Raw genomic sequence first — 144,179 nt, forward strand, 5'->3', positions numbered from 1 at the left:
TAAAAAGTCATAGTATAGCATTTCAAAAAATGTCATAGTATAATATGTATAAAAAAGTGATAAAAGAAGTCTTAGTATAGCATGTATAAAAAAGTGATAAAAAAGTCATAGTATAGTATGTTGAAAAAAGTCATAGTATGGCATATAAAAAAAGGGATAAAAGAAGTCATAGTATAGTATGTTGAAAAGAATTATAAAAAAGTCATAGTATAGTATGTTGAAAACATTATAGTATAGTATGTAGAAAAAGGTGATACAAAAGTTGTACTATAGTATGTAGAAAAAAAGTGATAAAAAAGACAGTATAGCATGTTGAAAAAAGTGATAAAAAAGACATAGTATAGTATGTCGTAAAAAGAGATGAAGTCATACTATAACATGTCGAAAAAAGTCATAGTATAGCATGTCGAAAAAAGTAATAAAAAGTCATAGTATAGTCTGTCATCAATAGTCATATTATAGCATGTCAAAAAAAGTCATAGTATAGTATGTAGAAAAAGTAATAAAAAAGTCATAGTATTGTATGTTGAAAAAAGTGATAAAAAAGTCCTAGTATAGTATGTCGAAAAAAGTCATAGTATGACATATCAAAAGAAGTGATAAAAGAAGTCATAGTATAGTATGTCAAAAAAAGTGATAAAAAGTCATAGTTTAGCATTTTGAAAAAGTTATAGTATAGTCTGTCAACAATAGTCATATTATAGCATGGCGACTATATTATGACTTTTTTTTATCATTTTTTCAACATACTATACTATGACTTCTTTTATCCCTTTTTTGATATGTCATACTATGATGTTTTTTGACATACTACAGTATATTATGACTTTTTTATCACTTTTATCTATATTACTTTTTTATCACTTTTTTCGACATACTATACTATGTCTTTATCACTTTTTCCACATGCTATGCTAGGTCTTTTTTATCACTTTTTTCTACATACTATACTATGACTTTTTTAACATACTATACTATGACTTTTTTCGACATATTATACTATTCCTTTTTTTTTATCACTTTTATCTACATGACATGGCATACAAACATGACATGGCATACAAACCCAGCTCCAAATAAATCAAGATTTTGACAATTCTATTGCTAAGTCAAAACAGTAAACATCTTAGGGTAGCTAATGTTGTATTTGTTCTCTCCCTTGTAACAGAAGTCAAAACAGTAACAGATGAAGTAACATGAAGTCAAGTACATTTACATTTAGTGCTTATAATAAACTGATACTTTTTTGGTATAGTAGCAATCCCCCCAATTACATGTGTAAAGTGTTGTAGGGCAGTTTATAAAATAATAAGACATTTGGTTTTCGGTTTTGTTTTGTTTTAGGATGTTGTATTTTAGACGTTGACTTTCATTGCCTTTTTGAAGTCTATCCCTTTATGTTTTTTAGGTCACCTGCAAAGTTTATCATTCCTTCACCTCAGGTATGTTTATATAACCCCAGCCACTGTTTTACAGTTTTTTCCAACTGCTTACACACAAAATCTTTTCATGTCACACAATTTTTGAAACCTCTCACTCAGAGTGCAAAACTACCCAGCAAATCTCCAAAACCATAAGCTATTTCTCAGCCTTTCACTCAGCTTTCAATTGCATAAAACACTTTTTTCAAAACACTACACACAATTCTCTTACAAAGACACAAAAATCTAACAGGAAGTGACTTGCTATCCTTTTCTAAACACAACCAATCAAAATGCTACACTTATTTACCAGGGCACACACACACTCCTCACATTTGCAAACACATTATGTCATAACTGAACACTAACCAATCACTGCTTTAGTACAGGCCTATACAAAGGTCAAAGGTCAGATTACCTGTTTTGAACAATGGATGCCAACAATAGACAGAGAGCAAGGGGAGGAGGAGGAGGGAGAGACAGGGGACAACAACAAGGAGGAGGAGGGAAGAAGAGGAAGAATGAGAGCCATCTCTGATGAGATGAGCGCCACACTTATTCATCATGTGATCAACCACGGACTGACCAATGAGAGAAGTCCATCTTGAGTAGCTTTACAATGGCGTCCATACTGCATGCAACTATCTAATGACTATTTCAGCATTACAAATCAATCAGACTTTGTTTTACACAAAGTGCATACAGTTCCCCCCCTCCCGCCTCGACACACAAGCTCGCACAAACACACACACACACACACACACACACACACACACACACACACACACACACACACACACACACACACACACACACACACCTTTATTGTAAAAATGATACCTTTGTACTTTTTTCTTGTTTCATACAACACTGTACTATTCTTACAAACGTAATGTTTTGCCCAATATTTTTTGTTTTACTGTAACATTACATTGTAGTTTACAGTGCACTTTTCAACCCCTCTCAGCAGATGACTTTCTCTCTAGAACATTGTAAATGTAGATATAAGCCTATGAAAGACAAAAGAACTTTAGATTTAGAACAACAGTGTGTACATGGTATATCCAAAACTTTATTATTATGAAAAAAGTGTTTGCCATTTGATGCAAATGCTTCATTTTGAGATGTGTTTATGGTATTTTGAATGCAGTGTTTCATTTTGAAGGAGATGTGAGGCATTTAGCCTTTTGTGTGTACAGTTTTAGGAATTGTGTGTAGAGTTTTGAAAAAAGGAGACTGAAAATTGAAAATGTGTGTAAGCAGTTGGAAAAAACTGTAAAATCTGCTGAGTTGCTAATGGAATCAATAGTTAGAAAGTTACCAACACTTAATATTAAAGTGGATGCACTCTGAGGTCGAATACATAGAGTTGGAGTTCAATTTTATTATTATTATTATTTTTATGTTAAGGCATTTGTAACTAGTTGTTTTTGACAAATAGATTACTTCTGATTGTAAGTGGTTGATATTTAGCAAATTACTGCCTGTTTGTTTACTTCTTTCTCATTAAATTGATGTTGGAACTCAATCCCTACTAATTAGTAATTAAATACTTAAACAATTTTCAAAATAAAACACCCAAGTTTATGGTGATTTGGGCTGTCTTGACTTCTCAGGTGTGTCCCTATCTAGAGGTGACTGCTTTGTTTATAGTAGTTCTTCTTGAAATTACACCTACCAGTGAGTTTATTGTAAGATATTGATAACTTATGTGAAAACATAAACACAGTCTGTTTAGTAATGATTCATGACTGCAAATACTCAGCCCTTTACCATGATCGCTGATTTCCTATGTGTATAGGTAAAATTGTGTTGTTTTTTTATTGTTCTCTAAACAGCTTTCACAGAGATCATTAAACGCTACACAAGATGTGAGCTGCCGAGTGGCCACATCTGAGACTCAAGATGATTACATACTGGTATGGTTTTCTCTATTATTACACACGAGAAAAATGGAAGTTCATCAATGGAGTTTCATCATATTTTTATTTTGAAAGAAAAGTGTAATTTACTGTGGATTTCATAGATATCTATATGATAGTATGTTTTAGAAATGACAGTGCGGTGCATTATGTGTCTATTACTTAGGTTGTGAATTTTTGTTTTGTGTTAACTATTGTGAAAAGAAAGGAGAAAAAAGTGCATGTACAGCCAATAAAGTATTTTAGTTGTAGTTAACATGGGAATTTGCATCATAGTTGCTGTATTGTTAAATTAACAAAGTGTTCTCTTCCTCGTAGGTTATTGATAGCATCATGGAGGAGCGTCAAAAGGGAAAACTAACCACGGTGACAGACACCATCCAACATGGCATGATGACTTTGCGTAAACACACACGCCACTTTCTGTGTTATCTGTACGCATTTTGAGCGCCATATACAGCGGACGGGTTGGGTTTAGGAAAAGAAGAAAGCTACGGTTGGGTTTAGGAAACGTGACACGCGGGACGCGAAGGAAACGTGACTTGCTACGGTGTCAATTCACACGAAGTCAATGGAGGCCAAACAGCGTTAATAAACACACTAAAAAGGAGTATGCCTCTTGATAACACGCCAAAAATGGCATACAAATTGGCGTGTCATACATACGCCACTTCATGAGATCAGTCTGCAGCATTAGATGTGACAAAAAGAAGTTCCATCTCAAAAACGCTACAGTGTACAAGAAGAATGTACAAGTTGTGTACAATAAGCTCCAGATACTCCCAAACTATAACCCTCTAGACTATGGATTCTAATAATCAATGTGTTGCAGGATTTGATGGCAGGCTTCAACATCCTTTTCGTTATTAGCGGCTTGAGAATGTGAATATACATTTTGTGAATGGTATATCTGAATCGCTTTGCGACAACACCCTTCTTCCTACCGATAAGAATAATTTACTCATAGATGATTTGATGAACAGCAGTAATGTGGATTTTTTTTAATGTATATTATCTATTCTTTTAATGAGCAGAAAGAGAGGCTACCTTCATCCTTCCGACTCCAAACAGTCCCTCTGTGTTATGAAGGTAGACAGAACAGAGCCAAATGCAAGGCTCAAAAGATTTTTCAAATAAGAGATGTTCCGATACCATATTTTTTTTCTCTTCCCGATTCCAATTCCTGAACTTGCGTATCGGCCGATACCGAGTACCGATCCAATATCAGTGTGTCATATATTTTATTATGTTTTAACAGCTGTATACTACTATCCCTGTATGGATGTGATATGATTTCTATCTTTGTTGTCAGTCTGGCTCAGGTTAAACTCTTTGCGAAACATGAACAAATACAAACAATGAATGCCGTAGAACTTTCTGTTATTATGAAGTTTGACAGTCAGTTATAACGGAAACAGAACATAAATAAACTACTTTAACGTAGATTTTCTTTAGGGCTTTATTACGTGGTATCAGATCGGTGCATAAACTCCAGTACATCCCGATACCAGCATTTTAGGCAGGATCGGAACATCTACTACTACTACTACTACAACAACAACAACAACAACAACAACTACTACTACTACTACTACTACTACTACTACTACTACTACTAATAATAATAATAATAGTGTGGGGAGGCGAACGCCAAGGACAGGAGCGAGGGCACGAGGCTGAGACTGGGGAAGAAGGGGAGCTCGGGGAAACCGGGGCCGAGGCACTGCAGTCCGTGGAGCAGAGACAAGCTGACAACAGAGAGGTATGGAGATGATGGCTGCAGGGAACAAACACAAAGAGAGGTAAGAATCTGTCACGATTCACTAGGACAGGAACCCAAAAGCAGACAAGGACAAGGTAAGTAGAACGAAAAAAAAAAAGGGGAGTCTTTATTTGGCTTTGTACGTGGAAGCAGGGGAGTCCAGCTGGTGAGGCAGTGGGTGGAAGTGGGTCGGCTGACGGGTAAATGCAGATCCAATAAGGATGGTGAAGCAGACAGCCAGGCAGAGGTGGAGAGAATTTCCAGGTCAGAGAACTGCAGGCAGAGGAACAGGCAGATTAGCAACGGCAACAACGTCCCAAAAAAGCAGAACAAACTCCTCAACCTTACTAACCGATACTCTGGCAAACATACTGGTGAGGCAAACGATCCGGAAGGGAACGGATGTCACTTCACGCCTTAAATGGTGGAGAGGCGATGATCAGGACCAGGAGTGCAGATTGCAGATGAGACAAAGGTGGGAGTGGTTGCAGATTCTCCCGCCTTGCTTCGTTGCCAGGCAACCAGACAGGGTGTGTTCGGAACTCCCAGAAAACACGAGCTGTTTCAAGGATCCTTCCTTGACATTGAGAAACGGCTACAGACTCACAGGGCTAAAAACAGGAACTGAGGCAGAAAATGAACTCAGGAGGCGGGATTCATGACAGAATCAACAACGGACAGAGACAGGTAAGTACAAGATGTTCTCTAAGAGTTTTGGCCGAGACAACGATCAAGCGAGGACGGCGAGTGGATCCGGGGTTCAAACAGTGGACTTGATTACAATCAAGCCCACTGTTTGAACCCCGGATCCACTGGCAGGTGTGCACGGCAGGAGAGATGATGGTGGAATGACAAGCAGGTGTGGGTAGTCAGCTGGCAGTACCAGGCAGGAGGGGAGGGGGGGGGGGAAACACAGGAGACACAGAGAGAGTTAGGGCCAACAGAGAAACTGACAGTGGAAAACAAAATAGGAACTAGAAAACTAGAAAAACAAAACAGAAACTCACAACCAGCCGACCCCAACCATCACACTCTGGATCCCTCACATTCAGCCCCAAGGAATACTTCCGAAACCCTGTCACACAGCCGAAGTCGGACCTCTAAGTCATCCTCGCGCAGTCTGAGGAGAAGCCCCAATGAGTCCCTGTCACCCAGCCAGAGAAAGAGGCAGCCCACTGCGTCACCTTCACACAGCCTTTGGAGTAGTTCCTCTGACAACTGGAGTCCCTCTAAATCACATGTGTCAAACTCTAGATTTAGATCCGGCCCGTATATTAATTTGGGTTCACAATACATTTTGGCCCACCTAGTTGTGCGCCAAACCAAAAACACAGGAAAGTGTTTTTTAAACTGCAATTACGTGACAGTCAAAGCAGAATAGGCATATGGCAGATTTGCTGACTCTGAGACTCAGAAATCTCTCCCCCCCCAGAAGGAACTCTTTTGATGACTTTTGTAGGGCTTCATCATGTCAACAAAAATGTGACAAAAAGCGTACAAAAATGTCGGAAAAAGCAGCAAATTTACAATTAGGTGACAAATGTCTGAGAAAGCCACAAAAACAACAAAAATGAGGAAAAAAGCTACCAAAATGTAAAAAAAAAAAAGTGACCTGCAGTAACAAAAGCATGCCAAAACTCTACATGTCCGGCCCTTGGTGTGATTCTCTTTTTCCAGTGTGGCCCCTAGTGAAAATGAGTTTGACCCCCCTGCTCTAAATCATAAGGTAGACAGCTGAGTTCCTCAGACTCACAAAGAAACTGCAGACCCTCCAAAATCCTCCCGTTAAAAAAAATCAATAAAAACGAAAGCACAGTAAAAGGTGAGCCTGTCAATTGGAACATTATGTTCTACCACTTTACCTACCAGAATTTAAAAGTATCGATCCATTGTAGCCACATGTAGAAGAGTACAACAAAGATATCTTAGCATTAATTTGTTGGCAACTTTATAAAGCTGTCTACTATTAACTAGTTTAACAGCCTGCTTTCTTTTCTTAGACCAAGGCCTATTTAAACATTTGTTAGTTTAATGATTTTTGTCCCCTATCAGTGACGGCAAGAGGAAGTTAAGTGTAGAGAGCCTGAGGCTGCATCCAAGTAGTAACCCACCAAAGTCCAACAAGAGGCATGCTCACTTGTACAAACAGACCTCAACCCCAAAACTGTCTCTCTGTCAGAGGAAAGTAAGTAGTTACTCTTAATTTTACAAACTCAAAATAACGAAATCAGTGCTACATTCGCTTGTCGGTTAGTCTTTGCTTATAATGGGCCACAAAGTGGGGCAAGTATAGCCTACACAAATTTGTAGTGCGAGCATTGCTTTAAACAGCTACTTTTCCCTTTACTCTGATGTCTTGTAAAACATAAAATCATGTGTGAACTTTTTTTGGGGAACTTTGGCATTTTCTGGAAAGATTTTACTATTGTAGACCGGTGAGGCAGTTCGCTGAGGCGTCGCGTCGCTCGCTGTAGCCGAGCCAACCCCTTTTTATTGCCTTCCCCTCAGCAAACCCCCGGCCCTTCTAGTGCCCTCTTCAGCCGGACGAACGCCAGTTGCCCATCAGCGGGGTGGATGTTTTGACCTATACTAAAAAGGAGTTATTTCTGACGTTTCCCTGATTAATTTAGTTTATAGAGACACACACGCTCTCCGTCTAAGGAGAAGCCCTCGCCCGAAAGCGAGACAAGAGGTTAGATACACACTACACCAGACGTCCCCAAAAACACAGGCTCTTATCCCCCTGTATATGACAAGCACTGCCCGAGGGGATCTTTAAAACCAATGATTTTTCTTTAGTACTCACGGTCTCAGCCGTCCTCCCAGGGTCACCGGAGGTCCCTTCCTTCTCAAGGACGCCCGCCTTGCCCTTCATGGTCGCCTGACTGAGAGAGGGGGTGCTCAGAAGCTCTGACCAGGCCACGCGGATAGGGAAATGCACTCCCACTAGGAGATAACAGGAGGTCTGCATGTCCAAGTCGATCCCCGCCGGGACGCAACTTCCCACGGGCGGTTAAAGAGGAGTCAATAACCCCCGTAAGGGGGGGAACCCTCCCTGCTTGACAGCGTGCAAGACGATCCCAGAGAAAAATAAGGAACTGGCAAAAGTTGGCTCTCCTAGTCCAAAGTCGGACTCAGGTGGTTTTTATTATTTTGTGACAAAAGCAGAAATTAAAAGCAAGTGGTCCTCTACAAAATAAAAATAAAAATAAAAATAAAGATAAAGCCTCCGCTCTAACAGAGCAAAGGTATTTAAAGCTGCTTCTCTTTTCCTTCTATCTCTCCCACACTCATAGGAGTGCAGGTAATCTCCTCTCCGGTGTCATAGAGGGCAAATAAATCTTCCCCAAAACGCAGCAAAAAAAGCGTCTGGGAAAACTAAGAGAGAAGTAGCACTTTTTTGGCCTCTGTTTAAAAGAGGTATTGGAAGCCGCTTCTCAGAGATAGTCTTTTTTCTTTTTTTTCTTTTTCTTTTCCTCCCTTACACTCAGCGAGCGCAAGGGAACACCTCTACAGCTGAGAGGGGCATAATGAATCTTTCCCAAGTCGGCAGTACTCCTATACGTATAGCAATCAAGATTAACGGAAAACTTGCCCGGAGTTCTCCTTTAAGCTTTTGGCCACTCTAAAATCATTTTACACACATTTATAACACATTTCATATACTGCTAGAGCCCAAGTGGTCAGTTATGATCACTTGACAGAAAAGAAACAGGTTTCACCAGTTTTGTGTCAAACTTGCAGATCAATCTTAAAGGCCAGTTGAATTTATTTACGTTTTACTCCTTTACAGCGAGCACATTTGAAAAAACAGGCAGGTGTCAATGAGGTGGACATGATAAAAAAAGAATTGATGGCTGCGTAAGTACATTTTTTGCTACACGTTGTAATATTTATCATAAATGAATTGGGTAACATTAAATAATAAAAAGCCTATACTACAAAATTTTTATTGTTTTCAGCAATGGAGTTTGTCAATCTATCAAAAATGACATTCCTCCGTGAATAATCTGTAATAATTTACAGATTATTCTTTTTTTTTCCTTGCTTTTTTTCTTGCATTATTATAACTAGTTTGTATGCACTGTAAAGCATTTTGAATTACAGCAAAACTATGGGTTTTCATGATCAGCAGAACAAAAATAACATTCATTTTGTGAAAAAGAGATTGATCTTTTTACATTCACCCTACAATCTGACTGCTCTAGAATTGAATAAATAAATATAGATTGGGATATAACTTGATGTTGACACAGCACTTAAACATTGTTTTGAAGAATGCAAATCTGCTTCATTCAGATCCATATACGCAGCTATCATGGTGTTCATTGACAATGAACACTTTGACGATCGAGTTGATATTTTTACCACTAGACCTACATACGTTTGTCATTTTCTAACCAAAATACCACTAAATCTAACTTGTATTGCAAGCAGTGTTGGGCAGTAGAGGTACTAGTTTAACTTTGCGATGTGGTGATCACATTTTAGTAGCGGTGGTATGTTTTTTTGGGGGGGTGACAAGATAATATTCTTATTCTTTATTTATAAAGGACAACACACATTAATCAACATTTCTGTAAATGTGCCAGTGTTAGCCAGCCGGCTAATTTTCAACTGTAGTCCTTTTGGTCAGATGATTTTAGACCAGAGCAGCAGGAAAGAGCAAGACATTAGTACAGATTAAATTATACAGACAGACGTCAACAAGACACCACACAGCTAGAGCATCAGAGAAACTATCTCCTATTTGCCATGCAGAGCCACAATAAGCAGCAAAGCACCAGCATATCTAAACATCAAACAGCATTCACATTTAGTACAAGATATTATGCAAGCATCCAAACACGGCCAAGCAACATCGGCCACAAGCCATCTTCTAACACCATTCAACCATGCAAAACAGTAACAAGCCATAACGAAAAGATAAAATAAGCTACATCACTCGTGAGGGATGCATTAATATAGAACAGGTTAATATGATGGTAAAAATAGTTAAAATACAAATTAGTTATTCATACATATTCAAGCAATGCAAAACGAGCTAAGTTTAATACCTAGCAAGATATCAAAACATTAAACATGTTTATTATGAGTAATAGATTTTCTGTCTAGCACTTTGAGGGCCGGTTTATACAGAGAAAGAATAGGCTTAAGGGTTGTATTGTTTGCTTGCGTCCAGCTTGTCATACAATATAGTAGATGGGGAATAATCATTGAATTTATGTATAATTTTGCTGCTGAAGTTGTTAGGCAGCTTCTTATATACTTACAATTGGCAATATTGTATTTAGTTATTCAAATTACTTTTTTCACTTGTTTTTTGAAAGACAAATTGGAATCAAGGATGATACCAAGATATTTAACATGCGAGAAAACTTGAATATTCTCGCCAGACACATAAACTTTGTGCTCACAATCGGAAGCGGAGTGTGTCTTTGAAAAAAACATACAAACAGTTTTCGATACATGTAAACACAGGTGAGAATTTTCAAGCCATGTAGTTACATTTTCCATTGTTGAATTAAGTTTAAGAGTTGCTTCTTTTTTGGTTTTTGCATGAACGTATATTATAGTGTCATCTGCATACATCTGAGCTTCACACCCTATACAAATTTATGGCAAGTCATTTAACCCATTCATTGAACCCTGGGGCTACACACTGAACCCTATCTGCAAGATAAGACTTTATCCAGTTTTGCACTTTTGATGAAAAATTTAAATTTGCTAATCTAGAAATTAGTATTTGATGATTCACAGTATCAAATGCCTTTTTAAAATCCAGGAATATAGCCCCGACAACACCTCCTTTATCTAGTTTAAGTTTGATATTCTCCAGGAGGAAGCAATTTGCAGTCTCAGTAGAATGATTTACTCTAAAACCAAATTGCATAGGATGCAGTGTGTAAGGACTAGTGTTGAGATGAGTTGTCATTTGTTCAACAACACATTTCTCGGCAATTTTTGAAACAACTGGTAAAATGCTAATAGGTCTGTAGTTGCTCACATCAGATGGGTCTCCTGTTTTATAGACCGGGACAACTATGGCTGATTTCCAATCTTTTGGAAATTTCTGTTCTCTGAAGCATTTATTAACTTTGTTATTGGCTCAATTAAGGTACCTGTATGTCTTTTTATTAACAAGACATCCAGTCCAAAAACATCCCTAGATTTGGAATTTTTAAGAGAGTTCAAAGTTGTTTTTACTACAGATTCAGTTACGTTAGGGAGAAGACTGGTTGAGAGTCATCTATAGATGGTAAATCTTGAGGTGCAGGATAATTACAGTTTACTATTTCCTTAACAGAGTTTACAAAGTAAGAGTTAAGGAGAGTTGCTGTTTCTGCAGCTCCTTTTACCAGGCAGCCATTGTCATTAATTTGTAGCTGTTTTGTTATGTCATTAGGCAGTTTTCCAGTTAATTTTTTTAAATTGTCCCAGATTTGTTTAGGATTTCCCTTAGCTTCCCCTATCAGGCTTACAAAGAAATTAGCTTTAGCCGCTCGGATGTCCTTTGTTATCTTATTTCTAAGTGAAGTAAAGATGTGTCTGTCATTCAATAGTTTTGTCTTAAGCGAGGTTCGCAGAGCAAGGTCCCTCTTTTTCATTAGTTTCCGTATATCACCATTTATCCAGGGCATCACCTTTAACTTTACTTTTCTTTAGAAATTGTTCTGTTATATTTTGAATTGTGGATAAAAACACATAAGTGTCAGCATCCACATTTGAGCCAGACAGTAGTTCATTCCAATTAATGTTTTTAATTGCATTTTCATAGTTACATAATTCACTCTTTGGTATTCTAAATTGGCAGCGCTTTGCATTAGATGACATATAGGCCTGCTTTTTTGTGAGTTTCCTAACTATGAGGATTAGATTATGGTCTGATAGACCTGTGATCATGTTGAATGATTTAAGTACTCTGTCAGGTTTATTGCTGAAAATTAAATCAATTTGTGTTGTGGATAATGACGTTATCCTAGTCGGTCCCTTCACTAGCTGTCTGAAATCAAATTTACTTTTAATTAAATTTTTTCCAGTGCCTTTTTAGCTGATTTATCATCCCAGTTTACATTAAAATCACCCATTATAATAACTTCCTTATCTGAACGGCATTCTCTTAGTATAGCATTTAATTTTTCAAAGAAGACTGATTTTGCAGAGGGTGGTCTATATACACCAATAAGAATAAAACCCATTTGCGGTGACAGTGTTACGTTTAAACAAATACATTCTATGTCATTCTCAGCCGAGTAATGAATCTCTTTACATGATATTTGATCTTTAATATAAAACAACAAACCTCCAACTCTTCCCCCTACTCTATCTTTCCTAAATACATTATAGCCATGGATAGACAGGGCAGAAGATGGGGCAGAGTAAAAAAAAAAGCAAACTAAAACTGCTCTGCTGTTATGGAAGCATTTACCATAAGCCTATAAAAGAAGTGAGCTGAAAAAGACGAGGCAAAGGTTAAATACCTAAACCAAAGAGGTTATTCAAGCTTACTGCAGAAATTACAAACCCCCCACTTATCATCAATTGTGATCTCTCTCTTACTTGGGACCAGATTAGACAAGTGCGACATCTAGTGGTCAAATTCTGTATTTTAAAATTATTTTAATTTTTTTAAATTTCATGAGTTTTTGGCTTAAAATCAAACTGGTTTGAACATTTTTACACCGGCCCAAGCCTACCCCTAAAAAGATTTGTGATTGTTTGTTTTTGTGATAATTCAGTCAGTGCTCATCCATCCATCCATCCATCCATCCATCTTCGTCCGCTTATCCGGTGTCGGGTCGCGGGGGGAGCAGATCCAGCAGGGGACCCCAAACTTCCCTTTCCCGAGCAACATTAACCAGCTCCGACTGGGGGATCCCGAGGCGTTCCCAGGCCAGGTTGGAGATATAATCCCTCCACCTAGTCCTGGGTCTTCCCCGAGGCCTCCTCCCAGCTGGACGTGCCTGGAACACCTCCCTAGGGAGGCGCCCAGGGGGCATCCTTACCAGATGCCCAAACCACCTCAACTGGCTCCTTTCGACGCAAAGGAGCAGCGGCTCTACTCCGAGCTCCTCACGGATGAGTGAGCTTCTCACCCTATCTCTAAGGGAGACGCCAGCCACCCTCCTGAGGAAACCCATTTCAGCCGCTTGTACCCTGCTCATCCATATGTCCATAATTTCACCAAGTAGCCCCAAATTGTAATAATATCAATAATGTAACTTCAACATAACTTATGTCTTTTAATTCGAGAGGACAAAGTGTATAATTTAAAAATGACAATGAATAGCAAATTCTCTTGATAATATAAAGGCTTTTGTTCTTGGTTATCCTCTTGGGTGCCCTGTCATTTTTTGGTTTGTGCTGTGAGTACAATCTAAATGATGTCCTACTTTAACAATTGGTACAGCTTAGCAAAATTCTAGGTACAGCATTTCTGACAATAATCTAATGTGGTGTTTGTTTTTTCCTCTTTATATGCGGTCATCAGGACTTTCAGAACTTCACTCTCAAAACTTATGGTAATATGCACCAGAGAGGATGGGTGGTGGTGGCCGTAAGAAGTGAACACTCATTTATTTCTGTATAAGCTGCGTGGACCCTATTGTTTTTGCCTTTTACCTAAATAATTCATGTTCCCATGCATGATAACTCACCAAACTTCGCACTCAATTCCAGGGGTCCGTTTCAGAAAGCAGGTTCAGTGAAAACTCTGAGTTTGTTAACGCTGGGATGAGGGGAACTCTTGGTTTTCTGTTTCAGAAAGAGAGGGAACTTCACCTCAGAGTCAGTTACTATGGTAACTTAACCTCAGAGTCAGTATATGGTAACTTAACCTCAGAGTCAGTTGCTATGGTAACTGGGTCTGTGAACCTAACCTGGTTGGGAGCAGGTTTTCTTCTCTCAGTCTCCTCCCTCTGACACAACACTGTCATTTCTTCATTCATTCATTCATTCAGTCTGCATCAGGCACATTTTAGCCCAGTTTATTATCTGCATGAATAAAAAAAACAGGGTTGGTTTATTAGGCAGACTATAAAACATGGCATTTCCTTTTGTCGAGGATCCCGTTGATGAAGAAGCTGTATCACTTCTCAGGGAGTTAGACACACGTCGGGAAATGATATTGAGGCCCCCCTGACTATAGATGTATTTTCATTTCCAGATAACTACCTATTTGATATTATGTTATGTAGCCTACATAACCTTCTCCGTCCTCATATCACTAACGTCACCCATCGTGCACATGCTCTTACATCCCAGCAGGTTATTTGTGTCGCATTTTTTTTTGCAAACAGGTTTTCTTTACAACATGATGCGGAGCATATTAGTAAAGCCAGTGTATAGCAAAGCGCCGTCAGAAGAGTGTGACTCGCTCTGAAACGTGTTTTAAACGTTTTTGTAGTGTTGCCTGGACACAAACCAGTGAGAGCCATTAAATAAGGAGTTCCCCAGTATTGCAGGTGAATGATGTAAACCCTTTGAAATAAAAGATTATGAATTATAATCCTGTTAATGATGGTGCTGCAGCCTCAGAATGGGATTAGTAGTACCTAGGACTTTTTTGCCCTCACGATTGCACCTAAATGAAATAGATTACCTTGCCCCCCCAACACCCCCCTCCTCCTCTTCAATAGCTACAGACACAGAAATGGCACATCCTAAGGAAAGCTCATTGTGGGACTGGCTCTAGTGGCTGTAATTCTGCACCAAGGCTGAATTTCGGGAAAGAGACTTCAGATACAGTATTAGGGGACCACTAAGGTCTATATAAAAGAGACTTCAGATACAGTATTAGGGGACCACTAAGGTCTATATAAAAGAGACTTCAGATACAGTATTAGGGGACCACTAAGGTCTATATAAAAGAGACTTCAGATACAGTATTAGGGGACCACTAAGGTCTATATAAAAGAGACTTCAGATACAGTAGGGGGGACCACTAAGGCCTATATAAAAGAGACTTCAGATACAGTATTAGGGGACCACTAAGGTCTATATAAAAGAGACTTCAGATACAGTATTAGGGGACCACTATATATCTATATATAATATCTATTTTAACAGGTAATTACAAATCCAAAGTATTTTTGTTTGTAACTAAAGCCTTCATGTGTGGACAAACACACAGGTGACCATACCAGCGTCTCTCCACTAGATGGGGCTCTTGAACCATTCTTGCTTGGAAGCCTCCTCCAGACAGCATCAGCGTTGATAAGACAGACAGACAGACAGACAGACAGAAAGACAGACATGTTAGGGAGAGAGGGAGACAGACAGACACACAGACAGCGAGCACAGAGAGATTTTCATATTAATAGACCTGCACATTACCAACTCAATACGTCCGTTGAAATTGAGTCTTGAAATTTAACTTTATCATGATCGGTCTTTTTTCTATACAGCATAACTAATAACATTCGTTGTGATTGAAGGATGGTGATCTGTGGCAGGGGTATGAAGGCTCAGTTGAAGAATGACAAGTATCCGATACACTCATCTGGATTATTCTTTTCATGAGACTATTACTCATTTTATTCATATTCCTCAGTCAGTTCTTTCATATGGAGATGTCATGAGTCGGTCTACTGCAGACAGACGGTTATTGGGGAGCTGGGAAGGGACATCTGGAAGAGGGGCTTCATGAATTTATAGTGCAATCATTTAGGAGCACATCTACAACTTCTGTTTCAAAGTAGGGTGCAGGTTTTTCTACTGATCACCTAATCCCCTACCTGGTCCTGCCAAGCCCCCCAAGCAGCTGTGGCTGGGACATTATGTAACAGAGTGCCGGGGGGGGCAGATGACTGAGCATTGTGTTTCACCCGGAGCTCAAAGGGCATGGCTGGCTACATCTGTTACAGGCCAACTCACATTTCAATTTCTTCATGTCTGAGTGTCAAAGGTCAAATGCATACAAACACTATAGACACTCCATTTAGGATGTCCAATAGTATACCAGCGAAGAAGAAGAAAGACCATGGAACGCGTTGTGAAGTGAAAGGAATGTTGCAACTGTTGGAAGCAAGCATGCTACTGTACAGTTAACAGACGAATAGAAACCCCTTCACACTGTACTGCAAGAGCATTGGTGGAAGGATTCAGATCATTTAGTTAAGGTAAAAGTACTAATAACACACTGTAAAAACTGTTTTTAAAGTAAAAGTCCTGCATTGAAAATGTTTAAGTAAAAGTATGTATATCAGGAAAATGTACTTAAAATATATATAAAAAAAATGAAAGTACTCAATGCAGAAAAATCCTCACATCCAAACAGTTGTGTCAATCAACTACATGTTTAATGGTCTAATCATTTCAACGGGATTTGTAGGCTGTTATATTGTTGGGCAGTTTTCTTTGTAAGTTTAGTGGAGATTGTTATGTCAATATAAATATAATTATTATTAATTAAGGCCACTGACAAAATATTACAACCACTAACTACTAGAGCTGCAAAGATTGATCAATTAGTTCATATAAATCGCCAAATATTTTGATAACCAATAATCTGTTTTTATGGAGAAAATAAAAGTGATTCCAGCTTGTTGTTAAATTTGAATCTGTTCTAGTTTCTTCACTCCTCTGGGACAGGAAACTGAATATCTTTGAGTTGTGGACAACACAAGACATTTGAGGACGTCATTTGGACATTAATCGACAGATGAATCAACAATGAAAATAATCGTTAATAACCCTATTCCCCCCTTTTTGGAGGTATTCTAGAAGGCAACAGTCATCAGTCATTGCACAAGCTGTATTAGTCAGTGGTGGAATGTAACTAAGTACATTTACTCAAATACTGTACTTAAGTACAAATGTTGAGGTACTTTCCATGCCACTTTCTACTTCTACTCCGCTACATTTCAGTTGTTACAGCTTTAGTTACTAGCTACTTTACACACTAAGATTTCTGCACACAAAACAGATGTAGATTATAAAAGATTATGTTTAATTATAAATGAAACTACCCAACAATATAATGGCTGAATAAACACAATTTTCCTAACGATGCATTTTCAATGCAGGGCTTTTACTTGTGACAGAGTATTTTTACAGTGTGATATTAGATTTTTACTTTTATTTTTTACAAGTAAAGGATCTGAATACTGCTTCCACCGCTGGTATTAGTGATGTTAGGACTTAAAAACGAATGCTGACTGCTGTATGTTAAAGCTGCACTAATCCATATTTCTGTTATTAAGGGGTCAAATGACTGTGTGGAGTGTAAGAGCTAGCACTTATGGTGACAAAGCCACAGAAAACACCTGACTCTGCAGTTTTCTTCAGATCTAGCATTTTTCAGCTAATAGTTTTGGTTTCACAGCCCTCAACTCTATGGTTTTGATTCACTCTCACAGCTCTCACCGTTGTCGTTTACTAAAAAACTTTAATATACCCCCTGTACTGTATATCCTGCTCAGTAGTAAACAACAGACAAAGCTAAAAATCTAGTACAACATTTAGCAGCTAAAGAGCTAGATATTTTTCTCAGGAGTTTGTGGAGAACAAAAACTAAGCTAACTTACTAGCTTAAAGTAGAGTGAATATTGGACTGACAGATAATATAATACATGTATCTGTGTACATGTTTCAATTACGAAACAAACTATTTTTGCTCAAACACATCTGGAAAGTTTATTGACCACAATCATCCAACTCATTCAACTGAGAAAGAAAAGAAAATACAGGTTTGCTAAGTACTTCAGCTGTCTGGTTGGCCATCTCTAGCCACGGGGTCCAGTCTACATGAACACTAATGGCATTTCACTCTGATGCTCGTCTAATGTTGGTCCCCATGTTCACGCACATTACCCATGCGTGACAAAAAGTACTAAGATCAACAGAAAGAATCTCTAAATGTGCTGCTGTGCCATTAGAGGCAGGAGCACTGGAAGTAGGGGATGCTGAGGGAAGGAAATGCAAGGCAAAAAGGTTCACCAAACAGTTACGTGTCTCTCAGTTCCCTGTCTCACTGGTTACAGGGCGTATAGGCTCGCATAGCCAGACCTTCCTCCACAGCGCTGCGAAGGAAGGTCTGGCTAGTCCACACAGCATTCCTGGAAAGGAGGAAAACGTGCTCTGGTTTATTGACATGTCTTTAAACCAATCACAATCGTCTTGGGCAGAACTAAGCTCCGGACTGAGCCACGGTGCCTCTGCAAAATAGTCTCAGGAAGGAACTTGTTTTGGTGGAACGTTCAAAAGTAGTTTTAGTCGTGCAACAGAAAACTCAGATTGGACAGATAGTCTAGCTAGCTGTCTGGATTTACCCTGCAGAGATCTGAGGAGCAGTTAACCATAGTCCTCACAAATCCACCAGAGGTTAGAACGCCAACACAAAGAAAGAGGAAGGGGACGGACATCCGGCCGAAAATAGGGACATCTGGCGGAATTTCCGGCGGCACCTAAACATACCGGAAATAAAGCGTCGTCGATAGAGAGTACAGGGCGTAAGAATTGATTATAGTCGCTGTCGGGCAGAAACCTTGTATCTCCATATTTCGTCATTTTTTCCCCTCATAAATCAATGCTATGGGTCCCTGTTGTCTGTCTGTAGGTTTTTACAAATATTTTAACAGTGACGAGGTGATTTTGTCTGACTTAATCTGATTTAAAAAGCTCAATAAAATGTTTTCAAATCAGTCTTCTTTCATTTCCTGAAAAACAACGGTTTGGGACATACAATGTTTTCACCTGACAGCAACATGTAGAATTGAATAAGTTACGTTACTTCTTGTTTCTATCACAGATCTGTTAGTGCAACATGCTTCGAATGAGAAGTGTGTGTGTGTGTGTGTGTGTGTGTGTTATAAAGTTCAAGTCAACAATACATCATCTTCTGATTAGGAATAAAGCTGCAGTTGTTGTGTAGAAAGCAAACACACAGGATATGTTTGGAGGAATTTGTCCACAGATTGTGGATGGACAAATAAACAGGATCAGTACAGTAACATTCAAGGAGCCTGTGGAGTATTCTGGATGCTAAAAACAATTCTATAAAATAAAAATACCCATCATTAAAAGAGTGGTACAAAAACTGATGGATATACATTTTTTTTAAAAGCCCAAATCAAATACAGGGTTTTGCAACGAGCGACTTGCATTCATACAATGTATTATTATTATTTTTTTTAAAAAGGAAAAGAAAATCAATGATTGAATTTGGTCGTGGTGTCAAAGTAAAACATGCCATGGTTGAGTCTCAGAGAGCAACGCTGGCCTAAACATTTACAAGATTACAATCAGTAGCTTTATAAAGTGACACATTACCATATAGTGATGGCTTTCAGACTATATAACAATAACAGATATACATACAGAATGGGTAGAAGGGCTTCCTAACATGGGCTTGCACACAAGAAGATAAATTACAAAAAAAGAACTCCTGAAATTCAAGGATTGTAATAAAACCAAGAGTTTATATATCTTGTACCCCATAGCAATGAGGTTTTGGATTGTGTGTGTCTTATTGCTGCAAGGTACAAGAAGCTCTCTATACTCTCACTGTAAGGGAATATATGGTTTTAGATAAACAGGAAAACAAATCTTAGAATCGGGAATATCAATCAAAAGAAACTAAAAAAAATAAAAACAACAGACAAAAGTTTTTTTTCTTTGTTTTTTCAATTCAAGCACACCGATAAAAATCATTTATCTCTCTAAATACATAAGTTAACATTCAAATGTGAATTAACACTTCAAGCTGTAGCGTAGTCAAACTGGATTGTGGGAGGAGGGATGTGTGAAACATCACTGTCAGCATTTGCCCAAAAAAAGGACAGCTGGTGAATACCATAGCAGCATAGGTTGTGAAGTACAATGTCGTTTAAAACCTGAACAAAAAAAACAGCCTCTCAGCTTTGAGTGATGTCCTGTGCTAAGCTATGGCTTACTGCTGAGTGGCTGTATTTAGGGGTGAAATTTCTGGAGGGGGTATCAAGACATTTTATACTGAAATTCGGGGATACAAAATGTGAACAGCAATTATTTGTTAATGTGTCGAAGAAGGGTTTTGGGAAAACGGCAGCAAACAGAATGTGATACAGCCGCGTGTAACAAATGAAGCGTCTCTGGTTTAAGGCAGGAGGCTGCGTCGTATCTGTGGTGGCTTCTGATACCATAGCAACAATCCTTTTGACGTTATGTGTTGTTATGGGAACTATTTTAGAGGACCTGTCACAGTGTATTAGGCGTGGTTATAAGTAAAGTTTGGGAAACTAGTTCACATCTTCTTAAAAAAAGATCGCTGGCCCTGAGGAGAATCCAAATAACTGTTTTTTGTTGATGTTGTTTTTTTCACTTCCTATTTCCTTTCATAGATTCCAAGCTGCTGAGTCTGCTGGACGCAGGATTGTAGATTGTTTTGAACCAATGAATGTCTTTATCCTCTCGTTTTCGGAGAGGACAATGCGGATTTCAGTGCAACACACCACATTGCGGAGCAAGCAGCTAGCTACCACAACAATATAGCTACCACCGACATTTGCAAATAGAACTATCATGAAGGTACATCAGATTATACGAGTACAAGAGGCGTTACAATCCTACTTAATATACTCAGCACCGCCTTGCATCTTTACGCACATCACTCACTGATAATCACCACGACAATTACAGAAACCCATCGCCAACTTCTCTTCTCCAGTGCTCAGGAACACACGGACACAAGCTGTGACCATATACTTTAACAGTCTATGGCTGTGACCTAACTGAGATGATTACCTGTCAGAAAGTGGAAGTCAGACACACGCGTCGGGGTTGACGGCGCATTTCAGAGCTTCAGTCTCCCTCCAAGAGAACTATTATCCAGACATTCAGCACCCAAAGTGACTCATTTGCTTCGCTGCAAAAAGGCAACAGTCCCTACGTCTTGCGACATAGCTCAACACACGAAAGCATTTTGGAATTGTTTCAGTTTTTCCTTCTCACTCCAAAGTCCAAAGAGAGAGCAAACAGAACAATGTTGTCAGTGGAACCTTCTGCCTCTCTGCAGGGAGGCTATGACAAGAGACCCTACCAGCGAAGCAGTAACCGGCTTTTAGAAAAGGTCAAGCAAGTGAACCAAACAACTGTATTAAAAATACCAAATTACAAGTACCATCGTTCATATTCCCTGAACTTAGACGTTTCTTTCCCTAGACTCTGGGATTTTTGCCGTCCGTGTGTTAGCGGTCGTCCCCTTACGTGCTCCGGTAGGTCTTGATAATGTCTTTGATTTGCCGTCTGCAGATGGGACAGCAGGCGTTGGACATCTTCTTGAGTTTGAGGCCGCAGCCGTAGCACAGACACATGTGTCCGCAGGCGTAGATGACCGTGTCCACCGTGTTCTCGTAGCAGATAGAGCACTCGTCGGACCAGGGCCCACGGCCTGTTGGGAACGTGGGTGACTTGGGGAGGCTGACTGGCGAATTTGGGGTTGTTCCTGTGGCAGAGTTGAAACAACATGTTAAATAAGGTAAGAGTAAAGTAGCCAGATACATTTAAACATAATTTCAAGTGTTGTCAATTGAAAAAGAAAAAAGGTTATTTTTATCCAAAATTATCTTTATCATCATCAGCACTGTATGTTATACTTTTATTTTAAAACAGCTCCTAAAAATGCAAATGTTATGAAGTGGTGATAGCAAGGAGAAGAAATTGTGTTAGAAATCAGTTACACGGTATGCTTTCTTTTGTTTTCATCTTATTAAATGGCTATATCTAACCTGGTGGAGAGAAACTAACAATCAAAATCAATCACAATAAAATTCGTGCTTGTTGATGTCCGTTTTCTCCGACTGTAGAAACAATCGACCAATCAGAGCTTTGCAGGCGGGATTAACATCCATCCTACATAGTTAGTTAGCCACCTTGGAATTTCTTTTTCCCATGTATTCATGAGAAGATTGTCATTTTGTCTGTTGTTAGTTATTTTGTTTTGTCTTTGGACTTTTAATGCATTTCTGATAATAAAGTTGAATAATAAGTTAAAAAAAATAATTTAGTTAGCCACCTAGCTATTCCATTACAAAACAGCAACGAGAAATGGTTTAAAAAACGCTGCCAGGTGTGGAAGATATTGACACAGCTGTCAACTTACAGAATTAACAACTTTTAAAGCAAAATATTTCTTTGTTTTCTTTGCAGTTTTTAGGACGCGTTAGCTACGTCACTTGCTACTAGCATTAACCAGTCATTAGCAAGTGACATATTCATCCTGTCAACAGTACATTTCAGTACACATTTTTGTACATTTAAGATACAAAATACATCCCTTAACCCAGGGTTTCCCCATCAAAGATGTTAGGTCCGGTGGCAAGTGTCTTTTTTGACGACATCCCGGCTAGGGCCAGTCACAGACTGATGGCATCTGATGTTAAGCCCAATAATTTCTGTGACAAACAGAATCATGGACGGAATCGCAACATTGAGATTTAGAAAAAGCTATTAGACAGATTCCATAGGTCCCCACATTAAGTCAATGCTAAAAAGTAACTGGAGATTTGATAATATGACTACCTCTAGCTCAACTGAGCTGCCCCACTGTAACTGTAGTTTAAAAAACGTCTTGAAATACATTACAAAACAATTACCATTGGTTTAGGCCTGGTGGGGGTCAACTTAGGCTCAGTGGGCCACCGGGCTTGTAATACGCTGGGGGAAACCCTGCTTCATCCAACAAGAAATTAGCTACAATTAAAAAGTCCCTTGTGGGGTGATTGGTTCTGGGTTTTTGTAGTAGGAGCTCCCTGCGTGGGTGTACCTACCCCCTGCTGAGCGGCAGTAAGCGGCGGAGCACAGGCCTCCGTTCACCACCGGGTCAGAGCTGCCACTGCCCAGGGCACTGGGAGTTTGTGGAGAGGAGGAGGGCGAGCTGGGGTTGGACGTGGCTCGCGGATCCCCGACATGAGTGGAACCTAGTTGGAACAGATAAAGGCAGGGGATTAGATGTTTAATGTAATTAGAACTCCAATTTCTTCAGTAACCAAGTGTTTCCCATACATAGGTTCTATTTGGGCACCTCGCCTCCTTTTAAATGTGTGCACATATCTTCATCACTGAAGATCTCTTCTCTCCTTTCTTTTTTTTGGGAAAATGTATTCCAAAGCTGAGTCCTCCATTTGTTCCACATTCTATCTTGGCACGATGGTCTGGGAAACAAATGGGAATTCCAAGTACAAGTTTCGGGAACACATGTTGAAATGCCAATGATGCCTAGAAAGACCTGCCAGGGTGTTACAGGTTGCCACATGATTGACATGACACACTGCATTCATTAACATAAGACAACTTCAACTGATCAATATTTTTATATTAATAATGGATCAAATAATGTGTATTTGTGAAAGGGGTCGACCAGACTGCAGCTCTAAGGAGATTTTTAGCCTCTTTTTCTCATTGTTTTGGTTGCAAACAAAGGTATGTCTAAATAATTGCTCTGTCTGTTTGAGGCATACAAAGCCAACTTTTTGGTGAGATATTAGCCATAGCAGCTTTACATTTGCAATAATCTGTCAGATGTTGTGTTTTCCGCCTATTCCTTTGCCCAAAAGTGGCAGAAAAATTAAATAAAAAAAGTAGTGCAGCTTTAAAATGTCCATTTTACCCAAAAGAGCACTATCAACAGAGATATGCAATATGTGGTTCTTCATAAGTGATGTTAGGCGATGTCTAACATCACTTATCTTAGGCATGCTCTGTGATTTAAAATAACTTTAATGGTTTACCATCACAGGTAGGGCAGAGGCACAAAAATACTCAACAAATTAAGATGCAAATGAGCTGTCTTGCAGAGCAAGCATGTAATCACCAACAAAGAATTCCCATCAAATGATTTGCTGCTTCTCAGCATGAATGCAGATTACTTTAAAGGGCTATTTCACTGCTGGAAAGATGAATATGTATTTAAATTGGGTCATTTATGTAGTAGAAATGTGAACTAATTTTAGAAGTTGGTGTCTTCTAGACCGAGAAAAGCCAAAAAATGTATATTTTGGATGAAAGACAACAACTCCCAGAATGCACTTGCTTCACTTCCCTAAGCAACGCCTACCGGTTACAGAGGGTAGGGCTGCACGATTATGGCCAAAATGATAATCACGATTATTTTGATCAATATTGAGCTCACGATTAATTATCACGATTATTTGTTGATTTTAACCAAAACAAATTTTATTGTCACACAGGCTAATTATAACAGCTTTTACATTCATATTGGGCTACATTGCTGCTAATACATCCATATTGTGCTACATTCCTCCTTTATTGAAGGATACTGTGAAGGAGTATGCCATTTCAGCTGTTGTCCGACCACTTTCCATACATGCACGTTTGCCGTAAGGCAAAATAGCAACGCGGATTTCGGTGGCTCATTACACTGCTACTTACATGTCTGCGTTGCGCTCTGATGCTCCGAAACCCACGTTAGAGGCAACATAAACACCGCTGCATGTCACATTAGTAAACACTAATAACATGTTACACCGCAGGTAACGTTAGCCTACCGTTAGCCACAGTAATAACTGGAATAAACACGGCTAAAATGCTGAAGGCTAAACGGTGTAGTGTGACAGGATTCCAACAGCGGGACGTCAAACAGTCTGCTGCTAAAGCTATGAGCTAAAAGACACAAACTAGCACTATGGTCACTGCTGTTGTCTAAAAAACAAAACAGACGGGACTAAATGTTGCATTTACTGGTAAACTGGTAAACATCGTGACCGGCTTATGATGACCGACTGCTACCTGTTGTGGAATTTTCCTCACGTTACTCTGTCCTCTGTGACTGTCTACATCTAGAAACTAAGCTGCACGATGCAGGGAACAACTCTGATTGGCTCATGAAGGCACGTGATCAGATAGATTGGCTTTACAAAAACATTGATAAGGAGCGTTCTATTAACGGAATGACGCATTTTAAATATTGGTTGATCACGCAAATTTGATCGTGGGAAGCCGAATTCGTGATCGTGATTAAAATTTGATTAATTGTGCAGCCCTTACAGAGGGAAGTCAAGTCAAGTCAAGTGGGTTTTATTGTCATTTCAACCATGTACACTGTATATAGTGAAACAATGTTTCACCGTGACTCAAGTGGTGTAAAAATATACAAAAACGTAATTTTATAAAAAAACATTATATAAAAACGACATATGATAAATTTTGTGCACACACATTACAGACTATACATAAAGTGCAATTACTACTTAAAGTAGAGCATTTAAAACAGACGAGGGACAGGACAGACAACAAAAGACAGGGCATAAGTAGACTTGTAACAGAGCACTGATTGTTGTAAGTTAGGTTCACCGTGAGGTGAAGGTAGAATATAAGAACTTTCTTGAGATTTGCGTGGTTGAAATCACCAGCAACAATAAATAGTCCATCCAGATGTGCGCTTTGGAGCTCACTGATAGCTCCGTAAAGTTCAGCTAACGCATTGGTAGCATTAGCGCTTGGTGGATGTAAACTGTGAAATGTAGAATGTTCGACATTTAACAGTCACAAACTCCACCAGCGGTGAGCAGTAGTTGGATACAAGCACCGCATTTCTGCACCAGTCTGTTTTAACATATATGCACAGCCCACCTCCATGAGTCTTACCCGGCGACAGAGTAGCATCTCTATCTGCTCGGAAGGCTAGCAGGCCTGGTAGCTGGCTAGAGTCAGAGTCTGGTACACTGTTGTTCAGCCATGTTTCCACAAAAACACAGCAGTCTCTGAACTCGCGTTGGGAGTTTCGTTGAAGTTGGATGTAGTCCAGTTTGTTGTCTAATTAGCAGACATTTGCAAGCAGGATGGATGGGACAGGTGGCCGGCTAGTGTTAGCTTTCCACCTAGCTCGAACTCCTGCCCTCGTTCCGCGTTTCCGCTTTCTTGCACACTGCTTTCAAAGTCCCCTTCCCCGGCTAGCGGCATCAAGCGACACCACAGGGTGCTAGTCTCCGTAGCAGGCGAATCTCGCGTAGTGTGTCAAGTATTTCGTCTGTAATAAAGTTTCCTGCATATTCTCCGATCTGTACCAATGTATCCCGGTGGTACACATGTGCGGTAGTTTGAATGCACATAATTGCAAGGTTGATGCTGAAAAGAGAGAGCCTGTTAGCTTAGCTTCAAGATGGCTGACATTCGACTCACATCAGATAGTGACAGTCCCACCCCCCATGGGTGGGTTGAAAACATGCGGAAATAGCTGGCTGTAGTCTATAGCCTCTGGCAAAAAAAAACTCCGATGACGAAATATGACAATTTTTGCTTCATCAGAGGTTTTTTTCCAGACCCACAATACAGAGATCTCTCGCCTCAGGGGGACATGAGGGAGGGAAGCACGGCCATTCGAAAATACTACCAGGTATCTACTAATACAAAGCTTAATGTTAATCTGTGAAGTATCCCTTTAATTACCTTCCCTGAATCTTGCTGTCAAAAAAACGGCACACTAACAACTGCACCAGAAATGAGCCTATTATAGGACTTTCTTTTTTTTTCCAAAAGGTATCACTCCACCATGGTGAATCTTACTGAGGAACATTTCATGGTGTCTGTTCTCAAGGACAGCTGACAGGAAGAACTAAAAGTGAAACCAAAGTCATCTGGTGTGGCAGAGTCACTGTCAACACTGACTGGTGACCCCCCATCACTAACCAATGTCCCAGCAGGCATTGCTCTGCTGCCATCTGCACCAGCAGTCCGATCAATCCAACTGATGCCCTGAGCCGACACACAGAGGCCCACTTCTGTCTAGGGCCGAGTCAATAATGGGCCGTTGGAATTTAAAGAAAATGTCCCACAACTGCCAGCTCATAAACAGTAGCAGTGCTTTAGTCATCATGTCACTGCTGCTCATGACTCTATATCAGGAGCTGTTTGATGTGGCATTTCAGGGGGGGGGGGTGTTAGTCAAGAATCTCCTTTGGATTCTGGGGTTGCCCTGGTGCTCCTGGCGCCTCAAAGTGTGTATGATTTGCACTCTATGTACAGTGTGTAACATGATGTAACAGGTCATGTGTAGCAGCGTACATTTTTAGCAGTGGAATCACACACTTTATCCATACAGTATGCGTGACATGCTCAACCCATTGTCTATGTATAGATACAAGACAGGCCACACATATAAACACACTAGGCATAAGGAAAGGAAACAGCAATGACGGATTGCTACTTCATCACAAGCAAACCCACAATTTAGTCTCTAATCTGCCTGGCATTCAAAACGCGTTCCAAACTATGGTTATAATCTAAGGTAAACCTAAATCTTAACCACTTTATTTGGTAAAGACCCCCATAGTGATGCTAATAATCCCTTGTTGCACAGGAAAACAGCTATGAAAACATTTGCATGTTAATAGAAATTAGGGTCTTTGCAAACCTAAAATAAATGATCTGAACGTTACTGTAATGTACAGAGCCTTCTGATTAGAAACTGTTACCAACTTAACTCACATCAAATACATTAGAGTTTCAAATTGCATGTGAACTTTATTTTAGTCAATATGTATCTCTTTCTGGGCTATGCACTGACTCAGCCTTGTTTTCACCGCACGCTCCTCACCTTTTGATACATTTTCTAACTTTTATTGTCCACATTTCGTAAAAGAATTTGTGAAAAAAAGACATTTAATTTATATAACATTGATGATAGGGTTATATACAGTAGGTAGGGTAGCCACTATGGTAGCCATCCACAGATACAGTTAAGATTAAGGATTCGCTGTGCCTTCGATATGTATGTTTACCATTAAAAAAAATTGTAATAAATAATATATGAACATCCATCCGGGAAACGTTCATGTGACAATCAGACAAGAACGCATCATGACTGATAGGACCCAATCAGGAGGTGAACACTGACGTCAGCTTAGCTCTTTGCAAATGTCTCCGTTTGTGCCCGTCCATACTACAAAGCAACCCAGGGTTTTCAAACCAAAACTGTAGCAGCAGTGTTTTCAAATGTCTCTGTTTTAGCGGCCTGGAAACGATGAACTACCCAGCCAGCAATGACATGCGGGGCCCAGATGGGTTAAGTATGGGTTCCATGGTTACTGTGTGGGCATGGGCTTTGGCTGGGTGAAATCAGCGGGTCCCATGTAGGTTTTGTAGTATGAGTCCCACATAGGAAGCCCATATGAGCTGATTACATGGGCCCCATAAGGGACAGGCATGGGCCAATTGGGCATGGGTTTGAACTGAGAACACATATATGGGTCCTGCATAGAAGTTTTATGGGCCGAGTGGGCATGGGTTTGATCTGGGAACACATATATGGGTCTTGAATGGCACATTTATGGGCCGAGTGGGCATGGGTTTGAACTGGGAATGCATATATGGATCCTGCATAGAAGATTTATGGGCCGAGTGGGCATGGGTTTAATCAGGGAACACATATATGGGTCCTGCATGGCATTTTTATGGGCCAAGTGGCCATGGGTTTGATCAGGGAACACATATATGGGTCCTGCATGTCATTTTTATGGGCCAAGTGGCCATGGGTTTGAACTGGGAACACATATATGGTTCCTACGTGTCATTTTTATGGGCCAAGTGGCCATGGGTTTGAACTGGGAACGCATATATGGGTTCTGCATAGAATTTTTATGGGCCATGTGGCCATGGGTTTGATCAGGGAACACATATATGGGTCCTGCATGGCATTTTTATGTGCCGAGTGGGCATGGGTTTGATCTGGGAACACATATATGGGTCTTGCATGACATATTTATGTGCCGAGTGGCCATGGGTTTGAACTGGGAACACATATATGGGTCTTGAATGGGATATTTATGGGACGAGTGAGCATGGGTTTGAACTGGGAATGCATATATGGATCCTGCATAGAAGGTTTATGGGCCGAGTGGGCATGGGTTTAATCAGGGAACACATATATGGGTCCTGCATGGCATTTTTATGGGCCAAGTGGCCATGGGTTTGAACTGGGAACACATATATGGGTCCTGCATGTCATTTTTATGGGCCAAGTGGCCATGGGTTTGAACTGGGAACACATCTATGGGTCCTGCATGTCATTTTTATGGGCCAAGTGGCCATGGGTTTGAACTGGGAACGCATATATGGGTCCTGCATAGAATTTTTATGGGCCATGTGGCCATGCGTTTGATCAGGGAACACATATATGGGTCCTGCATGGCATTTTTATGTGCCGAGTGGGCATGGGTTTGAACTGGGAACGCATATATGGGTCCTGCATAGAATTTTTATGGGCCATGTGGGCATGGGTTTGAACTGGGAACGCATATATGGGTCCTGCATAGAATTTTTATGGGCCATGTGGCCATGGGTTTGATCAGGGAACACATATATGGGTCTTGAATGGCACATTTATGGGCCGGGTGGGCATGGGTTTGAACTGGGAATGCATATATGGATCCTGCATAGAAGTTTTATGGGCCGAGTGGGCATGGGTTTAATCAGGGAACACATATATGGGTCCTGCATGGCATTTTTATGGGCCAAGTGGCCATGGGTTTGATCAGGGAACACATATATGGGTCCTGCATGGCATTTTTATGGGCCAAGTGGCCATGGGTTTGAACTGGGAACACATATATGGGTCCTGCATGTCATTTTTATGGGCCAAGTGGCCATGGGTTTGAACTGGGAACACATATATGGGTCCTACGTGTCATTTTTATGGGCCAAGTGGCCATGGGTTTGAACTGGGAACGCATATATGGGTTCTGCATAGAATTTTTATGGGCCATGTGGCCATGGGTTTGATCAGGGAACACATATATGGGTCCTGCATGGCATTTTTATGTGCCGAGTGGGCATGGGTTTGATCTGGGAACACATATATGGGTCTTGCATGACATATTTATGTGCCGAGTGGCCATGGGTTTGAACTGGGAACACATATATGGGTCTTGAATGGGATATTTATGGGACGAGTGAGCATGGGTTTGAACTGGGAATGCATATATGGATCCTGCATAGAAGGTTTATGGGCCGAGTGGGCATGGGTTTAATCAGGGAACACATATATGGGTCCTGCATGGCATTTTTATGGGCCAAGTGGCCATGGGTTTGAACTGGGAACACATATATGGGTCCTGCATGTCATTTTTATGGGCCAAGTGGCCATGGGTTTGAACTGGGAACACATCTATGGGTCCTGCATGTCATTTTTATGGGCCAAGTGGCCATGGGTTTGAACTGGGAACGCATATATGGGTCCTGCATGTCATTTTTATGGGCCAAGTGGCCATGGGTTTGAACTGGGAACACATATATGGGTCCTACGTGTCATTTTTATGGGCCAAGTGGCCATGGGTTTGAACTGGGAACGCATATATGGGTCCAGCATAGAATTTTTATGGGCCATGTGGCCATGGGTTTGATCAGGGAACACATATATGGGTCCTGCATGGCATTTTTATGTGCCGAGTGGGCATGGGTTTGATCTGGGAACACATATATGGGTCTTGCATGACATATTTATGTGCCGAGTGGGCATGGGTTTGATCAGGGAACACATATATGGGTCTTGCATGACATATTTATGTGCCGAGTGGCCATGGGTTTGAAATGGGAACACATATATGGGTCTTGAATGGGATATTTATGGGACGAGTGGGCATGGGTTTGAACTGGGAAAGCATATATGGGTCTTGAATGGCACATTTATGGGCCGAGTGGGCATGGGTTTGAACTTGGAATGCATATATGGATCCTGCATAGAAGTTTTATGGGCCGAGTGGGCATGGGTTTGAACTTGGAACACATATATGGGTCCTGCATGGCATTTTTATGGGCCAAGGGGCCATGGGTTTGAACTGGGAACACATATATGGGTCCTGCATGTCATTTTTATGGGCCAAGTGGCCATGGGTTTGAACTGGGAAAACATATATGGGTCCTGCATGTCATTTTTATGGGCCAAGTGGCCATGGGTTTGAACTGGGAACGCATATATGGGTCCTGCATAGAATTTTTATGGGCCATGTGGCCATGGGTTTGATCAGGGAACACATATATGGGTCCTGCATGGCATTTTTATGTGCCGAGTGGGCATGGGTTTGAACTGGGAACGCATATATGGGTCCTGCATAGAATTTTTATGGGCCATGTGGGCATGGGTTTGAACTGGTAACACATATATTTGTCTTGAATGGGACATTTATGGGACGAGTGAGCATGGGTTTGAACTGGGAATGCATATATGGATCCTGCATAGAAGTTTTATGGACCGAGTGGGCATGGGTTTGATCAGGGAACACATATATGGGTCCTGCATGTCATTTTTATGGGCCAAGTGGCCATGGGTTTGAACTGGGAACACATATATATAGGTCCTGCATGTCATTTTTATGGGCCAAGTGGCCATGGGTTTGAACTGGGAACGCATATATGGGTCCTGCATAGAATTTTTATGGGCCATGTGGCCATGGGTTTGATCAGGGAACACATATATGGGTCCTGCATGGCATTTTTATGTGCCAGTGGGCATGGGTTTGATCTGGGAACACATATATGGGTCTTGCATGACATATTTATGTGCCGAGTGGGCAAGGGTTTGATCTGGGAACACATATATGGGTCTTGCATGACATATTTATGTGCCGAGTGGGCATGGGTTTAATCTGGGAACACATATATGGGTCTTGCATGACATATTTATGTGCCGAGTGGGCATGGGTTTAATCTGGGAACACATATATGGGTCCTGCATGGCAGAGGCGCAAAGTAACTATGTAGTCCTATTGAGTTATGTAATTACTTACTGTACAATTTTTAGTAACTAGTAGTAACTCTACATTTAGGCTAATCAAGCATGTTGAGATTTAGTAATTGTAACTCAATACATTTCAAGTCACGCTAGTCACCAAAGAACAAACATTGCATACATGTAGATCTTTCGCCAAAACAATCCATCAGTCATTTTTGTTAGTCGTGCAGAAAATGAAAAATGTAACTTCCCAAAAATGTAAAAAACATCAAAATATGTCAAAGTTTACGCTGTGTTGAATTATGCTGATTAGTGGACTCTCAGAAAGGTTGCAGGCCTACCGTAACACTTCAAATAATAGCCCAGTCCCAGACGCCTGTCCCTTGGGGCAGAAACACATATTTAGACAAATAACTATGCTCGATATTATCGGCTGATATTGGCTTTAAAATTCAATATTGGTAAATATCGGTATCGGTTTTTGAAATGGTTTAAAATGACTAAAGTATGTCATTTTATACCTTATTGGAAAGTGGGTGTAGGTTGTTGGCCAACCAGCATACACACAGGGTTTGTAGAGTAAATAAATTCTTGAGCAGGGCAGATCTAAGCCCCAATGAGTGGAATGAGTTGAATTTTTGTTCTTGTGTGGATATTTGTTTTCAGTTTACCTCAGTCAAAGAAATGTTCAGTTGGCATCTTCTCTCGAAGGGGTAGTAAGCACCGCACCCCAGTTAGCCTACCGGTTGCTGGCTAGTCCTTCAAAACATTCAAATCCCCAGTATCAAGGGAGTCATGGAACAGTGGGCAGTAAGCCTATAAACGATCATATGTTTCGGTATCTGTATCGGCTAATATCGGTATCGGAAATTAAGCATTGGACAATATTGGTATATCGGATATCGGTACAAAATCAATGTCAAGCATCCCTACAAATAACCCCATACGGTTATCCACATCCCACAGATGCCTGTCCCAATGGTCTATTTGATCAAATAAAACTCCGGGATCCTATTCGAAGTTTTACGGTACTTCATTTTTGAAGATGAGGCCAAATAGCTCACAGACAGCTAGTCCCTTTATGGACATGAATATGATGCATTTATTACCTCTAAGGAAATTGTAATTCAATATTTGTTAGAAAAGGACTTACAGGAGGCCTCATCATCAATCTGTCTCCACTTCTGTGTAGTTAGATGTCCTTGGACCAAGGAGTAGCATGTGTTTCTATCAAGGTGTAGCTCATACACCAACAATGACAGATGTGTTGGCTGTAAAAGGTACAGTAGATCTGTTCGCGAAAAAAATGAGGGAAAAACACTTGTTTTGTATCTAATCAATTATTAATGATTAATAGATTGTTGGCATTTTAACTTTTGGTAAAGAAAAACACACATCCAGCCCTAGTCTGGAGAAGTGACGGTGGTTAAAAGTAACTAATACTCTGAGTAGTTTTTTTTTTTTTTTTTTTTTTTTTACAAATTGTACTTTTACTTGAGTATTTCTCTAACACCAGTACTTTTACTTGTAACAGAGTAATATTTAATATATATAATATAATATTTTAGCAATGTAACAGTACTTGTACTTGAGTACAGATTTTCAGTACTCTTTCCGCCTGTTATGCACACAACACCTAATTAGGCTCATTCATAATGAAGCCAGCGGAGCAGTTAACGTTTGTTAATTCTCTCAATTTACAAATTTTACTGTATTTAATTGTTATTTGGTCAGGCAGTTCTTAGGACATCTATAAGGGGCCTGTATGCAAAGGCCTTGTTTCGCGCTCAAAACGTTAGCAGTCCATTCGGAAAGCACTGCTGCTAGCTGTGACTTCAAGGAGAACTTCTATCAGACATTCAAATTGAGGTAAGTTGAAATATTATTTTGCCAGAAAAATAACACTGCAGATTGTACAGTGGTCTGTATTTTTGGTTTGTGCTGTTTAATCTGATGTAGAATCTAACCAAAAGGAAAAACAGCGGGAGAGGTTGGACAATAATTAATATGTCACGATAGACGGAGCTCTGAAGCAGACCTGTGCGCCGCTTAGTGTTCGCTCTCTCTGGATAAAGACGAGCAGCAGCACAGACACCAGGGGCATCGGACCAGGGGTAAAACCTATACTGATTACCAGGGCCCAAGGGGAGAGAGGGCCCTTGAAAAGGGACCAAGCAGTTAGGCATGAGGAGTCGCAAGGAGATTTCAAAAAAGGGGTTTTTATTTTACCAACAAAAAATTCTGACAACAAATAAAGATAAAGTTTGGGCCCTTAAAAGAGGTCAAACAAACAAACTGAACTTAAGCTCTGAACATAACAAACTCAAAAATACAACTGACCTCCTATACAAGAAACAAAGGGGACTTATATACTGGGTGATCAGACCAGGTTTGACACCCAGGGGGAGACTAACAATAACACTAATATGTAAATTACAAATAACAAAAGAAAACAACTAAACACTTACTCCAAAAGAAATGTAATCTTAATTAACATTAACTGAATAAATGTACTAAAGACAATACAAATCAAAACTCAAATATCTTGAGGACAAATAAAGCTAACTCCCCCCTGACATAACAAGTAGTGGTAGAGTCCAATTTAGAAACCACGGATATAAAGCTGCTGTAGTTCCAGACCACCCCTTTGTCCCTGCAGCATGCATGCCTCACTCCAGAAACCAATCTTAAGGAAAACAGCATGAACTAGGATAAATGTGAGTGTATGAGGTTACCGCCTTTAAGATGGCTGTGTGGCCACGGCTGTGGCCATCACAGTGCTAAACTGCTTGAATATCTCCGTGACTGTTAGCGCTAAAAAACGGACTGAGACAACCCATTGAAAGAGCAGAACATGCACTTGTTGGAGCAAAAAAGAACCTTGCTAAATTGACTTATGCTCCTTTGTTTTTAGGTGGACTGAAGAGTAATGCAATGACTCAAAATGTGAACCGCAAAGAAGTGGAAATGGCGCTGTTGAAGTGGTTTACCGGCGCACGTGACCGTGGAGGGGAGAGGGCTGCAAGAGCCCAAAGAGACCACACAGACGCCATGAGTGTATTTTGTATTAATGTATTTTTTGGAGGGTTTTTTTTTTTTTTTTTCAGAGATTTTTAAAAAAAAACATATTTTTGATTTATTTACCGGTATGTTGTGACATTTAAATTGTTTTTTAAAGATTGTTTGTTGTTCGATGTAACAATTTTGTATTAATGTATTTTTTTGGAGAGATGTTTTTTTTCAGAGATTTTAAAAAAAATATATATTTTTGATTTGTTTACCGGTATGTTGTGGCATTTAAATTGTTTTTTAAAGATTGTTTGTTGTTTGATGTAACAATTTTGTATTAATGTATTTTTTTGGAGAGATGTTTTTTTTCAGAGATTTAAAAAAAATATATTTTTGATTTGTTTACCGGTATGTTGTGACATTTAAATTGTTTTTTAAAGATCATTTTTGTTGTTCAATTTAACAATATATTTCTTGCAGTTCAAAGCGTCAAGTGTCTTTTATTTTCTTGGACTTATATTCATTCTTCGTTTTTCTTAGATTGCTTCCTTAAACCATTTGGCATGGTTGGGCTTAGATAGGCCTTGCATGAATTGCCCAGTTAGGACCCACATAAGATCCTTACAGAGCCCACTTTAAGCCCATAGGGGCATTCACGGTTGAATCCTGGTGCAAGCCCACTTTAAACCCCTTAAGTCAGGTGTGGCCCAAATGGGTCTGACATGAATGACCCACATAAGACCCTTACAGGTCCCACTTAAAACCCATCTGGGCATCCACGGCTGGCCCCAGTGTGGATCCTGGGTGCAAGCCCATTTTAAACGCCCTTTAGGCAGGTGGGGCCCAAATGGGTCTGTCATGAATTACCCCGTTAGGACCCACATAAGACCCTTACAGAGCCCATTTAAAGCCTATCTGGGTAGCCATGGTTGGATCCCGGGTGCAAGCCCACTTTAGACCCATTTGGGCAGGTGGGTCCCAAATGGGTCTGACATGAAGTGCCCAATTAAGACCCATGCAGTACCCTTACAGGTCCCACTTTTAGTATGTCTGGGCTTCCACGGCTTGCCCCAATGTGGATCCCGGTTGCAAGCCCATAATGGGGTCCACATTTGCCGCCCATGAAGCCCTCATCTGGGCCCCACATGTCATTGCTGGCTGGGTAGTGTGCACGCGGCTGAAACGTATTCTTTTTTAATCTAAGATTTAGGAGTGTAGCTGTAGCCTAATGCCAGGAACACCCCACACGCTGAAGCGCCGTGAATAGCTGTGAAGCATAGATTCGTGCCAGACGCGCCGTGTGTGTGTCACTCCGTCTGTCCATCCGTCGCTCTCTCTCTCCGTGTGCCTAATCGCCTGTCTCACTGTGAGAAGTCAAGACAGCCAAAATCACCTTAAACCTGGGTGTTTTATTTTGACGAAATGTGGTCAAATGATCTGACAACCACTTGTTTTTTTTAGCATACTGAGGCCTTAAAAAACGTGCATTGTAAAAGGATCTCAAAGCAGTCAGAGCAAACCCCAGCACTAACATGCACAACGTGTGAACTGTATGTGTAGAAAGGCTCCGAATCAAACTGTCATGCTGTGGGTTGATCAGTAAATCACTGTGCCACCTCTACAATGTGTTACTAGATTCCCCATGTTTCACCTTTCATGGGATTACTCGAGCCTGATCACCCTGAAGCCCTGTAAGCATGAGTGCTTCCCTGTGGAACTGAAATCCCACCTCCCCCTCTCTGTCCAGCTCTCCCTGTTAATCCCCCTGGAAGGCGGGCAGCTGAGGCCGGCTCTGTGGTGCCCAGCCCTGATCCCGCCTGTTCACCACTAGATTAAACTGACCTGTGTGAACAGCTGGGAGCGGCGGGCTGCCTCTCCCTTTGGCCACATCTCTGCCGCTAACTACTTCAGCCATCCGTCCATCTTTAGCCGAGCCTCTTTCTTTAAAGCATGGGAGGCATGCAGGGCATGTGGTGAGGGAGGTGGGTGGGGATGAGGAGAGGGGGTTTGGGGGCTTAGCGTGCAAATGTGTGTATGAGGATCACCCGTGACAGCCTTCAGGCTTGTGTGTGTGTCACAGATTTTGGTCACTTTTTACAATACAACCTGAGGGGAGGGGAAGGGGTTCTATGGACATTTTCCAGGCCTGTTTATAGACCTAAACATGGAATGGAAAGAACAAAAAGAGAAGAATAAAATGAGCCTTGCAAATAGTTTACACTGTAAATTGGTGAAACACAAAGTGTTTTAAAATGGTTGGCTGTTAATCTAATTGCAGATAAATCTCTTGTTCTGAAGTGCTATTGGGACAACTGGGCACTTAGGCTGAGCTTTCTTGTGTGTGTTCAGATCGGATGAGAGGAAAGCAGCTCTGAGGCTAGTAGTTTAAGGTTATGGCTTGCCCTGCGGCATGAATTGTTAATAGTCTCTTTTTGTCTGGTGGAGATTTTATCTTCAGAGACAGAAGAGCTGTTTTGGCAGGAGGACACAGTCGTACATCCCTGAGTTCTTTACCACTTTAATAAGAGTAGTGAGGAGTGTGTGTGCTTCCATACATATGTATAAACTACATTATACATAGGCATGCATGTAGTATGCCTAGAAAGATAGAGGCAGACAGATAAAAAAAAGATAATGAGGAGCAACTAGTTTTTCATTCCGACTTTCATCCTGAATTTGATCCGTTGCTTAGCCTGGAGCAGCAGACAATATACCAATGCCTCCCAAACTACTGCACTAACAAATAAGAACCAGCAATATCATAAAAAAATAAATAAAAATGAGGTGTGAAAGATGCCTGCCAATATGCAAATAAATAGTCATAGCTCATGGTTTAATCATTGCAGCTCACGGGGAAAACTAATTCATTTCTCACAACCCTCACTTTTCTGAAACCAAACCTACACCCTTGCCTGGACAGAGAACATTAACTTATTAGATTAGCACACAGCGCTATATGATCACGCCATAGTAAGCAGCCCTTTACACTCTATTATAGATGATAAGTGAGCCTCTTTGTGTGTATATGCAAGGGCGTAGGTTTTGTTTTAACATTGGGGGAGGGGAGGGAGGGCACATTTTAACCGGGAGCTCTGGGGGTCGACAGAAAAGTTTCAGCGTCAAACTATTCCTTTCCTTCACTCTAAGAAATAAATCCGTAAAATATCAGAAAAAGTTCTGGCAGCTCATTACACAGACTTTGCCCCGTAATAATTTAAAAAAAACGTAAATTATGTGTGTAGTTACAGTTAAAATACAGAACATTTTCTGTTAGGCCTATAGTATTCTCTCATACAAAGCTGCTCAGTTAGTAAACTTCTGACAACGTTAAAAAGAAATTCCGAAAACAGCGACAAAACGTAAAAAAAGTGACAGCGTGGATTAAATCTCCCAGAACCAATCATATTTTTTCTATTTTTATAATTTTTGGTGGGGGGGGGGGACATATCCCCTGCATCCCCCCAGAAATCTACACCTATGTGTATATGTATACATATCGGCTTATGTAAATTCCAGTACAGGTATGTATGTTTGTAGTGGTACATGTGTGTGAAACACAAAAATGACCCAAATGATGATTAAATCAAAGAGATTTGACAGAGAATGACGGAAGAGGAGGAAAGGGGAGCGTGGCAGCTGCAGTGTATGAGGATGTGGGTGGTGAGATGTTTTACTCGAGCATGAGCGCGCTGACATTTTAATGGAATCTATAATACATGCAAAGTGGGCCACTGGATGGGTGTCCTGTTTCCACGCCACGAGAAACAAGGTCCTTTCAATATCTCTCTTGCAAAGTTCAACTGTCAGCCCCTAGGATATTTGGACAAAAGATAAAAAAATACTGTGTGGCATGCAGTCTGTGAGTTGGTGAACCCCCCATGGGTTAAACTATAAGCGACTTATAGAGTGTGGTCTAGACTAGTGTTAATTTTGTCAGACAAGACGAGACGAAATATGTTCGTCAACGACCTTTTTTTCCTTGACTAAGACGAGACGATGACGAGACGGCACCAATGTCCAAAAACGCTGACTAAGACTAAATTAACATACATTATTGTTGACAAAAAAAGACGAGACTAAAATGTTTTGCATAAAATTAAAAACTAAGATAAAATCTCATTTCATTTTCGTCTACAATCGTTATCAATTATTTATTTTTTTATCTCATGAGATAGAATATTCAGCTGTTACGCCTTCAAAATATTCCGAATGAGTTTGTGCTGTTGCTGCCAGCCTGTGGCTGCAACACATAACTACATGGAGCAAGAACACAACACCCATAGACAGTATTGAACACCAGGGATTTCTCTTCCAGAACGCCGAGCGCCGACGACATGCTAGGTAGAAGGAAGAGGCTCGATATTTGGTCGCATTTTATGTACAATGATACTGACAAAAAGTCTGAATGTGTCATTATAATTAATAAATAAAGCACTGCGGATAAAACATTATCGGGGAAAACACCACCAACCTTAAGCGACATCTAAAGGCTACCCACCCACACATTCAGGTAACTTAAAGGAGAACTCCGACAACATATAAGAATATCGTGATGAAATCATATATCGAAATATCGTGATATACGACATTGTCTAAATTGATAATAACAAGCACATACTAACACAATCTTCTCAGAAAATCTGTTGTGAAATATTTTGAGGGAAATATCATTAGAAGAATTGCAGATTTGTTTTAACATCACACTATTTTTGTGCATGCATGTAAACAGTCAGTATATAGCTGGGAATGTTTTAAAAATGTTTCTCTATAATTTCACTTCAAACTGTTTACCACATTATTGATGATTATTTATCTAAAATCTCACTGTAAAAAAATATTTTGTGAGAGCACCAATTGTCAACCCTACAATATTGTCGCAATATCTATATAGATGTATTTGGTCAAAAATATTGTGATATCTGATATTCTCCATATGGCCTAGCCCTAATTGAAGTATATATATATATATATATATATATATATATATATATATATATATATATATATATATATATATATATATATAAAAATGTATTCTGTACTATATATATATATATATATATATATATATAGTACAGAATACATGTCTTCAAGTAGATTTAAAGTAGAAAGACATAAAATTCAATTCAAAATGAAGTAAAGATTACTTCAACTAATGCAGTATGGATTTCATCCACCATCAATACCCTGTCCGAGCACTCTTGGCTGACCGGAGCTTCCCTACAGCATGTGTTTGAGTATGCCAGTTCCTATTAGAAAGGTCCATTACTTCATGCTTTTTTTGAAGTGAGAGGCCTCTGTGATGACTGCTTTATCTTGCCATGCTGAGAGCAGAAGCCCACTGGGAGAGCCAAGCTTTCAAGTTTAACATCCCTCGCTCTGAGTAGAAGGCATGGCTCGAATTCAGCTTAACTGACAGCTAAATTGCTCTCCAGTCAACATAAAGCAATAGATCAAGAGCTGCAGCAGCAAGATAAGAGATGCTTCCTAATTCAAAGCAGCTGGAAAGTAAAGATGATTCACACCTCAGTGGGAATGCCAAGATGTGCTCCGATAAGGAGACGTGCCCCTGACCTGTTTCATTGTTCTGATATGCCTGTGTTGTTGTGCTGCCAAGGCTCTCTTGTTTAAGTAATGATTGTTAGAAATGCACATAGAAAAACAAGGTGGTCTGTTATGCGCAGCTGCCAAGCCAAAATGTGATTTAACAGTAAAGTGATCTCTGTGTGTGATAAGAGGATCTAGCAGAGGAGCTTACTGTACCATCAAAACATTTTGCTTTGGAAAAACATGTCAGATTTGCTTCTTTGGAGGAAGGAAGGAAGGAATTTGGAACACTGACTGGTCACTGATGCCATCTCCACAACAAAGCTACACTGTAAAAAAAAAAAAAAAAAAAAAAAAAAAAACTTTCTGTAAAAAAAAAAAAAAAAAAAAGTTATTTTCCATAATTAAAATACAGTTTGTAGCTTTAATCTTGTGTATTGCTTTGGCTTATCAATGTTTAATAAAGGATATTTACACCTGTTAAAACTAATGTTCTCTATGTATTCACAGTATCAAACTTGAATTTAACAGTTTAATCTATTAAATAAAACATATATTTCTGAAGTTATGATACATTTGCGAATGTATTTTAACAGTCTTTTAACGTGAAAAGAAATGAATTTTCTTTCAAAAAAATGAAAAAGGTAAGGTTATTCACAGTTACAGGTTTTTCATTTTCTTTTACCATAGACATGTTCAATTCAGTCTATTGTATTTTTTTATGTTTTTGTGTTCAGGAAAAAATAAATTAAAATTTTTTTGTAAACTAAAATTACAGTTTGACTGCAGTTTGTTTTTACAGTATACTGTATATTGTAGCTCACTGTCATTTGTATTGACATGGCTGTCATGGTCACTCTGCTATCAGTTGATGTAAAGTGAGTCAGGCTAACATTGAGGGACAACATTAGCCCATAGTGAACATGGTGAATTCCCTTGTGTAACATGAAGAGAGCCAGGTTTCAAATCCTTTCACAGTTTGCTGGATTGAGTTTGTACACTAAAAAAATTGAGAAAGTACCTGAGATTTCTGGAGGGGTCCTGTATTCATATAGCATTTTCTAGTCATAGCAACTACTCAAAGCGCTTTAACTAAGGAACCATTCACCATTCACACACATTCATACACAGTGTTGGGAGTAACGTGTTACAAAAGTAACGCAATTATAGTAATGTATTCCTTTTTGCTGTAATATAACGCAGTAATATAACGCATTAATAAAATGTCGGTAATATTATACCCGTTACAATCTCAGTAACGTGAGTTACAATGCATTTAACCCAAAATTCAGTGTCATTTGTTTTTTTGAGAACCAGAGACGGTAGGCTATAGGGACATCTGTGTCCCGTCAGTGTTCCCGTGGTCAGAGCCAGAACCATAGACGGTAGGCTATAGGGACATCTGTGTCCCGTCAGTGTTCTCATGGTCAGAGCCAGAACCAGAGACGGTAGGCTAGGGACATCTGTGTCCCGTCAGTGTTCTCATGGTCAGAGCCAGAACCAGAGACGGTAGGCTAGGGACATCTGTGTCCCGTCAGTGTTCCCGTGGTCAGAGCCAGAACCATAGATGGTAGGCTATAGGGACATCTGTGTCCCGTCAGTGTTCCCGTGGTCAGAGCCAGAACCAGAGACGGTAGGCTAGGGACATCGGTGTCCTGTCAGTGCCGACAGCAATGTGCCCGAGCAACTGACAGACAACAACATGTCTGGAATTAATGTTTAGTCATTACAATTCAGAAACAGTCATATTGTAATATAACTAATTACTCTCAAATGACAGTAACTAGTAATATATAATGTATTACATTTTGGAAGTAACTTGCCCAACACTGTTCATACACTGTGGATGAGGCTGCTGTACAAGGTGCCACCTGCTCATCAGATAAACATTCACACACATTTACACTCTGATGGTGCAGCATCGGGAGAAATTCTGTCTTCAGTGACTTGCCCAAGGGAAGTATGGCCAGGGATCAAACCATCAACCCTTTGATTGGTAGGCGACCGCTCTTACCACCTGAGCGCCAGCCGCCCCCTGGGGGGGAGGGGGGGTCAGACGGTGGTGTGCTCATGTTGAGAGTTTTATGTTTGGACTATTATTACTCACAATTTGCACCACTGTACATACTGTATAATTATTTATTCTATTACCATAGCCATAGTCATAGCCTGCACATACCTGTAGTAATAGACACATATCTATATATTCATATATCATTTCATACATTGCACTCTGCATATGTTATTTAATCACTTCTGGTTAGACGCTAACTACATTTCGTTGCTACAGTATGTACTTGTAACATGTGCAATGACAATAACGTTTAATCTAATCTAATCTAATCTCATTTTATATGTGTGTGTTTTCTCTTTAAATAAGAAAAACATTATTAATCTCTTTGACAAGAGAAAGGTTTAAGCCTCGTCTTCAGTGTGTCTCTTTCTCTTTCTTGCATGTCTAGATAAAGCTAAGGTTGTTCCTCTTTAACCTCTTTTAAACCTCTACTTCCTCTTCCCGCCGCTGTCACTGAAAGAAAGCAGCATCTATATTTATAGATGCCTCTTCCTCCACAGACAAACACTTGTGACACCTTTGAAAGGCTGGCGCTGTTTGGGCTGTTATGCTTCTTCAGAGCTGCATTAATAGAAGACAGCATCCACTGCTGCACGCGCCAGTTTGCATTACACAGCTGACACAGATAGCCATGTTCGTGTCATCTCTTTGCTATCACTGGGTGAATATACTGTATACAATGATAGCTTGTTGGTAATAATAAGGATTTTAAGAATGTCACATATGCACGGGTGTGAATGTTTTGTGCTGTCGTTTGAATAGGATTTCACCGACTTTCACCGGGCTGCAGCTAACAATTATTTTCATCGTCGTTTATTCTGTTGATTATTTTCTCGACTAATCCATTAGTTGTTTGGTTTCTTAAATGTCAGATCAGTGTTTCCCAAAGCCCAAGAGGACGTCCTCTTGTTTTGTCCACAACTCAAAGATATTCAGTTTACTGTCGCAGAGGAGTGAAGAAACTAGAAAATAAAAGCTGGAATCAGAGAATTGTGAAGAAATTACTCAAACCAATTAATGGATTATCAAAACAGTTGGCAATTAATTTAATAGTCGAAAACTAGTGGTGGTAAGTATTGAGATCCTTTACTTAATTAAAAGTACTAATACCACGCTGTACACTCTGTTACAAGTAAAAGTCCTGCATTGAAAATGTTACTTAAGTAAAAGTATGTGAGTATCATCAGGAAAATGTACTTAAAGTATTAAAAGTTAAAGTAATCAATGCAGAAAAATCCTCCCATTTTAGAAACTGGAAACGCTCCAAACTGTTGTGTGTTTAATGGTCTAATCATTTCAGCTGGACTTTATTAATGTTGGGTAATTTCATTTATAATAAAACATTGTTTTGTGTTCAAAAATCCTAATGTGTAACGTAACTAGTAACTAAAGCTGTAACAGATGAATGTAGTGGAGTAAAAAGTACAATATTTCTCTCTGAAATGTAGCGGAGTAGAAGTAGAAAGTGGCATGGAAAGAAAAGACTCAAGTAAAGTACAAGTACCTCAACATTTGGACTCAAGTACAGTACTGGAATAAATCAACTTAGTTACATTCCAGAACTGTTGACAACTAATCAAATAATCAATTAATCTTTGCAGCGCTAGCCTTTAATAGAGAGATGTGGGATCAAATAGCATTCAGAAAGGCATCCATAAACACAGCATGTTGCAGATCTGTCTTCCACTTTTCATGTTTATGAGCGACAGCTGCCTGCACCTCGTGGGAAGGCAAATATGTTTGGCAGGGCCAACGAAGTGTCTCGGAACACCACTGACAGGCAAAGTGTCCACCCGCTGGGACATCTTCTTGTCCCTGCTGTGTGCAGGTCACAGCCCTCCCTCCCGCTGCAGTCTCTCTCCAACCGCTGCTCGCTCGCTTCCTGTTTTTCATCTTCCTGGCACATGACGGACCATCTACTCTTCTTGCTGATCCTAGGAAATGTGCGTAGGAGCTTCCTGTGTCAAGACACCTGCTGTAAATATTGTGACAAACGACGTAACAAAGTGCTCTCCCAAACTCTTGACCCCCCCCCCCCCCCCTCGGTGCAGGTCGCGACCGCGGCTGTAATTTCCAAACAGGGAGAAGTGGTTCGCCTCCACTGGCATACTGTCAGAGTGACTAACATTTAGCACTAATAGATTTCAAACCCAGGGAGTACGTGAATTAAGCACAGAGCTCAGAGGTCTCAGCAACGGTGCTACCAGCCAAATGAAGATCAATATCGTGATCTGTAAGTTCCCGACCCGGAACACATCGATGGGCTGAAAGGATGCTTATTTCCCCCCATCAAATGGGATTATTCACAAGATAAAGCCTGCGGTCACAGTCTCTTACAGGAGGTAGATAAAACTTTGTTAACACTTAAATAATAATCAAGTTGTCAGTGTAATTAATCTGCCAAACGTTTGTCATCCTGGTTTCTTTTTAAAGCGCCCATATTTTGCTCATTTTCAGGTTCATAATTGTATTTTAAGGTTGTAACAGAATAGGTTTACATGGTTTCATTTTTTTGTTGTACTGCACTGCTCTCTCTCACTGCTGCAGATCCTCTTTTCACCTGGTTTCTGTTTTAGCTACAGAGTGAGACCTCTTTTCATCTTCTTCTTCTGTACTATCTTTGATTGCACTCGCACATGCTCAGTAGCTCAGATGTAGAGCATGTCAGCTAGCTAACTCTAGAGACAGTAAAAGAACGTCCAACTTTTTACAAGGGTTGTTATAAGTTCCAAGGCAGGATTAGCTGGGGGACTTCTAAACGAGGGTGCACATGTAAGTAGTTATTTTGTAGATTATGGTGAACTTGTGTGTGTTCTAGCAGTGCTTTACGCTAACGCTAGCATGCTAACGGTTGCGGTTAGCCAGCTCGTTTCGGCTTGTGACGTAGAAATCCCTGCAGGTTTTGACCAGCTCACCAGGAGACTGAAGGCAGGACACATTCAGAAACCGTATCTCACTCAAAACACCATGGATGGATTTTTTTCAAAGTTTCAAAGACTTTTTCATAATATGGGCACTTTAAGATTATTTTTTGGGCCTTTATTGACAGGACAGCTGAAGAAATGAAAGAGGAGAGAGGGGGGGAATGATCGTCAGCTGCAGCCCTAAAGCCCCTAGTATAATGTAACATCATGTGGTGCTAACTTACCCAGGATCCTCAGCTGAGTCACAGCCCCATGGAGACCAAAGAACATCCAGAGTGGGCGGGAGTTGTCTACACACACCTGCATGCCCACGTTGGTGCCATTATGGCTGAGAAGCACCTCCCCCTGTGGGTTGACCAAGAAGCCCAGGATGTCGCTGCTCTGGAGAGGCGTCGGCACCCGACACACCGCCCAGAACTCCTTCCTGTCCACCAGAGCCTCGGGGTTGTAGGGCAGGTCGCTTGGGTGCAGCATGGCCGGGTCGCAGGACGTCACGCCGTAGGACAGCGAGCCCGAGCGCGCGGGGCTGGACTTGGTGACCTTGATGAAGACAGTCTCTCCGGTGCGCAGGGGCCGGTCAGTGAAGACCAGGGTGCGTTCCTCTCGCGCGTGCTCGGATCGCGCCACCGTCTGCTCGTCCAGCGTCTTGATGTGGGCGCCGCGCAGCTGGTGGAAGTGCAGGTCGCTCTCCAGGGCCGACGGCAGCAGAGAGGACTGCTGCGAGTTGAGGGAGTTCTGGGGAATGGGGCAGGTGGAGGACGGGGAGGCGGAGGCCAGGTGGAGGGTGTGGCGGTGGGACGGAGTGTGGGCGTTGCGCCCCTCCTCCTGCTGCAGGTTGAGGTCACACAGGCTGACGGACAGGCGGGAGTCGTCAGCTTCGCGGCGGAGAGAGGACGAGCGCCCCGTGGTGAAGGAGCGTGGGCGGAGGCAGTCAGGGGCAACAATTTCACTGTCTGGAAAGTGAGGGGAGAGAAGAGGAAGTGGGATGGAGACGGAGAGAGAACAGCAGTTAATAGGGGTCTTACTCTGTTTTGCCTTGATTAGCAATTTGCTGGAGGCGTGTAGAGATGAAGCTTGCAGTCAGCTGAATCCCAACTGGGAGCATACAGTTCTGAGAAGAGCTGAATCCTCAGCCAGTCTGACAACACGATAATGATAAAAAAAATGAGAGAGATTTAACTTCAGTTGCACAAGTTGAATGCATATGTAGGGTAGTTCTAATTACTCCACGCTGCCACAAATGAGAGTGACAGTAAGTGCGTTTAAAGATAGAGATAGAGAAAATTAAAGCAAAGTCGTCGCTTCTATATCTGCACAGAGTTGAGTCATCTACAGTAGCTTTGGACAAGAAAACGCTGCATGGTGTCAATTAACAAAGAACAAATGACTTTCCTGAAACAAAATGTAATAGATGCATGTCTCTGAGTGTATGGGTGTGTGTAGCACAGTATCACTCTACAGCGAACCATTTATATCAGCCAATACATGTCTCTAACACAGTGGTGTAATTACTACATTAATTATAGGGTGAGTTCTCCCCTATATCCTAATGCTAAAATCAACTGTTAATGCACATTTTAAAGCTGATATTTATGAAAATGCTTCCTGGGGCATCTTCGTCACCTTTTTCACAAGTCAATTTATTTGTATAGCACATTTAAACGAACAACAGTTGACCCAAAGTGCTTTACAGGTAGAGCAGGGAAGGCAGAAACAGTCTGCCTTAAAAGATACATAATCAAGTGTGCAAGGTTCCATGAATATAGATAGGCAAAGGTAAAGTCAAATAATGTAACATAGAATAAAACAATGGGAAAAAATTTACAAATACAAAAAGATAAGAAAAAGTTGAGTTCAGTTCATAGTGCTGAATCTTAAAAAAAAGGAATTAAAGGGAGTAAAAATTCGTCTTTAGGTTTGATAACAGGATTGATATGGGGTGGGAGGGAATTCCAGAGTTTGGGGGCTACTACAGAAAAGGCTCGGTCCCCTCTGGTTTTTAGCCGTGTCTTGGGGGATGACGAGGAGTTGTTGGGTTGTGGACCGGAGTGCCCTGGCGGCAGAATAAGTAGACAGGAGATCGGAAATATACGGAGGGGCATGAACATGGAGTGCTTTAAAAACAAAAAGTAAAACTTTAAAATTGATTCTAAATTTCACTGGCAACCAATGAAGCTCAGCTAAAACGGGAGTAAAGTGGTCATACTTTTCGGTGCCAGTAAGGAGTCTAGCAGCACCATTCTGGACTAACTGGAGTCTGTTTAAATGATATTGGGTTAGGCCTGCGTATGAGTATGTTTACAGATGAGTTTTCACCGCTACATTTAATTAAATCGTGTTATATAGTTTATTCATAGCTTTTGTAGTTCATGCTTTAGATTGCTACGGACCATTTTGAAAAGAAAAATGAAAACCATGACAGAGATGGGTTTGCCCTTCCGAGGGCCGATGTATGGTAAATGGCACCGCTTTTTATTTAACGGGAGTTCTTTGAACACAGGCGCATTTCAATCTGCAATCTGAATCACTCGCAAGTCACTCTCACTCCCTGCCCAACACATTGTTGGAGGGCCTGCTCTGTCTATGCCCCCCCCGGTCTAACAGCAAGAGTAGACACAAATACACACACACACACACACACACACACACACACACACACACACAAATGACTCCACCTCTGATAAGCTGCCCTCAGGTTGCTCACAGTCTCATCCTACGCCTGGACACGGCTGCTCAAAATAACACCTCTAAATGTGCGCTCCCTCTCGGTCCCGCCTCCCGCCTTCGGGCCTGGTGGCAGGGGTAAAATTAGCCTGCTGTTTTGAGAGACTCACTCTAAGTTTTCTTTTTTTTTTTTTTTTTTTTTTGGGAGGGGGGGTTTTGTGTGGGATGCATGCATGTGTATGTAGACAGAGGAAACGCTGGTTAGCTCTGGGCCCCTCTATCTGACCAGGACCTGAGAGCCTGACTCCAGATAAAGCTCTAAGTCTCAATTATTTTTTATTTTATTTGATCTAATTTCCATACCTTTTTTATTTTTCTTGTTATATATTTATATTCCCTACTACTGAACATATCTGTAATTGCTGCTGTGACACCTGCATTTATCCTATAGGGGACCAATACAGTCCTATATTATCTTACTTGGCCGCCAACTATAACTCTTATAATTCAGTTATGATTATGCAGTTAATGATATGTTCTGTGGAAGAATCTGAATTTGTTGAGACAGCAAAAATGATTTGTTTTTGTATTACAATAAAAGTGAAAATAGGTGCAACAATACTGTTTGGACTTCTTTGTGACTTTATATATACTGCTCTGCCAAAATCAGTGTGCTACCCAGCAGTCAGCTCCCCCTGCTGTCCATAAGGTGCCTCTGCACCTCTTTTGTTTCAGACCCTCCAACCAGCCTTTGGGCCACGCCTCCTCATTTACATAAGCTTTTGACATATGCCAAATGTTAAATCCAAATGGAAAAGGTCAATCTTAAAATGCCAACGGGCAATTGCCAAATGTAAAATTCAAAAGATAAAATTTCAAATTGAAAATTCTAAAGTGCAAAGGCTAAAATAAAATAATTTCTTTTTTTTTATTTGAAATTTTAATTTAAGTATTTCCATTTAAGCTTTTCCATTTCACATTTTGAGTTTCATATTTGATGTTTCTCTTTTCTTATTTCCATTGTGATTTTCAATCAATAAAAGATATCAAAGATTTCAGTTTAAGCATTTATATTTAAGCTTTGCATTTTAAATTTTACTTTTTACATTCCACTTTACATTTTCAAATTATCATTTTACATTTCAACTTTGCTTTTTCAGTTTCCTTTTTCTTTTTTAAATTCAATTATGGCATGATTTTTCCTAGTAGCGTAGTAAAATAATAATATTTAGGGCCTGAGCGCTGACAGCGGCGAAGGCCCTATTGAAACTGAAGGAATTATAAGGGGTCCAAGCCTGTAGAAGGGGGGGAGGGCTGTGGAAACCTATTGTTTTTGTAAGGATTATTAGGGCCTGAGCTGTGAAACTGCAAGGACCCTATTGTTTTTGTAAGGATTATTATTATTTTTCAGAGTCCTTTGTCGCATTTTTGAGGGGGTTAGAATGCACAAAAACTCTATTTACAAACTAAAATTTACACACGTCACAACTGGTGAAAATGGCAAAGATTACAAAAATTACACATATCCACCACTAGGTGGTGCTATAGAAGAAAAAACAAGTTTGGCCCTATAACTCCCAAACCGCACATCGCACCTTCAAAAACCATACATCTTTGCGTTCCCTGGATCCAGCTGATTCTCCTGATATAGTCCACGCCTAGCCTGACGTGGTCCTACTCAGATTCTAGTCATGATGTGAGTCTGAAACCGCTCCATTGGGCTGTGATTATTGGGCGTGTTCCAACCGAACCAGGAAAAAAAAATGCCTCTGCATTCACTGGATAGACCTCCAACCAATCAGAGCAACGGAACTCAACTCAACTGTCAACAGAACTCATCACTGTGTATTGTCTCCATAGCAACCACTCTGCACAATGCATTCGTTCTAACTTCCGACTTTTAGACTTTTTTGAAGCTGGATATATCATTTGTTGCGTGTAAATATAAATGTGGATAACGTTAGTGATAGTGACATGCTTGCTACAGTTGCATTTCTAGAGATGGATCAGCAAAAACACGTTTTATTTCAATGAGTCACGGCTTTGTTCTAGCGCCACTGGGCGCTCCCTCTCTTCAGTCTCTCTCTATGTCTCTCCACCATATAACGCTACCGTGCTTTCTTCTAACGCCGCTGGGCGCTCCCTCTCTTCACTCACTCTATCTCGCTCCACCATATAACGCTAGCGTGCTTTCGGGCAGTTGTTGAGGCTCATCCGAGGATTTTAAAATGAATGCGCTGTTGATATTGTCTGTAACAGACGTGATGGTGGAATCTACACATCTCAGTTCTCCAGCGGCAGCCACCTGTTGTAAACAAATTCAACCCAAGCGTTCTTTGGTGACGTGGTTGATTCTGTTACTGTTGATCATCTGTCCGACAATCTGATTGGTCCGAACAGATCCTGTTCGGGCAATAATTACTAAGTACTAAGTCCAGACCAAACTTCGCGATCTCAAATTATGTTGGCGGGGCTAAGTTCGGCTGGCATCCAGGCTAGTCCACGCCCATCTTCGCCAAAACATTTAGGTGTGAAAAATTGTGATTTATCGAAAATCTACTTTGCCAAACTCCTCCTAGACCGTGCGACTGTAAATGTTATTCAAAGAATTTTGATAGGATAAAAATTGCACATATTATGCACAAACAAATTTGTGTAGCTAAGTATGAAAACACCAACTTTGCCATATCTCGACCAAAATAAATGCTATCAACGCAAAACTTAAGATTCTTGTTTGCCATGACCCTCTGAAGGTGCCCCGCCCATTTTACGAAAATTGGCCACTAGGGGGCGCTACAAGTACATAAAGTTTATATCTCATGAATGGCTCATCCAATTTTTACAAAATTTGATGGGTACCATCTAGGGCCACTCCTGAGGCCACCCCTACAGTGGGATACTGATTGATCAAAGTGGGCATGGCCTATGGGACCCACATTTGGATTCACCACTTACACTAATGTGAACAACTTTAAATTTACAGGGTAGATGTACAATGGGTCTTGGACCTCACCTACCAAAAATTACACATGTGGACCAGTTGGTGATGACGTCAAATGTGTTTTTGCCTATAACTCCCACATTACACATCACACATTAGAAAGCCTTACATCCACGTGTTCCTTGAATTAAGCTGAATCACATGATATAGGCCCCACCCATTGCTGCTAAGAAGTTTCTTTGCAATATCACGCAATGGGCAAAACCAACTTTTTCGAACTCGTCCTGGGCCATGCAACCGATCTGCACGAAACCTGGTATAGAGCATGTCCAGATGGACCTGACCAAAAGTTATTAAAAGAATTTTGCTACGTTAAAGTATACGCATTTGACGACCAAACAAATTTTCCTAGCTAGCTACCACACACGTATTGTATCATATCTCGGCCAAATTAAATGTTATCAGCAAAGAACTTGAGATCATTGTTCAACATCCCACTACAAAGCTCTGAACCAAATCTGCCAAAGATCGGCCATAAGGGGGCGATATAATCAATGTTTATTTGTTTTGGGCCAATAACTCAATGCATTTAAATGGGAAATTTGCAATTGCAATATCTCTGCTAGAGTAAATGCTACCAACACGAAACGTAAAGATCGGCCATTAGGGGGTGCTATAGTCAACGTAGAGCAGTTTGGGCCCTTTTTCCCCTTCTGAGGTCGAGCATATAGGTCATATACGACGCCAAACGTCACTTCTGATTCATAACTTAATAACTTTATAATTATAACTAGTAGAAACATACAGTCTTTTGGAGCTAAAAGCGAACAGTCGCCCTGTTCTGTTTTGTATCCAGCCTAGAAATCCAGAGTTTTTCAGGGTCTTTGTGCCATTAATCCATACTGTTACATCCAAGATTGATACACTGTATGTAAGAAATGTAAATAGTTTGTCCTTTATATGAGTTATAATGTTCAATATGTTTATTTTTGCACTGGATGACTCCAAATATATATAACTGTTTTAGACAACACAAATGTTTGTGTGGCATTGCTGTGTGTGTGATATCAATATATATCTGAGATTCATGTTCTGTTTTATTTATTTATTTGTCTTTATTGTCCTACAACCTTTTTAACATTTAAGTGACCTCACTGCACCTCACAAATATTCTAATAGCCTAGTTTTTCCTGAAAGAAATGATGTTCATTGATTGACTGTGGACAATCGGGTTGATGTTTTACAAGCTTTTATAGAAAATAAAACCAGACGGACCAGAGGTTGTCAAAAATCCTTTAGGGCTCTGGGATATTTGCAATGACAATGTACCACAGACCTTGCGGCTCACACCTCTTGATATTTCCTGATGTTTGCCTCCCCACCGTTACGCTTTGGGTCCCACTTTGGGTCCCACTTTGGGTCCCACTTTGGGTCCCACTTTGGGTCCCACTTTTGTCGGGGGCACCTGGCGTCAGCGGTGCCTGGTGCTGGGAGGCTTGGACCCCGTCATAACTGCTTGCAGTTTTAATTAGGGCCTGAGCACGAAAGTGCGAAGGAACCTATTGTTTTTCTAAGGATTATTATTCCGCAACATCACTTAGCATGCTGGAAAACTCACACAAATTTGCACACGCAAAAACTACAAAGTTATGTAGTGATTGGACTCCAGCGTTGTCAATAACATTATTTTAAGTTTTATAAAACGTCCCCAAATTCACAAATATATAGGACATACATACATTTCTGTTCTTACGTTGTTTCCTTTTGTTATTTATGAGTCTCTCATTGCCAGGTCTTCGCCATAGCGCTATACAAAAATTCAGTTAGAAGCCTCAAACGTAATGAGAGCTGAACACACTGAGACTTTTAAAAAGGTCTTTCTCTCCTGCACAGGTCCCGGCGACCGCCGGTAGACATCCATACGTTGGCACACAGACAGATTGTGGGCAGTGCGTTTTCATTAACGTTAGTCATTGCACATTTTTAATGCGTATGAGAGGAACAACTGACATTTATACACAACCTCACGCACATCCAGCCTTACACAACGAAAATGATGTACCTGTTTATTTGCATGTAGAGGGGGGAAGTGAGATCTGATCAGTAGTAGTCATTCAGGAGTAGGGCTGGGTATCGCTCAAAAAATTCCGATACCTGTACAGACAATACCGTGACTTCGATTCCAGTTCCTGACCGATACCAATTTTATAAAATCCACTTTTAAATTACAACATTACGACACATCTTTTTTTTTTAATCTTTCACCTCCTATTATGTGAGTTGTCTCTGTAGTAACGTGGAGTTTTTCCTGCGTGTCTCTACGATGTGTAACATTAGACAGCCAATCACAAACATTACTGATGCAGATGAGATTTACTCGTTAAGTATTGAAATTTGGTATTGAATGACGAGGCATTTTTCAATACCCAATACTAAGGAGGCAATTTGGTCTGTGCCTGAAAAATTCACAATCTGGAGCCAGCCCTACTCAGGACGCATTTGGAGACACATTCTACTGCCAGGTGGGAACACATGTAAGTAGAGCTGTCCACTTGTGATCGGATAACTCAGGACAGATGTTAAAACCAGGTCAGGACTCTCCCTTAGAGTATACGTGCCTTAGCCAACAAAGACAGCAGCTGACATCACGTATCCTGCTGCAAATGTGTTAAACTGAAGTGGAGATGACAGTGATCTTCTCAGTGTTTGATCCCCTTTCCAGTGACATGTCTGGTTTTCTGCATCATCACTGAAATGCTGTCTGATGAGCCCCTTGAATGCCGTAAAGCTGCGATTGGTATCTATCGCCGCTCGCTCAAAGTCATGTCAGGCGTCAATTAACGTTAGCTGCTAACCCAGAGCTTTACGACGCTCTGTGATTAATGTTTCACAGAGCCGAGGCCCTGTAATTATGCTAATTGATTTTTCAGAGAGGAAATAAAATGGAGAGGACAGTGCCTTTGGTGCACAGGACAGCTCCCAGAGACTGCTTATCAACCATTAAACACCTCTCTGCTCACAAGTGTGCAGCAGTTAACTGTGTGTCCCAGAGGCCAGCTGAAGATGACTAGCACACCAGCTCAGATTCTGATCTACTATTTCCTCTGCTATCGATCCCCCGATGGCCTCGCAGCCTCCATGAAAACCCACGCCACAACTAAGAGCAGTGTTGGAATGTAACTAAGTACAAATACTTCGTTAGTGTACTTGACTATTTGGGAATTGTTGGAATTGTTGGGCTTTTGTAAAATACAGAGTGTGGTCTAGACTTACTCTATCGGTAAAGTATCTTGAGATAACTGTTGTTATGATTTGATACTATGAGTAAAATTTAATTGAACTAGAATTATCGCTTATCTCTACTTTATTTGTAATTCATATTTCTGGAAACTTTTACTTTTAATCCACTACATTTCCTAAATAAAATGCATACTTTTACTCCCATACATTTCCCCTAAGCATCTTTCTTACTTGGTACTACAAAATAAAATCTGAAGGAATTTGTTACACTGGAAGAAAGCAGGTTTGGCAAATCATTGATCCTAGATTAGAAGTTAATGCACACTCCATTCCAGTTGGTTACGTGATGCCTGTTTGTTGCCAAGCGGCAAAACCATTGGCTAAAACTAAAGAAGAAGAGGAAGCGTAATAACCGATAGCGCTTTTACGACGACAGTGGTGGTGATGAAGATAATGTTACAAACCTGTAGCCATATTTGTAAGAAATGTTTTCGTACTTTGGAGTGAAAGATTCTTCCTCACAAAATAATGACTTTTTCTTTTCTCTTTGTTGATGTCAGACTTTGAATTTGTTTAAGGTGTGGAATTCCTGAATATTATGCTTTAATATAAGAACGCCACAATACAGTTTATAATCAAAGCATGTTATTTTACTTTTACTTCTAATAATTAAGTACATAACTTTTGATACTTAAGTACGGTAAATATCAGACACTTTAAGAATTCTATCAAAGTCATTTTCTGGTAAGATACTTACTCAAGTATTGCTTTTTAAGTACTTTATCCTAGACTGACTAAGAGGACATGCTGTGGAAATGAACAGAGCCTGACGTATGGCTGTTGAATTGTAATTGAACAGCTCAATCTGCCATGTAGTCCATTTCCTGATTGTATGCCATTTCTTCAGACAGAGAGCCATTTGGTGAACGGAGGCCTTTAATGAAGTAATGAAACCCTAATGGGGCTCAGGCTCTCCTATGACTAGGGAAGGCCTCTCTTGTGGCCATGGACAGATGAGCAGGCACGCTAACTGCTCAACCACAAAGCGGTTGTGATGCCTGAGCCAGAGCGATTGCATCCGCCCACTCGCTCTGAGTTATTGGGGGATTTGAATGACATCACCAAATGAAATTGTGTGTGTGTTTCTTTCAAAGCTGGCCATTTCTTTGCTGTCCATCATCTAGCTCCATCCTAAATTGGATTACGATGGGACAGACTTTGTTGCAAGACCTCTGGGACACACGGGAGTACCGGAGCTGCTGAGAGGATGATGACATGTCTCGGGGGATAACAGCAGATCGAAGAGAGAGCAGAGAGGAGAGGTAAAGCCACGGAGGGAGGGATGGCTGCCTGTGACAATGCTGGATTTATGTTGAAAGGAGTCGGGCCCAGGCTTCCAAACAGGCGCAAATCATCTCTCTCTCTCTCTCTCTCTCTCTCTCTCTCTCTCTCTCTCTCTCTCTCCCTGTGAGTGTTACTCCTGCTCTAACTCAACCGCAGAATGTGTGAAACTCACAGTAAATTGATTCCTTTCAAAAAATGTCTTTTATCATCCATTTTCAAAAAAACTTCTCAGAGGGGTTTATGTTCCTTTTTACATCCTCTCCCTTGCTCACTTTTCAAAGAGTAGTCATTTCAAACCCATATTGGATTGCCATTTATTCTTCTTTTTGCTTTTTATCATTCATTCATCAAAGGCTGGTGAGATGGAGGAACCTTGTGTGCTGCTAATGCTTGTTGTTAGCGTGCAGGACAGAAAGAGGAATGAAAGGACTGTAGATCATTTACCATGCATTTGAAAAAGCTTGTGTGAGTGCATGCGTGTGTGTTTGTGTGTGTGCACTCATGTGCGTGCACTTGTGTGTGTATCCGTATCTGTTTGTGACCTCACCAGCTGCTGCCCGCTAATCATGGTGCACCTGCGTTTTTAGCTACATACAATCCCTTTGTCCTATTGGTCCCTTTCAAATCCACCACTCACAGATGAGCTCTGCCATTGGCCAAGGCCAGAATTTTGTACTTTGAAAGCAGCATTAAACAGTGTGTTGTGTGTGTTTGTGTATGTCTGTGTGTGTGTGTGTGTGTGTGTGTGTGTGTGTGTGTGTGTGTGTGTGTTCACTTCTCTCTCATGTAGGAGGACATTGTAATGGAGCCATGGACGATGCAGCTGCTGACACTGTGCGTCTGAAGGGGTTGGCGAAGGGAGAATCACCTGATTCTTGAATTGGAAACCAAATCAAGCACTAGTCGGACTGTGAATTCATGCAGGGGAGCGTGAGAGTTATGGGTCAGCTCTCTCATTGGACTTATTCAAAATTAAAAACCCATTTGGATTGCCATTTTTTCTCCAGGTTTCTCCTTGGGAGTGTTTTCGATTAGAATAATTACGCACCTGTTGTGCTAATCCATCTCAAACACATGGGAGGGAGAAATGGCAGCATGTCTATTTTGGCCCAGCACAGGCATTGGCTCACGCTGTAAATGTTTTTGATTAAGGGAATAGCCGCAAAGCAGATAACCTAATGCTGTGCATGGGGAGGTGGATGGCGGCAGAGGCTGGCGGCAGAGGCTGGCAGCACAGGCTGGCTTAGTGGCTTTGCTAGCTTGAGCACAGCGAACGTGCAAGGGGTTTTGAGCCTGTGTTTGGGGGGTTACTCTGTCAATCTCTATCTCACAAGGCTTATCTTTATCCATAGTCTCTGGAGGGTTTCATCTGATGTCAGAAAAGGTGAAAATAGAGAGCTGGATCTAGGAAGATAAAATGAAAAGGGGAGAAAAATAGGAGAGAAGAAACAAGGAAAGGAGAGGAAACAAAGAGAGTGTTTGGATATAAGAAGGCAGAGGGTAGATATGGATATCCAGAGAGATTTTGCACTGACCAAATAGAACAGAGTCAAGGAGACAGCACAGGGTCTTTGAGGGAGAAAGAGGCAGCGTATAGTTCTGTGACCGACCCCAGGATTAAGAAACGCAAACTGACCGACCAAGCGAGTGAGGGGCTGGTAGAGAGAGCCGGGGGTTAGTAAGAGAGATGGAGTCAGAGGGGTCTTTGTACGACATGTTTGGGATGTTCTTTATTGCCTGGCGTTGGCCCAATCCTGGCCCTGATCGGCCTGGGCAGCTTTGAACCCAGGGCTTTTGGAAAGAGCAGCAGGCTCCCGGGGCGACACATGGCCATAACAAAGAGTCAGGCAAAATGCCCGGCAAGTCACAAAAGCCCTGTCCCTGAAGTCATGTGCAGAATTCAGCATGTGCCGTCCCGTCTCTGCCAATCAGCATGCCAGGACCTTAGCGTTAATAACCTCCATCATTAGGTTCTTATATTAAAGCCCCCCCTGTTTTATCCCTGTGCTCATGCACAGGGGAAGGTTGATATGAGGTTAATTATTTATGAGACTGACACCCTCCACACATGCATGGCCACCCCTTTGCTATCATTTATATTTATAGAAAATGTCACAATGGATCTAGTGACTAGGGCTGGGTTAAAATAATCAATTGTCCAATTAAAATGTATCCTTGTTTGCATGATCCGATATCAGTTAATAAAATGCAGAAGTCAATATTTTAATGAATGCATTTTGCCATATGTATAAGGGCATCTTGTGACACATAGGGCTTTCAAGCGGATGACCCGGAAGAAGTTAAGGGTAACCATAAGCCCATAAACCCACCAAACTCCATGTTAATAAACAGTAATTTTACCATTGTTAAATACACTTCATTCAAAGTCGAAAGAAACCAAATAAAATTATGAAAAGCCGCTTTGGGTCTGCTGAAATGACCGTAACCTCACGGTGCAGAACTACTGTCAATTTGAAGGAGGGAGGGCTTTTTTAAATAATTTACCATAGTATAGTTGTTTTACAAGAATGTTCCTCAACATAGTCACTCTACTCACTGGCTGTAGTCTACAGTTGCACTATATTGTGTTGACTGTTGGCTGTAGTATGTCAATGAGTTAATGTCCTGTTAACTCAAAAGTATTTTTAACAAACTTTATTGTATTTGAATAACTTTCATATTATGTATGCATATTTTGGTATTCAAACTAAAATTGGTATTGTAATTGAAATTTCCCTAATCTAATTGATATTGAATTGAAATGTAATCAAATCAGGACCTTGTGAATTGAAATTGAAACAATTCAGGAAGATCATTGGCGATATCCAGTCCTAGCAGTGACTATGTGTAATACGAAAGCTGTTGCTTGCAGTGACAACAACACAGATGTGTCACTCAATTTGGAGCCTTTTGCATCTTTCAGCCCATTGTTTTGGTTTCAAGGCCCACATTTTTACTGTTTTGGTTTAGTCCCACCGCTCTCACCAACCTTGTGTACAGCATCATCAGGCAGCTGTTCTCAAACAAAGCAGACAAACAGACAGACAGACAGACAGACAGTCGTCAGACGGTAAACACAGTGGAGCATTCGTCAGTTAGAGAGCCAAATATTTCCGTCAGGAGCCAGTGGAGATTAAACCACGGCTAAAAGGAGAGTAAATATTGGACTTACATTTGTTGGATGGCCAAACATTTGACTGCAAATGAATGGTAATGTTGCTCTGTAACTGATGTGTAAATAGGCAACTAGTTGCAAACACATTAGCCATATCTACTTCAAAGGTCAGAATATGTCAATGTTGTGTTCACAGCTTGTTGTGCTGCCTCAGAGGCAGAGACCCCAATTACTATTACTTTAAAATATAATCTCAGATATACACGGCAACTTGGGTTTCACTTTCATGTCTGTGGCAATCATTTCTATGAGTAATATTAGCATCACACACACACCAATGTAATTGCTGAGATTTGGTAACACAGCCATATCAGGCAGGTTTTAAACAAGAGTTTAGATAGATTAGATAGATTATCCAGTTTAGGCCTGCAACTGATTATTTTCATAAAAAAAAAAAATAATTTCTCATTTATTGCTGAATTTATTATGAAATGTCAAATGATGTAGTGAAAGAATACCAATTTCTCAGAAGCTATGGCAATGTCTTCAATTTGCTTATTTTTTCGGACTAACAGTCTAAAATTGGTCACATTTGACAAGCTGGAACCAGAGAATGTTGAATTGAAATTGACGATTAATTGATTAAAAAAGTAGTTTAATTAGCTTTATTTTCTGTCGATTGACTTACCGTAGCAACTCTAACCTTTATTTGGATGTAAAAAAACATAAGTGAGTGTGACCCAAATGTCATAATTATCAGGAAGTTGAACCAGGGAATGGGCCTGTAAACAATAGATGGTTTAGGTATATTTACTGTTCAGCTTTGTTTTCATTTCCAAAGACGTTTGGTGAACCTCAGTTGGTTTAAACCCTGTAGGACCAGCTGCTTTCTCATGTTTCCTGACCAATCACACTTCTTTTTATTGATGTTGCAGTGTTCAAAGAACTCAGTACTTAACTAGGTGAGTCAATGTTAAATATTACAGTATTGGAATGATGGCCGAAACTAAGAAAACATGACCCCAGTAAAATGGGAGCATAATCACAGCACATGACTAACATGAATCGTATATGCGATCAGGCGTGGTCATCCACTTGCTTGAACTATGTCATAAAGCAGGGGTCTTCAACGTTTTTTAAGCCAAGGACCCCTTAATTGAAATAGAGACGGAGCAGGGACCCCCTACTAAAATGAAGTTGCATATTAAACTGGGCCTACAATAACGTGTAGGGTGGCCTAAAGCCTTTATACATACATTTTTAGTGCACAGAATACTAAGCTATTAAAAAATAATTGTTGGCATGATTTTATAAATCATGTTTTAATGTTAAACATACAGTACATGTGGCACAGAGAATCCTAAAGCCCAGCTCAGACCAAAGACTCACGACGAGACAGGTGTAAACTTACAACTACTTCAACGCGTCAGTCTGCAGCGTTCTAAAAGCTGCCAGTTCACAGCAATGAGACAAGACAAGACGGTGTATCATCTCCATAGCAACGACTCTTTATACTTCCGTCCAACTTCCAGGCTTTTTGTAGCTGAATACATCATTTGTTTCGTCTAAATATGAATGTGGACGTTAGTGATAGTGAGATGCTTGCTACAGTTACATTCTAGTGATGAATCGGCGAAAACACGTTTTCTTTCTATGATTCATGGAGTTGTCCTAGGCGCTCCCTCTATTTAGTCCCTCTCTAGCTCGCTCCACCGTAAGCGCTTGCGGGCGCACGTTGTAGGGCTGTCCTCAACTAAAGATATTCTTAATCGACTAACACTTATAGGATTTTGTCGACTAATCAATTAGTTGATTTAACCTGTTAAGATTCAGCTGAAATTTCATACAAACATACCCAAATTAAAAGTGGTACAGCTCCCATATACTTTGACACTCTGGGGTGTGCCTGACATCACTGGAAAGGAAATACTCTAAATTTTTTGTTACAAGTGTCAGGGTGAGTCTAGGCCTTACTTACACAGAGTTACAGAGGCTAGAATGGATTTTTTATTTCCGTCCAAGTCATACATCTGTTAAATGATTAAAATAAAATACTGTAAAAAATCCAGAAGCCAAAAGACTTAAAAATTGATTTTATATGAATTTTTTTCTACAGAAATGTCTGTCCGTTTTTCTTATTTTAATTTGAAAAGTGCAAAGAAAAAAGCCAATAAATACATAAAACACTTCTCAAATACACAAACACACCCACATCAATCCCACACATACTAGAAATAACTATATAGATACAGTGAGGAAAATAAGTATTTGAACACCCTGCTATTTTGCAAGTTCTCCCACTTGGAAATCATGGAGGGGTCTGAAATGGTCATCGTAGGTGCATGTTCACTGTGAGAGACATAATCTAAAAAAAAAAAAATCCAGAAATCACAGTATATGATTTTTTAACTATTTATTTGTATGATACAGCTGCAAATAAGTATTTGAACACCTGAGAAAATCAATTTTAATATTTGGTACAGTAGCCTTTGTTTGCAAGTACAGAGGTCAAACGTTTCCTGTAGTTTTTCACCAGGTTTGCACACACTGCAGGAGGGATTTTGGCCCACTCCTCCACACAGATCTTCTCTAGATCAGTCAGGTTTCTGGGCTGTCGCTGAGAAACACGGAGTTTGAGCTCCCTCCAAAGATTCTCTAAAGATTCTCTATTGGGTTTAGGTCTGGAGACTGGCTAGGCCACGCCAGAACCTTGATATGCTTCTTACAGAGCCACTCCTTGGTTATCCTGGCTGTGTACTTCGGGTCATTGTCATGTTGGAAGACCCAGCCTCGACCCATCTTCAATGCTCTAACTGAGGGAAGGAGGTTGTTCCCCAAAATCTCACAATACATGGCCCCGGTCATCCTCTCCTTAATACAGTGCAGTCGCCCTGTCCCATGTGCAGCCCCCATGCTTCACAGTAGGGATGGTGTTCTTGGGATGGTACTCATCATTCTTCTTCCTCCAAACACGGTTAGTGGAATTATGACCAAAAAGTTCTATTTTGGTCTCATCTGACCACATGACTTTCTCCCATGACTCCTCTGGATCACCAAATGGTCATTGGCAAACTTAAGACGGGCCTTGTGCTGGTTTAAGCAGGGGGACCTTCCGTGCCATGCATGATTTCAAACCATGACGTCTTAGTGTATTACCAACAGTAACCTTGGAAACGGTGGTCCCAGCTCTTTTTAGGTCATTGACCAGCTCCTCCCGTGTAGTTCTGGGCTGATTTCTCACCTTTCTTAGGATCATTGAGACCCCACGAGGTGAGATCTTGCATGGAGCCCCAGTCCGAGGGAGATTGACAGTCATGTTTAGCTTCTTCCATTTTCTAATGATTGCTCCAACAGTGGACCTTTTTTCACCAAGCTGCTTGGCAATTTCCCCGTAGCCCTTTCCAGCCTTGTGGAGGTGTACAATTTTGTCTCTAGTGTCTTTGGACAGCTCTTTGGTCTTGGCCATGTTAGTAGTTGGATTCTTACTGATTGTATGGGGTGGACAGGTGTCTTTATGCAGCTAACGACCTCAAACAGGTGCATTTAATTTAGGATAATAAATGGAGTGGAGGTGGACATTTTAAAGGCAGACTAACAGGTCTTTCAGGGTCAGAATTCTAGCTGATAGACAGGTGTTCAAATACTTATTTGCAGCTGTATCATACAAATAAATAGTTAAAAAATCATATATTTTGATTTCTGGATTTTTTTTTTAGATTATGTCTCTCACAGTGGACATGCACCTACAATGACAATTTCAAACCCCTCCATGATTTCCAAGTGGGAGAACTTGCAAAATAGCAGGGTGTTCAAATACTTATTTTCCTCACTGTAAATATATAGAAATAAGTCATTACAAATTCCATAGGCTGTGATATTCTGATGATAGGCCCAGTTTTTGCTTTGTCAGAGCTCCTGCCAATACAGGGTTAAAATGTCATGCCCATATTTGGTATCATTCGAATTGTCTGCTCATTCGCTAAAAAGATAGACGGGTCTTATAGCATTTAAATCTAACTGGTCCGTGCAAATGTCGATCGTCTCAACGTGGTCCCTGACATGGTGTCATCGGCTTGTCCGCTTTCATTGGCCATATCAGAGGCAAACCTGAACGGATTGGCTAATATGAGATGTCGATCGAAAGCTTAGAAGCTAGGGAATACGATGACGCCCACAACAATCATGTAGGAAGCTGGGGAGCGAAGCTATGGCCGATTGAAGTGCGGAAATGGAAAACGGTTTCGCGTTTTTCCGTTGTGATTTGGCCAGAAACGTCAACATTGTGAGGCGAAGAGATCGTTTTGGAATATAAAGCTTGGATATTAAATTTCCATGGACTCTTAGGGATTTATTGTTATTGTTTTATTTTCTGTTACTTTGTAATAGTTGTGTAACTGCTATAAATCATCTTATGCTTTGTATGTGGGCTTAAATTAATCATTAGAGGCTAAGCTTTCAATTGGTGTGTCGCATGGCTGTATATTTGGAAGATTTAATGCTTTAAAGTTATAAAAACGCTCATGAGTGGAAGTTTTATCGAGGTTACAGTGACGCCACAGTCACAAAGTGTCCCGTTGACGGGACGGTGATAGTTAAGAGGTTAATTGATAGAGCTGTGCGATTTGAGAGGTGGTTAAGACTAGAAAAGCACAATATAAATGTAGTTAATTAACCATCTGTAAAACTGAGTTTCTCCACAATTAATCCTGCAAAAGCACCACTTTAAATCTTGTGTTTACCATAAATGTGCTCAGAAGTTTCCTGAAATAAATAATTAAGCATGAATAAGCATAAAAAATGACTAATCGACTAAAGAAATCTTAGTTGACTAAGACCAAAACGACCGATTAGTTGACTAATCGACTAAGAGGTGGCAGCCCTAGCACGTTGAACCTCCGTTCAAATGGATTTTGGATCATTTTATTGTAGCTGACTTTACAAGATGACTTCGCTATTGGCTGTTGAAAGAGTTGACATCCCTTATGTTCTAGTCTTGCATTGCCAGTTCTGGCTAGCCCACACAGCATTCCTGGATGGGAGAAAAACGTGCTCTGGTTTATTGGCATTTCTTTAAACCAATCACAATCGTCTTGGGCGGTGCTAAGCGCCGGACAGAAGGAACTTGTTTTGGTGGAACATGTGTACTTTCAAAAGTAGTTTTAGTCGTGCAACAGAAAACTCAGATTGGACAGATAGTCTAGCTAGCTGTCTGGATTTACCCTGCAGAGATCTGAGGAGCAGTTAACCATAGTCCTCACAAATCCACCAGAGTTTAAAATTACAGCACAAAGAAAGCAGAAGCTAACTGGACATCCGAAAACGGACGAAAAGAGTGACATCCTGCGGAATTTCCTGCAGAACGAGAGCAATCCTTGAAGTAGAACCAGCCTCTGGAGACTTGAACAGCTGAGTTGCAGCGACACCATCAGCTGGTTTGAGTCGAGCTGAGACGGTCCGGTTCAGACCGCTGCAACTTTTCTCTGTGACGTTCTAAAACGATTTTGTCTCGTTGCGAATTTTTGGTCTGAACTGGGCTTAACTCAGTCTAAACGTGTATAAGCAGGGAGCAGTAAATATGGCGTTGATTTCCCTGGTTCAGGATTCAACAGCTGGGTGTTTCAGAGGATCTTCACTGAACATCACACTGTGACCTATTGGTAAAATAACTTCTTTTGAGCACGGGAGAGACACAGAGTTGAGCAAAAACAGGAAACTCCACATCAAGCTTGACAAGTTACCTATAGTTTACCCCCATTAAGTTATCTGTTGGATCTCTCCCTACTGATAAAGTTCTAAATGGAATAATTTCACTCATGTATTCTGATCTGTTTCTTTGAAGAGGAATTTAGTGAACTGGAGTATCCAGCCAAGGTACAGTAATTTAAAATGCTAAATGCCAACTCATACAAATCCAGTTTATTCTTCTTGGCCTTTTGAGCTCTCTGACCAACATCCATCATAAATTATATGTAGCAACCTTTCAGCCAAGAAACATAATGTTGCTAAATTTGCTTTGCTTGATGCCTAGAGGTCTTCACAACACTAAACTACATTCCCTAAATGAGAGTCAGAGAAAAGTCAGATTTACACCATCTTTTCTGCTTTGTGTATTTTCGTTGGAGGGTGTGTGTGGAGCATCAGGATTTGGTAAGTACTGCTATTAACTGGGAGGCTGAGGCCTGCCAAGTCAAACACCAGTGCCAGTCAAGTGCGCCAATAATCAAATCACCATTTCACTGAAAGTAATCGGTTTCTCCCAGAAGTATGGGAGCCCTGGTCTGTCTCTCTCTCTGAGCTGGATAACACAACAAACGTTCTTAATAGACTTCTGTCATTCCAGATGACTTCATGTTAGTCGAGTCCTAGGAGTGGAGCCAGAGAATAGTACGGAGAGAGCCAAAGCACACCCAGTGTCCAAAAGTGCAAAAACACAAGTATTCGAGAAGTTCTGAGTTATTTAATTTTTCTAAAACTTTTCTTGAACATATACTTTGTATTGTATCCTTAGAAAACCTACTACATTTTTTAATTATACAATTCTAGAATCCAGTAACATTTAAAAAGTGTTTTTTTTCTGTACACTTTGGGACTTTCATAATTAGAGTTGGGTTTAAAATTTCTCTCATCTCGTCCCTTGCTAAGTTCTTCTAATTGTCCTTCGATATTCAGCAAGTATTTCATGATAATTAGTCTCTGTGTAGCCGTGGACTAAAGAAAATGACGTGGGAAGGGAAAAGCAAACCAAATTATACCACTGATGAAGGTTGTGCTAATCCACTCAAACACTCTCCTGTTCTCTCAAACCACTTCTTTACAATTACTTTGCACCAATATGCTAAGGCTAACATCACATTTACACGTGAGCCAACACCAGACCAACTGGTTTAATCCAAATTTCATATGTCATTAATATGTTAATATGATAATGCTCTTAAGTTGCTAGTTATGCATAATAATGAAGCCTGAGAGGGTTTGTAAAGGGACTGTACCCTACTTGCTCCAAGAAGCTACATGCATATAACAGTATTTGAAGGGCCCTATCTTTACATGTCTTTTGTCCTAATTATTGTTAAAGGGTAACTTCATTTTTTTTTCAACCTTGACCCTATTTGTCTAGGTTTCTGTGTAACTGATTGGTCCAGTATTAAGTGAGACAACTGCAGTCGACAGCAGGGAAACAACCTACAATGTAAAGTTAATGGGCAATTGCGCACCTTCCAATTTACGTCCACAAATATACTTGTTTTGACACTAGCAGGCTCAGATTATTACTGTAAGTGTCAACATTATGAAAAGGATCCCTACAGAGACAAACATTTTTGTTAAAGAGTAAGATCCTTTTTGTTTAACGTGAAACAACCCCAAAATCACAAAATGTCCATGGAAATAATCACTACTTATATCATTGTAAAACACACTTCATTCAAAGTGGACAGAAACTAAATAAAACAAAAAAAAAGCCGTCTTGGTTCATCTTTCCACTGTTCCAACAATCACCACTCTGGTTTGGTTGAAATAAACCTTTAATTCACCCATTTACATGTGGAGATATGCTGGCTCTATACACGCTAAAAGTCCTGATTATTTAAATAGTCTGGTGAGATTGGCAATGGCAATCGGAGATGTTTAACAAAAAGGATCTTACCCTATACCAAAAACATCTATCTCTCTACAGATCCTTTCCACAATGTTGTCAGACAACAACAAATTAATAATTACAATCTGAGCATGTCAGTGACTAAAACAGCACTTTTAGTGGCCGGAAATTAACAATGCGCATTTGGCACTTCATGGCTGCCGGTTACAGCGTTCTCGATCAATATGGGACCAATTTCAAAGATTTTTGTACACAATAGTCACTTAGACACCAATGCATGGGAAAAAGGGCCAGATTGAGAGAAAAAAACCACTATCATTACATTTTAAACTAGATTGTTTTTGCCTCCAGGCTTCAACATATTCAGCGTTGAATGCTGCTTGACGGGTCCTGCATTTCATTAAAAAAAAGAAAAGAAATTGTGCCCGGTCACCATTTCCTACACTTGTAACATCAGTAAGGGAAAGCTCTGAACACATGCAGGTGTGGAAGCTGCTCTTGGACCAGACCAGCTGGAAAGCTACATGAGAACTCATGACGGATGTCATTTCTACCAGAGATGGCATTCTTCACTTATGCCTTGCCAACACTGACGTGTTGTGAGAGGTTGAAAACAGGACAACCCTGCCTCGCGAGCTGACGCTGTCAGAGATAAGCTAGCTCTTTTCAGACACGTCTTGGGAAAGACACAAACAAAGAGTCGGGGCCTGCCGCGCCTTCATCCATCAAGCCTTCACACATTGTTTTACTCTCGCCAAAACGCTTCAGTTCCCAGGATTAGTTTCTCCTTTCACCTAGCCCACATCTGTCATCTTTACACAAAAGCACATGGCTACAATCAATGCTGATTTCGTCCTAAAAATAAACACATGCATGACAGAGAGGAGGAGATTGTCGTATCATATATACAGAGATACATCAAAGAAAGAGCACGCTGCTTTAAGTGTCAGATCATGCCTGTAAGAAACCTGCATTATGTTTTCTGGTTGATTTGTAAAAATATGACCATTTTCAAAATGTTTTTTTCGTTACAACAGCAGCTCTGCCACAAGGTTACAAGAGTTTACAATTTTCAATTAGTTTTTATTCATTTTAGTTTGACTTTTGGATTTCATATTAGTTTAGTTTTAGTTAGGTTTCAGTTTTACAGTAGTTTAGTTGGTTTGTTTTTGTCAGGCCCCGGTATAATCAGGTATCTCGGAAGTACGTAGGGACATATTCATACAAAACACAGGGTTGGACAATAGCCACGATGTTAGTTTAATCTTTGCACTACTTTAATGACTGATGTGAAGCAACTACGACACAGCATCATCTCATGTCAAGCCTGTTCAGTTTCTGTGGTTCAATGTAACAATGAGAGTTGACGAAAACCAATGCTGTCTCCTTGTTTTCAGTATTGATATATTATAGGTAAAATATATAGCCTTTTATAAAAAAAATGTAACCTCACAATAAAGTTTCAGTTTAGTTTTAGTTTTTCTTGAAGGTTTTAGTTTTTATTTAGTTTCACATTTTTATTTGACTATAACCCTGCTATGCAAATAATCTAGTGACTGCAAACATCGTGGCTCCCTAAAGATGCAATGGGAAATCATTCACATGTCAAGAGCAACAGTGTAATTCAATCCATCACCCAAGGACAATCTTTCATAACACTGCAGACATCAGAAGACTGCTTTTTTCCTATAGACCTTCAACAACTAATGGTAAAGATATCCTCAGCTAAGCCATCTACCTGTCTCTTAGACCCCATCCCAACAAGGCTACTCAAAGAAGCGTTACCCGTGGTAAACACTTCACTACTAGATATGATCAATATGTCCTTATTAACAGGTTATGTACCGCAGTCATTTAAAATTACTGTGATAAAACCTCTTCTGAAAAAACCCACCCTAGATCCTGAGGTCTTAGCAAACTATAGACCTATATATAACCTTCCCTTTCTATCCAAGATCCTTGAGAAGGTGGTTGCTAATCAGTTATGTGATTTTCTACACAGCAACAGTCTATTTGATGATTTTCAATCAGGATTTAGAAAGAATCATAGCACAGAGACGGCACTGGTGAAAATTACTAACGACCTTTTAACAGCTGCAGACAAAGGATTTGTCTCCATTCTTGTTCTACTAGATCTTAGTGCTGCATTTGACACTATTGACCATACCATCCTGTTACAGAGACTGGAACACTTAGTTGGCATTAAAGGAATCACACTAAGCTGGTTTAAGTCCTATTTCTCTGAACGATTCCAATTTGTTAATGTTAATGAAAAACCCTCCGCTAAAGTTAGCCATGGCGTTCCTCAAGGCTCAGTGCTTGGACCAATTCTATTTTCCTTATATATGCTTCCTCTAGGTAATATTATTAGGAAACACTCAATTAACTATCACTGTTACGCAGACGATACCCAATTATATCTGTCAATTAAGCCAGATGAAAGTGGTCAGTTAGCAAGACTTCAAACGTGTATTGAGGATTTCTTGATGTTAAACTCAGACAAAACTGAAGTTATTGTGATAGGACCAACGCACCGCCGAACTTCGTTTTCAAAAGATATAGTTACTCTGGATGGTATTACCCTGGCCTCCAGCACTGCTGTCAGAAATCTAGGAGTTATTTTTGATCAGGATATATCCTTCAACGCCCACTTAAAACAGATTACTTAATAGATTACTGCAATTCCTTATTATCAGGTTGCCCAAATAAGTCCCTTAAGACTCTCCAACTGATCCAGAATGCTGCAGCACGTGTTCTGACGACAACTAAGAGAAGAGATCATATTTCTCCTGTTTTAGCTTCTCTGCATTGGCTTCCAGTGAAATCTAGGATCAAATTTAAAATCCTCCTCCTGACTTACAAAGCTCTAAATGGTCAAGCACCATCATACTTAGAAGAGCTCATAGTACCTTATTGTCCCACTAGAGCACTGCGCTCCCGGAATGCGGGGCTACTTGTGGTTCCTAGAGTCTCTGAAAGTAGACTGGGGGCCAGGGCCTTCAGCTATCAGGCTCCAGTATTGTGGAACCAGCTCCCAGTCTGGGTTCGAGGGGCAGACACCGTAACCACATTTGAGAGTAAACTGAAAACCCTCCTCTTTGATAAAGCTTATAGTTAGGGAACGAGGAGTTGAAGCGTCCACCTAACCCGGCCTACTGCTTCTCCTCGTAGTCATCAGTTTTATATACTGTATAATTAATAATCTAGCGAGAGTAGAGGGAGGCAGGCCAGTACAGCCCGATCCGGTTGGGGAGAGTTCTAGCCCGACCAGGCACCTCTCTTTAACCTGCCTCTCTTAAGTTATGCTATTACAATTCTAGACTGCCGGGGAGGCCGTTCTTCCCTAAGACACACTGAGCTGCTCTCTCATCTCTACTTGTTACTTTTGTATGCATCCTGTCCCAGAAATGCTTGTTACTAATCTAGCTCTGGGGAGTTTAATCCCCGGAGTCCTTATGTTTCCTCTGCGGCCGGGAAATGCAGCTGCATTCCCGGCCGCATCCTGCTGCGTCCTGCTGCATCCGCAGCATCCACCCGTGCTCTGTAGCGCCACGTTACATCCCGCAACGCCCTGCTGTGATGTTCCTATGCACAGAGTAGTCAGGATCCGGTATAGGAGACTGCACTACTCAGTATGACACGATGTGCCCTGCTATGACATGAACTTCCACGATAACCTTCGAAGTCACTGTGACTTCTAATGTGACTATTATCACCACTGTTCATCACGCCCCAATCGCCCGTCAGACACCGCCTACCAAGAGTCTGGGTCTGCCGAGGTTTCTTCCTAAAAGGGAGTTTTTTCTTGCCACTGTTGCAATAGCCACTGCTAATGCTTGCTCTTGAGGGAATTACTGTAATTGTTGGGGTTTTGGAATTTATAGAGCGTGGTCTAGACCTACTCTATCTGTAAAGTGTCTCGAGATAACTTTTGTTATGATTTGATACTATAAATAAATTGAATTGAATTGAATTCAGTGTTTCCACCCCGCAGTGTACATGCAGTTTTCCTGACAGACTACAGAGACAGCCTCTCTTCTAGGATACCACATTTTTCTATGAACTAAATTAACTGCCTTGCTGCTTTGAGGTGACAGCGAGATTGGCAAAGGCCCTTCTCTGCATCCGCCTGGTTGAAAGGTGTTAGCAGCCTTGCTTGCAATCAGATTTTATTCTCTCGTCCTCCAGGGAAGTCCCACACAGGGCCCCCTCTTGATTAAAGCTCCACTGTGACTGACTCATACAATCTGAGGCCTGCTGGCTTCACAAACAGCTGGGATTACTCAGTAAATCAGCCTCCTTCCCAATGTCAAGTAAAGTTCTGCTGTGTGCGTGTGTGTGTGCATGTATGCGTACATAACTAGAGTGACAGCTAACCTTAGGAACTGGGACGCGGCTATATATTAAACAACTTTTGTTGGCTTGTTGGATTTTAAGCCTGTGGGGACAGCTTCAGTCTGGCCAAAAGATTATCCTGCCAAAGCGACGCAATATTGTATGCAGTCAATCACCTGCTTAGGGCTGGGTATCGTTCAAAATCTTTCGATCCGGTGCCAAGTTCGATACCTCAGTTTCGATGCCGGTTCCCTAACAATACTTTTTTTCGATACCATATGTTTTCAAATCCATTTCGACATCAACAAAAATACATTAAACACAAAACTTTTATTTTCCACCTTAATTGTGAAGTTATCAAAATTAAAAAATTCTGGTAACACTGCTCACTCAGCGTAAGATTAATAAAACTGGTGGTGCTTTTGGATAGGGGTGCGCCAGTCAGATACTCAGGATTGGTATCAATCCCAACTTGGCCAAAATTAACAAAAAAGAGAAACCTTTTTCCCATAACTTGAACATATTATAAATAATAAATAAATAAACAAATGACATTGTGTACAGGCTTATATTGAACTAACTAAAATGCAAAGGAATGTAAACAACAAAGACTTTTTAGTGCAAACTGCATAATGACACAATCCTTTAACAATAAACTTGGTGACTGCCCTGTTGTCAACATTGAACTAATGGAGAACTAAATTAAGTGCAAAGGAATGGAATTGAATTGCCTTGTTGCTGAAAGGTGCTGTAGAAATAAAGTTGCCTTGCCTTACAACCTCAGCCTGTCAGTCAGTCACCAGGGCATAGAAACCACTGCTGTGCCTGCTTGTCTCAGAGAAAGTGTAACGTCAACAGCACCGTGACCGCTTTCACATCTCCATTAATACCGTATCGCAGCAAACGCTGTCTGCGTGAAGTTTTGAAAAACCACAAACCACTTTATCGGCATTGCTGTGACTCACTATGACTTCAACAAAACTGCAGAGGCCACGTAGTTTACTCCGTCAACACCTCTGCGCACGTCTGTGTGTCGGTCGGAGTTCTGCTCTCTGTCAATATGCAGAGAGAACAGATAAGCTTGCGCTTACCCACTCAGATGCTTTTGGAACCGAAATTTGGCACTGAAAGATAAGTAATTTTTCCATACTCATAGGATCGGATTTTTTCCGGTGCCATAAAAGTATCGACGTTCGGTGCCCAGCCTTACACTCCCCCCCCACCTCCCCACACAAACATGTGATCTGTGTATCATTGTGGGACTGCAATCATGACAATAATAATAATAAATAAATATATATTACATGTTTGGATTTGGTGTGTGTGTGTGTGTGTGTGTGTGTGTGTGTGTGTGTGTGTGACAGATGTTTTCTTATGTTTGTGTTTTTTTAATCTGTAATCTAATCTGTTGATAGCTGGAGCAGACGATGCAAGAACCTTTTCTGTGTGAACAGACAATAAAATTGTATCTTATCTTTTCTTTGTGGCAGAAGCATAAAAACGGATTGTGTTCAAGTATACTCTCCTACATGCGTGTGTTTATGCAGTCACTGTGGATGTCCCATCTTTTTTTCCTGTCTCAGTTTGGTTAGCAGGTTGAAGGGTGGGAGGAGGAAACTCGGACAGCATTGCTGTCATAGTGCTCACGGGCTGTTCCTGTCATGTATGATGTATCCCCCTGTTGAATCCTGTGGGGTGGATTTATCACATGATACAGCTCTTATTTCAATCTTTCTACATCAAAGCCGTTCCAAATGTCGCCCAGGGTCATCCTTCCCTCTTTTATTTCTGCTCTGACCTCATTTGCTGAACAGAGGATCCATCTAAACATACAAAGCAAAGACGTTGCTCTGAACACAAAAAACATTAAAGCAGCTATAATACATATTTTAATATTAACCCTCTGAGGTCTAAGGGCCTTTTTAGATATCTTCTTGAATTCTCCTTTTAAGAATATATTTGCATATAACCTGATCCCCATGTGTGTCATAGCAACATGTTCAGAACAAAGTGTGACGCCCACAATTGTTCCAAGCAATGTATAAAGAGATAATTTGGCCCTAATGCTGAAATATGTTTTCAAATCTCTTGTGAAAACCAATGCTCGACCGAGCCGAACCCGAACCCGAACATAATTTCTAAATATCTGTCCGAACCCGGCCCGGCAGGTACCGCCGGGTCCCAACGGGCTCAGCTCGGGTATCCATCCTCTAGTTGGAAGAGCAGGTCGAATAACAACCTGTGAGCTCCTGTGAGAAGACCTGCCTTCTACCTGTCTAACCATTAGTCATGCTAAAGCAAAGCAACCAACGTGTTCATGAAAAAAAACCTACACGGAGGTCATGTGACCGTCAATTGCAATGGCTCAGCTCCTCACCTACCTCCATATTTTCATTGAAAAACCAGGTCTATTCCTTCTTCTTTGATGTCAATTGTTTTATTTGTTACCACAGTGACTCAGTGAAATGCCTGCAGGTGCAAGAAAGCAGGGCTCGTTGTTGTCGGAGTCATTTACCCAGACACGGAAATCTGCCAACGTGGCAGCGGCTAACAGGGCTAATGATGCTAGCACGGACCTAAACGTGGAGAATATTGTAGCCAAGGTCTTGGAGGGGCAATGAAATGTGCTTGAATCGGTGGTCCACAGCGTAGTGAGGGGAGTGCTAGCAGAAATTAATACCTCGCTGCAACACATCAGGACAGAGCTTGAGAGACAGGGAGCTACGGTACGTGATCTGGTGCAATGAATGGACAAGACACAGAGGGATATTAGGCAGATGAGAAACATGATGAGTGCCTGTGTTAACAACCAGAAGAAATTTGAGCATAAGCTAGCCAAAATGGAAGACAGATCCTGATGCAACAATGTACACATCATTGGACTAAAAGAGGGCAGCGAAAAGGATGACCCAGTAACTGACCCAGTCAGTTACCGGTCTGGATCCCCTCCTTACAGAACAGGGCTATCATCGAAATTGACAGAGCACACAGAATCAACGGTAAGGGTGCAACGACACACATTTCAGGTGTTTGAGATATCAGGACCGCCAAGCAATCCTCCAGGGGGCGAGACAAGTACAGCAGAAAGGGCCGATTCGTGATTCCAAAGCAACGTTACGGTTTAAGTCTGATTACAGCGCATTCACTGTCTAGCGGTGCCAAAGGTTTATAGGAGCACAACGTAAGATACATGCTAAAGGCATCCCAAACTTCCTTATCTACCCGGTTACCCTGAGAGTGGCTCACGGAGTATGTTTTCCGCATAGCCTATTTCAGAACTTAATAGCTGGTTGAGACCTAGGTCTAAGGTTTTTGTAACATTGTTCATATGTAGCATAAGAATTCACCAGACCTGTTTCGATTAGCCTGTGACTTTAGACAGGAGTGGCAGTTTTGAGCTAGAATTTGTCCGAGCTGCGTATGATGTGGCCACATATCTTACAGATAGGGGAGGGGATCTGCGGTCTCAGAGGGTTAGGGGATTTATTTTATGTTTTATGTTTTTACCACACTTTGCTTGGATCTAACAGTTCACCCTTTGCTACAAATTTATCAGTGAATTCCGGTAGGGTACACAAGACATGTATGCATGTAAATTTTGAAGATGGCTGAACTTTCAATCCTTTCTGTTAACATCAGGGGGCGAAACGGGCCGATCAAACGAGGTAAATTCCTGGACTACTTAAGTAGAAAGAATATAGATGTAGCGCTTATACAAGAGTCATATTTACGTAAAAGAGATGTAACTCGCCTACAAAATAAATACTACAAGGCTGCTGCTTCATCTAGTGACGACACCAAAACCAAGGGCTCCATTGTGTTGCTGTCACGGAAATGTGCACTCACCGTAGACAAAAGTAGTAAAGATCTATCAGGCAGGATATCTTACATATGTACCATGATAAGGAGTAGGAAAATAGCCTTTGTTTTGGTATATGCACCGTCTACATATGACGTAAGCTTTTTCCCGCGTCTAACCAATGAATTGCTCTCTCTCAATGAATATTCACTATTAGTGAATTACATGAATGCAGTACTAGATTTAAATCAGGATAGATCAGGGGCAACCACACAAAGATCCAGAAACTCATGTCAGACATGTTTAGAGCAGTTGTGGAATCCCACCATCTTACAGATATATGGAGGATGCACAAACCTACTAGCAAGGATTACACCTTCTTTTCCACACACCGAGGTACCTCAACGAATCCTAAAGATAGCAATGCCACTTTCAAATCCTTTTATTCAAAGTTGTACGAGTCCTCCTGCAATCCAGATCCGACACCAGGAGTTCCTAAAAGAACTAAACCTGCCTCTTCTTGACCCAGAGGCGACAGAAGAACTGGGTCAGCCCATAACGTTAAAGGAACTTAAATCAGCATTAAAAACAGTTAAAAAAGGGAAGACGGCGAGGTTGGATGGAATTCCATCAGAACTTCTTCTACAGTATTAGGACCTACCATGTTACAAGCTTTAACCTCGGTCATAGAGATGGGTACTTTTCACCAACAAACCAACACTGCACTAATTTCGGTCATACCCAAAAACTGCAAAGATCTTACGGAGTGCTCACATTGCAGGCCCATCAGCCTCATTGGGACTGATATTAAGCTTTATACCAAAGTCTTGGCACTCCACTTAGAACGCTTTATTGAGAAGCTAGTCCACCCCAACCAATCAGGTTTTATACCCAACAGTCATGCTGCAGACAATATACATAGACTATTTCATGTAATAGAAGAAGCCAGAAACCTTCCAACAATGTCAGCAGTTTTATCAGTGGATGCGGAAAAGGCTTTTCACTGCCTAGAGTGGAAATACTTAATACTAGTAATGGAGGGGCTTGGTTTGGGGGGCAAATTCATTGACATGGTGAGTACTTTATAGGCAAATACCACTGCCATAGTCTCAACCAATGGCTAGCATTCTCAGCCATTTCCCATTGAGCAGGGCTCTCGACAGGTATGTCCTGCTATTTGCGATCACTCTTGAACAGTTAGCCCAAGCCATAAGGCAAAATAAAATATGTAATGTCCAGATTAAATCCAATAACAACTCAATATAATTATTTGCAGATGGTATGTTGTTGTTTCATCTCAGTCTTGAGGACTCTATTCCAAAAATTCTTAAGATCTTCAACAAATTTGGCTCAATCTCCCGCTATAAAATTAATTGGAATAAATCTAATCTTCTTCTACTGAAAAACCGCTTTGTGACATCAGCTATTAGTGGTATCATCATACATGCATCACTACAGAGAGTGGTCCAAGACAACTATGAAACTATGTTAAGTAATGTTCGAAGGGATCTAGCCAGGTGCACCGTGCTGCCGGCATCACTGCAGTCCAGGATTGCTGTTGTTAAAATTAACATAGCTTCCCTGTGTGAATTTCTTAAGTTCAATGATCCCCATACCCCCACCAATAAATTTCTGGAAGAAACTTGATACTTTAATTTGGCAGTATATTTGGAACAATAAACAACCTAGGCTAAAATACTCTTAACTTACAACGTACCACAAACAGAGTGTGGATGGACCCCTCATCTACAGTTCCATGGAGAGGAATAGAGCAAAACCTCAATGGAAGTCTAAGACTGCAAGACCTGGCGTTTGCAGGTATTTGTCCAAAAAAGTGTATGCTAACCTATGGCCCCATTATCACCAACACATTGGCCAACTTTAAACAGATGGAGGAGCACCTGCGCTGCACCAATAAGTGGCACGTGAATACCCCAATATGGCACAATACACACTAATGTCTAGTTTGCTTGTAAGCAGTGGGGGGACAGAGGTATTTATACTCTAGACCAGTTATTCAATGAAAAATTGTAGTATGTTGAGTTTTGAAAACCTGAGACCTAGTTTTGAGGTCCCCAGGACATCCTTTTACTTTTATCTGCGCTTAAGATCAGCCCTAAAATGTTATGGAGTGCCATGGGGAAATAGTCTTGAGGTGCACCCAGTCATTAAATGGTTTGTTGATTTTCCTGTGAGAGGCTTAGCGTCCAAGATGTATGCTAAGCTGTTGCAAGTATCTATAGGAGAACTCCCAATAGTAAATAAAGTGGAACGAGAGCTGTGCCCTGATGGGAACACAATTAATTGGGAGGCAGTTTGGGACAACATTTTCCACTGTTCCAAGAACCCAAATCACCAGTATATCCACTTCAACATATGCCATAGGACATATTGGATTCCTCAGAAGAGATACGTCTCTAAAGGCATTCCCACTCCCTATTGTACGTTCTGTCAACCTGAACAAACTGCAACTTTCCTGCATATGGTCTGGGAGTGTGAACAGGTGCATGAGTTCTGGCATAAAACAACATAAATAATATCTGATGATCTAATCCCTACTGAGCTAATTGTTTTGTTACTTAATGATGACTCTAAATTACACCTGCTCGAGAGACAGAGGAAGATTTGGCTAGCCGGCTCAACTGCAACCAAGAAAATGATAGCTCAACGCTGGCTTCCCCCCCCCCACTCGCTTTGTATAAAACAGTGGTTAGCGTATTTTCTAGACATAGTTATGCTTGAGCTCTCTACAACAAAGATTAACAAAGCCAAATCATCAACTATCAGGCTATGGAAAAGCACACCAGCACAAATATCAGACCTAATGACCTCAGCCCCACAAGAACTAGAGGAGAGTGACTAGGCAAGGTGTGGTTTCTGTTTGTTTGTTTGTTTGTTTTGTTTGAGGGTGTGGGGTGGGAGAGGGTTTTTGTTCATTTGTGTTTCTCTGTTATAATATATACCAACTGTGAGCGGAGAATACACAGGAGACGTTAAATGAAATGGATGGCATAAGATGAGCTACATAATGCAACAGCTGGATGGAAAAGCATATCAACACTGTTTCTGCAGGTTTCACCAAGTCAAATTTACATTTTTAAGACCTTTATGAATTAAATTTAAGACGTATTTACAAAATGCACGTAAAATGAATTGCTTTTATTGCATGAGAAGCAGTAGGCTTCAGATATGTTGTTAGCAACTGGCTTTAACCAAGCCCTAAATTCAGTTTTTTAAGTATTGCTAAATTTGCACTTTCCAATAGCTGAAGAATAAAATCTGTTTGATGTCTGTGGTACAATCCAAAAGAGATTTGAGTCAATAACACGAAAGCTGATTGGCTGCAATATAAGTTGCATGTTGGCCTTATTTGTAGTTGTAATACATATTTACATATATTTGAACTAGCGAAAGAAAGAACTACAACACCACAGAATCCCAAAAAAACAAACATTCTTAAAGCGCTGAGCGCTTTAATAAACATTAGAGGTAGAGTTACATGGATGTAGGAAAATTAAGACCCGTTTAAAATCAGTTAAGACACAATACACACTACTACTACAATTTTGATATGACCCTGATCAAGTGATATGAAGACGTGTAGATTCATTTGAATAGGCAGTGAAAGCTGCTTTTGAAGGTGAAGTGTGCATGTTTGTGTGTATAGCGTATCCCTGCTGAATGGAGACACTAGAGATACAACCAGAGGGCCCCTCGCTAATTTACATTATGAAAGGCTGACATACACAAGCTGTACAAAATGCTTTAAGCTAGAAACTTGATCCACCGTAGAGTTTAATTCCATTTTTATGTAGCAAGGATTATAGTATTTCCAAGGAGGCACAATGTATAATCTCACTCACCGCTGAAAAACGCTGAAATGGAGAGAATATAAATGTTATTGATCCTACAGGGGAAATTTGGTCATCACATCGGCAAAGAATAGAGGTGTAGGTTGGGAAGAATTGACTATTTTGAGTGTGATAAAAGATCTACGTTTAAGTAAAAAGGGGTTTAAAAATAAATGTCTACAATTAACAAATAAATCCTTTTTCAGCAGCATCTACAGCTTAATGTGTTCTATGATGTCTACTTAGGTATTGGAACGTTTAGAAGGAATTGCAAGTAATAAAGAAAATGCTGCATCTTTACCACTTCCCAAGCCGTGGGTTTGATTGAGAATCTGAGGCTCATAAAAAAAAAAAAAAAAAAACTGCTCCTTAAATGCCAGATAAAATAAGGAGTGAAAGCAAGGGAAAGGCCTCAGATGTGGAAGCCCAAGGGCTTATCCAAGGATAGGGAAAGGTTCATGAAGCGTTGCGCACAGAAACATGATGCACAGAGCTGACACAATTGGCCATTCAGCTTCACAATGGGCCATGTCTAGTATGGCTGATGCATTTCTATCTTGACCTTCAGTAGTGTTCCACCCCTCTGAACAGGCCCCTGTTTGTGGGGGCAGATGTCAGTCAGTTGGCCCCCTGAGGAACATGAGCACTACTCTGTAGGCAGCCCTGCATATGACCTGACTGTAAAAAGACAGTAGAAATGACTTAAGTATGGCTAAGGAGAAGCCCGGTTTTTGACTGAACTTTCATAGGGATCAGACAGCTCTCTGAAAGATGCATTACGGAGACGGCAATCAGAGCAAACCTTGGGGTGGTACGCACGACTAGTGGGCTTCTGCTATTTGATATTGGAACCGTTTTCTGCATATCCTATTATCTGATGTTTTTTGTATCTGCACACACTAATTTGTTACGACAGTCTTAAATATGGCAACAAGACGTTAAATTATGAACCACAAGGGCACCTGGGTAGCTCACCTGGGTAGCTCACCTGATAGCGCGCACGCCCATGTATACAGGTTTACTCCTCTGTGCAGCGACTGCAGGTCAAATCCGACCTGTGGCCCTTTGCTGCATGTCATTCCCCATCTATTTCCCCTTTCATGATTTCAGCTGTCCTATAGAATAAAAGCCTAAAAATGCCAAAAAAATTTAAATACATGTATTTATTATTTTTTATAAGTGCGACTTTTTATTAGGGGTGGGAATCACAAGAGGCCCCACGATACAATATTATTGCAATTTTAAACATACTGCGATATATTGCAATTCATAACTTTTTTTCCAACTTCAAAATTAAATCCACAAAAGAAAACTATTTTCATCTAAAAAGAATTTACTCGGTTGTCCCCTCCTTTTTAAAAAAGTCCATACATTGGATTTAAACGTGGACAGCGTCATTATTTTACTCATGTCGCATTGCCAGACCTTTCTCCACGGCGCTGCGGAGGAAGGTCTGGCAAGTCCACACAGCATTCCAGGATGGGAGAAAAACGTGCTCTGGTTTATTGGCATTTCTTTAAACCAATCACAATTGTCTTGAGCGGCACTAAGCGCCGGACGGAGCCACGGTGCCTCTGCAAAAATTCCTTCTCGGAAAGGAACTTGTTTTGGTGGAACATGTGTATGTTTAAAAGTAGTTTTAGTCGTGCAACAGAAAACTCAGATTGGACAGATAGTCTAGCTAGCTGTCTGGATTTACCCTGCAGAGATCTGAGGAGCAGTTAACCATAGTCCTCACAAATCCACCGCAGTTTAGAATGCCAACACAAAGAAAGAAGGTAAAAAGTGAAAACCGGCTGGAATTTCCAGTGGCACCGGGTTAGGGATAGGGTTAGAAATCCCGGAAGTGGAACTTCGTGGATATAGACTATTATATTACCAACTTCCCTCATGCACGGTCACCCCTGCGGACGTCAAAAAAAAAAAAAAGCTCAACTGCACCATCTAGTGGACTAAAAGAAGCAGTTGGTTTTATTATTCTAGTACCGAAATGTTAAATTCGAATGTGCAATAACAGAAGATAGATACTTGGCTTCTGTGTATCGATACAGTATTAACACGGAAAATATCGTGATACTATGCTGATGATGTACACACTAAACATCCACCCCCACCACCCTGAAGATATCCATCAACACAGTATACAAATACAATCAAAAGGGCTATCTATGGGCCATGTGGTCTATTTTTACAGCAGCAGCAGAGGGGATGACAGCACTGAATCTCCAGGGAAAAGAAATGTGTGTATACATTCTCTCACATCAAAGCCTGGCCCATACTATCCTGGGGTATGCCTTTGTGATATGCATGCTAAGCCACCCAGCATACCTTGATAATGCATAGTCCCCCGTTATCCCTCTCTGCTTTTGTGTAAACATGGGGGCCAAATATTGGTCAGATATAGATAGCCTTTGTTCATTGTCATTCCATTGCTTCATGGAAAGCTTTGCTGTACACAAAAACAGGAAGGGTAACCTCTAGAAAGAAAACCTGCTTTGTCACCTTCAGAAATAAACATTGTAACTGCATTAAAGAAGAAATAGTGATGACAGTGAAGAAAAATGATCACAATATGAATGTCCCGATCAGCTTTTTTGACCCCCCTATCCGGTCCGATTTTTGAATATCTGACGATACCGAGTTCCGATCCGATATTTGTATTTGCCCAGATAATAGAGCTGCACACCGTTTGTTGGTTTACAAAAGTAAACAAAGCAATACCAAATTGTTTAAGCTTAATACATTTAACTTGGTGCAGCAAGTGAGTCTTTTCTCTCTCAACACCAGAAGAGTTCACTTTAGGATCCCAGCAAACCTCCAACCAAAGAATAAACAGTCTCAAGTTCCCCCGCAACGAAAACTAAACTTAGTGATGCCTCTTGCTGTTAATTGTCAATCTTTTGATTTTCTTCTTGTGTTTACCAATGCTGGCTCCAGGGAATAACAGCCTGTAAGCGTGGTGGTTTCCTGGTGGAATCACGGTAGAAGTGTGGAGAATTGGAGTAATAATGTATGCTTCTGTAAAGAAAGGATGACTAAGAAAGACAGACTTTTTTACTCGATGCCGAGGGCTGGCAAGATACGAGACACTCTCTGGACGGACACTGGTGGTCACGTACCATCTTGGTTTGAAAATGCCGGCACCCAGGCGGTTTGGCAGTGTGTCTGTGGCGCAGGGCGTGTGTGATTAAAGGCAGCAATCAATACAAGCTGATGTACATGATCGGAGTAAGGTAAATGGGGTGAATGCCAATCCCCTATTAGTAAAAAAAATGCCAAAATCGGATCTGATACTGTGATCGGGATATCCCTAGATCACAATTGTTGATGCTTTGGTAAAAGATCGTGCCAAAATACATGAAACTGACATAATTAGTTATTATTAGGGTTATTACAATGTATAATTGCAGACAAGACTTTAAATAAAAATGTTTGATTGTCCACTTGTCATAAGCAGAACACTTTTTACTGGGAGGACAACAGTCACATATCATTTGCAAAAACACAGTATCAGGCCTTGAGGTACTGTGGACTGGGCAGCCATACTTTTCCACCTTATACTAGTGGTTCCCAAACTTTTTCTACAGGGTTCTAGCCAGGTTAGCCATTATTAGCAATACCAGTTGATAACAACTGGAGTCTCTATTGTCCAGCAGTAGTGTTGAAAACTGTGTGTATCTTCATTGTCCTTTTATTTTTGCAATTCATAATTTAATCTTGTTTGCTACTAGGGCTGCACAGTATATCATTTTTGTATTGTCATTGCAATAGCAACTGGCGCAATATACACATTGCGAAAGGCTGCGACATAGACGCAATAGACACTACGAGATTTTTTGTGTCAGCAGAAAACCACTTTAAAATGTAACGGTCATCCTTTTTCAGTGGATCCTTTTGTTCAATTCAATGTTCAATTTGTTCAATAAAACTGTTAGAAATGATTTCCTTTAGTCCGGAACATAACCTTATCATATTCTTTTATATATCCTGTTATATATACTATTCTGATAAACCCCTTTCCATGTTTAGTTTATATTACTCAGTTAATTAAAATATTACAAACTCATTTATTTTTAGGGCCCCAAGGGTCTGGGTCCCCAGGGCAGTTTTGCCTGGTTGGTAATTCAGCTCTGCGTTTTATTCTTCTTACCTAGCAGCTGCACTCCGCGGGTCAGACCATAAACATCAATGAGGGCCCAGAGGGGCTCAGCTGTGCGCACACCACTGAAGAACAGCATGGGACTGGACTCGTTAATGCGGTAGAAGACTCTGCCTTTCTTGTCAACCCAGAAGGCAATAACGCTGCCCTCGTTGGCAAACTCCTCGGGCAGGGCCTTGGCCCAGAAGCCGCTCTGGGACACCAGGTCGGGGCAGGCGTACTTGGGAAGGTTGTCAGGGTTTATCCTGGAGGGGTCTTTGGCGGTGAAGCCCAGACGTAGAGCCCCGCTCCAGCAACACTGCTTTTTAGTAATCTGGGGAGAAGAGAACCAAATGTGGTTTATTGGTATTATTTAGAAATATAAATTGATGTAAATAGTGCAAACTGCCATTTGACATGAGGCTGTAGATCACACCCAACTCTCAACTTCTACTTTACTGTATAAGCCTAACTTCATAAGCCCTATTCAGACGGGACAAGAATTACCAGTGGGCCTTGTGTTATTTAGAAATTACCATCCCCCCATAATGTCTGTGTTTTGTACCATGCATTTGCACGGGAATAACCAAAGTCCGTATTTTACTCGAATTTACCGACATTGTCCCCCACATATGATGTCAAAGATCTGTCAAAACTTTCATTTATAATTGCCAACGCAGCCAATACAACCCTGAATCCCTGAGATGCAGATTCACACCGGACTAATATTAGCACACAACCTCTGTGTTTGGCAAAATATGGTTGGTTATTTGCGGTTGAATTTTTACTCAACTAATTACAAACATGGTAGATTCACACAGGATTAGAATCCCAGACAACCCCCTCCATTATGACAAACTAGAAGAGGTCTCCAGGAAATATAAGTCCCGGGCTGTTGGAACGAATTCCGAAAGTTGAATATAATTCGAATAGTAAAAAAATCAATACAATTCGAATGCTGAAATTACAATTCAAATGTGATTATTTTCATAAATAGGTTGGCTAACGTTAGCTAATCTCCCTCTTCTCATGTTACGTCCAATGAACAATTAGTCAGCTTGAGTGAGAAACACAAGGCATTGTGAGCTAACGTTACATACCGAGTAACATTAGTACAGGGGGCGTGACAGGCTGCAGCTGGAAATCGGAAGGATGGGAAATATTTTTAACATGACTTTAAAATCGACACCCACTGAGCAAAAAAGCTTATGTTATCATTAGTTAGCTAGTTTGTTCTGGTTTCCTAACTGGGTCGCGAAGTATAGGAGCTTAGCTGGGAGCTTCATGGAGACAGCTAAAGTTAATGTTAGCTGTCCAACAGCTGTCACAGTTAGCTTCGACTTCATATATTACCTTTTACCAGCTGTATTCTCGGTAACGTGACAATCTGCAAGAAACAGGTTGCTTATAAATCACTAAAATAGTAGGGACAGCACCGTTTGGCATAGTGATCAATGTTGTTAGCTGTGTGCTCGTGGTGGAAAATAATGTAAACAGAGGTCGGAGTGCCAGATATGCAATTCACCATGACGTAGGTCCCCTTCAATGTTGGAAGTCCCTCTAGTGAACAAAATGTGTAAGATCAACCACATGCATTGACAATGCATAAGCCTGAGTAGTGTAGTACATATTTAACAGGCTGCATTTGAGCATTAAATATTCAAAAATTATTTGAATATTAAAAAAAATAAATGGAATTTGAATGGTATTATAGAGGAAGACTTCTTTCTACTCCATTTCAGAGTATTTATTTATGTTGCTTATTCTTGTATTTAAAGTTTTAAATTTTGTTTGTTATTTTGTACTTCATTGAGGAACTCAAATTTAGATAAAAGCAGTACAATAGTTTTGACGGTTTAAAAGCTCCCTAGACTTTTTAGGAGTGCTCCATTCAGACACTAAATACCTTGAGGCGGACTTGCTCATACAGCGCTAGGGGCCTGTTGCTGAAGGTGATGGCATTGCAGAAACTGGCCTGCCTCTTGACTGTCTTCTGGACACTGTCCATGACGATTTGGGATCCCTTGGCGTTTGGATGGAAGAGAAGTGGGCTGATGTGAAGGGGCCCACCAACGCTGCCACACTGGATAGGCAGGCACCTCTTGGGTTTGTGGTGGCATCGGTGGGACGTGGACGGGAACGGGCCACCGAGGGAGTCTGAGGCAGAGCGAGGCAAAAAGGAGAGTAGAGCACAGAGAGAGTTGAGCTTCACTGTGAAAAAAACAAATGTCCTAATTAGGAGCAGGAGGTTAGGGTTAGTCAATGTAATTAGAGTCTGATGCGTCCCTTTAAAATTTTATGAAAAGCTCTACATCACAGATATTACCGCATAATCTAAGATTTCAGAGTCCTTCTATTTGGGTTCTTTGTTGATTATTTGTGAGCAAGGGAGTAATAAACTAATCAGCCATAATCACATTTGGGCCCTGCAGGGTGAAAAGCAAATGTCCATGAAGGTCTAGATTGCAACACATGTACAAGACAGAACATTATGCTCCTCAGTTATTCACATAGTGAACTGTTCCCAGACAAACAGCACGTTAGAAAGCTAATGGTTGGGATAAGATAGTCCATGTTGACTGGGAGCCATTCGCTTAGTCCAAGCCATGCGCTGGCTGGCAGTATAATGCAGTTTCAACATATTACATGCCACAAACATATAAGGTAAGTAAGTAAGTCACGTTTTATTTCTATAGCACCTTTGAAACCCTAGGTTACAAAGTAGTTTACAAAAGATAAAAAGAACAAGAGACGAGTATACCACGAACATTACACCACAACGATTTAGAGGCATCACTACTCAAAATAGAGCACATGGTTCAAGCACAGACACATTAAAGCGCCCATATTATGCTCATTTTCAGGTTCATAACTGTATTTTAAGGTTGTACCAGAATAGGTTTACATGGTTTAATTTTCAAAAAACACCATATTTTTGTTGTACTGCACAGCTCTCTCTCACTGCTGCAGATCCTCTTTTCACCTGGTCTCTGTTTTAGCTACAGAGTGAGACCTCTTTTCATCTTCTTCTTCTGTACTATCTTTGATTGCACTTGCACATGCTCAGTAGCTCAGATGTAGATCATGTCAGCTAGCTAACTCTAGCGACAGTAAAAGAAAGGCTGTTTCTCCAACTTTGGTCAGTTACAAGGCAGGATTAGCTGGGAGACTTTTTTCTAAATGAGGGAGCACATGTAAGTAGTTCGTTTGTAGATTATGGTGAACTTGTGTGTGTTGTAGCAGTGCTTTGCTATTGAGAACGACGTAGCATGCTAGCGTTAGCATTAGCGTTAGCATGCTAACGCTAACGCTACGAGCTAACGGTTGTGGTTAGCCAGCTCATTTCGGACTGTGACGTCACAGTCCGAGCATATTTTGAACAGCTCACTAGAAGACTGAAGGCAGGATACATTCAGAAACCGTATCTCACGCAGAACAGCATGGGTGGATTTTTTTCAAAGTTTGTATGCGTGTGGAAGCACCAGAGACACAAAAGAACACCCCAAATCCCCAAAAAAGTGTTTTTTCATAATATGGGCACCTTAAGAAAAGAGATAGATCGTTTTTTTATGAAAAAAGTAGCAATTCTCTGATTCCAGCTTCTTAAATGTGAATATTTTCTAGTTTCTTCACTCCTCTGTGACAGTAAACTGAATATGTAAAACGGCAAGTTTTGAAGAAAATATGGATCATTCAACAAGGCAGCCCTGCTTGGTTCTTTCAGGGAATGATTGTAAAGATTTATAAAGAATATGTTTAGGGCATTTCCTCTCTAACTGGGATGTTTTGGGACTGATTGGTGGGATTGCTGTGTGACACGGAGATACACTGGTAAGAGCCAATGACGTTTAACCATGTATCAGCTAATTTAAATAGCTCATGTTACTGTTTTGTGTCAACAGTTAACTTCATTTTCTTTTGCGAGGTGCAAATTTTCCACCAAAACAAGTTCCTTCCTGAGATTATTTAGCAGAGCCACCGTTGCTGCGTCCGGTACTTAGCGCAGTCCGAGACGATTGTGATTGGTTTAAGGAAATGCAAACAACCCAAAGCAGGTTTTTTTCCTCCTATCCCAGAATGTATCTGTGGTGTAGTCAGACCAGTGCTGTGGAGGTAGGTCTGGCAATGCGAGACTAGTGGAGACCTGATATTGGGCGAAAATCTGTGAAAATCAGATTTAATTTAAAAATGTTTTGCGACATCCAGTTACTAATCCCGGCCATACACTTGTGCATAGGTAAATTGGAGAGCTCCATTATTTGGCTAAATTCAAATTGAGATCAAGATATTCTTCTTGTATAAAAGACTGTGGCGCAAAAATGCTAACCAGCCAAATAGTTTCATCTTGCATTGGCTCCAATGCCTTGATAATTAGATACATGGCCAGTAAATGTGTCTGAATGGAGTCTGGCTGAGGTGGTTTGACCACACCACCTAAGGAGCTACTAGAAAATCCGTGTGCTGGAGCAATTTCACAGATTTTCCAGAGCTGGTAACTGCCAAATTAAAATTCTGAAAGTGAGCTGAAGCTTTTGGCCGCGACAGAGAATGCTAAAATAATTCCACAATCTGATGTTCCTTCAAATGTTATATATCTTCATTTTGGGATGTGAAATGATTTCCAGACGTTTCAGTATTTGTGTTTTGAACATTCCAGTATTTTGTGGTGGGGGTTTCATTTTTGTTGTGCCCACTTTCTCTCAACTTGTCTGGTCTAATTTGACATCAGTTAGTGATCCACATTTCTCACCTGGATATTTTATATCCAGCAGGTTATTGCAACCAGGCAATAGCAACTGGGATTGTTGAGAGTCCCATTTCTACTGTCAGTGGAGAAATTGTCTGTCTGTTATTTGATTAATTTCTCCCTGTATAATTTGGCTAGAAAGAAACCCAAAGTCTTCAGTTGGAAGAAACTGATACATCAGCATAAACCCGATGTTTACCCTGATGTATCAGTTACTTGATTTTTTTTTCTCCAATCAAACTCTGGTCAGCAATGCTGGACACATTTCAACACCAAAGGAATAAGAACCATCAATATATAAGATAGAGTTCTTCTAAAACCATTACCAGTATCGAATATGCTTCCAATACTGCCATTGTATAGGTGATAATGTTAAAATAATGTTTTTATTTTTAATATGGTATTTAATTTTTTCCTCCACAACCATCTAGCGACCCCTGGAAATTATCTTGCAACCCCCTTGATGACAAGTTGAGAACCATTGTTTCTTAGAGAGCACCTATGCCAGGTGCTCACTTACAAAATATAGATGGCAAAAATTGAAAATGTCAAAGTAAAATGATAGTTGATAATTAGTTAATGGTGCTTTGGACCCACACTATTAGGGCTGCATGATATGAGGAAAGTATGCAATATATTAAAATGTAATCGACATCAAGGAAGAAACCAAAGCACTCGTCTTTAAGAAAAATATATATAAGATGCCTTTATTGCATCTGGCACATTCTCAATAGAATAAGATAAAAAAAAACTGGCGTCTCTAATATAATATGTTAGTATCCTAATATAAGTTCCAAGAAGCTCTCCAATCTCTTCCGTTCTTCAGATATTAAAATGTACTCAGTTCTGCCTTTCTGCTGCTTTCAGTATTCTTCTACAATACAACAAATCACTTGTTGAATTTAAAACACATAAAAGGAAATTGTTTCCAACATTCTTTTATGGACAAAATTAACAGTATTTCAACTAACACAAAAAAAAATCAGTTTTGTGTCTATCGCGATATGTCGCAGCCTTTCGCAAGGAAAAGAAAAAATATGTATATTGCGCCAGTTGATATTGCGATGTGCAGCCCTACACTCTATACCCACTGTCATAACCACAGAGGACAAACAGATGAAAGCCAACACGGCGGCAGCAGCAGATGTCCTGTTGAGTCCTGATAAGACCATGCAGCTAGTCCTTAAAAATCTGCACGCTTTGTTGTTCTCTCTCGCTCTTTGTCTCCGCCAGCTCCCTCTCATCTGTGTTTAAGTAGCAATGACCCTTCCAGTTTTATCCGCCTGTACACGTGTCTACTGTTCAATCTGGCCCCAATCTATGAGCACTGTGGAGGCCTTTTGTCTTAGGCAGAGCCACTGGAGAGCAGTTGTTGAATGTGGTGCACATGGTCCTGGGCAGATTGAGTTGAATGCATTACAGGGCTCTAAAGAGGCGCAGCTGCTGTTGAGGGAAACGGGCTACGTGTGAATTCATGTTCCTTAGCAACCCCCTCGTATCTAAAGGTCTTGATCAGCGCACTCTTTCACTCCGCGGCTATCAGCTAGGACACAACAGATGCCTTTTGTTTACTCAGACACAACAGAATGATATTTATAGTCTCAGATTGTAGCTTTCTTGCAACTAAGCGTGTGTGCGCTTTTCTGGGAGACCAATCAAACAATAGGGGAATATCAGTTTACAGAGTGAAGCTAACATCTTACTTTATTTGTATCCTTCTGGTAGATGGATCTCTTTTAATCCTCCGCTCTTTCACCAAATAGCTTCACTACAACACATCTTTAAAGACTCCACAGCTTTGCAGGTGTTTGTATTTGCAGGTCAATAGGAGGATATACTGAGCAGCTACACCGGATAAAATGTTAAGGAGGTTAAAAGGAGTTAAGTGTCTTCACGTGCTTTCCTGACATTTTGACCCTTGCTGTTATTCAAATTAACATGCACAATAGAGGAAGAGTATGGTTTCTATGCTTGAACTAAATTTCATTACAATAAAAACAATCATGTCATGTCCAGCTGCAGCAGTTTTCCGCAAAAAGCTCAGATAAACCAATTGTACTCTACCTTTCATTCATTAATTCATTAATTCATTCATTCATTCAACCTTTATTTATACTGAAAAAATTGAGGGGTGACCCTCATTTGCAATGTCATCGAGTCAAATTACCAAGACAACAACAAAACAACACAGAAAAGAATATACCATCACAAGAAAGATAGAAAGACAATACAACTTTCTCAATTGGAAAAATTATGTAAATAAATTAGGATTATACAGAGGTAAAAGAAGGGACAATTATGTAAAGCAAGTACAAGTAGAAGTTTGTAGGTTTTAAAACTATATTTCTTAATTGTCCAAAAAGTGAGTTGCTTTTAAGGAAGTGCTGTAATTTGTTCCAGGAGTCTGGTGCATTAAAACCTGCTCAGCACCAAATGGCAGCAAAGTTAGCACCTCGCTAGTGAACAAAGTGGAGCATTTAGCAGCTTTAGATGCAAATATAGACCATAATGTTTATTCTCTTTAACAAGATCACAACATTTGATGCCATAACTCCTTCATGGATTTGCCTGCACAAGGACTGCTGATGAAATTTTGCTATTGAGCTAATTCTCGGACAGTCAATGACTTTTCATTGACCCGGTTATAAAAAAAAAAAAAAAAAAAAAAATATGTTCTTAAGCGGTTGGTTGAGAGCAAAACAGAACTAAAAAGATAGATTATTGGAGCTACTTTAATCTATTGAATTCTAATGTTGCTGAATGTGTAAATAGGCAACTGTTTGCTAACACATTTGCCACAACATCTTTACAAAGGTGAACAGAATGTTAAATCAACTAATATTGCTTTAATTGTTTGTACTCTGAAATAAATTGAGGGAAGTGCAAGTGCCAGGTACCTGTACCAGGTAAGCCACCTTGTAGCTTGTAGCGCTGTGCTAATTCTACTGTTTGGCAAAAGAAATTTGAGTTGGAGGAGAAGATTATTGCTCTACATTATGTTAATATACACAGTTGTTAAATCCTACTTTAGAGGAGCTTAAACTAATACTAAGCAGGGTTAAAAAAAAAAAACACCAACCAAATGGCTAGTGAAAGTTCAAATTTTACCAGCCACTCAACAGATTACCATTGTTTTTTGGCTGGTGAGTGAAGCAAATCTACCAGCCACTTGCATATTTTACCAACATTTGGCGGGTGGATGATGCCAATTCTGAACCTGCTGATAAGCCTTCAAACTATACTCCCTGGTGTGTATTTTGTATTTCAGCATCCTTTACCAGCCACACTGGGCGAGCTAATGAATAGTAATGAGCTCAGGCAACATGATGTCAGACTGACCAGCTTTTGTAATTGGCTTGATTTCTCTGATTATTTCTTTTCAGTGGCTAGAGCTGACAGAGGAGGTAGCAGTTCATTTTCACATTCACAACATAACACAAACACATATGGACCTAACAAAAATACAAGTAAAAACGGTTTTGTGTGGCAGGGCACCTTTGACCATTCAAGAGCAATACCTTTAATAACTCAATCAGTAACTTTTACCATTTCGCGAAACTTTCGCAAACTTGGGTTACCATCTAGACAACCTATAACCTGTAGCAAACGCCAACACCAATAATATCACCCCATATGGTGTTTAACCTGAGGGCTTTAGTCTGTCTGTGACAGAAAAATACAAGTTAAGATTTTTATTTACTTTGTAGAATTCTGAGCAAAATAATATTTTTATGGATGAGAAAACTACTTATTGCACCGAGCAGTTATACTGTTTAAGATTCCATGTGTACCCTTAAATCCCATGTTGCAGTTTTAAGTTATTAGACAGACCAAAGCAGCCTCAAGCCGAATGGCTGGTCTCAGTCCTCCAAAAACCTCAGCAACACAAATCCTGGAGTATGCTCATGTCCACAGACCTCTTGATATACACAGCTCGAAAATGGATCCTGTTAACATCAATCTGACAGCCACCTCTTAAAAACCTCTATTTGTGCACACAGATTTATGCGGGTTATATGAGTAAAAACTGTTTTACCATGGCTCACGGGAGCCATTTTGCCAAAGGTCAAGGATGTCTTATTATGAGCAAACAGGGCAAAACACTTGTATTCCTCTGCCCCAAAGGGTAGGGTCTTTATCCTATTTATAACAACAAAATACAGGCTTGCGTTCGGGTGATACCTGTCATACGCCAATGGACATCTCTGCGGAGCAAAACTAATCTCTTTCCATTTCATTTGGCTGACGAGGGTGAGTGAGAGGTGAGCTCTGTGTGTGTGTGTGTGTGTGTGTGTGTGTGTGTGTGTGTGTGTCTGTGTGTGTGTGTTATCTAGAGAGTTGTGTAGTTGTAACTCACCAACCATCAACTAAGTGGTTTACCATGCAAATAGGGTTTGGGTGGGAGAAATAGGTGGGAGAAAAGTATTCAAATATTTGCTCAGTGTTTGGATTGCAAATTACTTCCTGGTTCTGGGAAACAACTGCAAAAGCTATTCTCCAAATGAATTGGTATACGGTAAGGTAACAGTTAAGCAGCATTATGTGGAATTATATTATAATCAAAGCTTGGTATTTTTGAAATGTGTCCCACGAGGTCTGGGATTGAATGCACTGTAACATTTGCAGGGTGTGGTGAGTATTAAATAGCGTATGGAGGTATACTGATTTTGGGCCACAACTGCCTGTTGAATCAGTGGGTGTGAGTGACCTCGGCAGGGACAAACTTATATATAAATATCCAGTCAAAATGTCTGGTTAAAAACAAAATCATTTTCCTCAATGCAATTGAAACAGGCAAGGGCTTAAATAAGCATGCAGCTTCAACTGGCAGGAGGGACTGGAGATTGGACAGCGCTGCCTCCACTCAAAGTACCGGTAGGTTCAGTGCTTGTGTGTGTGTGTGTGTGTGTGTGTGTGTGTGTGTGTGTGTGTGTGTGTGTGTGTGTGTGTGTGTGTGTGTGTGTGTGTGTGTGATGACAACGCATATCCCTCTGTTGACTGCTTTAAAATGCAATGTTTGAGAGATGCTTCTGGTGTTACATCTAATATGTTGTATAGTCAATTGTTTTATGGATATTCATAACATTGCTTCTATGTAATGTGATGTAGGCTACCTGGTGGTATTGCTGTTGGTTATGTTTAACGTGATGATTACGTGCTGCGCAAATAGAGTATACGATTATTATAAATAAACGTACTGTAGGCTAATAATAATTGTGCCCTCCCATGCATTTCATATGCCCCCCTTAGACTGAGGTCTGGCGACGGGTCTGCTGTTGACTTGTACTTGCAGATATCATTAACACAGATCGCCACCATATGTAACCATGAATGCTAATTTTAGCACCATGGAAACATGAGTCTCTAGCATTCAGTCACAACAGCAGCATAGCTTATGAAGCACAGGTAGCCACCAACCCACTCCCTGTACTTGTTGCTATGTAGAGCCCAGCTTAACACTCATCCTCTGAGACATTAGAGAAAACACAAACGCGCGCACACACACTCACACACTCACACTCACACACACACACACACACACACACACACACACACACACACACACACACACACACAGCCTGTGTGGATCTGTGATAGCCTCTTAGCGGAAATATCTAAGCCATTTTGGGAATATACAAGCATGCAGCCTAGTTTTGTATGTAACCAAGCGGACTTCCGGGCCTGAAAAGTGAAGCCAATGCTGAAGTGCCTAAAACCTGCATTCTGTCTGCTCTTGAGCAAGGAACCGAACCCCCAACTGCTCGGTGCGCCTTTCCATGGGCAGCCCCCTCACTCTGACATCTCTCCATTAGTGCATGTATAGGTACTGAGCATGTGTGTGTAATTCAGGCCTTTGTGTAATGTGTATAACAATAACAACATAGTGAAAAAACTGTAATTTCCCTTGTGGGATTAATAAAGTATAAATTATTATCATTTTTTTTTTTATCTCATTTCCAGTAGGGTGCCACTGGCTTCAAAAAAAGTTCTGTTTCTATAGAAGTCTTTGAAATAATTAGCCTACTTCTGCCTTGATTTATTACCTCAATAAACATGTTCATAAGGGGTTTATAGTCTCAATTGCTACTTTTGAGTCTTCTTCAATACAGCATGATGTTTATTTTGTAAATTATGGTCCCATTTATTTTAAAATAGATGATAAAGCAGGGGATGCTTTCAGACCTCTCAATCATGATAGGGTCTTAACAATGCTAACCATGGCACTGTGGACATTAAAATAGCCGTGAACTTGTTTTTGGGTGTTGTCATCCTAAACTATGACCCTCTCACTGGCCCTCATTTATCAACCTAACGTAGAAACCAGCGCAGATATGAGCGCAGAAATCCTCTTACGACAGGCTTCACGTGGGATTCATGAAACGTTCGTATCACACCAATCAGAGCGTAAGAATGGTCGTACATTGATAAATGCGGCGGCTGGAAACGATCGTCATTTAAATATCACGCCCCAATATATTCTGGGTTTTGAGGCCTCGCCCCTACAATTTACGACATGGCGAGACGTAATCCGGCTGAGAAGCGGAACTTTTCAGAGGTGGAGATTGAAACCCTGATATCTCCGGTTCATTTGCATTAAAGTGTGTACTATTTGGCAGCCTGAAAACTGTTATTAAAGGCTGTAGAAAGAATGCGGAATGAAAAGAGATCACTAATGCGGTCAACAGTGTTGCCGTAGTAAATCGGACTCCAGCTGAAGTTTAGCCTATTTAATTTATACATCCTTGACACATTTTCTATAGTCCTAATAGTAATATACAGGCTTCTATTGCAATCTATTAGGCCTACATGTAGGTGTACCTATAATTAAATAAACACACGGTAGCGGAGTTTATGCAGTGTCTTTTATTTTACTCGTGTTCGTCAGAACGAGGCAACAGCTGAGGGAGAGCGCGTGTCCTCCGCCCCCCCGTGCTGGACCCTGTCTCCTGACAGCAGAGGGGCTGGAAAAACAAGCCAAAATAACTTGGTCAATGGCAGAAATAAATCATTCACTTGAAAGAGAAACAAAAACCTGAAGAATAAATAAAAATGTTGTGCATCGTCATGTTTCCTGTATTGAATATCATTGCCAAACATAACACTATAGGCTACCTTTTAAAAGTGAGGAATAATATCCTGTCTCCTTCATATAGCCCTCAGTTGGGGCTGTTCTGGACACTGTGCGATGTTGTGCAGAACCCCACAGGCTAAAACAATGTTGCAGACATAGAGGTCTTCTAAAAGAGCCAGATCTGCCATTGCTGATACGTGATCAACTGATGACTTCTCCTTCTCCTGTTAAACTGATTATATACTGCACCGCAAGTCCACACTGACTCGGAAACTTAACAATAACAATCACTAACATATAACGATAAGAGCATGCATTTCATCTTTTGCAAACATTACCAGTAAAATGTTACTCTTAAGTTCTTTATTTGATGTTGCTCTCCGTAGATCCGTTGACAGTTTCATTTACAACACCGCCAACCAGCCTGGAGGGCAATGACAAACATCTTAATGATGTTTACACAGCAGTGTCTGGATGATGTATTCAGTCCCACTGACTCATGACAAAATGCCATTCCAGCCTGATGTAACACCGACTGTGAAATGAATCATACTAATAGTGACGATTAATCACACACATTATCATTTAGGCTTAGACGCATGAAGCTCAGGCAAGATGGCTTCATGTACTCAATGAGCTCACAGCTTACATATGGAGCCCTTTACAGTGTAGTTAACATGGTATTGCATTTCCTGTCTTCCTGATCTCCAGAGTTCCTTGCATGTACGAGTGTGTAGAACCCAAGAGGCTGTGTGTGGCTCAAAGACAGGGAGACAACCACTGTGGCAGTGATAGTAACTGTAGCTGCTATTCTACCTGTGGACAGGAACCAGGAACTCATTATGGCTCATCACTCATTATGTTGGTGGCAACCAAAGGGATTAACGTGCTGCTAGGCAACATCATGACAAATCTATTGCTTCAGTGTTGATGCATTGACAGATGATTCGTGGCCATGGTAATGTTGCATGGTGGGGGGTTTCCATAATGAAACCAGTCAGAGCGGCATCAAGTTATCCTGTAATTTAAAACTCTTTATTCTACATTAGCTGCTACTTACTGGCTGCTTTTATTTGCCTTTTGATAGCTTACATATACAGTTGTTCTGATACCGATACCAGTATTGGAAAAGCCTCTGATATTGCCTAAAATTCTGTTATCAGTGAGTATGCAAGTCCAATAGCAGGTAATTTAAAACGTGTTAAAAGTAGTTTTATTTATGTTCTTCTTTCGTTATGACTCGATAATAAAAGAACGTTCTATGGCATTCATTCTCTGTATGTATTTGTTCATGTTTTATGTAAAGTATTAAGTGTACAGCTTGTATAACAGTGTAAATGTGCTGTCCCCTCAAAATAACTCAACACACAGCCATTAATGTCTAAACCGCTGGCAACAAAAGTGAGTACACCCCAATGTTAAATTCCCATAGTGCCTCTATGGGAATTTAACAGTTATTTCATGGATCCAGGATACTATGCATCCTGATAAAGTTCCCTTGGCCTTTGGAATTAAAATAGCCCCCCCCCCACATCATCACATACCCTTCACCATACCTAGAGATTGGCATGGGGTACTTTCCATAAAATCATCTCTCAATGCAAATTAAACCAGCTATTAGGCTAACCGACATAAAACCATGCCAATCTCTAGGTATGGTGAAGGGTATGTGATGATGTGGGGCTATTTTAATTCCAAAGGCCAAGGGAACTTTATCAGGATGACGCCCCACACCATCACACTGCCTCCATCAAAAGGTGTTATGGTGCGTTCTTTTTGTCCACTGAAGTCAATTTACAAGTCGTTTTCCGGAGTTACGAACCGGAAGTTGCAAAAAGAACGCCCCCGAGGTCGTATATACGACTCGTCAAGTCGTCTGAACTCAGGGGACCCCGAGTTCACTTTCAAAGATGGCTACGTCGTGCATCACACGTAGTAAACATTGTGATTTTCTACAATTTTAAGCACTTTTGTCTTTGTTGTAACCAAATGAAGAAGTCGTACACATGGCGCTGTATACTGCTACCTATAGGCATGTCTCTACAGTCTTATTAGGAGTTAAATACCGCCTAATTAATTATTTTGGAGCTTGTGCAGCTGAAATTGTCTAGAGATGCTCGGTTGCTATATGAGAACAATGACTTTAAGCCGAGTCTTGAGCAGAAAGCAGAGCAGTAGCGTAACGTTAATCAAAACGTAATTTTCATGTATCAAACTGTGAAATATATTTGTGTAATATGTCAATAACTGGGTGAATAGAATCCTAAATGTTACAAAAATGTTTACAAAAATCCATCTTTTCTCCGACTCGTAGTATTGTGTGACAAAAAGAACGCAACCACCCATGGTTATTCGTTTTTCGACATGGATGTAACGTCACACTTGAGCTCCTAGTCACGATTACAAGACAAAAAGAACGCACCATTACTCTATGGGTGCAGCAATCAGCATAGCGTTCTCCGCGTCTTCACCACACTTTGACCCTACGATCCAACTGCCGTAGGCAGAACATAATGTTCCTGTGTCAAGTGACAAGTGTCAATAGCAACAGCAAAATAACCTGTTTGGTAATGGCAGAGAAGATTTGGCAAATTTTTCATGGGCGTAACCCACATACTCAGCGCTGCTGCTCATCCCACAAATGCATGTTCCTTACAAATGGGGCTCCATTTGAAAGGAACAGCTGAAAAGCAAGTTCAGGTATCAGAAAGGAAAAAGTGGTATTGGAACATCTCAATTTACATTCTACCAGCTTAAAATTAAGGCTGAGCTGCAATTTACTTTTTCTTTATTCTTTCATCCTGATATTGTCTTCATGTTGGAACTGTTATCTGTTGTCCAGCAGCAGGTTTTCAAAGGAATTTTCATGATCTCATAAATGTCTACTTTCTGCCCAGGATGATAAAATGTTTGCCACGAGCAGTTGAAATGTTGGACTTGAATTTTTCAAGTCCAACATTTCCACACACAAGCTTTGCTCTTACATACGTACACAAGGTCTGTTGCTGAGGCCCAGGCAAATAATCAAATGTAGACCATTCTTCTAGTATTAATGAAGGAAAGGTGACAGATCACAAAAATAATGTAGTGCCACCGATGTCATTTCTAGTCGGCAGATCAATCAATCAATCAAAAAGGAAATAACTGTTAATTGCAGCTCTGGACTTAAATGATTAATCGATTATTAAAATTGTTAAACGATTCATTCAACGATGTGGATCGATATATTGATTCAATGATCAACGATTCAATATCATCGATGCAAACTGAAACGGTACATATCATCTTTAAAAGGTCCCATGACATGGTGCTCTTTGGATGCTTTTATATAGACCTTAGTGGTCCCCTAATACTGTATCTGAAGTCTCTTTTATATAGACCTTAGTGGTCCCCTAATACTGTATCTGAAGTCTCTTTTATATAGACCTTAGTGGTCCCCTAATACTGTATCTGAAGTCTCTTTTATATAGACCTTAGTGGTCCCCTAATACTGTATCTGAAGTCTCTTTTATATAGACCTTAGTGGTCCCCTAATACTGTATCTGAAGTCTCTTTCCTGAACTCCAGCCTTGGTGCAGAATTACAGCCACTAGAGCCAGTCCCACAATGAGCTTTCCTTAGGATGTGCCATTTCTGTGTCTGCAGCTATTGAAGAGGAGGGGGGGGGAGGGGCAAGGTGGAGGGTGGGGGTGTGGCCTTGACCAACTGCCACTTTGCTCGTTTGAAAGCCATGATGTCTCTCTCTCATGGGTGGGCCAAATTCTCTGGGCGGGCAAAGCAGAGAAAGGGGAGGTAACCTTGCTTCTTATGACCTCATAAGGAGGAGATTCCAGATCGGCCCATCTGAGCTTTCATTTTCTCAAAGGCAGAGCAGGATACCCAGGGCTCGGTTTACACCTATCACCATTTCTAGCTACTGGGGGAACATAGGCAGGCTGGGGGAATGCATATTAATGTTAAAAAACCTCATAAAAGTGAAATTTTCATGCCATGGGACCTTTAAGATACTCCTTTCTTTTGACATTCTCACTTAATATTTAGGCCTATTCTTTCTATTAAAGGAACACATTGACTTATTGGGACTTCAGCTTATTCACCGTAACCCCCAGAGTTAGATAAGTCGATACATACCCTTCTCATCTCTGTCAGTTTGCAACTCTGTCTGACACACCCACCGCTAGCCTAGCACAGATCCTGGACGTAACCACTTCCATCTAGCCTACAGCTCCCAATAAGTAACAAAATAACACCAACATTTTCTTATTTACGTGTTATGATTTGTATAGTCACAGCGTGACTAGCATCCAGGAATGCTGTGTGGCCTAGCCAGTCCCTCCTCTGCAGCGCTGTGGAGGAAGGTCTGGCAATGCGAGACTACTATCTGGTTTGCCCTGGGCTTACCCTGATGGAGAGACTGTGCTATCAATATTTCACACGGTGATGACCTGGCAGTGAAAGGTGAGACAGCAGGGATGATGAATTCTGGCTGACATCACCCACTATGGCCCACCAATCTTCCCACCGTTACCGCATTCTCTTCACGAGCAGGATTACACAACAGCAATCAATAAGTAATAAAACCACAAGGCCGCATACAGTGGAGCACAATGTAATCCAATGGTGCTTCGTTGGCAGCGAGAGAGAGCAGGCTGGTGGAGAGGCGGAATGATATGCAGTGTGTATCGACGGAAAGCAGGCAAGACGCTTTTCAGTACTGGCTGGAAGTCATTATGTGGGCGCTGCCTCGAAGGTGACCTGTCATGAGGATGAAGATGAAAGGGCTGGCTGCACACACACACACGGACACGCACACGCACACGCACACGCACACACACACACACACACACACACACACACACACACACACACACACACACACAGAGTGTTGCATGCTTTGCCAGACAAAGGAAGGGTAGGGTTGCTAGAGCTGCCACAATTAATCGACTAATCGTCAACTATTGACCTGCTGTTCTCATAGATTATTTCTTTATTTACATTATTTATTTTCTATGGTGGATATAAGCATATGTAATTATGTAGGTTTTCTTTTTCGTGGTGTGTGAGAATACATATGTAGCAAATTGTAAAGAATGTTTATGAATGGATATGATATAAATATGAAGCCATTTATGATGATTATTATTGAGTAGTGGAAAGGGGGTAGGAATAAATAAGCTTATGCTTCTTCCTATTCCTTTGCAGACATGTTAAGTTAATATTTTGTTTTTTGCTTTTGTTCTTTTAGTTTTCTATGGTTAACTGCTCCTCAGATCTCTGCAGGGTAAATCCAGACAGCTAGCTAGACTATCTGTCCAATATGAGTTTTCTGTCGCACGACTAAAACTAATTTTGAACGTACACATGTTCCACCAAAAAAAGTTCCTTCCTGAGACTATTTTGCAGAGGCACCGTGGCTCCGTCAGCTCCAAGACAATTGTGATTGGTTTAAAGAAATGCCAATAAACCAGAGCATGTTCTTCTCCCATCCCGGAATGCTGTCTGGACTAGCCAAACCCTCCTTTGCAGCGCTGTGGAGGAAGGTCTGGCTAGGCGAGAATAATTCATCTGCAACCGTTTTGATAATCGATTAATCGGTTTGAGTTAGAGATGGTCTGATACCATTCTTTGCTTCCCGATACCGATCCCAATACCTGAACTTGCGTATCGGTCGATACCAAGTACCAATCTGATACCAGTGTGTGATATATTTTATTATGTTTTAACAGCTGTATACTACTATCCCTGTATGGATGTGACATGATTTCTATCTTTGTTGTCGGTCTGGCTCAGGTTAAACTCTTTGTGAAACATGAACAAATACAAACAATGAATGCCCCGGAACTTTCTCTTATTCTCCAGTTTGACAGTCAGTTATAACGGAAACAGAACATAAACTACTTTAACCTAGATTTTCTTTAGGGCTTTATTACGTGGTATCGGATCGGTGCATAAATTCCTGTACTTCCCGATACCGATACCAGCGTTTTAGGCAGTATCGGCACCGATACCGATACTGGTATACTGGTATCGGTAAAAAAACATCTTGAGTTTGAGTCATTCTTTATGAAAAAAATTCCAGCTTCTTAAATGTGACAAAAACGGGTTTTCTTGCTTCTTCATTCGTCTGTGACAGTAAACTGAATATCTTTGAGATTTCGACAAGACATTTGAGGACATTTGGGAAACAATGATCCACATTTTTCACAATTTTTTGACATTTTAAAGACCAAACCACTAATGGAGTTGCAGCCCTATTGCACACGCGTATATGTGGGGGGAACCCACTGTCCCGTGTGTGTTGATGCAGGTTACAGACTTGTTGCCCCAGAGCACACTGCAGAGGAGTAGGAAGTAAGAATTATATGGACGACACTGACACATTCTTAACAATGCTACCTGACCCTGAGACATGTGTTTCTGTCACTCCATAGCAACTGTTTGGTCCTGAGAAAGGCAGAAAAAAAAACACAGAAAGAAGAAAAGGGGAGTGTCTTCAATGGTGTCTGGTGGTCTGCATGCTGTATTAAATATCCGTTGCCTTTATTTGGCATTCAATAACCTGAGGCACATCTCGTGACATTACTGTGATCCGATCTGATTCTCGGAAGTAGGGAAACATTACTTTGTAGGGCTGGGACGATATGTTTTTAGCCCCGATTTAATTCTATCACGACACACGGGTGCCAATTCAATCTGTATTGCGATTTTCAGTTACTGTGATTCGATTGTATTGAGTATTGCAATTTTCTTTTCCTTCTTTAACAAAAACAAAAAGTTGAATAACCCACTTCTAGAGACACTATATGATGAGACATTTCTAATAACTGATTGTTTTCTAAAAAGAATGTACATCACATGTTAGCCAGTCAGTCTGACATTTATTTCATTTGTGAAGAAGAACATAACATGGATATTCTGCATTTTCTGCTTTCAGATCTGGAAACAGATATGATGCAGTTGTAGTGGTACCGAAAACGGAAAACATTAAGGTGAAAACAACTTTTAAACGTACACGTTCCACCAAAACAAGTTCCTAACGAGCCTTTTTTGCAGCAGCACCGTGGCTTTTCTCCAGCGCTTAGCACCGCCCAGGACGATTGTAATTGGTTTAAAGAAATGCCAATAAACCAGAGCATGATTTTCTCCCATCCCCAACTGCTATGTGGAGTAGCCAGACCCTCCTCCAGAGCGCTATGGAGGAGGGTCTGGCAAAGAGAGACTAGACGATAGCCGACCCTTGTTAAGCAATCTAGTCGAGTCCCAGTTCACCTGTCTGGGAAGCTCAGACATACGTTTGGAGCCACGATGTGGCGTGCGTTGTCGTGGACACCTCCACCACATCCACCTGAGAAGTCATTGCTTGCAATACCAGTTGGATTTACCGCAGTGACACCGTCGGCACAGGTTGCTGATGTCAGCTGCGTTTTCATTTGCCAGAATGTATTATAATGAAAACACACCGGTTCAGCCGGTTTGCATGAATCAAACCGGTTTAGGCTCGTACACCGGACCCCGAAAACCCTAAACTAGGGCTTGGCGATATGAGGAAAATCAGATATCACAATATTATTGACCAAACATCTCAATGTTGATATTGTGCCAATATTGTAGGGTTGACAAATTGGTGCTTTCACAAAATATTTTTACAGTGAGATTCTTGATAAATGATCATCAGAAAATGACATCACTTTACTGTAATGCAGCCTTTAAAACCAGGACAAGACAACACTTACCATAACGACATTACGATATCCAAAATCTAAGACGCTATCTAGTCTCATATCACGATATGAATATAATATCGATATATTGTCCGGCCCTACCGTAAACCCGACCTAACTCTACTTGCTAGTGCAAAGTTAGCACTAGCCAGTTAACTAGCAGGTTAAAAAATAGATTGTATAGCCTATTTTTCTTTTACCATGCAACACACTTTTTTAAATAACTTAAAAAAATGTTTTAACTGTTTAACTGATAGTATGAATGGGTCAAAAATCTTATTGTAGGCTAACGGGTAAACGTTAGTTATTAACATTCCTAATATGCATGGATATGTATGTGAGCAAAGTCACTGAATGAATTAGGAGTGTTGAAGGGATATTACACTGATGGCAGAATCGTTATCATGACTGGGGACAGACATCTATAGAGCAGAGGGTCCAGCATATGTTAACAAGAACAAAGTACACAGGTGTGGGTTAAGCTGACAATAGGGCATGATACAGTGAAAGGTTGTTTTCAAAGCAGACATGTAGCAGGAGAAGCCCCGGTGAAATGAATAACATCAATTAACGAGTCCAGGGAGGCAGTGCAAATATTTGATATAGATGCAACAGCTACGTCATGGATGTCTGGCACGTAAAAGAACATAGAGAGGACCTAATACAAAAAACCCAATAAAGGAATGGCAGTCAATTGCTGTGGTAAACTATAAAACATGATGGGAAAAGCGTTTATTTACTTTACAATGTGATTTTGATAGAACCCAGTCCATCAGAACTGTGTGGCAAGGAAACAGCTCAAGTCTAAGTTTATTTCTAATTGGTATTAGCATCCACTGAAACAAGGGGAAATGGGGACCATTTACAATGTTTATGCTCTATAGAAGTGGATTATGTACTCTGGTACAGTAGTAGGCTCAGATTCAACAGATACACTGGCAATGCTGAAGAGCTTTGCTATAAACTGGATAACTGACTTTTTTAATGTTAATATTTAACAGGAAATTACTTAGGTTGTATTGTATTTGAATTTGTATGAGGGGTTTGACCCTGATTCCGAAGTAAAGGTGCTATAGCTTCCTCCTAATGCTGTCTTAGTCCGTCCCTCTTTAACTAATTGGATTAATGTTGAGGCTTTAATTAGAATGATCAGGTGGTCAAAACCAGAACAGGGCTGTAGGAACAGGGGCTTAACTACCATTGCTTTACTACAGGCTATATATATATATATATATATACACACACACACAGTTTTTTTTTCACTATGGACTAATATATTGTGTATATATTAGAGCTGGGACGATATGCTTTTGTCCCGATTCAATTCTTTCACGATACTTTGCCGATTCGATCTGTATTGCAATTTTCATTCATTGCTATCCGATTGTATTGAGTATTGCAATGTACTTTTCCTTCTTTAACACACACAAAAGTTGAATAAAACACTTCGAGAGACAATATATCATGAGACATATCTAAAAAGTAATTGTTTTCTAAGAAGAATGCACATCACATGTCAGTCGGTCAGTCTGACATTTATTTCATTTGTGAAGAACAAAAAATTGATATTTTTGCTGGAACCGTTTCCATTAACGTAGTCGCCATCGGCGGTACCGTATAAACAGAAAACAATTAGGTGAATCATTGGTTATATGTATATATATATATATATATATATATATATATAGATTCTAGGAAAAGAATCGATTTAAAATATGTGACATACATATGTGAATCTGGTTGTTTTTTTTGTCCACCCCTAAAATATATATAGCACACTAATTCTTCCAATAATTCTATAGAAATATAGAGTGAATTCAGAAGTACACTTTTGGCACTGTTTATCTCCTGTACTGCTATTACATTCTTATAATGTTGCAATGGTAGAGAGGAAGAAAGAGAGTAGGGGAGGACTACATTTTTTTTTTTTATTAAACATCATGATGGATATTGCGGTTTGTCACCACATGGCGCACCAAACAAGACACACAGGGCCTAAAGCTGGCCTACATTTTGAATGAATAGTACACACAAGCTTCAATGTTGACTTCCACGGTTTGTTAACTGACAGTAAAGCCACACAGTCCCTGGCTGGGAGCTCTTCTTCATTAGACCTGAACACCTGAAGACCCCAAAAACAAACACAAACTCAACACTACCCTATTTATTTAAGACCAAATATAAAACTACTAAATACCTTATTTTTTTTAATACAGTTAGTTGTTTTGCTCCTAGCCATACATTATCATGCTTCTTTCGGTTACCCTACAGGACAATGCAATTGGAAATCAATACATTGATTTCCTAAAGCACAGCTGCACACACTGTCTCTTTATTAATGAGAGGAAACCACAGCACAGCAAAGAGCAGAAGGAAACCCCCGCAACTTTCCATCCTTCACTGAAACTGTTCCTATTAGCCCACACAATGTCAACACTTTAGACCAGTTTAAACGGGACATAGGAGGAGGTTGTGACATCTAGTTCACTGCATCGCGTTCATCCAAAGTGAGCACAGCTGCGCGTCTCGAGACCCCCTGCAGTCTAATTAGGCTACCGGAGTGACGTAACTGTGACCAAAGAATAGCCTAGATTCTTAGCCTAACCCTAACCCTAGTGGCAGTACGCTACCTGATAACAGAGCCAGTGCCGTGAGCTAGCTACAGCACAGGCTACTCGTCTATGAATTAAACATGCAAGCACTCTTTAGAAGCAAATGACCAAAGCTGGATGTAAAGCTGTACACACTACAGCAGTATATTTAATTACAGACCCAAAACATACAGCCAACAATATTTATTTTCTTACCGTAAAAGGCATTTCGCGTTATCTGTCCACCCATGGCTTTATCCCTGTACAGCCACTGCTTATCCCCTGTATGGATTATTGAGATGCTGTCGTTGCACAGTCCGGCGCTCGTGACATGATTGCACGTTCGCGTCCAAAGGCAGCCTATCGCTTATTTTTCCTCCGAATAGATGCAAACACTTGAGACAAACCCACACCTCCTTCTTGTGAGCGCAGGCACACATCCGTGAAGGCAACTCCCCCCCCGCCATTCACTGAGCGCTCCCTCCGCCTCGTGTCCCACTCACTCGCTCACTCACACTGCTACATTTACATAAAAGGTGGAGACTGGCTGAGCGCTTTTTAACGCTGTCACTGCCGCCACTAGGAGGAAGCTACAGTAGGCTATTTATGGAGCACGAGATGGGGAAGTGACCAGGATGAATAAACTAAACATGAGGCTTTTATTGCAAAGATGTATTTAGCTATATTACATTCATTTTGTAGGTTTAGGCAGGGGTTTAAAGTGGGATCTAGCAGGTAGGGTTGGGGGGGTTGGGGGGGGGGGGGGTGCTAACACTACACCACAATTCCATTCTCAAATTTGATTTTAACACTAGGCTACTTTAATAAAGTCTCTGTCCACTGTTACAGCTGGTCCACCTGTCCACCTCTCCTTATTTCTTTCAAACTAAATGATGACTGATGTGTTAACTACGTGCCAAATTAAAGCCATTTGTTTTTTTAAATGGAGCCCGACGCAGTCAGTACACATAAAAACACAGCAGGGCTACATTCACTTCCAGCTAACTTCGCGGAGGACAATGACGGCAGAACAGCATTGCCGAACGGTTCTGGTCCAGCTCAGCTCAGCTGAAAACACCAGATCTGCAGCACGTTACTGAGTCACTACCATTTTCTTTTACACTCACTACTGAGCTTGTTTGTAACTGGTAGGCTACCGGCAACGGGATTGTCACCTGTCCAACTGACTTTAAAAGATAGTACGCGACTGTCCTGCTATTTTTACAGACAGTTGCCTTGTTCATAGTAGGCCTGGCAAACTTGATTCCTTTTAAGGATCTAGGTTATTCTGAGTCACTCACTAAACTGATCCGGGTTGTGCGAGTCACTTGAGTCAGTATTGATCTATAAGCGAGCTTGCATTGTTTCGGACTGTCTGCTCAACTTAATTAATTTTAACATACTACATTTATACACTAAACCTACAGTAGGCCTAGCTAGGCTACGTGCAGAACATTGTATGTTATTTCAGAAGTGAAAGAATGGCTTTTGTTGTGGATTTGCTTTTCACCATGAGCTCGAGGAGAGACTTCACTCGCTCGTCTGCTACAGATCCACTTATGACAACGTATCCGGCTGATTCGCGCGACTGACTGACTCATGCGAGAGCTCGCGGGTCGTCGAGGACTCACAAGTCATCGAGAACTTGTGGGTCGTCGAGGGCTCGTGTTTTCTCGAGTGGTCTGCGAGCTTGCAATGTTTCCGGCTCTGAGTCTGCAGGTCAGGAAGTTCCTATAACCTGTCTCGGACTGTCTCTCTGCTCACTCAGTCGCTTGAGTTGACTTGTGGAGTTGTCGTTGCCTACGGAATTGTAAGTTCTAAAGCTTTTGGCAGCTAAGATGGCTAGGACTAGTAGTAGCTAATGTTGCAAGAGGTTTGTGTGTGGCGCTGTTATCATTTTAGATTGAATTGTAGTACGATTCAACTGATCCGAGTTAATGATACTAGAGACTCGCGACTCAAAAGTTAATTTAAAGAGTCGGGTTAAAGATCCGAGTGAGTTACGACTCAAACAGGTTTAGTTCATGATCTATATCCACGACCTTCCACTTCCAGGATTGTTTCCGGTGTTGCCGGATATTCCGCTGGATGTCCTTCTTTTTGGCCGGATGTCCGTTACCTTCCTCTTCCTTTGTGTTGGCGTTCTAACCTCCGGTGGATTTGTGAGGACTATGGTTAACTGCTCCTCAGATCTCTGCAGGGTAAATCCAGACAGCTAGCTAGACTATCTGTCCAATCTGAGTTTTCTGTTGCACGACTAAAACTACTTTTGAATGTACACATGTTCCACCAAAACAAGTTCCTTCCTGAGACTATTTAGCAGAGGCACCGTGGCTCTGTCTGGCGCTTAGCACCGCCCATGATGATTGTGATTGGTTTAAAGAAATGCCAATAAACCAGAGCACGTTTTTCTCCAATCCAGGAATGCTGTGTGGACTAGCCAGACCCTCCTCCGCAGTGCTGTGGAGGAAGGTCTGGCAAAGCGAGACTAATCAACTTGCAAATTCCATTAGGAACACTAGGGGGAGGCAGAGGAACAAGATTTTTTCAGATGATATGTCTCATGTAGGACTGTCACGATATGGTGACAGTTTCAGCAAATTTTTATTAAAAAAAAATACTACTACTGAAGTTAATTTTAGGCACAAATATCAAACACTGCCACAAACAGCAGAAGAGAGGTTCACTGTATGTTTTTAGTTTGATTACAGAGAATATATTATATTAGAAGTTAGTTCCTGCACTGCCCAAGACGATTCTGATTGGTTTAAAGAAATGCCAATAAACCAGAGCAAGTTTTTCTCCCATGGGCCCACCACCTGTGGGAGGAACCGCTGGGGTCGGGTGCGCTGCTACACGGGTGGCAGTGAAGGTCAGGGGCCTCGACGGACCAGACCCGGGCAGCAGGTCAATGATCGATTTTATAATCGTTTCATCTGATCTGAGGCCGTATGTTTTGGACACTCGGGTGAAGAGAGGGGCGGAGCTGTCAACTGATCACCATCAGGTGGTGAGTTCGGTCAGGGGGTGGGGGAAGACTCTGGACAGACCTGGTAAGCCCAAACGGGTAGTGCGGGTAAATTGGGAACGTCTGGAGGAGGCCCCTGTCTGACAGACTCACTCACACCTCCGGCGGAGCTTTTCGTGCATCCCTGTGGAGGCTTGGGGCATTGTACCCGAGTGGACAATGTTCAAAGTTTCCATTGTTGAAGCTGCGACGAGGAGCTGTGGTCTTAGGGTCTTAGGTGCCTCAAGGGGCGGTAACCCACGAACACCGTGGTGGACACCGGTGGTCAGGGAAGCCGTCCGACTGAAGGAGTCTTTCCGGGATATGTTATCCCAGAGGACTCCGGAGGCGGTTGCAGGGTACCGAAGGGCTCGAAGGGCTGCAGCCTCTGCCGTGAAAGAGGCAAAGCATCGGGTGTGGGAGAAGTTTGGAGAAGACATGGAGAAGGACTTTTGGTCGGCACCAAGGTGCTTCTGGAAAACTGTTCGCCACCTCAGGAGGGGGAAGCGGGGAACCATCAAAGCTGTGTACAGTAAGGATGGGACACTGTTGACCTCAACTGAGGAGGTAATAGGGCGGTGGAAGGAGCACTTTGAGGAACTCCTGAATCCGACTAATACGCCCTCTATGTTAGAGGCAGAGCTGGAGGATGATGGGGGATCATTGTCAATTCCCCAGGTGGAAGTCACTGATGTAGTCAAACAACTCCACAGTGGAAAAGCCCCTGGGATTGATGAGATCTGTCCAGAAATGCTCAAGGCTCTGGGTGTGGAGGGGCTGTCCTGGTTGACACGCCTCTTCAACATTGCGTGGAAGTCTGGGACAGTGCCAAAGGAGTGGCAGACCGGGGTGGTGGTTCCCCTTTTTAAAAAGGGGGACCAGAGGGTGTGTGCCAATTACAGGGGTATCACACTTCTCAGCCTCCCTGGTAAAGTCTACTCCAAGGTGCTGGAAAGGAGGGTTCGGCCGATAGTCGAACCTCAGATTGAAGAGGAACAATGCGGATTCCATCCTGGTCGTGGAACAACGGACCAGCTCTTCACTCTCGCAAGGATCCTGGAAGGAGCCTGGGAGTATGCCCAACCGGTCTACATGTGTTTTGTGGATCTGGAAAAGGCGTATGACCGGGTCCCCCGGGAGATACTGTGGGAGGTGCTGCAGGAGTATGGGGTGAGGGGGTCTCTTCTCAGGGCCATCCAATCTCTGTACGACCAAAGTGAGAGATGTGTCCGGGTTCTCGGCAGTAAGTTGGACTCGTTTCAGGTGAGGGTTGGCCTCCGCCAGGGATGTGCTTTGTCACCAATCCTGTTTGTAGTATTTATGGACATCCTGTCCATAAATACTACAAACAGGATTGGTAGTCAGGGTGGGGAGGGGTTGCGGTTCAGTGGGCTGGGGATCTCATCGCTGCTCTTTGCAGATGATGTGGTCCTGATGGCATCATCGGCCTGCGACCTTCAGCACTCACTGGATCGGTTCGCAGCCGAGTGTGAAGCGGTTGGGATGAGGATCAGCACCTCTAAATCTGAGGTCATGGTTCTCAGCAGGAAACCGATGGTGTGCCTACTCCAGGTAGGGAATGAGTCCTCACCCCAAGTGAAGGAGTTCAAGTACCTTGGGGTTTTGTTCGCGAGTGAGGGGACAATGGAGCGGGAGATTGGTCGGAGAATCGGCGCAGCAGGTGCGGTATTACATTCAATTTATCGCACCGTTGTGACAAAAAGAGAGCTGAGCCAGAAGGCAAAGCTCTCGATCTACCGGTCAGTTTTCGTTCCTACCCTCACCTATGGTCATGAAGGCTGGGTCATGACCGAAAGAACGAGATCCAGGGTACAAGCGGCCAAAATGGGTTTCCTCAGGAGGGTGGCTGGCGTCTCCCTTAGAGATAGGTTGAGAAGCTCAGTCATCCGTGAGGAGCTCGGAGTAGAGCCGCTGCTCCTTCGCGTCGAAAGGAGCCAGTTGAGGTGGTTCGGGCATCTGGTAAGGATGCCCCCTGGGCACCTCCCTAGGGAGGTGTTCCAGGCACGTCCAGCTGGGAGGAGGCCTCGGGGAAGACCCAGGACTAGGTGGAGGGATTATATCTCCAATCCCGTCAGCTCCAAGACAATTGTGATTGGTTTAAAGAAATGCCAATAAACCAGAGCATGTTCTTCTCCCATCCAGGAATGCTGTGTGGACTAGCCAGTCCCTCCTCTGCGGCGCTGTGGAGGAAGGTCTGGCAATGCGAGACTACGTTGTTCATGGAGTCGCTGAATAGAGTGAATAGAGGAAACACTTGAATGGATATTAACAGTGATGTATGAAATGCCAGTTAAATTAATTGACTTGTTAATCGAAGGTGCCAGAACACCGTTTTGGATCGTTACGGATCACTTTAGTGATCACCCCTTGGTTTAGGTCAAAACAAGCAGCACAATGAATACATTGAAGAGATTATGCTATACAGTTCCACATGAGACTTTGTTCTTTCAAAAATAAATGAGATACAAGCTCAGGCTAAGTATGGATCCAGAACCTCAGAGAGTAAGAGTGGTCACATTCTTTGCTCTCAGCACTCACTCTTTCACCCTCCGTACTTCCTTGTGTGCCTCAGGCCCCTGTCAGACAGACTGGGTGACCCCTCAGGAGTCAGGCCTCTGACTTGAGCTGTCATCACGTATGGTGGTGACCTCACGGCCCTCAATCTCAGACACCACTGGGTTTACTTTGGGCCCGAAGATGCCGGCGCTTAGATAATGGCACTGTGAAGGAGAGTGTGAGGTTCATTATAAGAATTAATGGAATGGGAACATAGGTAAAGCTACACTGGGTGAAAGTAGTATGGAGATCTTTTCCCAACCCTTGTGTGGTGTTTGTATTTTTGGTATTCACCCAATGTTTGCAGGTCTAGTTGACCCACAACATCATAATTTATGTAACAAAAAAAACACTTTTGCAATGTACCACTGTTAGATCAGATTTATCAATAAAAATGCTATTGGTTTCTATGATAAAATGGGATTTTTGTAAAGAAAAAATTAAAATTCTAGAACACTGTCGGCCCATGCGCTCACTATACAAGTTACGTAAGCCCCTTGTAAATTATGCAAGGGCCCTGCCTCCCCCTTGTGTGTCAATAGTGTGTCCTCAATGTTTACAACTTCAATAAGAAAATGATGCGGAACTATCCGGTCACAAAAAGACACAAAAAAACCACAACATGAGAGTGAATTGAAGGAACAGCAATTAGCTAAACTTGTGTTCCACTATCCAAGCTTGACGTCAGCAAATAACAGTAAGTAGGGCCGATCCTGCCTAAATATATACACATAAACATAAACACAGATATATAGCTACAGCAGATCAAGGTAGGAGTGACATACACAATAAAATTCACACTACAGCTGCAAAGATTAATCGATTAGTTGTCAACTATTAAATGAATCGCCAACTTTTTTTGATAATTGATTAATCGGTTTGTCATTGTTTAAAAAAAAAGAAGTAAAAATTATTGTTTAGTGTGATTATTTTCTAGTTTCTTCTCTCCTCTGGGACAGTAAACTGAATATCTTTGAGTTGTGGACAAAACAAGACATTTGAGGACGTCCTCTTGGGCTTTGGGGAAACACTGATCAAACTAATAACCGAAATAAGAGAAAATAACCAACAGATTAATCAACAATGGAAATAATTGCCAATTCAGGAGCTTTTGTTCCAGCTTGTGAGAAGTTTAAAAAAATCAAAGATCACATGTCATGTTGTGACCATGGAGTCCCAGCATCACAGGCAGCCCACATTTTTATTATTAAAAATTATTTTGCAGCTTTGGATGGTATGTACTGAGATGAAGGGGCAGCTGCCATCTTCACAGAAGGAAGGCTGTTTTTATGGTTGTGTGGAGGCTCCACGCAGAGCTTTCACCTTAGCCTACGTAAGTGGCCTGATGTTTATACTTGTGCGTCGGTGTGTGCGTCAATCTCTTTAGGAGAATAGCTGGGCCGGCGTGTATGTGTGTGGTAGAGCGAGTGAGAGAGTGACGGCGATTAGCTTCGGAGCGACTCTAGAGGCGTGGTGAGAGAAACAAAGTGTCTCCCCTGTGTTTTCTGACCACGGTGGGAAATCTGGAGCAGGAAAAGTGAACCCTCTCCTTGCAACGCTACCAAGACACAGCCGAGCGGCGTGTGTCGCCGCGACGTGTAGTTACATTTTTCGAGAGGTGCGCGTCAGGCTACGGCGTAGGGTCTGACGTAGGGTCCTTGTCTCCATGTACCTATGTGCGTAGCCACGGCGTCGATTTAACGCAGAAGCATAAATCAGCCTTGTGTCCTTTGCAGCGGCCTGGGTTCAAATCCGACCCTTGGCCCTTTGCTTGTGCACTCCTTTCTGTTTGTTTTCCATTTACACAGCCAGGGCTGTGTATTAACACCAGATTTATTTTTTAACGCACACAGAAAACAGAGAGCTAGGTGACCGTGAGGAGATATTCACTGATTTTGACAAAAAGTGTATTGGATGAACATCACTTTAACATTTATTGTGTTCTGGGGTCCGTTTCAGAAAGCAGGTTCAGTGAAAACTCTGAGTTTGTTAACCCTGGGATGAGGGGAACTCTGGGTTTTCTGTTTCAGAAAGAGAGGGAACTTCACCTCAGAATCAGTTACTATGGTAACTGAGCCTCAGAGACAGTTGGTATGGTAACTGGGTCTGTGAACCTAACCTGGTCGGGAGCAGGTTTTCTTCTCAGTCTCCTCCCTCTGACACAACACTCTTTCATTTCCTCATTCATTCATTCATTCATTCATTCAGTCTGTATCAGGTGCATTTCAGCCCAGTTTGTTATCTGCATGATTACCAATGATATATACATCACTTATGGTTCATATTTGCCACTTACCCCTGTGAGATCACATTTATGATCAAATGATCATTTTTGTGAGAAAACAAGGAAATTCAGGTATAAAAGAGGTAAAAAAAAAATAGAAACAAGATTTTTGATCATTATTGGTGCTTATTTCTTAGAACTTAATCAGAACTGGTGAAAGTGCTTGAAATGTAACAATTTGGTAACTTTGTGTAGGACTAGCAGGTGCAGAAAGACAACATTACCGCACACAGACACCTACAATCAGACACGCACACATACAGATGCACAGACACACACAGAGACGCACAGACACATAGACACACACACAGACACACACACACACACACACACACACACACACACACACACAGCAGGCCAAGTTAGGAGGAGGACACAGTTAAGTTTCATAGCACCTACGATTATTACACAATTATTACACTCGGGTCCAGTAGACCTGAACACCTCATATGTAATAGTTATGTGTAGGGGGGGTGTACTGTGTCATTGAAAATAATAATAAATAATTATTTTTTTTATGTTTTTTTCTGTTTTCACAGAAAATGAGCCAATGAGTTTGAGTTAGAAGAAATAATAAAGAGCATAATGTTTCTTTTAGCAAACATTGAAAACAGGTCTCACAGACCCGAACAACACACAAGGTTTAAAAAAAATAGTTCCACAGTATTGCAGGTGAATTATGTAAACCCTTTGAAATAAAAGATTATGAATTATAATCCTGTTAATGATGGTGCTGCAGCCTCAGAATGGGATTAGTAGGCCTAGGACTTTTTCGTCCGCAGTATTGCACCTAACTGAAATAGATTATAGGTCCAATACCATTTCACCAGTTTTCAGCAGTAATATTATACTTGTGATGAAATATGAAATTCATTTTTAATAATAATTGAATAATTAACTTTTTTTACAAAATATATGTTAAAACTCGCTCTATGTGCGCATGAGTAGTTCCAGTTCCAGAGGGGTAAAGTACGGCAACCGATTTCTTTGTGGTTGTTGCCACAGTGAATCGTAGTATCATGGCTCCATTCATGCTAGGGCTTTGACTTTTGCCCAAAAATCATATTCGAAGTTTGTTTGTTTATTAATTAATTAATATTCAAATATATTCAAATATTTATTAATAATATTTTGACCACTAAATGCCTTCAGTAAGACCTATATTTTTATCAAACTTAAGTTGTATATGTTCTGTCCACCAGAGGGCAGTCAATCAGTCAATGTCAAGACGATGTTTTCAGAAGAAAAACACAATTATTAAAATTGTTAATATAATTAAAAGTCGGACCCTGGATTAAACACAAACAGTATGCTTTTGACAGGAAGTTCGGAGCTTTCACCGTAGCCTACGTAAGTGGTCTGACGTTTATACTTGTGTGCTGGTGTGTACGTTCAATATCATTATTTTTTTTAATATTAAAATTATATTCGAATAACAAAGTTCGGAGTCAAAGCCCTAATTCATGCTGCATTTTTATAGTGGTGGTGCACGCGCTTTACTCTGAGTGAACCTACTCTGAGTTGATTGAACCAACTCAAATCAGCTGTTCTGGAACCGAAAACTCAGAGTTTCTCATCTCAGGGTAAATCAACTCAGAGTTCAGGGTTGGACTCAGAGTTTGTTAAACCCCCTTCCTGAAACGGGCCCCAGGTTTCAGAACGATGAAGACATCTGGAAAACAATGAGATACAAAATAGGATGCAGGCTCTACAGGAAGATTCTTTGCCGTGGCAACTATCGTGTTTTTCCCAAATGGTGTAGACAGTTTAGGCATTATTCTATTACCAATGGGCTTGAAAATAGAGCACAGTTGCTGCAAATGGGAGAGAGATTGCGATTTTAGTACAGTGCTTGAGTAAATACTTATTCCACTCCAGTCTACTTATTTCACCACTGCATAATTAGCAAGTTTTCAGTCATTGTTTCTAGATTACGAATCATTCATTTTTTTTTTTTGAAATGAAATATGGTATATAAAAACCGTTTAATAACTTTATTGTGAAAAACTTTTTTTTAACTAACTGTTAAAATGCAACTACAAGTTATTTAGGGATATGATGAAATTACTCAGATCCCATAATTATGTGAACAGGAGAGAGAGGAATAATGAGTGTTAATGCTGCATAATTGTGTAGATGCTCGTTTATGTTTATTGCCCAGCAAATCCTACATATTAACATGTCCTCATCACTTTTATTGATTACGACCATGTAACCATAACAAATACTCTTGCCTGCCTGGGATGTTGATCCAAAGGAAATCAGGACCACAACCTCAAGGTTTTGTTTGCTACATGAGAGCCTGTAGACACACACATGGGGCGCACGTTTGAGGTGAAGAGAGTTGGTGGAAAAGCACTCCTAGCACAATGGGAGGCTAATCACATTTGGTTTCATGTATCACCTCTGCAGACGACTGTAGAAAATCTGGATTCGGGATTGTGAAGAAGCCTTGTTGACTTCAGCCGATGCAAGATCACTTTCAAGACATAAACGCAAGCTAAAAATGAACTTCCTGATTGCGTTCATCAGTATTTATAAGTTAGATCAAGGGGAAAACAATTCCGTCCCAAAAGTAAACAAATAAAAAAGCAATTCCATTTAATTTGGATAAGTTACGAGTAGGAAAGATTAGTTAACAGCATAGAAGGATTTAAAGTCAAGTTGGGCTGCAACTAACGATTCTTTTCAATGTCGATAAGGCTGTTGATTATTTTCTTGATTAATGGATTAGTTGTTTGGTCTATACAATGTCAGAAAATGGGGAGTAATGTTTGAGGAGAGAAGAAACTAGAACAGATTTAAGAAGCTGGAATCAGATATTTTTAACTTGACTCAAACCGATGTATTGATTATCAAAATAGTTGGCGATTCATTTAATAGTGGACAACTAATCGATTCATCTTTGCAGCTCTAAAGTCAAGAGATAATGTCTTGGTTCTGAGTGACTCTTATTCTGACAAAAAGCTGTCATCCACTGGCATTAAACATGTATAAGTTGAGTTCTCAGTTTTCCTGCTTAACTTTTGTACCGATATTGGTACAGTTACATGAAATTCGGTACAGCTTCATGCAGTAAAAGGACGTTTTTGTCGCTTTTTGAAAACTTTGTCAACCTTTTTTTCGACTTCCTTTCAGAAGTTTTATCTTTCTTTGTGCGTGATTTAAAAAAAAGTTTTTGATGCCTTTTTTTCGATATTTTTTCGTGTCTATTTAACATCACTAACAATTTATGATCAATTGAAAATGTATTTCAAACTAGAAAACGTTACACTTCATAACGTATTGTATTGCTAATACAAGGTTTGTGGGCTGGGTTCGGATTGACTTTCCGTCCAGTCCGGTTGCGTAAGGGTAACTACCGTTTTTCCAACCTGGACCCTATGTTCCTATGTCTTTGTGTCTTAGTGACTGATGGGAACAACAATCTTTGACGTTGGTACAGTATTAAGAGAGATCTCTGCAGTCGGCAGCAGCGAAACAAGCTACAATGTTCTCAGATTTACTTAGACACAAAACCATAGGAAAATAGGGTCTAGGTTGAAAAAAACGGTTACCCTTTAAGAAGCCCTGCACTATGGTATAACAGCTTTTTGTCACACAGGGACACTGCAAGATGAGCGGTGGCTGGATGCTGGCCAGACAGGAACAAACATCAGATGGGATTTTACCGTCTCCACGTCATGTAACCTTGCAGATGCACAGTAGAGGAAAGGCCTCAAGTAAAGTGCACTTCCTTGCCCAGGCTCATGCTGTACATGAATGCATTGCTAGAACATCCTTCCTTTGTACAGTACCTTTTTACTTCCACCACTCTGTCGGCCTTAACCTTTAAACGTGAAAGCCTCCTTTGGCCAGCAGTCCTGCAACACGATTGAGGTGGATCTCTGAGAGTCTGTACATAAAATTGCATTACATAACTTACCCAGATAATGCGGTGTGACTCGTGGTTCGCTGCAGGTCAGCTGGTATCAGACGGGACTAAGCATACAACAGATGTTATTCTGCTCTGTTTAGGTTTGGAGTGCCCTTGCTGAACCTTAATACTTAAGATTTCTGACAATGCTTTTAGAATTTAGAAGGGAATAAATGCTGCATATATTTGAATAGATACAATATATCAGGGGTGTCAAACTAAATTTCACTAAGGACCACATTGGAAAATAAGAATCACATCAAGGGGCAAGAGTATAGTTCATTAGTTTTAGTTTAGACTTTTATTTGTCCCCGTAGGGCAATTGGTTCTGCAGCAAGACATAAACACAGGACAGTCACAAATGCAAGACCAAACTACATAAAAATACTTAATGTTACAAGCTCTGGTTAAACAGCAGAAAATTGAGAAAATTGACATTGATGTCTATCTTTAAAATTGCAGGAACGTCTGTCCGTCTGTGACCGTTAGTCGGAGATGGATTACAAATAAGTGCGGTGCCAAGATTTAGTTTGGATTAGAAATGCAAAAGATATCATTAAATATATATTGGTAAAAGCAGCACACATTGGCTTTTGCTGCTCTAGCCGCTGGCCACTCCCCCTCTCACACTGCACACTGACTGAGCACAGCAGGACCAGACACAGAGAGGGTCGAAGAAAGCAGCGGAGCTTTGGCTAAAATGCTAAAATGTGAATACAAAAATAATACACAAATTTGCAAAGTAGCAGTACTTTGTTTACCTCCTTTGACTCTTTTCCTGCTTCCAACGTTAGCTACGTGATTGCTGGATATACCAAACTAACTTTTCTTTACTTTCCTGGAGCACGAGTGGATAGCTGAAAGGAACATTGCGAGTGTTGTGTGGAATAAGGTTGGCGAAAAAAAGGGCGCTATGCTTTTCCGTGTCTATTTTTTCTCTAAGAAGAACAAAAAGCCATTTGCCAACACTAAATATCAAATAAAAGCCAGACACTGTATGGTATGAAGTTGCTGTGAGCTGTAGCCTACATTCACCACTTCTAACCAGAGAGGCAGAATATAAAGTAATCTCGGAGATTATTCCTTCACAGCACTGTGCGATGTGAAAACATCTCAGAGCTGAACCGGATAGACACAGCAATTTTAATCTGACTCACTCGGGTTAATTAAGTATACTGCTAACTAATAACATGATCGTCGCCAAAATAACCCCGCGAATCAAATCCCCTACTTCACCGTTAATGGTCAAGCCACTAAACCTGTATGGAAATTAACACCTCTATTATATATACATATATATTTCTTATAACGGGCCGGGTGGGTAGCACACTGCCATGAGTCCATGATGCTAATTGTAGTGCTTTAGTAGGAAAGATTTGAGTGTTTAGTTGTACAAAGACAAGAAGTCAGCCTGCCTATCTTTGACGCTCCAGCTATGCTACACAACACAGTCCCATAGGTCATTTGTAGTGATGGCGAGATGAAGCCTCATGAACAGTCTATGCTAATGAATCATTGAAGCTTTCCAGCAAAGTGGTTCGCAAAAGGGTTAATTTCTTGAGGGTCAATTTGCTCACAACACCACCTGTTGGTCATAGAGTGTAAACCAGGCAGATATATTACAGATGCTCTATGGCTACATTCAGACTGCAGGCAAAAGTGGCCCAAATCCAATTTTCAAATCTAGCCCAGATCTGATTTTTTCAAATCAGATTCAGGCCACTTCCGTATGTGTTCCTGAATCCAACCCAGATCTGATTTTTTTCAATGCGGCCGCAGTGTGAACAACCAAGGCAGATTTGATGCGTCTTTTACCTCAATAACCCTAGCTGCGCCCTCTCTCTTTACGGGGAGTGGCCCCCTGCTCCTGGTGCGGCTGTCAACCTGGGCGGGGGATCGCCTCACGTAAAATCGGCTCTCTATGGAGGAACGGTAGAAAAGCTTCTCAGACAGGTCACTTTTTTTAAGAAGTCTGAGGAAATGCAGGCGCTGTTGTGCCTTCTTTACCACTGCCGTGGTATTGTCTGTCTTGAAGTTGTGAACCTTCTCCACAGGGTCCCCATTGATGGAAAGAGGGAGGGGGTCGGCACTACACTTTCTGAAGTCTATGATTAGTTCTTTGGTTTTCCCAGTGTTGAGAGACAAGTCGTTTTCAGTACACCATGTGACCAGTCTGTGGACCTCTGCTCTGTAGGCCGACTCATCTCCCCCTGAAATGAATCCAACAAGTGTGGTGTCGTTGGCAAACTTTATGATGTTGTTGCTGGGGTAGGAGGGGTTGCAGTCATGGGTGTACAATGAGTACAATAGAGGACTCAACAAACAGCCCTGAGGGGAGCCCGTGCTGAGAGTGAGGGTGGAGGATTTGGGGGCCGAGCTTCACACCTTGGGGCGGTTGGTTAAAAAATCCATTAGCAGAGGCCAAGGTCATACAGCTTTCTGATGAGGATTTCTGGGATGACTGTATTGAATGCTGAGCTGTAACCTACAAAGAGCATCCTCACATATGTCCCACTGTGCTCTAGGTGGTTTAGGGCTGTATGAAGGGCTATGGTGATGGCATCCGTCAACCTATTCGCTCTGTAGGTAGACTGGTGTGGATCCAGGGTCGATGGTAGACTGGTTTTGATAACAGTCTTTCAAAACACTTCATAACTACTGGGGTGAGTGCCACCAGTCTGTAGTCATTCAAACTGCTGGGGGAAGGCTTTTTTGGGTCTGGTCAGCACATTCTTTGAGCACTTTTCCAGGTACTCCGTCTGGACCAGCAGCCTTCCTTGGGTTCATTGAACTGAGCACCCACCTCACATCACACTTCTGCCCTGTGAGTGGGTAGGTGCTGGAAGCAGTTGGAGACAGCACACCCGATGTTGGACTTTTGACCTTGAAACGAGGAAAGAAACAGTTTAGTTCATCTGCTAGTGAGGCATCTGTGTTGAAGAGCGTGGAGTTACTGCCCTTGTAGTTTGTAATGTTCTTTATTTCCTGCCATGCCTGCCTTGGGTCGTTGTCTGTTAAGTGGTCTTCTATTCGTCTTTTATAGTCCTGTATAGCCTCCCTAATGGCCCTTTTCAGGTTGGCTCTAGCTGAGCTGTACCTGGCTGTATCCCCGGACCTGTATGCAGCATCTCAGGCTTTGAGAAGAGTCTGTATTGTCTTGTTCATGCAGGGTTTCTAGTTAGGAAAAACCCTGACTTTCTTGTTCACAGTGACCGTGTCCACACAAGCTGTGATGTAGAATGGCACAGTTTGGGTATATCCATCCAAGTCCGGTTGTGCAAATATGTCCCACACAATGTGCTTGAAGCAGTCTTGTAGCTCTGCGAGAGCTCCCTCTGACCAGGTTTTAATAGTCTTTATGTCAGGCCTAGCTCTCTTCCAAAGGGGTGTATATGCTGGGATGAGGAGCAGTGAAATATGGTCTGAGAGTTTTAAGTGTGGAAAGGGAACTGCCCTGTATGCATGCTTAATATTTGAATAAACATGATCTAATGTGTTCTGGCCTCTGGTGGCACATTTCACATACTGGGTGAATTCTGGTAGTACAGTCCCTAAGCATGCCTTGTTAAAGTCTCCTGCTATGATGTGGACGCCATCAGGGTGAGCCTGCAGCTGTCTATTTATGGTGGTGTGCAGGTGGGGTAGTGCTGAGCTAACATTAGCATCTGTAGGTATGTATACAGCCGTGACAATCCCAACCATCAGCTCTCTAGGCTGACAGAGCCTCTATGTCAAGTGAGCAACGGCTGTGTATGGTTTTGCTGCTTGAACCACAAGCATTGTGCACGTATACACACAGTCCTCCTCCCCTTGTCTTACCGGAGTCTTTGCTACGGTCCTGTTGGTGGGTTGTGCGGCCCGCTAGCTGTACCGCAGCGTCGGGGATAGCCGGGTGGAGCCAGGTTTCCGCTATCACTAGCACACAGTTGTTTCCGTAGCCTGGCAAGTAATCCGGCTCTGCAGCCCTGCTTCTGCTTCCTCCGCCTCCGCTGTTTGACAGAACCAACAACAATCCAGGGAAAGCCTGGTGGTCTCGCTATCGCCGTGGGAATGTCGTTAGTTCGATGGAAGACCGGAGTAATGACTCCATTGAGCTGTAATCCCCAGTTCATAAATTCTTGACGACTGTAGACATAATTTGCTTCACAGTGCTCCAAAACAACTACCAAAAACAAGAAAAAATACTCCATACTGAGCACCATACTAGATAGCCGTAAGCCGCTGCACTTGTGCGCGCCGCCATATTGCTCTAGTCCATATTGCAATTTGGATAAAATTGCGATTAATTGTGCAGCCCTACTGTAACTGCCTCTGTCGCCAGTGTATTTCCTGTATTAGCACTTTTTATTATTTAATTTCTTCTGAATTGTACGTTTACAGCAAGACGGAACTAATTATTAGTTCCGTCTGTTTTCACCCGAGCGCATTTTAGCGACGCACCGAAGAAACTTTAACGCAAAAAGCGAATTATTTTTCCACTGTTATTGTGTTTATATGCATACTTACAAAGAAATTAACCAGAAGAAGATAAAGGACATTTAAAAGGATGTCTTAGCACCTCTGTGTGATAAGCAGCAATGAGGTTTGTTGACTATTTATTTTGCTATGAGGGCGTTTGTGTTTACGTGCGTCATTTTTTGGTGTAAAATATACATTAAGTGTCTAGCTGTATGAGCTTGATTGTAACGCCAGATGTGTGAGACATGCATATAGCATTATTTTGTTAATGTATTTTTTCTTTCTTTAAACCAGTTCTCACGGGTTGACCAGCATTAAAGCCCTGTATTCAAATCAAGACCTCTTGCCTCATGCCTGTCACTGGGGGAGCTACACCTACAGTCCTAGTTACTAGCATACAGTGTCCTCACACCCACAAGCCTCCATCTACAGCTCAAAAGACAAGTTTCTCACTATTCTAGTTGTGACATCATCTTTGACATGTCTGCTTTTGCATACAAACTAAAGGCAGTTTCATGTTTTTTTTAAATTGAGTACAGCCATCAGACATCATGTGGGTGTGGATCTGACATGGTGGCTGACGATTAACCAATCACCCCATCCTCATCACCACATGTCTTTGACAGCAGCTGCACACTAGACTTCTGACCAAGGTTTCTACAACAACCAATGCAGGAAAGGAATTACGTATGGCTAACAGGGATGCATATGTAAGCACACAGAGGACAAACACACACAAAGTCCATTAATAAAGTCCAGTGAAACATGGTGTCCATAAACAGAGCCTGCGCAGTGAGACAAAAAAGAGGCAACACACACAACAGAAAACAGTTAAGTGGAGTAATAGCACAGCAAGGTGTGAGCTGTGCACATGTTTACAGATCCACAGGGGTGAAATAACATAATGTTGCCCCTTTTTAACTGATTGGTCTGGAAGTGAAAGGGAATCTGGCAGCAGATGCCGAGTGGCGAGGAGGTCAGTAGAGTGGGTCTTCTGCAATTGGTATTGTCTGAAAGTGCTGCTCGGCGCGGGTGTGCAACAAAAGCCCCATTCAGCAGAGCCTCTGGAGCCCCATCACAAGGGCAATTTGCGTTGTGACTACCGGTGGCACCTCATGTTAAGCAGAAATAGGGCCGGGTATCACCACTGATTTCACGAGTGAAGGGACAATGGAGCAGGAGATTTGCCGGGGAATTGGCACAGCGGGGGCAGTAATACATTCACTTTATCACACCGTTGTGACGAAAAGAGAGCTAAGCCAGAAGGCAAAGCTCTCAATCTACCGGCCAGGATCCCCCAGTCAGAGCTGGTTAATGTAGCTTGGGAAATGGAAGTTTGTGGTACGCTGCTGGAGCTGCTGCCCCCATGACCCGACCCCGGATAAGCTATTGACAATGGATGTATGGATTGGAGTGCGGATCTACATTTTTCTGTCTGAGCCCGGCCCGTGTCCGACAGAGCAGTAACCGAACCCGACCCGAGCCCGACAGGCATTAAGATATTTATGTCCGAGCCCGACACAGTTAAAATCTCATTTTTTTCTCATACTAATGACACATGTAGGTTTGTTTGTGTGGAAAGTCCGCTTTTATTGAGCAACTGTAGGAAGGCATTGGGAAATGTCAACAGATGTCACGTACGTCACAACGTCACAGCTACATAAACAAATTTCTGCACACAGGAAAACGGATGTTAGGGTAATATTTTAACCTTTGCATCAAGTGAAACAGGACCATTGGTTACCTATGGAATTGTCCATTACATTACATTGTCCAGTTCATTCGAACTACAGATCCGCTACCCAATCTGGCAAACTTGCATAATGTAATGTAATGGACAATTCTGCTTCCAACCTGTGGGGGGACCGAAGCGGGAAAAGTTCTTTAGTGTTGCTTTAAGGCACTTTTTGTTTAACACTACACACAGCAGTCAACTCTACAGACTCTACAGTCAGTTAGTATTAAGTGGCATTTAACTTGGATATCTGGAGCTGAGAGTCAAATAATGGACCCCTTTTAATGGGGCATGGGCATGCCAGTTTTGCCTTTGCCAAAATCTAAGCTGAATCTTTGGAGTGTTATTTAACCCCCCTTCCCAGTCAGCATGACATAGTTGGTATACAGGGATTCCTTACGATGTGACTGAGATGGATTCCGGATTTTATGAACCGATTCTGGAACACTCAAATGAAAATGGATTCTAATCGGAAAATAGATTTTTCAAACCCAGCCCAATCCAGAAACAGGACAAGATGGAGAGAGAAGGGAGAAGAAGATAAACTGCAGGGGACTGTGACACCCTCTACATTTCTTTGCAAAAGTGACTTTGGATCATTACATAATCTGATGAAAAGAAAATGAGAAACAAGGAAAAGGAGAAGGGGGAAAGGTGAGAGATAGCGGGTGGGGGCATTTGCACAGTAACTGCAGCAAGCATTGGAATAATGACGGTCTCCTACTTTCATGAATCCAGCCTTATTGCAAATCCCTTACTGTCTATTCTGAGACATGCCCTCAGCAGGTATTCCAAATAACTACACTCTTAGTTATTAGCAAAGGTGAAAGTTAGTTTGAGGGCATAGGATGCCTGGTGTAATGTAGTACTTTTCATCAGAGTTGGAGCACAAGAAGTGGGGAGGTGATAATTAGATCTGTCGCTCTGCTTTAATATCTCTCGGCCGCGCTCGGCCCTGGGCTGGATTGTTGCAAAGAAATACCTCATTGTCTCTGCCGCTCAGGAACTGAAAATACAGTTTCCATGTGTGATACGCTCCCGCAAAATGTGCTGGTGAGGAGTGATGGGATTCAGTGGGGTAACACTGTGGAAATGAAAGGATTTGAATCATCAATGAAGCTGGTAATTTAATAAGGTCTGTATGCTGCCTGGTGTATACACAGTACAGTACACTATATTTTATCTGTATTATCAGTTAAACAAGACTACAGTCTGCAGCAAAACAGTGGCTCTGCAATGCATCAAGAGTTTATTAAAACCAAAAATGTCAGCCTTATGGCATAGCGCAGTAAAGGAACATTCAGGGGATCACCGAAGTCAGTAGGATTCAGGGGTGATTCTAGGATTAGAGCTTTAGGGGTTCTTGGCACCCTTTACAACGTATTTAAAAATTAAAAGTTATTCTACTGTGCTGACTGTGCATTTTAAAGGGGTGATAGAATGCAAAACCGATTTTATCCTGTCATAGTTGAATAACGACGGTTCGGTGAGTAAATAGGACATACATAGAAGCTCAAAATCCCATTGACGCCCCTTTACTATGAAAATCTCATATTTTGAAACTGCTGCTGAAAACGGGCGAATCTCAACAAAGCTGGAAGTTGACGTCAGCATCTCTGGAACTGTACCTTTGTCACGCCCATGGGTGTATCAACCCGGTCTCACGCCAGGTTGTGTAATAGTCACGTTATTTCTATTCATAAATTTGTGTACAGGTTACGATTTTGCCGTTTTTTTTGTGTATATGCAATGACTTTTGAACGTGTACAGGTGACGCTTTTCGAACCTGCTCTGGGGGACGCGACATCGGGGAAATGAAGCGCCACACGCCGGCCAAAACAACGGGACGGGCCGCCACTCGCAGGACGCGATTCTGCTCCGGGGGACGCGACAATGGGGAAATGAGGCGCCACACGCCGGCCACAACAACGGAACGGGCCGCCACTCGCAGGACGCGATCCACGGGCGCAGGGGCACACAACAACGGGGAAATGAAACGCCACAATAACTGGACGGTTGTGGTTAGGAAAAAAAAAGAATGGGGAAAGGAGTGTCACACGCAGGACACACCGACAAAGGAACTGCAACACGCTGGACAAAGGTACTACCACACCCGGGGCGCGATCTCCGGTCACCGGGGTGAAAGTCCTGTGTTTTCTGACCCATCCACCACCCCGACCAACCTCCCTACGCTGACTTTGGCCTTATCAATATTACTCGCTACCGTCAGCGTTCTGGGATCACGAAATATGCTTCCCATTAAAATGCATTGCTTTCAATTTCGTAATCGGCACACGAAAAAAAAGGCATTTACGTAACCTGTCCACGACTTAATAGATTACAATAACGTAACTATATAACGACCTGCCGTGAGACCTGGCTGGGTGTATTAAGAGAACGGTCACGCCCCAACATTTACATAGGCTACACAACTGACCTGAGATCAGGTAGTCTTCTGAATCTAGGTTGCGCAGATCTCTGCTATTCCATTACAAAATTCACTTCTGAAACTTTTTTATGCGAGAAATCAACCGGTTAAAGCTCAAATATGGGCCGTTTTACAAAAATTGATGGCTAATTGCAAATTTTGTCCGACCGTGTGTTGGAGTTCAGCGGCCGGTGCTGCCTGGGTTGCTACATCGCCGCCCTGCCTGTCCTTCACAGACCCCGGCCTGCTGTGAGCTCGATTGAGCTCCGTCAAGGCCGACAGCCCGGTGCTCAATACCCGCGCAAACTCACCCTTTTCTGGGTGACTGGACTACCAAACCTGCTGCCCTGACAGAGCTCCAGGGCCTGCAGCTCGCTGTTCTCCCTCCCCTCTTCCTGCTAAATGGCCGGCCGGTGAGTGACTGAGACCTGCAATCTCTTACCACAGGTTCCAGTTAATCTTATAATGGATATGTGTTATTTAAACAAACTATCAGGGAAATAAACGCCTCTTGTCCACGAGTCTCATTGATAGAGCCCGCGGTGAGCTGGAGTCCATCAATGAGAGCTAGCTAGCCTCCTCCTAACACCTCTGACATTCACAAAAATGCATTCAATTGAAGTGTTAGCTAAGCTTTGTAAGACCTTGGGGAACCTGTAATATACATGCCGTGACGAAATTCAAACTGTAAATATACTATAGTTATGCCGAAAGCGTAGCTAGCTAGCTGCAATAATTTCCCATTGTATTGAATGGGACATATAGCTAGCTAGCTGCTCGTCCTAACAAGATGCCTCATGTTCATAAAAATGCCTAAAAATCAAATCGGACACAACGGTTAGCTTTATAAGACATTGGGGTAGCTGTTATATAAGTGGCATGACGAAATTCAAACTGTAAATATACTATAGTAATGTCGAAAGTGTAGCTAGCTAGCAATCGTTTCCCATTTTATTGAATGGGACATATAGCTAGCTAGCTGCTCGTCCTAACAAGACGCCTCACGTTCATAAAATTGCCTTAAAATCAAATCGGACACAACGGTTAGCTTTATAACACATTGGGGTAGATGTTATATACGTGGCGTGACAAAATTCAAACTGTAAATATACTATAGTAATGCCAAAAGTGTAGCTAGCTAGCAATCGTTTCCCATTGTATTGAATGGGACATATAGCTAGCTTAAAATCAAATCGGACACAACGGTTAGCTTTATAAGACATTGTGGTAGATGTTATATAAGTGCGTTAAATTGAAATTGAAATTGAAAATTGAAATTGAAATTAAATTAAAACCGTAAATATATTATAGTTATGCCGGCAGCCGGCCGCAGAGCCCCGGTAGTGCAGTATCCACAAAGGGTGACTTTGCCCTGGGTATGAAGCCCAGCAGGCTGCCACTTTCTCGTCAGACTGTGTGGAGCTCCTAAAGTCCAACACGTCTTACCAAATTTGCAATTAGCCATCAATTTTCGTAAAACAGCCCATATTTGAGCTTTATATAGTTGATTTCTCGCATTAAAAATTCTCAGAATTGAATTTGGTAACGAAACATTGCAGTGTCTGGAATATGAGATTCTGTCGCGTCTCTAATGTGTGTGTATTGGGGATTCGCTCAACCAATCAGCGCGCGTCTCTAATGTGTGTGTATGGCGATTCGCTCCACCAATCAGCGCGCAGCTCTTGTTACAAATAGGGCCAAAACACAGGGATGCATAAGGGCCAATAAAATATCAACCAGGCCATTTTCAGCCCAACCAATGTTACATATCCCATTAGGAGACCATAAGGAACAGTGTGAAATACTCTATATAATCATTCTATCACCGCTTTAACATAATTTTGGACCGTCATGATAGGGGAAACACTGAATTATGTAACTAGAAAGACACCAACAATTCTGTGAAAACTTACTTTAATTCTGAGCCACAGCGCCATTACTACAATAGTGAGGTGGTATTACAAATGAAATCGGATATTTATCTATAGAAAAAATCAGACATTCCCAAAATGCAGTATCAATAACTTTTGAAAATGGGATTTTGGACTAATGGCTTTTTTTGGAATGATCTAGGACTCTAGATTATGGGTTTAGTTTCACAATGCTGTGATATTCCAAGGGCAGAACTTTTTTGCAATTATTTTTTAGGGGTGACGGGATCAAAAAAAGACTAATCTGGTAGGAGTCATCCTCTGGGGACCAGGAATGTCTATAACAAAAAAAAAAAAATTGTTAGGGATATACAGGGATATATATAGGGATATTTTAGTCTGGACCAAAATAGAGCACCAACCGACTGAGCCGCCAAACAACTGACCAGCATTGTCATCTCTTGAGCCATGGCCATGGCTAAAAACCTGTGTCCAAAAAAAACAAAAAAAAAGATTTCATGAGGAAACTCATTGTTTCCTGTAGCTCTCCCCTCTCTTACGAGCAGGAGTACATGTGGTTATAATTCCTCTCAGAACAGATCACTGCAACTTTTAAATTGCCATTCCGATCATGATGGGGTGTTTATTGTTCATTACATTAGATTAATATGGGACAGCTGCTGCTTGGGGAAACATATGAATGTGTTTGCATGGATTTTTGGCGCCATCAATCAGAGGCCCTGCTGGTTTAGTGGTTTCCAAACCTTGCCCTCTGTGAATCAGCACACTGCATCATTCTTGACACACTGGCTCATGTCACGGTTGGCAAAAGGATACCAGAGCTTTCTTTCATCCATTTAAGCAGACCTCACTTTATCTTTTCATCTTGTTTAGCACATTTTCAACCATTTTCTCTCTCTAGGTTTTTATGCTGCGTTTAGATCCTCGAGGAGCTGTTGAGCTAAGCGAGATCAAAAGAAAAATGCACTTCCTGAAAGCGTTGTGATTGTCCCACAGAAATGGCACACTTCAGGATGAAAATCACCTCAATCACTGCTTTATATGTCCCCACTAAAACAATGGGCTTTTTTAATTAGACACAGGAGAGGCCATCAAAGATATTACCGAGGGCTAATCTGTTCCTCGTCTCATTTGGGACCATAAAAGAGTTAAGCAGTCGTTTTAAGGGCATCTTTTCCTCTTGTTCCCACAGCTCAGCCCTGAGTATCAGTTTATATTACAGCATGAAAAACAAATGGACATGTCTTATGCTTTGCTCTGAGCCTGAGAGATAAGGACGGAAGACTGAAAGGAAAAGGAGTCACAGGATTCAGCTGAGATCGGGTTGCTTCAGGGTACAAGAATCAGGAAGTCATGTGGCGCAGGGTGCAAGAGATCCTACAGCATACTTGATCATTTAGGGTTTTGATAAATATGTGCTCTACAGGGTTGGAGAACATCAATGGAAAGGGACAACAATTGTGGTTAATTATTTATAATGCAGTAATGGTACAGCTAATGAAAAGTTACTGCTTTTGAATCCCTGATAGATAATTCAAAAGGAAAAAGAGAGATTGTGAGGTTGGAGAGACACTCGCACTAGTCTGGTGCAACAGAATTACATTGCTAGGATAAAGCCTGTCATCTGTCGGGCTATTCCCCTCACTTTCCGCTCTCTGTCCCTCATTTACGTAAAAACGGCATACGGTCATTTCCACGCAAAGCTTGGTATTTATCAATATGGACGTGAGTAGGCTACGATCAAATCTCCCATCAAGTTTCAACTTGTGTACGCATGTTTTCGAGTCAGGGTAGACTTGCGGTGCAGCATATAATCAGGAGTCACAATTAAGTCATCGGTTGATCACTTATTGGCAATGGCAGATCTGCCTCTTTTAGAAGACCTCTATGCGCCCCTGACCGTGCAGAGCCACCTAGCTGTGCAACATTTCTGTCGCGCCGCGTTCATTCCTATGGGTGAAGGCGGCACTGCATTTAAAAAAAGCCTGCGTCAAAAAGCTGGCTGATGCCCATCTTTATGCAAATGAATCCGTGACTGAGCATCTCAACCTATCTCTAAGCGAGATGCCAGTCACCCTCCTGAGGAAACCCATTTCGGCCGCTGTTACCCTGGATCTCGTTCTTTCGGTCATGACCCAGCCTTCATGACCATAGGTGAGGGTAGGAACGAAAACTGACGGTAGATCAAGAGCTTTGCCTTCTGGCTCAGCTCTCTTTTCGTCACAACGGTGCGATAAATTTAATGTAATACCGCACCTGCTGCGCCGATTCTCCGACCAATCTCCTGCTCCCAGCTCCAGAGAAAACAAGATTTTGACCATTCTATTGCTAAAGTAACTCACTTTGCAGTGCCCCCAAAAGGCCAAATATGGTGCAATACACATGGCTGCCAAAGTTTTAAACCAAACACGGCAATCAGAAGAGTCAAAGTTTTAGCGGACGAGTGTTTTTCCAGTCTACACACAGATTTGAGGAAAACAGAAGCATTCTCACTAGCAATAGACTCGTCCTGTGACCGAACCGACATGGAACAACTGTCTGTGTTCGCAAGATTTTTTGATGGGAAGACATTCCGGGAGGAGCTCCTGTGCTTGATTTCTCTTCTTGGGCGCACGACTGGAGAAATAATATTCAACGAGCTGACACAGTTCTTCGAAAGGAATGGCTTAGATATGAGTAAAATTGTCTCTGTTGTTACCAACAGGGATCCGTCGATGGTGGGACACCGCCAGGAAAGGTGTGACATCATGTCTCATCTAAATCACCTTAACCTGCAACTACAAGGCAAGACTGAAGCTTTCCGGTCAAAGCTGTATCTCCTGGAGAGAGACATTCATGGGAGAAAGTTGCACTTTCCACGTCTGCGTGAGCATTGTGAGAAGAATAAAATGCAGGAAGATCGAGCAATGAAGGATTTTGTGTCCAGGCTGGCGGAAAACTTCAAGGAAAGATTTGAAAGCTCCACTAAACTCTCAGGTGACATCCTTCTCTTCGTAAGACAGCCGTTTTCCGTGTCGGCTGACGGCCAGTGGACTGCAGAGGCCAAAAAGCTGGTACCTTCCATAGATGAGGCGGCTCTTCAGATGGAGATTTTAGAGATGGGAACATTGGATCAACGTGGTTGCAATGCTCCTGCTCACGATGTTCCCCTCAACATACATCTGTGAATCAGCATTTTCTTCAATGAATGCTATCAAGAGCCAGGACAGAAACCGACTGGACAGTGCCTCAGGATCGCCACAACAGAATACAGGCCTGACATCAGAAAGGTTGCAGATAGGATGAGGCAACCTTTCTGATGTCAGGCCTCCTCTCACTTCTCTCACTGATTGGTGAGTGAACACTCAGTGAGTCTTCTTGTGGTATAATAATTATTACAATGAAACAACCATTTAATATTTCATAGCATGTTTCCTACTAAATATGCTACACAGCTTAATTAAAAGTAAATGAATGAAATGAGAGAACAGAGACAGTGGATAAGGCCGTGCTAACAACATCCAACTAGTTTTAAAATTTTAAATGTAATACACAGCAATTAAAAAAAAATACACAAATAAAAGCTAATTAATTATATTGTTACATTAAAATCAAACAATACTATTTTGTCGTTAACAGCCTGATATTATTTGGTTCACATATTTTAAAAGTTTAAAAACTAATGTGGCATATTCTGATAACACATTTGAAAAGTAACTAACTAAAAATCTCTGTCTGTCTGTGTTTGTCCTTTCAAACACTATCCTGAACGCAGATATCCAAAGCCTGGCTGTTCCAGACAGGAGTGGGCGCTATGTGTGTGTGTGAATGTGTTTGCTGGACTTTTTGTTTGCTGACTGTTTGCACAGAATATGCTCCAGGGGCATTTCATAATTAAATAGTTGGTTTTGGAATAATTTAGTTGTTTTCATTTTTCTCTTGTGTGACTTCCAACACCAATACTAACGAATTATAAAATCAGTCCCTGGTGGGTTTTATGAGTTTGTGTGTAAAATAAACTATTCATTCAGCAGATGAGTTGTAATGGTAGCAGACAGCACATGTCCATCTGCAGACACATGTTCTCATAGGCTAGTAGTACTTATGATAGCAGGTAGGTTGGTAGGTAGAGAGATTCTGAGGGACTTTAAAAAAAAATATATATACATAAATAACTCATGACAGATCTGACCATTGAAATGTGCATATCACTATGCAGCTTAAAGCAAGATGAAAATAATAGCTTAAAACCAATAATTAGCAGTAGTTGCACAGGCATATTCATAGCCTACATGTCATTTTCTCATATATATATATATATATATATATTTTTTTTTTTATTATTATTAGAAGATGTGTGTCGCTCCAGGTGGAAGACCTTGAGGGACCAGTATACCAGGGAAAAGAGGAAGGAGAGGGAGAGGAACAGGAGTGGGGCTGGGGCCTCATCAGCTCGGCTATGGAAGTATATGGCTGTGATGGGGGTTCCTGGCCCCATTCCTGGAGGGCAGGCCAACTACCTCCAACCTGCCCCGCCAAGCTACCCCTGCCACACTCCCCGCAGCTGCACCCATCCCTAAAGAAAGACCCCTAACGATTACCAGTAAACTATGGTAAAAATTTTGAAAAATATTTGTGTTGTTTTATTCCAGAACTCATGCACCGGTTCACACTCACAGACCATGTGCAGGAAAGTTCCAGTTTGTTCAGGTTGACAGAACGTGCAGTAGGGAGTAGGAATGACTTTAGAGACGTATCTCTTCTGAGGAGTCCAATATGTCCAATGACATATGTTGAAGTGGATCTGCTGGTGATTTGGGTTCTTGGAACAATGGAAAATGTTGTCCCAAACTGTCTCCCAATTAATTGCGTTCCCCTCAGGGCTCAGCTCTCACTCCCATTTCCCCACTATTGGAAGTTCTCCTATGGACGCTTGCATCAGTTTAGCATAGATCCTAGATACTAAACAATACAATCGCACATTAAAAAGTCCTATAAAAAATATTTTATGTTATGTATTTTGTGTTAATGTTGGAGTCCCAACCCGACTCTTAGCAAACAAGCGATTGCGCCTGCTTTAGAAAGTTAACTAGTCACAAGTTTGCGGTAAAATGCAGTTGGGTTGTCAAGGTCAAAACACTATATGTAGCAGCTGTGAATCAAATAAACTTATTATAAATAATGTTATGTCATTGTTTTTACTTTTACACTGAATGTTTGCTGCTTCAATCCAGATGAGTATTGAAAAGTATTTTACACGACTGAAAAAGGCATGTGATGATGATGAGGACCAGCCTGAACCGGAGGTATCGGTCTGAAACAGAACTGAACAGTCCGACCAGTGGAATTAGTTATGTTATTAATTTGTTTAAAATATTTTCAGGCTTCAACCAGTGCTGCTCAATCATAAAGACAGGGTCAGGGAGAGAAAGACATAGATTCGTTAGACATTGAAGAAAGAGTAGAAGAGGAGGACAGTATCTAACTATGGAGGAAATATTTATTCATAATTCAAATTGAAAGTCCAAAGAGAAATTGAAAGTCCAAAAGAAAAACAAAGCAAGATCAAATTAAAAATATTATTATTTTTTTAATTTTCCATTTGGCTTTGGCTTTTGAATTTAATATTTGGCTTTTGAATTTCAATTTAACATTGGATTTTAATTTTCATTTAATATTTGGCTTTTGAATTTCCATTTAACATTGCCTTTTCGTTTGGACTTGATACATGTCAATGTAAATGAGGAGGCGTGGCCCAAAGGCTGGTGGGAGGGTCTGAAACCAAAGGGGTGCAGAGGCCCCTTATGAGCAGCAGGGGGAGCTTACTGCTGAGGAGCACACTGTTAAGCATCTGTCTGCAGATTCACCACTAGGCTGGCTCTGGTTTCACATGATAGAAAATGATGATGGAGGCTAAACACAAACCACATTTCATATAACAACCGTGAAGTTTTCATGTAGTTACTATAATTGGGCCCGTGTTAGTGAGGACTAGATTAGGACTGGATTTAAAGCTGATTCTGGTTCCCAACTTCGCCCCAGGTGTGTCTGTTTAAAACACGACTCAGACAACTTTTCTCTTTTGATGTTATATTTAATTAAGCAACAGTAGAAACATGGGTGTGGGTAGCTCTGCTTACGTGTGTTTGTGTGTGGTCAGATCTCGAGGGCACACACACACACACACACACACACACACACACACACACAATCTCAACCGGATAGTCATCGTCCGAACTGCGACCTCTCCTTTTTCTTTCTCTCACTTTTTTCTCCGGGTGGTGCGCGCGGTGTGAGGTGCGTGTCCGCGTTATTCTCCAACATGGAGCCTCCTCACAACTATCACTCCTGACTGAAGGCCTTCTGTTCAGCCCGTGTAGGCTACTTTTTCAGACTTCCAGCTAACAGCGGTGTCTGTGAGCATCACTGGCCGGCCAGCAGGGAGGCGATCCCGGCCGCCACCAGCTGGCTGTCCCGTCAGACTGAAGCTTCTGACAATATCGGAGAAAATGTGCAGTTGGTCATCAACGTTTGTAAAACTGCCCATATTCAAACTCTACACAGTTAATTTATCGCATAAAAAAGTCTCAATAGTGAATTTAGTGGTGGAATAGCAGATGAAAATTGTAAAAAGTTTCCAGTTGTTTGCTGCTGCTAATACGGCAAACTCCCGATCTAGATTATAGAATCGATTGCTTTTTTATGATAGTTGTGAGTAGGCTACATGTTGGAGAATAGCGCGGACACGCACCTCACACCACTCGACAGTACTTTGGCAACACGAGATGACGTTTCACAGGGACACAAGAACACAAGTCAATAGAAGAACACATATTGGGAAACGCCCCCTGACTTCCTCCATTTGTGAGAATTTCCCTCCATTATGATTGTCTACCCCGCCCCTGATTGGTTTCACCTGTTTTCCCCTACCTCATGTATAAATAAATAGTCCTTGTCTCCGTTTGTCTTGTGCCAGTTCGCCTTTTTCTGTCCATGTGATAGTGTCGTTGAGTGTACCAGCCAGATCTTCATGTAATCAGGTATTGTTGGTAGTTTTCGTGACATTGTTTGATCCTCCATGTGAGCTTTTCTTTATTTGAACTTTTTGTCAAGTAAATACTTTTGTTAAACCTTCTACTGTTTTTCGAGTCGTGCATTTGAGTACACCGGTGTCGTGTCTAAGGTCGTTACAGGAAGTCCCAAGCTTCCCCCTGACAAATCGTACCCTCTGTGTCGGTGTTTGACAATTGACTGGCAGTTTATTGGTTTTATTATTTAAAGAGGAAGACAGAGTTCGAACAGTTGACAAGGTACATTTGCAAGAAACAGAGAACACAGAATAGCAGAGAAATATTTATAAAAAAAGGCATGCCAGAGAAGTCCTTAATAAAGTCCTTGTTAAACTTGGTATGTCTCTGGGCTGCACGACAGCAGACGTCACTGCATTAGACTGTTGAAGTGACAGAGCAAATGGCAGCATTTCAAACAATTTCTAAGAAGTTGAGCTTATCCCACTCTGTAGCCGGGGGAGCTAGAGGGGCTAAAGAAGTTATGGCCTGGCAGAGAGACTTCACACAGTGGGTTGAACTTGCCAACGTTGAGCCAGATCTCAGTCACAACACAAAATCTAATTAAAGAGTTTGAGAAAAAGTTGTTTATTAAAAGTAATTTAGAATAGAAATTTTATTGGAGAGTAATCCTGTACGAGAGCCCATCTGAACAGAGGCAGAATCAGTGATCAGGGTTTGACAAAACGTGTTTACTTAGACTACATATTTTTATATATATTCTATATTTTTCATATATACTAATGTATGTATGCTGGTTGTATATTTTTATTCTCTACTTGTATATATGTTGTACATTGTTTTTTCATTCCTCCTGTGTCTAAGTTTGAGTAAGTGTTCTGGTATTTTTATTTCTGGCCATCCATCCATCCATCTATCTATCTATCTATCTCTCCGTCCGTCCATTAATCTATATCTATCAATCTATCAATGGTGGGTAAGTAAAGAGAATGATGCTGTAGACACTGAAAGAGAGGCAATTACAGAACACAAATACAGTTCATGGCTATTACTGAACAAATGTGGGCCATAAGTAGTATCAAACATGGAGTTTGATGTAAAACCTTAAAAAACTACACCGTCCGAAATATTTTTTTTCTGAATTTTTACATGATAAAAGTAAATTTGCCAAGGTGGGAGGACCGGTCAAGTAAGCCGGACCACCCGTCAAGTTACAGCTATAATGTAAGCGACAGGGATGTGGATTATGACATAAGTGCTGAGTTGGTGCTTAATCACCCTGGGACTAAGAGGAGGATCTATGCACAGACTTCGCTGTCCCAACAGAAAGCATGGGAAAAGTCCCAGAGGACACCGCTGGACTTCAGCAGAAAGCCCACAACTTTTCACTTGACTGAATACTTCCCCACAGCAAGTGTAGGTGATGTTATGCTCCAAAGGGTTTACAGCTGGGACCTGGGATATGCAAGTAGGCTACCGTCAGCGGCTCCTCTGTCTGTCTGTCTGTCTGTCTGTCTGTCTGTCTGTCTGTCTGTCTGTCTGTGTCTGTCTCTCTCTCTCTCTCTCTCTCTCTCTCTCTCTCTCTCTCTCTCTCATATGCACACTCAATCATACCCAATCTCTCTCACACCTACTCTCATCCTATCACTCCACTATAAAACCCTTGTAAATGTCCCACGGCCACTCTACTAGTGACAGATGGTAAAGGCGGGATGAAAACTCCCCAAATAAACATGTAATCCTTTCCTCACATGGGCTGTAGCACAACACAGATTATCCCCTCAGAAACACTACCACAGGCCGAAGGGGACATCCCTCTTTGTGTGTGTGTGTGAGTGAATGTTTGAATGGCTGCCTGTGCATTTTGAGTGACAGAGGTGATGAGAGGCAAATCATTCCCAAATCATATGAGTACTTATTCATTATGTCATCATCCATGGAATAAAGAGCTCCCATCTATCAGCAGGCAGGACCGATTCTCACACACACACACACACACCAATAACACTAAAAATGTATTCATTTAAGTGATTTATAGTTGTTTTAGTTCCTTTATTTTGGCGCCTGTTTCCTACCTGTATAGCAACCATGATACAATTATGGCATTTTTATAACCATAGGTCTTGTTACTGTTGTCCACACACAAACAAAAGATAGGAGCATGTGCTTTTCACACACAGATGGGTTTAACTGGTCTCACATGTGATATGATTAGTTAGTGAGTTAGTTATACATTATTGATAAGATGCATAACTATTGATGTCAATGAGCTTTCTATTAATTGGAATGATTTGAGCTTCTAATACGATTTATCATTCAATTACTCTGTTCAAACAGTGATTTACAGTAAATAATATATATTTTTGGCTCGCTCTACCTAAAAACATAAAATAAAACAATAAAATTTATTTACTTTAGAGAATTAATGACCTGGGAGAGTTTGATTTCCTGCTGACCTCTGTATAATCACGCAAGAAGAAGAAGTAGAGAGAATGAGGGAAAGAACAACGTTGTAGAGCAGAGAGTCATTTCACCATTTTACCAAGTTTAGATTTTTTTTAGTTTAAAGGGGTGTAGCACTTTGATTACTGCATAACGTCTTCTTCATATTACGAGCCTATGGTTAGGGTTACACATGATTCCAATTTATTACAATTTGGGTGTTATGTTGATCATTTTGGCCATCATTCTTTTTGGTTACAGTAACATTGTACTGTTTTTGGACAAACTATTTTTTTGGGGCATTTTCTGCCTTTATTTTGACAGGACAGCTGAAAACAGGAAAGGGGAGAGAGAGAGGGGGAACGACATACAGCAAAGGGCCACAGGTTGGAGTCGAACCCTGGCCCGCTGCATCGAGGAGTAAACCTCTATATATAAGTGCCTGCTCTACCAACTGAGCTATCCGGGGGCCCCTTGGGCAGACTTTCTAAAGATGAGATATACTTTCATACTAGTTTTCTTGGGAAAGAGTCCTCACCCTTGAAGCCTTGTTAGTAATAACATTCCTCTGTGGCAACAAAACATGTCAGACAACCCAATAGGTTAAACTGGGCTAACATAACACTTTTAGTGTCAACTAACTCAGAAAGACACGCTATAAGCAGATTGGAAAAACTTGCTAGCCTTGCTAATACAGAAAACCCATGATGCAACACTCTCTGGTGTTACACCGGTACTTTTGTTGTGAATATGTAACTGTCTAGTCCTCTAATACAGTGTTTCTCAAACTTTTTCAGACCGAGGACCACTTACCCAATAAAACAAATTCACCTTACTGCCAAATTATCCCCCAAAACAATAGGCCTCTTACTTCAACAGTATATTACAAATTTTACTTTAAGTTTTCTCTTGAGTTTGGCTAATCTGCCTTCGCAGCTTCTGTTGCCAATGTTATTATTTTTTGATAGGAATAATGGCCACAACTAAAGAATGACAACCCAAGTTTTGAAAAACTGGAGTTAGTTATCCTTTAGTAGTCGATAAGCCTCATCACATTTAAAGGTCCCATGACATGGTGCTCTTTGGATGCTTTTATATAGACCTTAGTGGTCCCCTAATACTGTATCTGAAGTCTCTTTTATATACGCCTTAGTGGTCCCCTAATACTGTATCTGAAGTTTCTTTTATATAGACCTTAGTGGTCCCCTAATACTGTATCTGAAGTTTCTTTTATATAGACCTTAGTGGTCCCCTAATACTGTATCTGAAGTTTCTTTTATATAGACCTTAGTGGTCCCCTAATACTGTATCTGAAGTCTCTTTTATATAGACCTTAGTGGTCCCCTAATACTGTATCTGAAGTCTCTTTTATATAGGCCGTAATGGTCTCCCAATACTGTATCTGAAGTCTCTTTTATATAGACCTTAGTGGTCCTCTAATACTGTATCTGAAGTCTCTTTTATATAGGCCTTAGTTGTCCCCTAATACTGTATCTGAAGTCTCTTTTATATAGACCTTAGTTGTCCCCTAATACTGTATCTGAAGTCTCTTTTATATAGACCTTAGTGGTCCCCTAATACTGTATCTGAAGTCTCTTTTATATAGGCCGTAATGGTCTCCCAATACTGTATCTGAAGTCTCTTTTATATAGACCTTAGTGGTCCTCTAATACTGTATCTGAAGTCTCTTTTATATAGGCCTTAGTTGTCCCCTAATACTGTATCTGAAGTCTCTTTTATATAGACCTTAGTTGTCCCCTAATACTGTATCTGAAGTCTCTTTTATATAGACCTTAGTGGTCCCCTAATACTGTATCTGAAGTCTCTTTTATATAGACCTTAGTGGTCTCCTAATACTGTATCTGAAGTCTTTTATATAGACCTTAGTGGTCCCCTAATACTGTATCTGAAGTCTCTTTGATATAGACCTTAGTGGTCCCCTAATACTGTATCTGAAGTCTTTTATATAGACCTTAGTGGTCCCCTAATACTGTATCTGAAGTCTCTTTCCTGAACTCCAGCCTTGGTGCAGAATTCCAGCCACTAGAGCCAGTCCCACAATGAGCTTTCCTTAGGATGTGCAATTTCTGTGTCTGTAGCTATTGAGGAGGAGAGAGGGGGGGCAAGGTGGAGGGTGGGGGTGTGGCCTTGACCAACTGCCACTTTGCTCGTTTGAAAGCCATGATGTCTCTCCCTCATGGGTGGGCCAAATTCTCTGGGCGGGCAAAGCAGAGAAAGGGGAGGTAACCTTGCTCCTTATGACCTCATAAGGAGAAGATTCCAGATCGGCCCATCTGAGCTTTCATTTTCTCAAAGGCAGAGCAGGATACCCAGGGCTCGGTTTACACCTATCACCATTTCTAGCCACTGTGGGACCATGGGCAGGCTGGGGGAATGCATATTAATATTAAAAAACCTCAAAGTGAAATTTCCATGCCATGGGACCTTTAAGCTAACATGACTATAACGTAGGGTGACCAGACGTCCCTGGTTGGAGTCATAATTACAAAGAGGCACATAGAACCCCCCCTGCTGGTTGTCTGAATTTATTTTCAAAGTGCACCAGATTGACGCATTTAAACGTTAAAATAGACAAACTTTTCTTACAGGAGAGCATGCCCATGCCCCAGTGCAGCTCTAGGTCTAGTGATGCCCCTGGGGCAGTGTCCCCGTTTTAAGTTTACAAAGATAAAAACATTACCTGTTTTGGAGGTATTTACGCTTCTGAGCTGAAAATGTCCCCGGATTTTGTCTCAGAAATCTGGTCACCTTATAATGCTGCTAGCTGAAATGTGGTATTGAATTAATTCATTGCATTAATGGTGTTTGTACAAATATGAAACTGAATTAGACTGAACATTCACCAGCCAAACATTGATTCTTTGTGCAAAATTTTGCAGTCTTACAATGTTAACAATCAGGAAATTTAGCTGCTAAGAGCTAAGCTAAAGAGTGAGTTAAGCTAACAAGTTTAGCTAAAACCATACATCAAGCCATACTGTCTGTTTCAGCAGTTGACACTATGCAGGGATCCAAAAACAAATCTTCACAGGAATTGTAACTTAATTGCATTTGCAAACAATGGAAAATCTTCATCTGTCGGTGATGTTTTTACAGTATTACACTCATATTTTCATTTTTTAAATTAGCACACAATAGTCACATTTTACTATTTTCCAGCATGCAACAACATCCAAAAGGAATTTTAAATGAGGTGTTATTCACCCTTTTTAATCCAAAAATAATCACCGTCCTGTCACAATGTTTTCAATGCTAGCATGCAACAAAATGCAAAGCATCAATTCACATCCTGACTGATATCAGACGTCATTTTTCCAACATTAACTTCCACATGTCTGACTTCCAGTCCAACTTCTTCTCTTTTATAATTGTGCAATCAAAACAATTTGTGTGGTTATTATGCTTCTTTTGATCTGGTGCCATATAGAAAAGCTATTTGTCTGGTGCTCTGGTCGGAAAGAAAAACAACACTTTGTACTTCTTTTTTTTTAATTCCAACATTAGGTCACATTAGGACAAGGTACTGGCCTTTCCAAGTCAGTTCATTTTCCAACCACAATGGCTCCACTCTGCGGAGCGGCTCACCACAAAATGCCTTTATGTTCAATATCATTTGATCCTCGTTGGGTAAAACGATTTGATTTCAATTAAGTCACTGTGGTGTCAGTAAGACACACTTTTCATTACAAAAACATGCAGAAACCATTAAAGTAATTTGATGCAACAATGGGCAAATTAACATTTTCTTAATGTTGTTCCACCTGAATGGAGTTAAAACAAACAAAAAAATCCTAAGAGCACAAAATTAAAGTCAAAGATCACAAATATAATATGTGTGGATAACTCAACTTAGACACATATTAACCTGCTAAGAGGCCCTAGGGGCATAAATGAACTATGGACCCCTATTGACCTCCTATTCCTCCCACACTGGGCATTGGTTATGTACCCTCTTCTTTTGTGGTAATTTTATTTACCAAAAATGTATTTAAGAACATAGACCATATAAACATATTATCAACAAAAAAACTAAAGGCATTGAAAACTAGATTTTGACATGACTGAAAAAATGCATTTATGTGCTGTATTTTGTTTACAAACAAACCAATATTAAACAAAATGGAACACATTTGCACACTCACATTTGTGGTCAGTTTAAAGGCAACAAAACCACTATGGGCAAAGCTGCTATTAATATATTTTATGTTGGATCATATGACGAACTCACAGAAAATGATCACGCAACTATGTACTTCCCCTCAGCTCTACAGAGCTGTATGGTGTCATTTTATTCACTGGTTTGGTTTTCTGGCCCACAACGTTAGTGATCGGTTTCATTCTTACCACTCTTATCAGTCTTTTTCAGCAGCAGACAGACAAAGTTAGCAACTGTGAACATGATGGAGCATTTAGCAGCTAAAGTGCTGGTGGAGACCAAAACAGAGCTAGACAGAGAGTGAATTGCTTTTACATGCACCACGTGGTTAGAGACATGTCTCTGAATGAATGCTAATATTGCTTAATGTCTGCTTGCTAACTAGAGTTTGCTTATTTATTTAAAAGGTGATAGTATGTCAGTGATGTGCTAACAGCTAGTTTTGCTGCACTCAAGTGGTCTAAACTCTGGTTATTGCAGGTTTTAGGTTAAAGGTTGTGGTTTTGGTGTCATGTGAATAAGGTAACCCTGTTGTGCGGTTGACTTAATCAACAATAAAGAAGACCATGGTCTTTCCCACACTTAAACCAAGTAAGTGCCTAAACATAACAACAAATTGAAATAACACTTTTGTTGCTATGAGCAGATATTGTAGGAAAATCCCAAGTCCTCCAAACCATACGACCACATACTGTAGGTCATTTGTTCCTACCCTCTAATAGGACCCACAGGAGCACCTTCCGTCCTCATACCTAAACGTAATGGTCATGGTTTCAAACACATCGTTAACTTGTGAAACGGTCACAGTTTGGTTAGGTTTAGGCAACAAAACTACTTAGTTTAGAAAAAGGTTTGGGTTAAAATGAGTACATTTGTGACGTTACTTCACTTCCATGCATACATACACGGCGTGATTACATATATGAGGTAATTACGTACATGACGTTATTACGTACATTACCGGTCAAAAGTTTTAGAACACCCCAATTTTTTTTGGTTTTTTATTGAAATTTTCAATCCAATACATTTTTTTTTAGCAGTTCAAGTCCAATGAATAACTTGAAATGGTACAAAGGTAAGTGGTGAAGTGCCTGAGGTTAGAAAACTGAAAAATAATGTACATTTCAGAATTTTGGATTACTTAGAGCCCCCTCTGTTTGTATAAAAGTATTGTTGGAACACACCGTGGTACAATACCCTCGTGAGCATTATTTGAACAGTATTGTACTGCAGAAAGTAGTGTGTTGCTATAAAAATGGTGGGAAAAAGGCAATTAACAATTGAAGAGAGACAGACCATCATAACACTTAAGAATGTTGGTCTTTCCTACAGAGAAATTGCGAAGAAAGTCAAGGTGTCAGTGAGTACAGTATTCTTCACCATCAAAAGGCACTTAGAAACTGGGGGAAACTCTGACAGGAAGAGGTCTGGCAGACCCAAAGCCACAACAGAATCAGAAGACAAGTTTCTGAGGGTCAACAGCTTGCGTGATAGGCGGCTCACAGGACAACAGCTTCAAGCACAGCTTAATAGTGGTCGGAATAAGAAAGTCTCAGTTTCAACTGGAAAGAGAAGACTTGGAGCTGCAGGTTTGATATGTCCAGTTGCAGCAAGAAAGCCATTGCTAAGACGTCAGAATAAGAAAAAGAGGCTTGCCTGGGCCAAGAAACATTGTCAATGGACTACTGAAGACTGGAAGAAGGTGTTATGGACTGATGAATCAAAATTTGAAATCTTTGGTTCATCACGCAGGATTTTTGTACGCCGTCGAGTAGGTGAAAGGATGGTTCCTCAGTGTGTGACATCAACTGTCAAACATGGAGGAGGAAGCATGATGGTCTGGGGCTGTTTTGCTGGATCCAGGGTCGGTGATTTGTACAGAGTGAAAGGCACCCTGAACCAAAACAGCCACGAGTGTGTTCAACTGTTATATCAGCAAAAGGGGGCTACTTTGATGAGTCAAAAATTTAGAATACATTTTGGTTTATAAATTGATTCCATGATTTCTTTTTAACTTAAATTGTTCATTTGTTCTATTCTTTCATTTCAGAGTATAAGCACATGGTGTGATTGCGTACATGGCCTTATTACATACATGACGTGATTATGTACATGACCTGATACTTACATGACGTAATTACATACATGACGTAATTACGTACATGACGTATTTACGAATGTGACGCAGAATGTCACATAGTTCCGTTGGTTAAGTAAATAACTCGCTGGTTACTTTGATTTACAAACGGGACACAAGCACCAGTCTCCTGGGTTTCTAATTAAGGAATGTTTAAAAAAATAATCTAGGTGATGGTTTGAAATGTATAATGCAACAATAATTCAACCTGGGGCGTTGGCGGTAGCCCTGAGGCAGCTGTGCTCTTTGCTTTGCTTGTCAAACCTTATCTGCACAAAATTATAATGCCAAACTCCCGATTGTCAATAAAAATACTTTATATCATAGCTTCACTGACAAAATGTGTGAAAATAAGTCATAAATTACCCACTTCCATTTACAAGAAAACTAAGAGTAAGACATGTATGGCTCCATTCCCACAAAACATCACCACATCAGCTGAAACCCAGAATGGTGAAAATGGGTCCTTGGAAAACCATGATACTATAGACAAACACTCCTGCTGACCTCACCTTTATCCTGTCATTTGAAAAACATTCATAAAATGACAAGCAGTGGTTTTAACACTATTCGGAAGACTTCTATGAATCCTTGGCTTGAAGTTAACATACCGTTTCTTGCATCTATTCTGAGGGTTCCATGATTCACCAAGTTTTTACAGAACACTGCATGTATAAAAGGCAAATGCTGATGATTCAAGCAGAGATTAATGATTCCTCTTCTTCCCTTATAAAATCTGTGAAGCTGCTGAGTACACAAGGTACCAAAGTATCATTAAAACCTGACATATGTTGCTGTGCGTAAAAGCAGGCAATACTCCCATCTTTATAGGGGGGAAGTCAATACATTTGTACTCTTGGATAACAGTTACAAGGCTTGTGATTAACCAAGTGCCATAAATCTGTCCTGGATACCATAGTGTAAGGGCAGGAAGACAAATGTTGTCATTAAAGCAAGACACTAAAGCAACTATAAAGCCATTGCATGAATACATTTTTCAAAATTTCTCACTACTAGGAATACAAATGCATCGTTTTATCAATTTCATCAAGTATTTCTGACAATACATGACATTAATAGGCTAGGATATACAGGAACAGGTTGTTGCAAAACAATACATCAATGTTGCAAAGGCACTCTAAAGCAATTTCAAAATGCATTAATAACTTGTGTGATAGCTCCTTGCCTTTTGTGTTGTCTTATATAAGTATGACACATCGTCTAACCTGATAAGCTCATCTAGTGCAGGCAACTGTCTGGGTTGGAAAATGCAGGCAGTCTTTTTTTAAAACTCGTATTTACAAAGTACGAAAGCTGCATTACAGTGCCCGAGGAGCTTGAATCCTCCCAGGAGTGACGTGCCTGTATCACCTCTCTGTATTTGTGTTTCTTATTTAGGCAGGTGTTAAGGATGTTCGAGAACACCCCGGGCAGGAAGCTGAACCACCGGTGCCGTGTTGCATAAGCAAGGTTAACTGTGGCATGAAGAAAATAGAGAGCCGAAATGTTTTCTGAGTGTGTCCTGGGGTATAGTATTAGTGTCTTTTGTAGTTATGACTGTACAACACTGTGCAGAGCTTGAAATATAGGCTAAGTTCCTATAATTACAAAACAAATATAAGTATACAGTATAATCTAATTTA

At 41.1% G+C, this 144,179-nt stretch overlaps 1 protein-coding gene across 2 annotated transcripts; it reads right to left on the minus strand.

Moving 5' to 3' along the window:
* Positions 1-18,445: 18,445 nt before the first annotated feature.
* On the minus strand, positions 18,446-104,977 carry neurl1aa (neuralized E3 ubiquitin protein ligase 1Aa). 2 transcript variants are annotated; one of them, XM_028565295.1, is made up of 6 exons: positions 104,693-104,977; positions 84,252-84,502; positions 82,358-82,679; positions 45,546-46,274; positions 22,853-23,002; positions 18,446-21,528 (listed from the first exon to the last, which is right to left on the minus strand). In XM_028565295.1, the coding sequence occupies exons 1-6, from the start codon at positions 104,724-104,726 to the stop codon at positions 21,287-21,289; spliced, it is 1,728 nt and encodes a 575-aa protein (XP_028421096.1). In that variant the 5' UTR covers positions 104,727-104,977; the 3' UTR covers positions 18,446-21,286. The 2 variants fall into 2 exon arrangements, with proteins under 2 accessions (XP_028421096.1, XP_028421106.1); XM_028565305.1 differs by lacking the exons at positions 18,446-21,528; positions 22,853-23,002 and adding an exon at positions 44,005-44,355.
* Between the last annotated feature and the right edge of the window lie 39,202 nt (positions 104,978-144,179).

The sequence above is a fragment of the Perca flavescens genome, chromosome 2 (assembly GCF_004354835.1).
Source record: "Perca flavescens isolate YP-PL-M2 chromosome 2, PFLA_1.0, whole genome shotgun sequence".
NCBI classification, from domain to species: Eukaryota; Metazoa; Chordata; class Actinopteri; order Perciformes; family Percidae; genus Perca; species Perca flavescens.

Excerpts from the sequence above, each read along its gene's own strand:
- neurl1aa (XM_028565295.1), bottom strand. The coding sequence starts at position 104,726 with ATGGGTGGACAGATAACGCGAAATGCCTTTTACG. Across the intron at positions 46,275-82,357 it reads CCGCGGAGTGCAGCTGCTAG|ACAGTGAAATTGTTGCCCCT; the intron begins GTAAGAAGAATA and ends CTCACTTTCCAG. Across the intron at positions 21,529-22,852 it reads TTACTGCCGCTCAGCAGGGG|GAACAACCCCAAATTCGCCA; the intron begins GTAGGTACACCC and ends ACTCTGCCACAG.